The sequence below is a fragment of the Acomys russatus genome, chromosome 7 (genome assembly GCF_903995435.1).
Source record: "Acomys russatus chromosome 7, mAcoRus1.1, whole genome shotgun sequence".
Lineage (NCBI taxonomy): Eukaryota > Metazoa > Chordata > Mammalia > Rodentia > Muridae > Acomys > Acomys russatus.
In genome coordinates, this window is record NC_067143.1 from 10,440,676 (window position 1) to 10,559,391 (window position 118,716).

At 41.6% G+C, this 118,716-nt stretch overlaps 2 protein-coding genes across 2 annotated transcripts; both read left to right on the forward strand.

Moving 5' to 3' along the window:
- The first annotated feature begins 36,534 nt into the window (after positions 1-36,534).
- LOC127192431 (uncharacterized) lies at positions 36,535-43,486 on the forward strand. Its single transcript, XM_051149703.1, has 2 exons — positions 36,535-37,588; positions 43,404-43,486. The coding sequence occupies exons 1-2, from the start codon at positions 36,535-36,537 to the stop codon at positions 43,484-43,486; spliced, it is 1,137 nt and encodes a 378-aa protein (XP_051005660.1).
- Positions 43,487-46,335: 2,849 nt separating this feature from the next.
- Positions 46,336-98,184, forward strand: Ano5 (anoctamin 5). The gene is made up of 20 exons (XM_051148618.1): positions 46,336-46,387; positions 50,186-50,227; positions 52,964-53,077; positions 59,067-59,135; positions 60,834-61,118; positions 67,619-67,732; positions 69,952-70,064; positions 72,232-72,366; positions 73,046-73,151; positions 73,246-73,306; positions 76,091-76,242; positions 78,668-78,742; positions 80,554-80,776; positions 83,497-83,666; positions 84,603-84,700; positions 86,894-87,024; positions 88,454-88,659; positions 90,909-91,087; positions 92,865-92,970; positions 97,666-98,184. Exons 1-20 carry the CDS (start codon positions 46,337-46,339, stop codon positions 97,885-97,887), a joined length of 2,652 nt encoding a protein of 883 aa, XP_051004575.1. The 5' UTR covers position 46,336; the 3' UTR covers positions 97,888-98,184.
- The last annotated feature ends 20,532 nt before the right edge of the window (positions 98,185-118,716 follow it).

Genomic DNA, 118,716 nt, shown 5'->3' on the forward strand with positions numbered 1-118,716 from the left:
TTTTGATGTGTTTTCTCCGTATCAAGTATTGGAAATAAAAAGGTATGGTATACATGATAAATATATATATATATGTATATATATATATATATATTCATAAAGCATACATCCTAATTCATATCAAATACATAGTAAATTTATTTATTGCACATTTATTTACATGTTATTTTAAATTATTTATATTGAATATAAATATAATATAATATTTGGATAGTACATTTGTTTCTTTCCTACCTATTTTAGATACAAAGCATGACTTTAAATCTTCATATGCTTTTATCTTACTCTGGCCTCTAAATATTTTACATATGTATTTCCAATTTTAAAATATTTGTATTTTTGTAATATTTTGTCTTCATGTATGTATTGCCAACACATGGGTTCAGTACTCATTGAGGCTAGAAGAGGACAATGGGGCTCCTGGAACTGGAGTTATAGATGGTGGTACATCACCATATAGATGCTGAGAAATGAATCCTGGTCCTCTGGAAGGCAGCCAGTGCTTTTAACCCCTGAGCCATTTGTCCAGCATCATCTCCGAATTTTGACATTACAAGGTATGAAATAAATACCTTTGTAGATAAATTATGGTTTATACCACTGGTTCTGCATTCAATTTTGAATTCTTTAAATAAACTAAGATGTCAAGACACACTGATCTTGTTGTTGCTGCTGCTGCTGCTGCTACTGTTGGTTTGAGCCCTGGCTGTATTAGACTCACTTTATAGACCAGGTTACCCTCAAACTCTGCCTGTCTTTGCCTCCCAAGTGCTGGGATTAAAGGTGGACACCACCATGCCTGGCAAGGCACACTTTTTTTTTTTTTTTTTAACTCAGTAGACTCCAACTTTAGAATCCAGAGAGTAGGGCCAGTTTTATTAAGTACTATTACCAAAGATATTAAAACTCAGATCTGTTTTTCTCCAGAGCTCTAAATGGTTCGACACCAAGAGAAATAGATAAATTAAAAAAAAAAAAAAAGCATGCAGTTCGTTAAGAATAGTTTCTCCTTGAATTTGGAAAGATGGCACAGCCGTTAAGAACACTGGCTACTCTTCCAGAGGACCCAGGTTCAAGTCCTAACAACTCCCAACCACATGGAACTACAGTTCCAGGGGACCTGATGCCCTCTTCTGGCCTTTGTGGGCACCCCATGTGTATGGTGAGCACATCCATACATGCAAGCAAAACATACAAAAATATTTTAGAGGACAGAGATGCAAGTGCAGGGATGTGGCTCCGCCCCTTCTCACAGCCTGGGCTCCTACCTCATCTCAGAGACACCAAATTGATGCTGCATCTTTTCCGCCAAGTCCTTTTGCTGAGTGGCCAGTTCTTTTTGCTTCATTGGGTCCTGCAGTCTTTCCTCCAATCCGTCCTGTTGCTGTTCATTAGAAGATTGTGTACTCGGGAGGGAGGGAGGCATGGGAGGATACAAGTGATGGGATAGCAATTGAGTTATAACCTGAATAAATTAATACTTTTTTTTAAAAAAAGACAAAAAAATTTTAAGGTCATATAAGATAATGAATTTGAAAAAAAAATCCTGTAAGGTAGGTATGGTCATTTATTAAAAGGAAAACTAAAGGGTATGAAAATGTGGAGAGCTAACAAAAGCTGTTAAGCCAAGGCCACCAAGTGAATAGCAAAGATGCTTCTGATGATGCTCCCTAATCCAAAAGCCCAAGGACAGTGCCAATCCTAAATGACACAGACAGTTTCTCCCCACTTCAAAAATTCTCCTCTGCAGGTCAAGGTGTTAAATATAATTGATTAGTTCTGCTTCGCTGTATATAATCAGAACGCATACACGTCTACAGGGCACACTGCTTGAAACAAATCATTTAGAAATGCTGGGAAATAAGAAAATTGGCTCAGTGGAACCCCATGAGATCTCCCAGTCCCTGGAATATCTATCACCCCTGTAACCAGCCATGGCTTTGCCATGAAAATTCGGAATTGTGTGTTTGACAACTGTTACGGCATGGCAATAATTAGAGTAAACACACGCCAACCGCTCTCTTTCAACAATGTGTCAGGAAATGCTCTATGAAAAAGCCTTGTTATGCTTACAGACGGGAGCTTAGCATTAGTGTCCTCTGAGAGGCTCCATCCAGCAGAGGATTGAAACAGATGCTGAGACCCACAGCCAAACACTAGGTGGAGCTCAGGGAGTCTTGTAGAGTGAGGAAGGATAGAGGGGACTGGACTGGAGGGGACAAGAACCCTCACAAGAAGACCACCAGAGTCAACTAACCTAGACCCATGGAGCTCACAGAGACTGAAGCACCAGCCAAAGACCATGCGCGGACTGTCCCTAGGCCCCCTACACATATACAGCTGATGAGCAGCTTGGTCTTTCTTTGGGTCCTCTAGCAAGTAAAGTGGGGTGCTGTCTCTGTCATGGACTCTGTTGCCTGCTTATGGACCATTTTCCCCTAGTGGGGCTGCCTTCTCTGGCCTCAATGAAACAGGATACTTAGACCTAATGTGACATGATTTGCCAGGGTGGGCTTGAGGAGTTCCCCTTTTCTGAAGAGAAGGGGAGGGAGGGAAGAAGATGGGAGAGTAGGACCAGGAAGAGAGGAGGGAGGGGGCTGTAATCAGGATATAAAGTGAATAAATAAAATTTTAAAATAAAAAAGAAAGAGGAAACACCTTTACAGAGATATAAGTTTACTCAGATGTTTTATCAAAGGGTAGAATTTATAGATTAGTGTTCCATGGTGATGACTTCTATTTTTACTATTTAGGATTTCTTCCTATCCTAAACTTTACTGAGTTCAAGAGGATCAGAAGAATGTGCTCTTCTGGATTTGAGAAAGTCTGGTTTTAATAAACCCGCACCTGAAGTGAATTCCATCCCTGTGTACGAGTGTCTCACATCTATCCTATATATTACAGGTAATTAAAAATGTGAACCTTAATACTGACTTGACTTTAGAAACAAAGCTCACAGCCCTCTGAGACACACATTCTGAAGTACATGGACTGTAATATTGCATCCAAGGATGAGGACACTGGCTACTATTGGAGAAGTGCTGCTCCTAAGACCCAGTGCCTGGGAGCACAAGGCTGCTTCGGCTTCTTACATCTCCATATTGCAAAGATCACATACCCACAACAACAACAGCAAATGATGTAGCCCAAAAGTCCAGAGTGACTGAGAAACTGGGTCACAGGGCTAAAGATGCCGTAGAGTTGGTGGATTCTGTTAACATCATTAAAGACCTACTTTCTTCCCATAGTTTTCCCCCATCCTTCCCAAGACAATTGACTTTAGCTCATTGTAGTTCATTGATTGGGAACAAATTTATTTCACTGGGGGAAAAAAATGATGACCACTTAATACTGTCTGAAGAAAATAAACTGTCTGAGGACAATAAACTGTCTGAGGACTATTGACTTAAGTTTATTGCTATATGAGATTATTATTGCATTGTTGTATATGTGGATATTTCTCTACTACTCGAGGCATTGTACATGTAGCCAGAAGACAGCTCAGCCTGAGCCCCATGGCATCAACCACACCTCATATACCTATCCCATGAGGATGGAACAGAAGGAATGTGGTCAGTGTCCTTGCAGAACAAGGCATGGAGCTTTTCCAAAATCCGAGGACAGGGAGAGAAGGTGACATCTGTGATTCAGAAGTCAGCCTCACTAGATACCATATCTCCAGCATCTTGGCCTTCAATTCCTCAGCCTGCAGAACTATGGGAATCTATTTCTTGTACAAACTCTCACTTTTTGATACTTTGTAATGGTGCCCAGAATACTGGCCTCAGGTGTCTGAGAGTGGACACTGAGGCACAGCCAAGGGCAAGGGGACACGTTATTGGAAGGAAAGGATGGTCCTGGTACACTAGAAGCAGAAATCAGGGAGTTTTCCCTGCTCATCTACACACAGTCTTATGCACAAATCTTCTAGTAGACCCTGTCCTTTTGTAATTGTAATATACTGTGTCATTCTATACTCTAAAAATTCTAATGTCTTTTGTACATGTAGTTGTTATAACAGGTATTTTTTAATTTGCTTTTCTTCTTCAGCAGGTACTAAAGAGCAGAGTGCTTGTTCTTTCTGTGAGAGACAGGCTCTTAAAAGCTTTCCACTATGAGAAAATCTGGAGAGAAGATTGTTTGGAACTTTCCAAGGTCATGTAGTTCCACAGTGAAGACGAGGCATAGAAAGCTGAGATCCTCTGCACTGACATTTCCCAGACTCTGTTCTATGCTCAGAGATCTTGATGAGGCAGCAAAGATCTCCATTCCAGGCTGCACTTGCATCTCAGATGTTGAGAACGGCCAAGGTCCTTCGAGGACCAAGGTTATCACAGCTAAATTTTTTGCATGGAGCACAATACAAATTTTAGCTCCCTTTCATTTCGTTTTCTTTCCTCCCATGAAAATATTTCAAAGCATAAGAAGGAGTGCAGAGCTTGGTGCATAAAGTGTTAAACATGAGCTGGCTGCAAAGCTCAGATGTGTGACTCAAAGGCATCTATTCCCAGTGCTCCCAGAGATGAGCACTGTGATCTCAGAGAGAAAGTTAATTAATTTTTCCAAGTGTGTTAGCTTAACTGAGTATTGATAAAAAAAAAAAGAACTCTACCAAATGAATTTCTGTGACTTTTGAAGGGATTTTATTGAAGTTTAGAAGTCTAGAAACTCATAGCAAAACTGCATTAGTTACTCCCAATTCACTATGTCAATAATCCTCAGTCAGAATCTGAGGGATCTTAAGTTTCCCTCCTGTAATATTTTCCTCCCCTTTATAGAAATTCAGTATATGGAACTGATAAGCAAAAGGTGAGCAGTGGCTCAGGAGAGCCCAGTGGACTCTCTTCTAAGTAACCAGGCTCCACGCTTGTTTGGCCTTTCGGTCACTGTCCTGTACTTGGTCTGTCTTGTCAAGTACGCCCTACCTGCATCATTGCTGTGCTGAATTAGACATGATGCAAGTAATTATTGAGTTTTCACTGTGTACTAAGAAACCCTGTGAATGTTTTACAAGCGTTGCTACAGTATTTGACATATTTTAAGTGTTCAGTAAACATGTACCAAACAAACGCCTTTGTACGTTACAAATGATTTCTCAGTAATTATTATGTCAACGGACAGCACAAGCTGCTGCAATTGTGCTATGCTGTTTTTTAGCAATGAACCTGGTTTGTGTGTGTGTGTGTGTGTGTGTGTGTGTGAGGGAGAGAGAGAGAGAGAGAGAGAGAGAGAGAGAGAGAGAGAGAGAGAGAGAGAGAGAGAGAGAGTAGGAGTGTCTGTCACATGGGTGCAGGAGCCCACGAGGGCCTTTGGATCCCCTGAAGCTGGGGTTAGAGGTAGTTTTGAGGTTCCCAGTGTGCTGGGAAACAAAAGGGGGGGGTGCTCTGGACGACTGTGTAATGCTCTTAGCCATTGAGCCATCCCTACCACACTGAGCCCGGTTTCCTCTTAACTGTCTCTCAGTTTTTTATAATGGAAAGTGATGAAACATGTCATAAAATGTTCGAAAGGATGAAGCCAAACTTTTAAAAATCAAATTTGGCTTTAATTAATATGAAATCTGTTTGGCTTTCTATAGGCGTTTCCATCTGAACATATAGGTCATCCTAAACATCATAGCAAGAGACAGAATATAGCTGAAAGTGGAGAGTGTGATACGACTTTCTCACGTACTCTGGTGCCTCACATTTGACCATGTCCCCTGGAGGGGGAGACCTGGTGGCACTCAGAGGAAGGACAGCAAGTAGCCAAGAAGAGACTTGATACCCTATGAGAATATATAGGGGGACATAATCCCCCTCAGGAACAGTCATAGGGGAGGGGAATAATGGGAAAATGGGGGGAGGGGAGGAATGGGAGGATACAAGGGATGGGATAAACATTGAGATGTAACAAGAATAAATTAAAAAAAAATAAAATAAAAATAAAAAAAAAATTAAAAAAAAAAAAAGAATATAGCTGAAACCTGGGATGGGTAATCTGCTCTTATAGTCATTCACATCCTGTCATGTTCATAGTTGTTGCTGTCATCTCCGTGGCCACCAAGGCCCAGACTCATAAAACTGAGTTCACAAAGGCAAATACCAGCATGATTTAAGCAGCTAAAAGAAGAGGCATGGGACAGCTCATCCTTGGCCACATCCAACCTCTCCAACCAGCGGATCTCCAACATCCTACTCCAGGGTCTAGCTCAGTGATTCTCCCTAACTGTTCACTTCTGTGCGCCCTCCCACTTCTGCCATATATAGCCTGAACTCCACAGCCAGTGTCCAGGCCTACTTTGGCCACCCCTGCCTGTGCAGTAACCCAGCTCTAGGATTCCACCAGAAGCCAAACTACTTTTTACTATCCACAGGTCCCCCCCACACACAATGCATCCAACCTCCCCACTCAGCCCAACCTACCCCCACACTCACACACATACATGGGAGGGGAGCAAGGGAAGGCGGGGAGGGAGACAGACAGACAAACAGAGAAAGATAGAGACAGAGAAGACAGAGAATTAAAAAAAAAAAGAAATACTATGAACTCAGTGGCTTGTTAACAGAATAAATTCCCATTCTAAGGGCTGGACCAGTGTGGTCCTCAGCATCAAGGACTTTCTTTCTTTCTTTTTTTTTTTTTTTTTTTTTTTTTTTTTTTTTTTTTTCTTCATGGTGTCGATGAGCTGATTGGTGGAAACAAAGATTCGGGGCTTTCTGTCTCTCTCTTAAGAAGAGTAGTCCATTAGGAGGGCATTTTCATCTTCTAACTCCCTCACTACCCCTCTCTCTAGATACTGTCACAACAATGGTGAAGAGCTTGATGGGACTTGTGAGAAGAAACAAACAAACATTCGAGGAAGAAATTTCCTGAAGTCTTCAGTTTCACTCCATATTTTCAAAGTAAGTTTTTTTAAGAGATGAAAAAAATCGCCTAATTTTTATTTTAACAGAGCCAATGAAAAACACTGTGGAAAAAACACGAGTTACTGGATGATGGCCATGAAAAGTGGGGACACACACACACACACACACACACACACACACACACACACACACACACGCAACTGTGTTCCAGCAAATCCTGACATGACACAAGTGGGCAGTATCTTCTGAATATTGGCCCCACCATGCTCCCCAGGGCCAGATGTGACTAATCTCAGGGAGAGCTTTTAACCCCCGAGGTCCTAGTCACTATTTCATCCACACAAGAATGGGAATAAATATGAGTGTCTCAATGTGGCATCACTAAGCAAAGGTTAGAAGGACAGACTGAACAAGAGGTAGCCACAGAACATGAGAGAGCAAGGTGGCAGTGTGGATGTGTGCTTGCTTGTGTGTGCACACACACACATACTCACGTAGCTTAGTGCCTACACACTCCTTAAAGATAATGAATCTGTACTATATAAGGTCACAGGTGGCACATGTATCTGCACATAAAGACACTGCTAACTCAGAACCAATGAGGCCTTATTACAACAGGACCTCTCACCCACTCACCCACCCAAGCACAGACATTCAGTTCACCCAGTAGATTGTCTTTTCTTCCAGCATTTGAGCTTCTCTCCACCCTCAGAGGAGAGCTGGGGAGAAGAGCTTCCCCCCTTCCCGAGTGTTTCCAGCTGTGTGAGAGGTGATTAGTGGGGCCATGCTGTAATAGACAAATGGAACCAAGGGCTGGTAGGACTGTGATGATTCAAATTCCCCACCAGGCCACCAGAAGCTGGTCACTGCTGTTAAGAATTTTGTGATTTTTTTTCCCCTTAAGAATAAATCTTGAAAATCTCTCTATAGTTTTGAGTCACATAGTCTGTGGGTTCCCCCTGCTGGCTCTTTAATTGTTGGAAGCTTGGAACACTTAGTCCTCATATGCTGGATGGGAACTCTAGAGAGAAACTCTAGAGAGAAGAAGAGCAGCAGAAGGAAGCCTGACCCTGGAAACTTCTAGTCTCTAAGGGAAGAGAGATGTAAAGGTAGGAATAAGCCTATTACCGCTGGGAAGCCATAAGACATAGCCCACTGGTCCACATGTTACACTGCTTATGCTTGAAAATTGGCTACTGATATTTCACATGCCTGGTTTTATAGAAAAGGATGTGAGAGTGGGCAGCTATTGCCATGTGGTACAGCAGTGCTCATCCATCTTAGATGGAGCTCACTCACTAGAGTTAGCAGTGTCGTCAGCACAGAGCATCTCATGCTCTGACACACACTCCTCTGGTCCTGATGGGCTGCGTGCAGTGGGTTCATATGCCTGGGCATCCTGTACATGATTTTACCTCTGGATTCCACCACGTGTTCCAGTCTTGAGTTTCTGTTTCGAAACACCTACAAAACCCACTAGGCTTTATTCCCTATGCCACAATACAACTGGTTCCAAGTGTGGTGGCTTTGTTCTTTTGATGCAAAAGAGAAAAATGTGTCTGGGGTCAGACACTGTAGGAATGTTAGTCCAGGACTTAACTCTTTTTTTTTTATTTTTATTTTTTATGTTTTTTATTTTTTAATTTTTTTTATTAATTTATTCTTGTTACATCTCAATGTTTATCCCATCCCTTGTATCCTCCCATTCCTCCCCCCCCATTTTCCCATTATTCCCCTCCCCTATGACTGTTCCTGAGGGAGATTACCTCCCCCTATATATTCTCATAGGGTATCAAGTCTCTTCTTGGCTACCTGCTGTCCTTCCTCTGAGTGCCACCAGGTCTCCCCCTCCAGGGGACATGGTCAAATGTGAGGCACCATAGTACGTGAGAAAGTCATATCACACTCTCCACTCAACTGTGGAGAATATTCTGACCATTGACTAGATCTGGGAAGGGGTTTAAATTTTACCTCCTGTATTGTCCTTGGCTAGTGCCTTAGTTTGAGCGGGACCCCTGGGCCCAAATCTGCCTATCATATTGTTCTACTTATAGGTTTCTAGGACCCTCTGTATCCTTTTATTTTGCTATTCTCCCATGCGTCTCTCATTTAGAGTCCCAATAGGATGCCTTCCCCTCTGTCCCAGTTTCCTGGTAAGTGAAGGCTTTCGTGGGACATGCCCCTTGGGCTAGTATGCAGATATATGGTATATACTCACTTATATCTGCAGGACTTAACTCTTAACAATGTCAGAGTGGTGTTGTGCTGCTTAAAATTCAAATGTGATAATACATACAGAACTTTTTCATAATGACAAAACTAATCAAAGAAAGCACTTTGTAGTGGCGGCTTCGCGTTTAAATTCATTCCTATGGCTGCAACAGGAGAGAACAGAGATTAGTATCTCATAGACTGTATCAGGCCAAGAGCAGAAGAGAACTGTGCTCTCTGGGAAGGGGATGAGAGGAATAGCTGAGGTCTTTTAAGGACCTCCTGTCACACTGAGTTTTGGTAGAAAGCAACCCTTCAGTCAGTCTGTTATTATGTGTTACTGAGAAACCCGAAGCTGCCATCTGTCCCCTTAGTAACAGAGAGCACAGGCACCAGGGAGCTCATGAAGCCATAGTCACATTTAGGATGCCTGAATGTTTGGCATGAAACAGAGCTTATTTGGAGGGGTGGAGATGGGCTAAAAATAGTTAAATAATCCTTTCTGAGAACTTTTTGTATAACTTTCCTTTCCAAGTTTGGGTTCTTTCTTTTACCTACCCCTAACTCCAGAAACCCACTTTCCTATAACTTACCGGGCTGGCCTTTTTTCTGTGACAAGATTACAGACAGGCTCAGGGTAAAGGCTTCTGCCTGGTAAGGGTTCCTGGGTCTAAACCATGACTCTCACTGGGAGGCAAAGAGAGAAGGTTCAAGAATTCAAAACTGCATAAAGAACTCCAGGCCAGCCCTCTTTGGAAAACAACAATAACAACAAAAACAAACAAACAAACAAACAAACAAACAAAAAACAAGAAAAAAAGCAAACTGTGAGTCAGTCGCTGAGCAACTCTTACACTAACTCTTAATGCTGGCAAAACAAAATTTTGAAAAGCATGACAATACATTATTTTTGGTGAAAATTATATTATTATATCACAATATATCTACTTATGTTCATGGAAACATAGGTGTTTTCTAGCTATGATATTTTAAGTGACAATAAACATAAGCCACAGGAACCACAGCTGGTATATGAGTGTTAACCACTCAAATATGAGCAAAGCATATGCTCAAGGGATTTCCTTTGGGTGAGGATCTTGCATAAGGAACTCCTGGCCTGTGGTGAAATGAGCTAAAACCTCAAAGTCCAAACCATGCCATGAATAACTAACAACACAAATAACTGATTGGTCTGAGCCTGTTACACAGACACTGGGCAGCTGGTGTCAAGAAGGAAACAGCTGTTAGGTCAAAATTGCTTGAAATATCATACAATTCCCCAAGGTACAATGCTCCATGTGTGTGTCCCACAGGATGAGCGAGCCCCAGGTGGGAAGGGACCCTGAGTGTGTCTCTACATTTAAATATTCATGTCCTGGTCCTTTTGAACAAAGAAGAATCTATCTAAGAATATTTTATAGGATGTCACTTGGCGCTTTACACAGAAACAAAGGAGATAGGGAAGGGTTCCTATAGTTGTTAGGGATGTGTTGAATGAAACAAATTATGGTTAAAGGGATTCTTCAAAGGCTTTTAGTTTAGAAGTCCAATGCACTATTTGTTCAAAAATCTAAAAAAAAAAAAAAAAAAAAAGCAAAACTAAAAAACTAAAGGCTTTTAGTTTCTCCATGTGCGATGTACTCTCAATTTACAGAAGGCGACAGCTCCATTTGTTCTCACTGAGGTCTGGGGCCATCTACTAAAGTCACTCAGAAATGTGTTAGGACAATATTAGTTATTGTCCTAGCTGAGAATCTTCTTTTTTTTTTTAAAGGCCAGGCACTATAGATAATAAACTGCCTTCTAGTAGCTGAAACTACCGCACATAGCAGGAATGTCTGTCACTCCTAGTAGCCTCTCCTTGGCATTGGGGCAGACTGATATTTCCCAGATTGATATGACTGGTGTCCCTTTGATTTAGAAAGCAAGCTGGGGACTGGAGAAATGGCTCAAATGACAAGTGGATGCTTGGCCTCTCAGCATCCCCATTATATAGAAAAATAAATAAATAAATCATAAAAAGGAAACCAAATGTACTCTGCATACCTAAAATTGCAGGTGGTAGCACTACCCAACACCTGTCCATGTATACATTCTCTTTAACTGGAGTTTAGTGACAACTAAATTACTTCAATATCTGTAATCAAGGTGGGAAAGTGGGCAAAAATACACAAAAATAAACAATAACCCTGCCTCAGACTGAGTCAGAAGGCTGGCTTTAACTTTTTATAGCTTAGAGCCCAGTCCTCAAATACTAGGATAAATCTGTAATCATTGTCTTTCTATCTTAAAGGGCAAAGTGCGTTAGTGGCTTCTGCCTGCCCACTGGGGTGGGAGTCAAGACTCTGAGCCAGGAAGGAAGATATAATTAAATACAGACTGAAAATGCTAAATCTTATACTGGGCCAGGCAAGCTAGGTGTGCTGACCCATATCTGTCATGCCAGCTTTTGGTAGGTAGATGCAGAAGAATCAATGATTGACTGTCCTCTTTGGCTACATAATGTTTTGAATGTCAGCCTGGGATACAAAGGACCATTCCTCAAATTGTTTTCAATTTTAAAAATTTAAATCAAAATATTAAAACTCAAATACCCAAGTAACTGGCTTTACTGTTATCTCTACCTCTAAACTGTGGAGTTCACTCTCCTCATTTTCATCAGTCTTCCTCAAACTGTTGTTTCTGGCTTTTCTCCATCTTCACTGCCTTGAATCCAAGTCATGATCTGACTTCATCATTAAATACAGGAAGTATTTAGGAGAGTAAAAGAGAGGAAGATAAGGCATATAAAGGCCCTATTCTTCTGATCTCTTTCCCCAGTAAGAACTGTGGAGTCCTTTACAAAGCTAGCCTGCTGAGTCACCTTGGGAGAACCACTAGTGCTGTGGAGTCTCAGGTTCCTCTCTGAAATAGATTTGCTAAAAATATCTGCCTCTCTGATTACAGGCAACACGAGATCCTCTACTGCCTGTCCTGGCTCAGCAATGATGGAAGCTTCCGTGCCCATTATCAATAGTCACAAGGCAGGGGATTCTGAATATTAAACCAAGATTCTAGCTGGGACACTCCATTAAAGTAGCTGCACACTTGTTAGAATGCAGGCACTCTGTCAGGGAGCAAATGGCTCTATATCAAAAACAAGCCAATAAAATAAAGCAGATTAAAAAATCAAGAAACCAGATTTAGAACTAATTACTATTCTCTGAAACGACAGCCTATAAGAAAACTTGCCCAAGACATCCCAATGTTGCCTTTACCTTGAGGAAGATGGTGTGGGAGTGGGGGAGGGTGTAATATCAGATTCTTTATGGGCATTTTCTCTTTTTCATTTTTATTTTTAAGATGTATTTATTATGTATACAGTGTTTTTGCCTGCGAGTACTCCTGCAGGCCAGTAGAGGCCACCAGATCTCATTACAGATGGTTGTGAGCCACCGTGTGGATGCTGGGAATTGAACTCAGGACCTTTGGAAGCGCAGTCCGTGCTCTTAGCCTCTGAGCCATCTCTCCAGCCCCCGGGGAATCTTCTCTAAGCCATGCTTCTCACACCACCTGAATCCATCCGCTTAAACATGCAAACATTGTTCCCTGCTTACCTTAACACGGAGACACCTGGGAAGGTCATTTTATAGCCTTTACCCACTTAGAGAGAGGGAAAGAAAGAATTCACCATCTTCCCTGACTACACACAGTGCCCAGCCCTTCCCTTGGGTTTGGATGCTCCTCAGGGCATTCTCAGAAGACAGGGCTTAGTCCCGGGAGCCACACACCTTTTGCCTTCATGCTGAGGGAAGCCTGCATCTGCCTCCTACTACCCACGCCTACTCCACCTCTCTCCAGGCCATCTGCAGCCACCTGTCTTGTTTTCCTATTACCCGGAGCCCAAGTTACTCTCCTCTCTGTCTCCTTGAGAGGTAAAAGATTTCACCTTCAGATCTTCCCAGAAAGTGAAGGGAAGCATTGAGTGCCTGATGGGACATCAGAGAACAGGAAACCAAGCGGTGCATCAACCTGTGTCACCAAATCCTCAGATGTCCTTGCTATGCCACAGCTACAGAAGTGAAGAGGGTAGTCTGGGAGGTGTCAAGGCCAGACAGAACTCTTCATTGATCAGCCCATTTGTGAATCTCAGGAGATCTCGAATCACCTGGGTGTCTGTGGAGGGTAATATTAATTAGACTGACTGAGTTAAGAAGTCCCACACCCTGTGGAGAGATGGTACCCTGGGTAGGATCCTAGACTATATAAGTAAAGAAAGTGCATTGAACACCAGTCTTCAACCTTCCATGCTTCTAGATCGTGGGTGCTACGTAAGCAACTGCTTCAGGCTCCTGCGACCTTGACTTCCTGCCAGGGTAGATTGTACTCTTGAACTATGAGCCAAAAACAAGATCTTTCTCCTTTATGATTCTTTTGTTGTGGTGTTTTGCCAGGGCAATGGGAATCATGACTAAGACACTCATCTTGCTACAATTCTAAGACTCCCTGCTTTTAGCCTCTGAACTCTTTTGATAGGGTCTCTAGCTGGTAAAGGTCTTCGATCATCTCTTCCATCTTGTTCTTTATGAATCCTTTTAAAGGCTTATGCACCCTAGATCTACGTATGAGGAAAATGAATGATGACATAGACAAAGTCCCCCAGCAAAGCCCAGGATGAAAACAATCGCATAGCGCAATAGAACAGGAACAGAGACAGGATTCAGCCTCTAATGTCATTATGAATCTCAAATGGCAAGTTTGATATTTATTTTAACATGGCACCTAAGGGTCCATAATAGTTTGCTCTCATCATATGGCAAAAATCATTTCTTGACAATAACCATATAGTTTTCTCCCCGAGTAAAGAATTTAACCTCTGCCAAATGCAAATGAACTAATTTTTATATATGATTTCCTGCTTGTTTCATAATTGTTCTTACTATATGTAGTTTACTTTAAATAAATAAAAACTTTTGGTTCAATTTGGCAAAAAAAAAAAAACCCAGAACAGAATTTAACCTCCACAAAACATCCTTCTCTCCATGATATTATACACTGGAAATTACTAGCAGAAAAATATGTTAATCTGTCCACTTTGGTTCCAGTTACTATGAATTTAAAAATAAAGCAGAAGACCTCCCTCCATTAACTTTTAAAAAGCATGAAAATCTTTTTCATGTAAGATTTGTTTTATTTTATTATTTTGCATGTGTATTTGTATGTGGGTAGTATGTGCACATGAGTGCACAACCTGAAGAGTTGAGAGGGGCACATTGGATTGCCTCAAACTGTAATTATAATCAGTTGTTGCCACCCGGCATGGGTTCTTAGATTTTATTTATTTATTTATTTATTTATTTATTATGTATCAGTGCTCTGCCTCCATGATGGAAGAGGACATTAGATCTCATTATATATGGTTGTGAGCCACCATGTAGGTGCTGGGAATTGAACTCAGGACCTCTGGAAGGACAGACAGTGCTCTTAACCTCTGAGCCATCTCTCCAGCCCCTCAGCATGGGTTTTGGGAACAAACTTGGGTCTTCTGACCTCTGAACCATCTCCCTCTGGCTCCAAGAAGGGCTGGTAAAACAAGCATTGCAATTTATTCTTTGCCTTGTTTTACTTGTGTAGAAAACGGAAAAAAAAAAAAAAAAAGATTCGAAGGGGAAGTGTCTTTCCTGAGCTTTGCTTTCTGGGTATAATTTAGCTTCTAGTCTTCTACCTAACTCTGGAAATAGTCACCAAACCAAGATTTATATAGTCCCTGAAATGACCCTGTTTGAATGGAAGTACATTGCGCTGTGCATTAAGGTGGTTCTAAGAAATACAGTTTTAGTAAAAATCAGACTCAGAAGACTTTAATCTCCAAACCAGTAAATTATATATAAGTGGCTGTGGGTGACTGTTTGAGTGTCTTTAAATGTGTGTATAACCCACAGAACTGTATATGTGTAATTGCTATAAAGCACTAAGTGAAACACTGCATAAAATTTAACTATATTATTAAATGGTTATTGCCAATACAATAATAACAAAACATACTTCCAAACACTCAGCTATAACTATAAAGCCATGGCAAGAAACTCCAAAATAACCATAAATTCAAGACGAAGTTCCAAGAAATAAAATTCTGACTCCATAAACATTATGAGCAAAAAATAAAGGGGGCATCAGAAGGGCTCAGTTGGGGCCTCTCAGAGAATTCAAGTGAAGTCTAATTTTGAAAACAAGTAGAGAAAAGTATTGTAGTGAGGTGAGGTGTAGATCCCGCAGCTGACTGATGACCCTGCAGACTTTCTCTGAGGGCAACCTTCCAGGCTGGAACTGATGGTGGCTCCCAAAACGAAAGAGAAGTTTTTAAAGGTTATTTTAGTCAAGACAAGCAGGCGGAAGGACTGCATTTTCCCATTTTGAGACAGGGTCTCATTCTATCATCGAGTTCCAAACTCACCATGTAGCCAGCTGGCCTTGACACCCTGAATGCTTGCACTATAGGTATAAGCTACCATAAACGACTTAGAAGTTGATTGTCTTCCACAACTGGTCTCAGCAATAAAGCAGAAAGTGATAACTAAGTCTTTACACTAATTTTTGGCTCTACTAAGGCAACTATTAAATTTAGTTTAAGGAGTGGGGTGGTGGCGTCGAAGGCCTTCATGACTAATGCATCTTATTCAAAATAATTCTTATTATTGCATCTTATGATGAGGGCTGGTTTTATAGAGTGGGGGAAAACAGCTACTGGGGTGAAATAACTGCCCTCCCACAAACAGTGGAAGATGAAATGCTATCTTACTTGATAATTATCTGGTAAAGACATAACTTTCCCTGTCCTCAGAGGAGGCACTGTTTGAGTCATAAAGCTAGCAGGCAGCTCTTTAGGAGATTTACTCTCCAAAGGGACAGAGAAGGATTTAGGATTACAAGTTTTCTAAAATAAATAATACTAGGAAAGGGAAGTAGGAATCTAGCCTCAATCAGGCTGAGAAGACATGAACACCACTGTGGTCACAAGACATTGGGCCATTTTAATCAGGGGCCATCCTTTGGGGCACATACACACGTGCAAACCCTTGTGGTAATAATGTCAGAAAGGGCAGATCCAAGAGAAAACAATCAATGACCATGACAGAAAGGCAGAAAATACACTAGGAAAACTTCAGACAAGTCCTCAGAGGCATTGACTGCCATCAGCATTTAGATTTGAGAAGTAAACACACACTTTCAAGAATGACATTTTTGACCTAATATCACCTTAAGATTAAGTGCTGGAGATTTAATTGACTCAGAGTTACCTTTTGTCTGGACATCTTAGTTTTATTTTTATTTTTTTGTGCTACTTGTATTTTATTGCATGGATGCAAAGACTTTCTCTGAGTGTCTGCGCATGGTTATAACATACAATGCGCTTTCATCTAAATGTATGTTTGGAATAGTAAATCAGTTTTAAGTATAGGAATGCATAATGTTAAATAATTATAAGTCTAAAAAAAAAACCCAGAATATTGGAAATGAGGACAGAGGTAGAAGTTAAGACGGAGTACCCTTGAGGTCTTTCCTTCAAATACATTCTGACCGACTGAGTTTTCCAGGCTGTGTCTCCTCTCACTCTTCTACCATAAACAGAATCTGGGTTAAGCCAAGGGTAACTGAACTGAAGGAGCCACTCCCAAAACACTTCCTTTGGGATTATCTCCTCTGCCCGCAGACAAGGACCCACAAGGGGTTTATTTGGGCTCACAGGTTTGAGGTACATTTGAGCATAGCCAGAAGGCATCCAGGTGAAATGTGGCAAAGCTGCTAATACTGTGTCTGCAGTATAGAAGAGACATGCTGTGCTTCACTTCCTCTCTCTGTTTTATATCTTATTTATTCATATCAGTATCATATGATCTCGTCCACCCTGTATTCCTCACCTTCAGCTCTCCCAACTCACTTCCATGTTCCAACTCCTTCAAAACTGCATTTCTCTCTCTCTCTCTCTCTCTCTCTCTCTCTCTCTCTCTCTCTCTCTCTCTCTCTCTCTCTCTCTTTTTAAATCACCCGTTAAATCCAACTAGTGCTGCCCATATGTAACACGGGTGTAGGGATATCCATGGGAGCATGAGCAACCTACCATTGACCATGCCTCCAGAGACAAATTACTCTCCCTTCCCTTACTCAGCAGCTATCATTATGAATCAAAAGCTCCTCGGATAGAAGAGGGGCTTGTGAACCCCTTCTCCGTCCATGTTGTTGGCTGCCTTGATTTTGTGCAAGTGACCATGGGTTCTGTGACATCGTGAGCACACAGCCATGTCATGCCCAGAATACTGCACCCCACAGCCCTCCTCCTCATTCTCCACGCCTTACACTCTTTCTGCTCACTCCTCCAGGATGTTTCCTGAGCCTTGGGTTGGGAGGGAAATGATACACTTATCCCGTTCAGACTGAGCTCTGACAGTTACTTGCTCTCTTGCCTTCTCCTTTCTATATAGTCAGGGATGCCCAGGTGAAATATGGGTCTTCCCTTAGTCAAACCTCTCTGGAAACACCTGTAGGACCATGCTTAGAAGTGCATCTCCTAAGCGACTCCAAACCCAGTCAAGCTGACAATGAAGGTTAACCATCACAATGTTACGTCAAAAACTAAGGCACCTGGACCTCTCCCCTCTCCCCATGTGTTCAATAGAAAAGGATCTACATCTTCAGGTGGCCTTGGTTTTACTGTAGTATCACTTGCATTGTGGGTTTGATCCCATCCTTTTGTGGCCTTTTCTGGAAGATCATAGAAGAAATATCCTGAAAGGGAGATCTGGCCCACTATGATTAGGAAGACAAATAATGTCAATTTACCCCATAAATATTCCATGAACCATATAAAAAATTCACAACGTGAATCCCACTGGGCTGATACCCTGCCCTTTTGAACTTCTCACTCCATTCTCTCTTTAGAGTGATTTGCTTTGGTAGACAGATTTCTCTTTAAACCGTGTCTCTCAGCTGAAGAGAAGAGAAGAAGTGAAAGAGATAACTCATGTAGCCACAGTATGTGCTAAAGGACTGATAATGGCAAACTTCAATACTCTACTCTCTCCAATGGACAGGTCATTCAGACAAAAACTAAATAGAAATAATGGAGGTAATAGGTATTATGGATCAAATGGGCCTAGCAGATATATCTACAGAACATTTAACCGAAACACAAAAGAACATACCTTCTTCTCAGCACCACACAGAACATTCTCAAAACTTTACCACGTACTCGGTCACAAAGGAAGTCTCAACAGATACAAGAAAATTGAAATAAAACTCTGTCCCAGTTGCATGATCATGTGGTAGCAAGTCATACACTGGGTTTTACATTGGAGCTTCTGAGACCTAGCCTTGCTGTCCTCTCCTTCCCGTGGACCTTTAGGCAAGTTCTTTAATTCTCAGCTCGGAGAAGAAAAAAAAAAACACTACTTGTGTTTCATCTCTGCCTACTTGCCAATTATTTTTTTTCTTGTAGGTCCAAATGTCTAATTTATTATCTGTCCTATGAAAATGGATGAGGGCCCTTTAAGCATTTTCCCACTGGAATCTGTCATGATAAGGTTCATCAGTAGTGGGCACCAGAGGTGCACTGCAGGGCATGAGGAGGTGCAGCTGGCTTAGGAAGTCACATTTCTGGGATTGGCTCCTGCAACAAGCAAGGCTTCCCCCAGATGTCACTTCCTGTGGTGGTTAGTGCCACCTGCTCCCATGTGCAGAACCACCAGCTTCTCTTCACGCGGGCGGATTTGCTGAAAAGTCTTACATAGGGCAAATTCCCATGAAAACATCCCCACCCCCTGGAGAGATTTTGCAAGTGGTGTAGGATAAATTGTCACTAATTTCTAACTAGTGGGGCATCAGCATAAACTGTGCACCCACTAATCCCGACCTCAGTCTCCTCTGAGGAGTATCTCAGCCGGGGGAGGGGGAGGGGGAGGCAGGGCCGATTGTGCCTGAGTACTCTGGCTCATCTCTAGTGTTTTACAGGGCTCTTTCCTGTCACTCCATCCTCTTTACCAGTCCTTCACCTAACTCTCCTTATTCCTGTGCCCTTGTCATTCAACAATCTAAAGATCATTTTGTAGTTGGAATTAGCATGCATCCATTTGGTGTCTTCTGGTTGGGTCTTAACTGATGCACAGCTTCACGATTTCTAAGAGCCATCAGTTCTGTGCTAATGGTGATACTGGTAGGAAAGGGGCTTTCCACTTTCGCTGCTAAGTCTCCCTGAGACTCTCCTGAGCTCAGATGTCAACAGAACAAAGGGACATGTCTGCCAGGCCTTTGGGAGGGGGAGGCTGTGTTTTGAGGACAGAAAAGCCTTTCCTCTGTTGTTGGCGTAATATTTCTGTGCACTGTGTGAGGGTTGCACAGAACCACCGATTGCTAAGCCAGCAAAGAGCTGAGGACTGTCCTGGACTTTGGTATTGTTATTCTTATGGCTCGTCACCTGTAAACACTCTTCTTTTCTCACCTTCTGATTGGCTTACTAAAGAGCTTATGGCCAACATCTAGGCAGAAGGGAAAGGCAGGATCTCCAGGCTGAGAGAGGGTCTGAGGAGAAAAATCGGGTGGGTGAAAGTGGGATGGAGGGAGGAATGGGAGGATACAAGAGATTGGATAACAATTGAGATGTAATATGAATTAATTAATAAATAATAAAAAAAGAATGCCCCACTATACTCTGGGTCCAATTGATCCCCCTCCCCCAAATGAAGAGTTTTAACTTTATTCAGAAGTTCCTTTACTGATCCCCAAACAGCACCTTGCAATATTTCCAGCACAGTTCCTTGGATTGTCACATCTGTCCAAGTTTTTTATAGTAATCCTATTGTTGGGAGCGTCTAAGGAGAACTACTGTAACAGGGTAAAGTTTTAGTTTCTACCCTCTGCCCTGAAAAGTTCCATGGGAAAGCATCCAAGATTGTTCTAGAAACCCGAGGTTGAAATACTCCAGCTGTCTTTATAGTCTTGGCTCTTGTTAAACTGCTTTCTTGCTCCCAACCTTCATCTCCTCAACACCACACCCCCATCCTCCAACACCCCGCCTTCCCCTCAACATACCCCCCATACCACACTTGGCCCAAATTGCTTAATACTGATGCTGCAAATATGTTGGAGAGCTAAAATAGAGAAAAGTCTAGTAGTTTTTGTATTAAAGAGCTATTTACTACATAAGGCCAATGTCATTACTAGAATAATAGGTTGCATATATAAGGCAGAAGCATCAAGGAATACAGAAGATTATCTGACCACTTTTGACATTTTCCTTTCTACTTCTGGGACCCAAGGTCTCACAGAGTAATGTAAAAACGGGTTCAGAGCTGAGTCTGTCCTTAGAGTGTCCTTTCTTCCTGTTATATAGGGACATTTCTATTTGTGTGAGCTCAAATCTCAGAGATTAGCCTTTGGAAGCACTGAGGGCTTCTGCCTCCTTTGGCCATTAGAGGTGTCACTGCCTCCTTGGGTTTTGTGGTTTCATAGTATCTTGTGTACTCTTTCTTTTTCCTCTAAAGGTTTCAAATGTTCACTAATTAGATCACTGGCTACATTTGTAGCTGTGTGTTCAATTATGTTATGGGCAGATGCAGGGAATTTCAAAGTGTAATTATTTCCAGTGAGTGCCCAGGAGGACAGTGTGCTGACTGTTGGGAATAAATGTGAAATCTTATTTCCATAGCCACTTCCTTATTGGATTTGCCTCGGCTACATTGCGTATGATTTTTAAAAAAGCAAAATAGAATTAGAGTGAGTGAATTAAGGCAAACAGACTGGGCACCTGAATACTCTCTTGGAATTGCTGGCTCATCCTTTGATATCTGTTTAGTCAACTTATATTTCTATTCACTTGGTCCTTCTGTTCCAAACTTAAACCTTTTTCCTTCCTCTTCCACTTAAAGTCAGGCAGATTAAAAAAAGCAAAACAAAACAAAACAAACAAACAAACAAAAAAAAAAAAACCCAAAAACCCACTGACTTTGCCAAGAAAATATCTACAAGTGCTCCGGCATACAGACATCCATCTTTGTCTTTACACAATCCACATCCTCACAGCTGGTCTGGACGTGCTGCTCCTGTCCCATCTAAAGTCATCCCCTACCTGCCTGCATTCAGCTCTACCGTACTCTTCTGGGAGGCCATCCGAGTAACTAACCCTTTCCTTTTTCCTTTCCATCCATACGCACTGCTACATGCCTTTGGAGGATTCCACTGGTGTTTAAACATACCAACATTAATCTCCATTTACGTATAAAACTTCATCCCGAGAAGGCTTCATCTCTGTGTGCTTCCACATAATTCCTTATATCTCAGGAAACACTTAGTTAACCCTAAATGGACATCTCTCACCTCAAAGACAACAAGACCCTATTACTCAACCAATTCTGAGTGGCCATGGCCTGGAGTACGGTTTCAGGCTGCCTAGGATAACATGATACACCCTGAAGATATTAAAGAACTAAAGTCCAAATCAAGGCATTTACCAAACACGTTAGTGGGAACCACAGGTAGGTGGGTTGCTGAAATACATAAACTTCCACTCTGGATCTCAGATGCTATGTGACAACATACGTAGACCTGGATGCAGGTGCGTAGATAGGAGCAGCAAGATTGGACCTATTGTGAGGCAGTAGATAGCTTTTGGGTCAACTGAAGGTAACAAGAGTACATTTCAAAGGTTTTGATAGTCCCAAGGATTTTAGCCAGACATGGTGGTTGGCAATGATTGGCCAATAAGTGGCCAATAGACAGCACAAGATCGTGTCGCTTTGGATCATGACATTCTCACTAGCCACAATAACTAAGTTTAAAAAAAAACAAAAACAAAAACAAAAACAAAAAAAAGCAAAAGTATTTTCAGGGGGAGGATGGATGACTTGGTCAAGTCACAGGCTAAATGTGGGGGTCTGAGGACCATTTGCAGTACTCAGTTCTCTCCTCTCATTGTGTGGGACCCAGGGAAGGCACTTAAGTCATCAGACCCAGAGATACAGACTCACTCATAGAGACTAGACTCACTATATTTGAAGGCAGTGCTTGTTAAAGAACTTACAGGAAGGAGCATTTTCTGAATTTCAATTTTGCTACTGTTGCTAACAGAACAGTGTGAATTAAAAGACCTCAGGTGGTCCAGAGATAAGCCAGGATTTGACAGAAAGTGACAAATGACAGGAAGCCAAGCCACCACACGCTCTCTGCTTCACATTAGCCTGTGCTGCTGGTTAGAATTCCAGGGGCTGCTCTGTTGTTTTACAGGTGTCAGCAGCTCCTCTAGACTTGTATTTCCTGGGTAGCTGAGCTCAGCAAACAGATGGGAAAACTGAGGCCTGGGTTAAAACAAGTAAAGAGACTCTGTGACAGCAAATGCAGAGCTTTGGCATGAGACGGAAGAATGAAAAGCTGACCTCTTGCTCCATCTGCCCTCCGTGAATTATCTTTGCTTGCAGTCCCACAAAGGTCTGTTACATCATCCAGAGATGAGATTTGCACATGAAGGGGGGAGGGTTCATTTTTGACCTCTAAATGAAAGTCTCCTTATAACTGTTCTAGCTCTTTTCAGTCCTCATTCGAAAGTGAGAAGTTCAGGTGATTTTTAAACTCCTCCCCCTGAAGTCAATGTTCTGCCAGTCCTGCATTTGTTGTGATAAACTTGCAAGTATTTGAACCCTAGCTCAATCTTTATGGATAAAATTCACCTGCACTTAGGAATTTTCAGCTGAAAGCAGCCCACAAGAGGCATTGCTGCTGCCTCTTTGTTAACACCAGAGGGCACTAAATCCTGAAGAACAAGGCAGAACCTTGGCAGAGTGTACACAAGCAGACCTCACCAGAAGAATTAAAGAAAAAAATCAGGATACGAAAGTATACAGGCCTCAGAAGAACCCATCTATGTATTAGATGCTATTAGATATTTGGAATTAGAAGGAAGAATGAAAAACCTGCAGGAGTAGTGACGCCCTCACAGAAATCATTAGTTACCTTACCTTGTATTCCCACAAAGGTCTGCATCAGCAACAGACGGTGCACTTGGGTTGCAATCTAGAGAAACACACTTCTGCCAGAATGAGATGAAACTTAAACTGATAACTAAGATCCTTCTTTTAAAAGGACAGAGAAATCTACATCTGGATTGTAAGTAATCATCTCGTCCCTCCTCCATTTCCACTGTGTTCCTGACATTGAGCCTTTATTTCTGTCTCTGGCTGTAGTGGCCCTACCCCCACCCCACACCATCACAACAGAGAAGTGAGAAAAGCATCAATACAGAAGCATAGACTCTCCTAAACTATTAATACCCAGAATATGTATTGAAAGTTGTTGTTATCACTAGAAGCCATGAAATGCAGTACCGGACAAATACACATTGAATGTTTGTAGCATTGGATCAGGGCCATAAGAAAAATGGAAATTTAAAAAGAAACAGAATGAAGGTGTTGGTGGGAAATTTTTTTCTTTTCTTTAGAAAGCAGATTAGTCTCTGAGGCTATTTGTTTTGTTTGTTTGTTTGTTTGTTTTTGTTTTTGTTTTGTTTTTTTAAGGAAGGGGAAGAAGTAAAGTTAGGAGGGGTGGTGGTGAACCTGGGAGGATTTAGGAAGAAAATTCAGAATTTAATATAAATAAAGCATATTATATGAATGTCTTAGAGAGTAAAACATTACATTAAAGTATAAAGATATCTCCTTATAATCATCTCTACATAAAATGCACATATAATATGATTATGAAGGTTTTCTTGAAACTTAATAAAACTGAAAAGCAAGAAGCTCTGTTTTAATTCTATTGTATCTACTGACAGCTTGCTTATGTAAAATAATCGTAAAGATCATTTGGTCTTGTGAAAAAAAAAGGAGGCCATCTGTTCTGCTTACTCCCTTCTTGCTCACCATATAGTGTATCTATAGTCACCTTGTAGTGGATTGTAATGGATGTATTGATTGAAGTCCACCAATGTCACTTCTTTTTAAAAATTAATTGATCAATTTATTTATTTATTCACTTTACATCCAAATTGTAGCCCTCTCTGTCCTCTCCTTCTGGTTCCACCCTCCCTCTCTGTTGCCCTACCCCGCCTCACCTAAGGGGAGCCCCCACCCTCCCACCCACCCAAGCTCATCAAGTTGCTTTAGGATTGATTTAGGATGTCTTCTTTCCTTGTGGCCTCATGAGGCAGCCCCACCAGGTGGGGAGTGATCAAAACGCAGGCAACAGAATCCATCTCAGAGACAGCCCTTGCTCCCCTTTCTAGAGGACCCACAGAGAACCTGAGCTGCCCATCTGCTACATCTGTGTAGAGGAGCTAGGTCCAATCTATTCATGGTCCTTGGTGGGTACTTCAGTCTCTACAAGCCCCTCTGGGCCCTGGTTAGCTGGCTCTGTTGGCATTCTTGTGGAGCTCCTGTCTCCTCCAGGTCATTCTGTCTATTCCCCACTCTTCCGCAAAACTCCCTATACTTTGTCCAATGTTTGGCTATGAGTCACTGAGTCTGTTTTGGTCCTCTGCTGAGTGTAGCCTCTTAAAGGACAGATATGCTAGACTCCTGTCTGCAGTCCTAACAGAGAATCATTAATAGTGTCAGGAGTTAGCTTTCTACCATGGGATGGGTCTCAGTTTGGGCCAGACTTTGGTTGGACATTCCCTCAATCTCTGCTCTATCTTTATCCCTGCACATCTTGTAGGAAGGGTAAAGTTGTTTTGGGGTGGGTTGGTTCCCCCTTCTTGCACTAGAATTCCTGTCTGGCTAGAAGATGGCCTTTGTAGTTTCCATGACCCTGATACTAGGAATCTCAGCTAGATTCACCACCCCCCATATCCTCCCAGAAGCCTACCCAGTCCTATGTCTCTAACTTGTCACAGAGATGCCTCTGCCTGCAGCTTCTCTTCCCTGCAGGCCCTCTGTCCTCCCCACCTCAGGTCTGATCGCCCTCCTCGGTTCTCTCTGCACTCCCTCTCTTAACCTTGTTGCCTCATGTCTTAGTTTTGATCTCTATCCTCCACTTTGAGTCACTTAGGGACATTCCCGCTGTACTTTTGACATTCTCTGCTTGTTTTTAATTTTTTTGTTGTTGTTGTTGTTGGGTGCTTTCTTACATTGTAGCACCTAGAAATGTTCCATGCTCATTTTGTACTTTTCCTTCTTAGAAACTGTGGAAATTTCCAAGTCAACACTGCTGAGTTCCCCCTAGCTTCCCATTTCCTGTGTGTCCAGCTCTGGGCTGAGAGTGGAAGCTCTGCCTCCTACATCATAAGCACCCTTCAGAATCCCAGGAACACATGCTTAGCACACCTAGAATTTAGGATTCTTTCACAGTCCTTTCTGTTCTTAGGACATGAGTATTAAGGACTAATGCCCAATTTTCCTATGTTAAAAATCATTTGAAAGAGAAATTCAGTTAATACTTGTATTTCCTTCCAAGTAGTTTATTAGTGAGAGGTTTATGGTTTTTTTTTAAACAACATAGTCATATTTTGGTTAAAGTTGGCTTAATAAGAAAGCTACATTGAAGATCTTTATTTGTTTATTAGTGAATTTTAATGTGACTCCAAATTAGAAGTATCTGCATTGCCTGCCTTTGTGTTTTACAATGCTTAAAAAAATTTAAGAGCTTTTGTAATAGCATTAATTTATGCCAGGGAGGTGTACATGCCACCGTGTGTGCATTCTTTCCTTTTACTATGTGGGTCTGAGAGACTGCACGCAGGCCATTGGCTTTGGCCAGGAGCACTTTACCAGCTGAGCCATCTCACTAGCCTTAATTGTTGGAAAATATAATTGTCTATAATCCAATGTGTAAAATAAATATCCTTGATTCACTGATACAAATATATCATGGAATGAATGATGATTCAGAAGCAAGAGATAATTTTCCTATGAAGAAGAATTCTAAATAACTTATGTAGTTACTTAGTCTTGAGGAGGTAGAACATGGCTTCTGAGCCTAAGTTCAGCTGTGTATTGTAACTTTCTTCCAAAGAGTATGCAAAAGGTAGAATTAGATCAGCTGTGACCCTCACATGACTGAGCTACTAACATTCTCTTGTGAAAATGGAGAAGGGGTTACCATACCCACAGGTATTTCAGCAAAGAGAGGAGAGGGGGCACAAGGCATACATTTGTAGACGATTGCCTTTGTTTTATTCTAAACCACTAAGCCAGAAAGATTCGAATATTTTCAAAGTGTCAGAGATAAACACCCCTCACAATCATTCCAAATAAAGGTGTGATATGCAGAGGTGAATGATAGGCACCTGGCTGGCACTCATACACTAAGAAAAATGTATCAACCAAGGCAAGCTTAAATACCAAGAGCAAATGCTACCTCCCTTCCTCACTCTCTGCCCCTTTCTACCATCATCTTTTCTCTTTTCTCCTATGATCTGATGGTTTGAGCATCTTTATGCAAATCAATTTTATCCCTACCTATACTAGACTATGGGTTTTTTGTTTGTTTGGTTGGTTGGTTGGTTGGTTTTGGTTTTTCAAGATAGGGTTTCTCTGTGTAGCCTTGGCTGTCCTAGACTCACTTTGTAGACCAGGCTGGCCTCGAACTCACAGTGATCTGCCTGCCTCTGCCTCCTGAGTGCTGGAATTAAAGGTGTGTGCCACCACGCCCAGCTTAGACTATGGTTTTTATAAGTGTACCTCTGAGCCACTTTTAAGTGTTGGATCTATAAAATGAAACAATACTAGCAATTATGCCTTTCGCATATCTCTTAACATTATGGAAGGGTTGAGTGATATAGCAAAAAGCTGTTTTTATAGTGTTACCATCTAGGGTTCTTGTTCCATTTTGTTTCCTCTGCCTGCTAAAGAACTGAAAGGCAGGAAAAAGTCTTAAGCCCAAGAGGTAGCTGGAGAAATCATGAACTTAGCAAACAGGAGCAGACAGAATCAGCAACTGAAAAGTCTTTTATTGGGCATGAGGAGAGACATAAAGTAGACTCACAGAGAAAAGGGCCCTGCACGAAGCAGAGTGGGGCGATGTAAGAGGAAGTCTAGCTTTTCCCTGAGGTCTGGGCTTCTTAAGTCTTTGAAGGGTCTTCCTCTCCTAAGTTAGCATTGGTCAGCTTGGAAAGAGACAGATTGGCTGATTGGCCCACACCTATTGAATATGCATCTTCAGATCAGGTCTTCTACTTGTTGAGCTCGGTCAGTGGGGATGCAGGTAGGATGCTAGTGACTGGAGAAAAAGTCCTCCAGGACTTTCAGCTACTAGTCTCCTGTCTCAGGGCCCACCACCTTTATTATGTAGCAAATGGCCTCACTTCCCATCTGTCTGCTTACCAGGAGCTCCTAACTCCCCACTCTTAACTCGGGTGGGGGTTGCTGTTATTATGTCTGAAGAATACTGAGGGCTTGAGAGTTTTCACTTCACCCTCTTTAAGGCTCCTTAGAGAGAAAGTGTCATGCCAGTTTCAGAGCTGAGAAAACTGAAGCTTGGGGAGCTCTCCGTCTCAGTGAGGATTTTTAAAAGCTATTCAGGGCCAAAGCCTTGAGTTAAAGTCTAACCAAAAGAAAGGAAAAAGAAAAAAGAAAAAGTCTTCTTTCTCTTGTTTCCTCAGGCTTCCATTGTCTAGTAGTTAAATAAAATCGAATAAAACTGGTATGGAATAGGACAAAACAAGGCAAATTTGGTAATTATATGTATAGTTCAATGTGCCGTTAAAAAAATGATGTTTGCAGAGGTTATCAAAGCTCTATTTGTTTTAGTTCAATTTTGTTTGAATTTACAAAGAAAACACCAGTGGCACTGCAATTTGCAAATCCTGGCAGCTTCCGGGAGGAGGTGTGAAACCAAAGTAGGAGTCACATTGTTCTTAAGGAGCCACTTCGTCATACGTTGTTATTAAGTCTCCATACCTTACAAGAATAAGTTTCTGTTTCCTGGGCTGCAGAGATAGCTCAGAGGTTAAGAGCACTGACTGTTCCTCCAGAGGTCCTGAGTTCAAATCCCAGCAACCACATGGTGGCTCATAGCCATCTATAATGAGATCTGGTGCCCTCTTCTGGCATGCAGGTGTACATGCAGGCAGAGCATTGTATACATAATAATAAATAAATAAATCTTTAAAAAAAAGTTTCTGTTTCCTAAACTTGATGTACCCCACAAAGCCATGCTTTTTAACCTATTCTGAATTTGTAACCCCAAGATGTTTACACACACCTTTGCCTTGCTAAACTCCCTTCCACGTGATATATTTTTGCACTCAAAGCAGCCTTGAGCCCTGAGTCTCAGACTCTTCTGTCCAGGTGCTAACTGCCTATTATCTCAACAGCTGTTTTCTATCAGCCTTAACCCTTCCCCATGAAAGGGACCTCAGAAGCCAGTGAGGAGCTGCTGTCTGAAACCCTGACTAAGGAAGGGGGAGGCGGTCATCTGCCCAGTCCTTTTGTACTTCCAAATACAGCTTGCTTTAATCAGACAGTCGTGGAAATGGTTTCTCTCTGGTCTCACCGAGGAAGATGAAAAGGAGGAAGAGAGAAATCCGTGCCTTTTATAAACAGCCACGTAGTGGAAAGAGGATTTCGGGTTGGAAATAATGTCATAGAAAGAGTGAGGAAGCCTAGGGTGTCTAAGAATGCATGCCTAGGCTTTGGCAAGTATTCAAAGGAAGGAAAAGATAAAGATAGCTAAAAGAAAAGTTTAAGCTTTTTTTTCATAAGTCAGAAAAGCCAGCAGGTTTAACCATTAGCCTGACTGCAGCTCCAAAAACAGGAAGGCACGTGGAGGCTTCCTGGAAAGGATGGATGCTGCATCGCTTCACTATGGGGTTCGTTACTGCTCCTGTCTCTTAAGCTTGGCTTACAGTGAATCAGCCTTCCTGAGAGGTGGATTCTTAGACAGCTGATTGGCAGGCCCAGCTAGATGAACCTATGTTTTCTGTAGCTTGGAATGTCCAGTTTCCATTCAGACTAGAGAAGAGGCTTCTCTGGAGTGGGCTTGACCAAGGCTACCCTCCACAGAGGTAATACTAAGACCACTCAAAAGGAGGGCTGAAACTGGGGAATAGACATAACCCATTTCACACCAAAAAAAATCTAGCGATGGGTCAAGTTGCAGTTTGCCTGAGAGATTTGGATCTGGACTGGAGTGTCAGTCTCACCTTCCTGTACAGCCTCTACATAGGGCCTTCATTTAGGAGGATATGAGGACCCCGAATTTCCCAGAACTTTCTGTCCCCCATCTTTGTTTACTGCCCTTTTCTATACTTTCCCAAATTCACAACATTCTGTTGGTGAACATAATCCCAATACCAACAGTCAGGATTTTCTGGATTTTCTCTGCTCTATGGTTAGGACTATCTATCTGGTTAGGGAATTATCAGGACCCCTTGAGAAAGTCAGAGGAAATAAAACAATGGAGAGATTCCACCGACTGATGGCTGACTCTTCAACATGGTGCCCTATGCTTGTTGTGCTGGGAAATAGCAAATGCCTGGCTGTACGGATTGCTTAGAGGGCAATTGCTAGATGCTCTACCCATGCAAGTCTAGGTATGCAGGCCCAACCCTGAGGTTGATCTGCCAGCGGCTTCTAACTTCAGTGAAGGAGATGGTGATGGTTTCACAGTAGAAGCAGATTGCATTCAGTTGTAAGACTCTCTCTTCACTGTCTTTCAAGATGACTTTCTTATGACAGAGCTGAATTAGAGTCCTGCCCCCCCCCACATCAAATTGATATATAATTAAGTAGGGTGGGCGCCTGTTCTTTGTGAGAGGCCATTCTTACACAGAAGAATCTGCTTAAAGAGATAGATAAAGAATTTAATTAGCAACTGTCTCCTTAAAACATGAAATCATAAGCCAGAGCAGGCTCAATTCCAAGCATGTCCAGCATTTGAAGAAATCAAATACACTCTTGTTACTACAGATGTCACCCTGCTGCCACTGGGTGGAGCACACACATGAAGATTTTTTTTTTTTTTTTTTTTTTTTTTTTTTTTATTAATTTATTCTTGTTACATCTCAATGTTTATCCCATCCCTTGTATCCTCCCATTCCTCCCCCCCCCCCATTTTCCCATTATTCCCCTCCCCTATGACTGTTCCTGAGGGGGATTACCTCCCCCTGTATATTCTCATAGGGTATCAAGTCTCTTCTTGGCTACTTGCTGTCCTTCCTCTGAGTGCCACCAGGTCTCCCCCTCCAGGGGACATGGTCAAATGTGAGGCACCAGAGTATGTGAGAAAGTCGTATCACACTCTCCACTCAACTGTGGAGAATATTCTGACCATTGGCTAGATCTGGGAAGGGGTTTAAAGTTTACCTCCTGTATTGTCCTTGGCTGGTGCCTTAGTTTGAGCGGGACCCCTGGGCCCAAATCTGCCTATCATATTGTTCTACTTGTAGATTTCTAGGACCCTCTGGATCCTTTTATTTTGCTGTTCTCCCATGCGTCTCTCATTTAGAGTCCCAATAGGATGCCTTCCCCTCTGTCCCAGTTTCCTGGTAAGTGAAGGCTTTCGTGGGACATGCCCCTTGGGCTAGTATGCAGATATAAGTGAGTATATACCATTTGATTCTTTCTGCTTCTGGGTTAACTCACTCATTATGATCATTTCTAGCTCAATCCATTTATCCACAAATTTCGGGAATTCCTTGTTTTTAATAGCTGAGTAGTATTCCATAGTGTATATGTACCACAGTTTCTTTATCCACTCTTCTACTGAGGGACACTTAGGCTGTTTCCATGTTCTGGCTATTATGAATAAGGCTGCTATGAACATGGTTGAGCAAATGTTCTTGTTGTGTGCTGGAGCATCTTCTGGGTATATTCCAAGGAGTGGAATAGCTGGGTCTTGAGGAAGCCCTATTCCCATTTTTCTGAGATAGCACCAGATAGATTTCCAAAGTGGCTGTACTAGTTTGCATTCCCACCAGCAATGAAGGAGTGTTCCTCTCTCCCCACATCCTCGCCAGCATGTGGTGTCGCTTGAATTTTTGATCTTAGCCATTCTGATGGGTGTAAGATGGAATCTCAGAGTTGTTTTGATTTGCATTTCCCTGATGACTAAGGAGGTTGAGCATTTCTTTAAGTGTTTCTCAGCCATTTGATACTCCTCTGTTGAGAATTCTCTGTTTAGTTCCAAGCCCCATTTCTCAATTGGGTTATTCGGTTTGGTGGTGTTTAATTTCTTGAGTTCTTTATATATTTTGGATATTAGACCTTTGTCAGATGTAGGGTTGGTGAAGATTTTTTCCCAGTCTGTAGGCTGTCGCTTTGTTCTCTTGACAGTGTCTCCTGCCTTACAGAAGCTTCTCAGCCTCATGAGGTCCCATTTATTAATGGTTGACATTAAGGCCTGGGCCGTTGGTGTTCTGTTCAGGAAGTTGTCTCCTGTGCCAATATGTTCCAGGCTCTTTCCCACTTTTTCTTCTAAGTGAGTTAGTGTCTCTGGTTTTATGTTGAGGTCTTTAATCCACTTGGATTTGAGTTTTGTGCAAGGTGACAAATATGGGTCCAGTTGCATTTTTTTACACATAGACCTCCAGTTAGACCAGCACCATTTGTTGAAGATGCTATCCTTTTTCCATTGAATGGATTTGGCTTCTTTGTCAAAAATCAAGTGACCATACACACATGAAGATTTATTTAGGGCAGATAAATCCCAGACTTAACCTCTGGGTAACTGAAACTTTTTAATTTCATTCACTTGGTACCATTAACTGAAACTGCATATAAATTATAAACCTTGAAAATAAAATGTCTTTATCTAAACATGTTTGATATATTCTGATCAATTGCACTATACATAAAATATACTTTTTCTTTTTTTTCTTTTTCTTTTTCTTTTTATTTTTTAAATATACTTTTTCAATAACTTAAACCTCCTACATTTTTTTTTCAAATTTGGGTTTTTTTAATGCAAGTTTTAAGGACACTTCTGGGATTTTAGTAGTAAGCAGATTTGGGGGAGCATGAATTGGCTCACAGTTTATTTTAATCCAAGCATAAGGTCATCCTTTGATGGGGCACCCACTGTTTCTCCAAGGCTTTAGTTACATTGCCACAACACTAACACCCATTTGAATACTGGGTTAATGAATACTTTAATCAATATGAGAATACACTGGGTAATAAGAACTGGTTCTAATATTCTAAGCAAACCTTGTGTTGATATTTTTGTGTGTCATATACTTAACAGTAAGTTTGGAGAGCTTTGGGTTTGTACAATGGATTATGGAAGTATGACATACTGATAAAAATCAATCTTCTTGAAAAAGTTAAGCTTTTAGCAATAAATGGTTACAGTATCTCCTCAATAGTAACAAATACAACAGAACAAAGACATCCTATGTTTTATTTATTTTTTAAAAGGTGTATGTATACATGCATGTGTATGCACAAATGTGTGCAGCTACCTAAAATGATCTGAGCATGGCTTTAGACACCTTGGAACTGGAGTTACAGGTGACATGAATGCTGGGAACTGAACTCAGGTCCTCTGCATGAGCAGCAGAAGTTTTTAACCACCAAACTATTCACCCAGCTCAGATAAGAGAAGACGTAAATCCATTGGAAGACCTTGTGGGGGTGAATTGTTTTCTTCAAGGAGATAAAGGGAGCTGCCACTCAGAAAGGTTAAGAGACCCAAAGACATACAGCTAAAAACTTGAATAAGCTAGTGTTGTAACTGGCTTCACTGAGCCATTAAGTGATTAAACCTCCATTATTATTTTCGTTAGATGGCACAGCTTGGAAGACAATGAACTAGCAGGGATGGAGCAGCAGCAGGGATGTGGAAGCAAGGTTCAACTGGGGTGGTTTCCAAATTCCCCTTTTTGTGGCTACAAACTAGATGGAATCTTTTTCAATAAATGATGAGTGAGACATTTTAAGTGAATTGACAATGATAATTAGTCTAGATATAAATTAAAATATTTGATAAACTCAAAAGTGTCTCTTTTTTGTTAAGTTTCAAACCTGGACAAATGGCTATGGTGCTTATTTAACACATCAAAGTAGAGCTGGCCTCCAGGTTCTCCCAGCATCCCCCAATACCTGTCTTACACCCCTCTACCTTGAGTTGTTCAGCCCAGAGGCTGGGCTGCTCTCCCTGTATAATCCAGGCATGTTGGTAACTTGCCCTTTTTGTACATTTGCCCTCCTGGTTGCTGTGCCTCATTCTCCTCTCTCCCCTCTCTTTTCCCCTCCTCCTTTCCCCACATGACCCCCCAGGGTAGTCTGGTCATGTCCACTCTGAACTCTCCCTGGTATCTGCACCTCTGGTTAGTCTTTACCGATGCTATCCCTTTTATCTATAATAAACATTTTTCTTCACCTAGGAGCAGTCACATCCTTTCCTTTCCTTTTTTCCATTCTGTTTTCACTTTTAAAAAGCAATGTTAATGGTGGAGCATCTTTCAGGGGTATGCCCAGGAATGGTATAGCTAGGTCTTGCGGTAGCACTATTTCCAGTTTTCTGAGAAAGCGCCAGATTGATTCCCACAGTGGTTGTAGAAGTTTGCATTCCCACCAGCCATTGAAGAGTATTCCCCTTCTTGCCAGAAAGTGCTGTCACTTAAGTTTTTGATCTTAGCCATTCTCATAGGTGTAAGATGGAATCTCAGAGTTATTTTGATTTGCATTTCCCTGATAACTAAGGATGTTGCACATTTCTTTAAGTGGTCATCAGCCACTCGAAGTTCCTCTGTTGAGAATTCTCTGTTTAGTTCTGTACCTCATTTTTCGGTTGGATTATTTGGTTTGGTGGTGTTTAATTTCTTGAGTTCTTTATATATTTTGGATATTAGCCCTTTGTTGGCTGTACGGTTGGTGAAGGTCTTTTCCCATGTAGTTTTGCTCTGTTGACAGTGTCCTTTGCCTTACAGACACTTCAGTTGCACACAGTCCCATTTATTAATTATTGACCTTAGAGCCTGATCCATTGGTGTTTTGTTCAGGAAGATGTCTCCTATGTCAATGAGTTTAAGGCTCTTCCCCACTTTTTCTTCTAATGGATTTAGTGTGCCTGGTATTATGTTGAGGTCTTTAATCCACTTGAATTTGAGACTCCAGCCAGCAGGAGATCAGGGCAGATGCAAGGACTTGCAGCCAGACTCTGGGCAGAGTGCTGAGACTTGTATGGCAGAGCACGCAGATGGAAGGACCTGGACGGGTAAGGAGTCCCACAGGGTGACAATTAAGGCCAGAGCATCTGGACCCAGAGGGGCCTGTGGAACCAAGGGCAATGCATGCAGAGAACCTAGACCTCTGTTCAGATATAGCTCATGGACATCTCATTCTCCATGGTTACGGTGGGGAGTGGGGGGGGGTGCAGGGTGACTGCCTCTGGTGCCTGAGATTTGATCGCTTCCCCTTGGCAGAGAGGCTCTGTGGGCAAGGAAGGGAATACAGGCTACGCTGAGGAGACCTGAGGTTGTGGTCAGATAGTGGGGGAGGAGGGCACCCCTGTCAGAGGTCAAGGGTAGAGGAATAGGGCGGAAGAGGGAGGGAGGGTGAGAAAGATATGAGCAAGGGGATAACAACTGGGATGTGATGTGAATAAAACACAATACATTTTTAAAAATTAAAAAATGTAAAAAGTGATGTTAAGATGAGCTGTGACATTAGGCTATCCTGGATTTTGTCCCCCCCCCCCCTTTTTTTTTTCCATACTGTTTTAAATCTTTAGTCTTTTTTTCAGGCTCAGATTCCTAAGTGACTTTTAAGGATGCACTGGTAACTTTAGCCTGGAGACACTCTGCAAGAAGACTGCTGAAAGAAATGAGAGCTAGGAAGGGTCAGGCAGGAGCAGAGGGAAAGATGGAAGAGCATGCTGTCTCAGGCTGTTCTCACTCTCAGGTAGTTGCAGTGCTGTTGATTGTAGCAATCTCCTTTTGTTCCTACACTCAAGGCTCAGCCTATCACAACTACCTAGGTGTGGCGGAAGTTGTTCTTGGTAACCATACATTTAGCTCCTTGTCTGTGAGACGGTCTGATCTCTTTCCCGAAATAAGCGGAGCTTTCTTAGAAGCTGTCTTTACTCTGTTTCCACTGTGATATGACAGGCTGCTTCAAGTTCCTGCTTTGTGTTTTTTGCTACAATGGACTAAAGTTGTAGGCTCCAAGTTGCTTTTTTTGTCAGGGTACTTTATCTTAGGAAAGAAAGGAAATGTGTTTTCTCAGGAAAAGACAACAACAACACAGTGAAAGGGTCCATCTTGATTGACAACTTGACTGCTTTTAGAATCGCCTAGGAGACACATCTCTCGGTGTTTCTGTGAGGATGTTGCTAGAAAGATTTAAATGAAGTGTGTAAGGACGTCGGTGAGGAAGAACTAAACAGTTCTGTCTTAATTATGATGGCAGGCAGGCACATCTACTGCTCACCTATGCACATCCATTCTTCAACTGTAACTGCAGCCTACATTGAGGAGAGAATCGTTCCACAGTCTTGAACCACTTGCTCATGCAGTGTTCCTAGAAGTTCAGCGGGAGACTTCCGGACGCCAGAGGGACGCAGGGAGTACAGCTGTACAGCAAATTCACAGCAGTCCTGGAGTCTCTAAAAGGTTGATTTATCCATTTCAGAACGTCCATCCACAGAACAAGGAAACACACAGCAGCCACGCCGCCAAGTTTTCTTTGGTTAACTGTTCCTTGATTCTCAATTCACGCCAATCTAGCCCTAGACAATGCCGTGGCCCCTGCAATGGCAGGGTGTCCTGCTCAGGTGCCCGAGTACCTCACCTTCAGTCCATCCCCACCCCCACCCCCACCCCCGATTATCCGGACAGTAATTCCTATCTTCTCATTACTGTGGGGCTCCCAGGCCCAATTCAGAGCACTCTGTTCCCTGGGGGATTCCTCAGCTTCATTTTTGAGTTAAGAAGCAGAGTGAGGCTTAAGGCAGTGTGGGCTAATTTCTAGCATTCTTCCCAGCATGCTCGATGAAGTGCTCCCAGCATACCCTAGAAGTCACTATTCTCATCTAGACTGTAAAATATATTCCATTACCATTCACAATTATAGGATATTCCTGTTGCCCCCGTCACATGTAGTGTGCGTGCACACATACCCAGCCCGTACCTATTCAATTGTTAAGGAGCAGAGACTAACTCAAATTCTGATCTTCTCCCCACTGTAGGAATGCCCCTGGTTCAGCATCCAGGAAGTGACTGTTAAAGAACCAACGCCCAAATTGTCGCAGATATCTACCAAGAGTCTTCTGGAACTTTGAAGAAGACCCATGTCACTCTCGGGCCTTAAAGGAGGAGAGGTGCTTTAAGGGAAGTGTATCTTTTTGTCACCCGACAGAAAATAACCCCCAACTGGGAAAAAAAAATTTTTTTTTTGTCCTAGCTGGCTTCACTTTGAGCGGAGGAGGGCCAGGCAATCCAGGGGATCCAGGCCTATTAGTAGGCTGAGGCTGCCCACCAGAGGGGATGTGAGGAGAAGGGTTGGAGATGGGGAACTGTGGGTACCTGCCTTAAGTGGGTGGATCAGTTGAAACAGGAAGCTCTAACTCTGTACGGAGGATGGAGCAGGATGGACAAGAGGGAAGGGAGCGGAAAGACTCTCAGGAACCCACCAGTGCTGGGGTCCCTAGGGATGCTGGTATGGTGGAGGGGCCTGGAGTTCCAGAAGATGTAGATGTGGTGAGGGCCTCTGAGGAGGCAAGACAGGAGGATCCTAGAGCCTCCTGGGAGACGGACATGTTGAGGATCCCCAACGGGGAAAGTAGGGTCGAGAGGTCTGGAGTCTCCAGAGATGTTGACATGTTGATGGTCCCCGATGGGGCAAGAAGCGTGGAGAGTCTTGGCACCTCCAGGAATGAGGGCACGGTGAGGGTCTCTGAGGAGGACCAGGCGGAAACCCTGAAGGAGAGAAGAAAAAGAGCCGGGATGCTGCTGCAAGTCCAGGAGGCAAGAAGTGGGGAGGAATCTGAGATTCCTGATGAGACCAGCGAGCTGGTGGTCGCTAAGGGGAAGGCTCCAGGAAGGCCAAAACAGGAGTGGAGAAATCACCAGCAGGAGCCAGAGGAGCAAGAGGCCAGGCAGCAGGATGAAGAAAGGGGTTCAGAGGAGGAGCAGTACTTAAAGCCCTACACGGAGGAGACAGGGAGGCGCTATAGCTCAAGATCAGTGAAGCACAGGAGCTTAGCTGCCGGTCTACTTGGCCACAGCAAGAGTCAGGGCAAGTACCGCCTGGAAAGGAAGCCCAGCCTGCGGAGCCGCCCTGAATCTTCGGCTCCCTGCAGCTTGGCCCTGGCGCCTCGCTTGGCACAGGCAATTCTCTCGACCCTACCTCCTCCGGTGTCGTCCCTGCTTCCCCAAGTATCCCTGGAGCCTCGGGTGTCTTCTCCGGAGGCCCGGGTGTCCCTAGGTCCGGACCAGAACCGTCTGAGCACCTTGAGGTTACCCGAGCCGGAACTGGAACAACGGCGGCCTACCATCCGCTTCAGCCTCTGTCCCAAGTCATCTCGCCGCCTGTCACAGAGGTCTGCTGCCCCCTGCGTCTCCTTCGTCAGTGCCTTCAACGAGCTGGCAAAACTGGGAGACCCGGACCTGCTGGAGATGGTGAAGGAGGAAGGTAAGACCTAGGACCGCACGCCAGCAGGCGCGCGAACTTTCTCCGCGGGGATTTCTGGGGGGAAGTTGACAGCTGTGGGTTTCTGTCCCGGGGACGGTCCCAGCTTAGCGAAGCCCGTGCCTGCCAAGCGGTGGATGACATTCTGCGATGCACCTGCGTACCTGGGACCTGCAACTCGTGAGTCCCTAGGATATCCCAGCATCTGTCTCAGACCCGCTGACCCAAGTAATTGGTATGGTGTGGCTCCCTGAGTCCGGAGGTTCTGTCCCTGAAAGGTGGATTTTCCAAGGATAGCCTGAACAGATGGCAGCGACTCTCAAGCAAGGAACTGGCCCTGAGGTCTTCCTGTCAGCTGTTTGCACAGCTTTAGATATGACCTATACTCTGTTGACTTATTGGTTAACACGTTTTTTCCTAAACATCAGTTTTCCTGCTGTAATCTCCAAGCCTCGGTTCTCATAGTGATTCTGGAGTTTGTCTTTTTAAAAGCCCTGTTATTTAGATATAAAGGGTATTTCAGTATTGGACGAGGGAGCTAGATAAGCTCTCTCACTCTGTAGCCCAGCCAGGCTTTGGACTCATAGCAAAACTCCTGTCTCAGACTTTGTGCTTACTGTTTAAACACTGGTTTTCATTTTTTTCTCTCACAGGAGGTCTATAGAACACGTAGTCACTCTGTGTTGAATATTTTCAGAAGTGGCAACACTGTGTTTTTAAGTGTCTGCATAGTTTTTAATCCCACCAGTGGCTTTTACTTTTTCTTTGAAGGGAAAAATATAAAACAAAAAAATGTGTATGATGTGATATTTTTCTGGGTAATAAAGAACAATATGTCGTTGCATCCACATGGAAATGAGTGATTTCAGGCTTTCAGGCATTTGCATCTCAGTGCAAAGTAGTCTCAAGGTGAGCCTGCTTACTAGAAGCAGTGAGGTTACAAACTCCTTGTCAATGATGGCTTATGAACTTCTGCCTCCCCTGGGAAGTTTCCAAACACCCCTGATGCTCACCTCTTTTCATGGCAAATCACTCATCTTGTGATTACTCATGTCATCACAGCTAGTCCTTGGGTTCGGATGGAGGTGGGAGAAATTTATATTGCTGGGAAGTCTAGTGTCTGCATCCTGTCCGTATCTCCAGGCCTGGCAGCATGACATTCTGGAGAGCAGGGACTTACCAGCAGAGCTCCTTGGACAACCAACTCCTGTTTTTCTAGGTGTAAAATCAGAATTGTCTCCTGCTTTGCTGTATTGGTCTGGCTGCCCATTTGTTGTAGTTGCTTTTCGATTGCTGTGAAGAGACACTACAACCAAGGCACTCTATAAAAGAAAACCTTGGAGGTGGGAGTGCTTACAGTTCCGAAGGTTACAGCCCATGACCATCATGGCAGGAAGAACAGAGAGAGAGAGAGAGAGAGAGAGAGAGAGAGAGAGAGAGAGAGAGAGAGAGAGAGAGAGAGAGAGAGAGAGAACTAAATGGTGTCTTTTAAAACCTCAGAGTTCAAGCTAGTCGTGGTAGCACACGCCTTTAATCCCAGCACTCAGGAGGCAGAGGCAGGTGGATCACAGTGAGTTTGAGGCCAACCTGGTTTACAAAGGAAGTCCAGGACTACCAAAGCTACACAGAGAAATCCTGTCTCAAAACACACACACACACTCACACACACACCCTCAGAGTTCAGCCCCTTCCCCCAGTGACATCTTTCAACAAGGCACACTTCTTAATCCTTCCCAAACAGTTCCGCCAAATTGTGCACCAAGTATTCAAGTATACGAGCCCACAGGTGCCATTCTTAGTCAAACTACCCCAGTGTGATTTGTGCTTCTGTGATTGCTGTTGACAAGCTGGCACTGGAAAAAAAAAAAACAGATTTAAAAGTTAACATTGACGAAAGAAGTTTAAAGCTGGATATGAAGTCGTATATTTACGGATATTTTAAACAGAGTGTCTAATCAAGGCACACGCCCTTGCATCATGAGGATGCTTGAGTTCTCACACCATGGTTAGCTGTTCCCAACAAGAATCCACTCTAAGAGATCTGCTGTTACGTGATTTCAAAAGCCTGGGTGGCGGAGCTTCCTCTTGTGTGCCAGGACACAGTACAAGCTTGGGAGCCTTAACACATCTGTGGTCTGATATTGACTAAAACAGTGTGTATGGTGGCACATGGCTGCGCTTTAACTTTGCGATGCTGGTGAGACTGTAATATGAGATGATCTCTCGGCAAACACCAGGGCTATTTTGGGGCAGTAGTTTTGCAAGAGAGCATATTCTTGGTAGGATGATTTCTGTGAGAACTGTTAGCTCAGTGTGTACTGGCTTTCATTTCTAGCATGTTCTCTTTGGCGGTTAGTACCACCCTTCGTATCTCTGGTTTCTCACATACAGTAAGGTTCCAATGACAGATGAATCCTAAAGTGCTCATTTGGAGCTGGCACCAGCTTTGACCTATTCAGGTCCCTGAGTTTTTTGTTTGTTTGTTTTATTAGTTTTTTGTTTAAGATTTATTTTTATTTATTTTAAATGGTTTTTAGATGTCTTTATTTTATGTGTATGAGTGTTTTGCCTCCCTGTATGTGTACCACATGAACACATGATGCCTGCAGAAACCAGAGGAGGGCGTTTTAATCCCCCTGGACTGGCATTACAGATAGTTGTAAACTGCCATGTGAGTGCTGGGAACGGAACCTTATCTTCTACAAGAGGAATACATGCCCTCAACTGACGGAGTCATCTCTCCGGCCCCTTATGTTCATCTTTATTCATGTGTCTGTGTGTCTGCCGTGTGTGTGCAGGCACCTGTAGAGGCCAGAAGATGGCCTTGGAATCCTTGGAGCTGGAAAAACAGGCAAGTGCTGGGAATGGAACAGAACCTCGGTCTCCTGGAAGAGCAGTGTGTACTCGGAAACTCTGAGCCCTCATTTCAGCCTGTGAATGCATCTGAGATGTGAACATCTGTCTATGAACCAAATGATGAGCCATGTGTGTATTCTCTCTCTCTCCCCTCTCTCTCTCTCTCTCTCTCTCTCTCTCTCTCTCTCTGTGTGTGTGTGTGTGTGTGTGTGTGTGTGTGTGTGTGTGTGTTATATGAAAGAGAGAGAGAGGGAAAAAGAAAACCACTCCTTCTCAATATTTCTGCTCAGAAACGTATTCATGCGGTGGTCTGAGGAAGGGCTAGAGAGGAGACTATCTGAACCGCTACAATGCACAGCATCGGCTAGGCTGAGGCAGAGGAGACAGTTTACTCCAGGGAAGGAACGCCTCTGAGGTTAAAGGTTAAAGTGTGAGAGGATGACAGGGCTCAGAGGAAGTTGGAAGGCTTCCAGTACCTTTTGTTAGATTTTTCAAACCTATGGGGCCAAGTTCTGATGGGAGCTTGGATGTGTTTATTCTGCCTACTTCTGTGTTAGGCAAAGCGAAGCAAACAGGTGGAGGAGGGTCCACTATTCAGAGTTCTCACCTTCTCTTCTTAAAAATGGAGCTTTAAAGTGCTCTGTGCACCTTGTGTAAGAATATGCTTTTGGAGGAGTCTGTCACAAGAGTCCATTTGTTTGCTGTGTTGTTCTTTGTTGTAATTATGACCATGTTTTTTTGTCTTCAAGAAAAGAAAAATCTTCCTGAGTTGGTATCCCATGGTAACTTGAGAGACAAATGCGTATCTCTGAGGGCCTTGGATCTGACCTCTTTCTCATCAGGTCTAGTAATTCATTTTGTGTTGCTTTAGTGGCATGTCTGCTAGTGGTATATAAGAGGAACAGAATGGTATTTAGCTCATGCGTTTGGAGCTAAAGACTGACACATGTGCAGCTTAGGGCCTTTCTTGCTATGTCACATGTGGTGGTGACTGATGCTATTGCAGGAATACATGTGAGAGATCATCCTATGGCAAGACACAATGCCAGAAAGACTTGGGGACATGATATGCCATTTCTATGACAGCGTGTTCTCCTAAGGAATGACTGAGGCCCCTCTAGAATTAAATTAGTTTCTTCCCAACATGATGCCTGGAATGGCTCAGTTACATGTGAATAGGCTCTTACCTTCCCCTCTCAACAGTGCCACGATGTGATTCAGGCTTCTAGCACATGAAACTGTGGAAGACACACTCAAGACATATTTAAACCATAGCACAAAAGCGTGTTAGAATAATCAGTCTACATTTCACTCCCAAGTCAATTGAGAATTGTTTCGGGGTGTGGCTGGATCTTGAGCTATATATTGAGGCTGGAGGAGCCCTCACAGTGTGGTTTTGTGTATTACATGCCTTTCAAATGATGTTCTCTTTCCGTTTTCCTCTCTTGAGTGAAAAAGCCAATACTCAGGGAATCTAAGTGATGCTGTCATCCATGCTTAATTTTCATGATATGTTCACACGTGTGAAAGTTAAGTGTTCTTAAAAGCACCTCCTGCAATGCAAAGATATGAATATTAAAAACAACTATCAGAACTTCACTCTGACACTCTGAAATTTAACCCAAATAATTTATAGAACTTTGGAAAAAATGAATTAGAAATATAACATTTCCTACTAATAGCAAAAACATCAGCAAGAATCTCCTCACTGATGCCAAGTGCACAATCATCTCATTTAATGCTCACATACCTTAGGAGATGGAGATGGCAGTGCACCGTTCATGTGTCAGCTGAAGGCTTTGTGTTCATGCCATAGTCTTGCAAGGGAGACTATGGGTGTTGTACTTGTTTGCCACAGTGCATTGCCTCCCAATGTACACTAACTGCCATTTGTTTGTAAAGAACACAATCTGAGGACCAAGTAGGAGTCTGAAAATTCAGCTAATATGAAATCGTGCTGTCTTTTGATCATGTCTATGATTAAGTTTAATTTCCAAACTAGTCATCATAAGAGATGAACAACTATAGCTAACAGCAAAGAATGACTATCACCACATATTGTACTAAAGTTATATGAATGTGGCCTGTCTCTTTCCCTCATGATAGTGCTGCTGTGCTCAGCCTTCTGAGAAAATGAACGGCAGGGACTTGCACAATCTATGAAGAGGCATTGAGCTTCCTAAGTCACTGTCAACTGTGGGGCTTTTATGGGATGTATTGTTTCTTGGATTGTGTAAGCCCCTCATAAGTGGTAGTCTTATACTTTCTACATTTTCAGAATATATGCTAACCCTTCCTGGAGTTATATTTGTCAGAGATGGTCTGTAAGTGACAACAACATTTCAGATCATTTCTACTGATATATTTCTCCAAAACTGTTTTGTTGTATAAGAAGTTATTGACTTGAGAGATATTTCTCTGTGTATTCCCAAATTGGCGTCCTTAGAGATTAAAAATCAATTTTGTATGTAACAATTGGCACTGGCTGGAACTTGCTGAGAATGTGTGTCCAAATGACTAAATACTTGGCCATCATGAAGGTTTCTGGGTGCTTAGAGAGTGACCTTGTCTGCTTGAAAAGTGATATCATGACTGTAAACCCAGAAAATGACAGGAAAAAAAAATATTATCTCTCACACAGTGGGAGCAAATAGGTAAATGGCCACTGCTCCGACCGGATGGTCTTCAGAGGGATTAGACTTTCTCGTGACGAGTGTGTCAGTAAGAGTTACGCTTGTGTCCTATTGATGGGGGTTGTGTCTTTAGAGTCATGAGTTCTTAGAGAGAGCCATCCTTTGGATGTTGGCTTGGACAGCTTAGTTCCTAGAATATCTTGTACATGTCATTTCAGTAATTTTGTTCTTTGAATTTTGTTGGCTTGTTGAATTCCTGTTTCTACCTCGTGTAGACTTTTGAACAGGAGCAGGCACCATGATAGATTTTTTTTTCTCATTTCTTCTAGGCTTAAGAGCCAAAGGACTAGAAAATGTTCTGCAAAGAAGTGAGGTAAGTCAAATGTCCAGGCATCAGCTCCACTGTATATAAAGTACAAAACTTAAGTCAAGGTTAGCACCTCGGATGCGCAGCTGCCTTGGACCCTGCATATCCACTCCTATAATAAACTGTTCTCTCTGTTCACTGACGTGCTCGCCTTGTAATGTGTGGCAGACACCATGCCTCATTTGCTATTTACACTTAACATAGATCTGGCATTCTCACTCAAGGAAACCTTTCTGAATAGGTTGTCCAATTGCTTGATTTAAGAAACCCAGAAGTTCTAAAAAAAAAAAAAAAAACCCTTTAAAAACTAGATTTTTAAACAGAGAGGAACATGATATGGTCTTATTGGAGATCAAACATAACCTTTGAGCTTATGTTGAGGTTTTCTGTACCATATGTTCAAGGCAGTAACTTTCATCTGAGCACAGTGGGGAAGTATAGTGCTGGCTTATGTGTGATATCTGTGAAATGGTTCTTAGTATGGGATATGTTTTTATCAAGGTCTATGACTAGTTAAAGTGGCTCAAGAACTAGAAACCTCCTTAAACTAAAACAGTAAAATCAAATACAGTTGGTCTCTATATCTGCAAGTCCCAAATTTGTGTGGTTAATCAACTGAGGTTTGGGGGGAGGAAGCATGATACCATCTTGTAACAGTGTATTGTGTACCACAAGGGCATGTGATGGAGTCACACAAAACCAGAAGGCTACTGTTACTCTTCTGCTTGGGGCATTCAGCCTCTGTGATGACTTGGGGCTCTTCTGAATGCATAAGGCCACATTGTGTTACTTGTAGAAGTTTGTGAGGTCCACCCACATATCACTGTTGTTCCATTTTGTGCCACTTTACTTAACTGCTTAGGGGCTGGGGTCTGGGAAGGAGGCCAGGACACATGAAAGGCATGCCACTGCTGGGCAACCATAGGCTTGACCATAGTCAAGATTCTTATGTACAACAGGTCAATGACAAGGGAGACAATGAAATGCCTTGCAAAAAGCTTTAAATAAAGAAAGAATGAAACTATATCAGTTTATGTTTCAAGGTGAAGACATAATGGTAGGTTTGGGGGCCAAATCGGAATAAACTTTTCTTTTTCCTAAGGTGGGAGATGGTCAAGTTAGCTCCCTGCTCACTTTCTTTAGGAATATAACTGTGCAACCTTCAGTTGTTTCATACTTAAAACAACAGTGCTCTCTATGTGGTGGTGGAGTGCAGGTATCTCAAGGCGAAGACAAAAATTAGATTCCTTTATTGTTTTCATGGTGGATATGTAGCTTTACCATTTATTTTATTTATTTATTTAACAATTTTTAAAAGATTACTTTCGTTGGCACGTGCATGGGGTGTGTGTGTGTGTGTGTGTGTGTGTGATGCACATGTATGTTCAGGTGCCCACGGAGGCCAGAAGAAAGTGTAGGAGTTACAGATAGTTATAGGAACAAATCTCAGGTCCTCCAAAAAGAAAGTACCAATCATGCTTAACCTCTGAGACCTCTCTCTCTCTCTCTCTCTCTCTCTCTCTCTCTCTCTTTTTCCTTCCCTCTCTCTTTCTCTCCCTCTCTCCCCTCATTTCTCCCCCTCTCTCTCTCCTCTCTCTCCCTCCCTCCCTCTCTCTTCCTCCCTCCTTCTCTCTCCCTCTCTCTCCCTCCCTCCATTCCTCCTCCTTCTTCTTCCTCTCTCTCTCTCTCTCTCTCTCTCTCTCTCTCTCTCTCTCTCTCTCTCTCTCCTCCCTCTCTCTCTCTCTCTCATTTGTTGGTAGAAGCTGCCATTTCCATTTCAGAATTGTCTGACGGGTTAGTTTTATCTGAAATTTTCTTATATTTTAATGAGAAAATGGGATTCATAAGTGTAACTTAGGTTGGCTGAAGTAGATTGAATATACCTTTGCTTTGTCATTAGTAAGGAGGCAGAGTAACAACTGACTGTAGTTGATTCCTGCCAAAATCCATATGCACATATTCCGCAGAGCTCCTGGAGTAGCCTTAATCCACAATTACTATTTCTCAAGACTGATGTGCCCAGATCCAACCAGTTATAGTGAGATATTGGACATGATGCTGCCAAAAGGAGATGACTGAGCGTCCTATGTGTATAGACCTCAGTTAATTTTTGTTAGCTGGGACCATTCCAGATCCCATACCCGGATATTCAGAAAGTGGGTAGGGGAGACCTCAAGAGCCAGTTTTGTGAAGCGTGGATCACTGAGTAACAGATGGATTCAAAACCCATGTCCAAGAAAGAAGAAGTGCTTTAGTTGCAAGTGGCTTGTGTGTATCATGTATACCTAGAGATTTTTCTTCCTGTACGTGTTTTATTTTTTAAAGAATGATATGTCATCTCCAAAGGATTAAGTTCTAATAATTTCAAGCCAACACCCAGAAGCATGAAATGTCTATCAGTGAGTGATGTGTATTTATACTGGTCCTGCCCAGAATCCTTAAAATAGCAGATCTCTTGTTTACTTTACTGTGGTGTAGAAGTTTTTAACCACTTCAACTGTTGCAGATTGTCTCATGACTTTGTAGAGCTTTCTCTACAACTCCCTCTCTCTCCCTTTCTCCCTTCCCACACACAGACACATACAGAGATTCGTACACAAGTGCATTCATACATAAGTACATAATGCATACATGCATGCATACATATGTACATAAATACATGCATACATATGTACATAAATACCTGCATACATAATACATGCAACTTCCCATACCATTTCAGATGGGAAATTGGCGTTCAGGTTTTGTGGTGTCACGCAGTATTGTTTCTACAGAGAGAACCTCGCTGTTCTCGCTTTGTTCTTGCTTTTAAGTGATATGATTGTTCTACCTGAGCCATTCTTAACAGCACTGTATCTCCCTTTCCCTCACCCTCCCTCTTGCTATTGACAGAGCATGGGCAGCAAAGAGACCAGCTTCCTCATCCCTTCAGAGCCACAGCCAACGGTAAGCAGCGACCTGTGCTTCCTTTTTTGGGTGGACAGACACAGATGTCCTTCCGTAGCCTGAACTGGGGATACTGGCACTTAAATGTCAGGCTCTTGAGTGTGATATCTGGGAATGTATTACTTTTGAAAAAAAATTATTTCTTTAATAAAAAAAGAATCCCATCAGACAGGATCATGAGAATGGCATACAGAGGGTGTCAGTTTGCACTTTAATAATTCCCAGCTCTGAAGAGGTGTCATCAAAATCTCCCTACGCTTATGGGAAGAATCTTGGACTTGAACCCTCAGCCTTCTGAATCCATTATAGCATGCTTAGCTATAAGTTAATGCCTACGATAATCATAATTTAAACCTTAAAAATTCAACTTGGATACAATTTAGAAGTTACTAAACTTAAACTTTTATTAAGTTTAGGTCTTTTATTTTATTTTATTTATTTATTTATTTATTTATTTATTGCTGAGTAAATAAGGGTGCTGTTTGGGAAGACAGAAAATGGAATTCAGGTGTCCTCAGTTCCCCTGGCATTGTTTTTGAGGGTCCTTAGTTGTCCTTGGCAGCCATGTCTCCTCTGCACCTCCTGGTTGAGACAGCTCTGAGTACTGGGTAGCTTTCTTGTGGCTGGTGACTTCCGGGGTTGATGCTGGCTTTTCACTGTGTAGAATGAACCTCAGCTGTAGTAGTCCTAATGAGTTCCTCTCACTCAAATTGGAGACGTATCCCTAGCTTTGCATCACATCCAGGGTAAATTATAAAGCTTGACCCTTGATGATTTGGCTTGATGTAAGTTTTCTCAGGTTTCTCCATTACAAAGGTTCTGTGTAGCTTTTCCCCCTATAGATGATAGTTATAGGTTTTGTTGTTGTTGTTGTTGTTGTTGTTTTGTTTTTGTTTTTTTTACTGTTATTAATAGTGCCAGAGATTGAATCCAGGGACATCTAGACGAATGTTCTACCATTAAGCTACATTGCCTTTCTCTAGAGTTCCTCTGTGGGGGACCTTTCCCTCCCCCTCCACCACCACATTAACTCATGGACGTTTATTTTTATCTCTCGTGTTTTAAACTCAGCAATTCTTTAACTCCTTGAATTAGAGAGCTTTTCAGTGAGGTCCGTATAACTTGGGCACACCCCTGTTGTCCTGTTCTGTTTTGTTTTTAGTGTTTTCCTTATCTCTGATCCTACAAGATACTGCAAGCTCACCTTGTGCATTTCCTACCGGAACCCTAGAATGAAGTTCTCTAGAGAACTTTTGTTTCCATTGCGACCAATTATCAGGAAGTTAAGATCTGTATCACTCAAGATCTGTTTAGACACATTCAAAATAGAAATAGTTGAGGAGCACTTGTACAGACTGCCATAAGTGCGGGAGAAACCCAGCACACACATGTGTCCCGGCCTTGAATCCAGTGCTGCCCAGGGGACTAAGTGATGGAGAGGAAGGAGTTGTTTCTGGAACCAGAAGGAGAAAATAAAGTACATGATGTACATGTACACCCACCACATTTAAACACAGGAAAGTGAGGAAGGTTGGAAAAAAGCATCCTGGTTCTCAATTAGAGTATGATTGAGCCTATTTTCTCTTTCTAAAATAAACGTAAAAATGTTTTTGAAGTTCAGTCCTCCCCCCATACACACTCTTTTTTTCTTTAATGACCCATGCCTTTGCATTCTCTTTAATAAAAATATTTTTTCCATCAGTGTAAGGGACAATTTCTCTGATTTTTTCCTCTGCAAAATAGCATTTAGTTGTGTTTAGTCTATGACCCCTTTGGGGTTAACTTTCATCACCTCAAAGACCCTGAGGCTCACCATCCCAGCCCTTAAGTGTACTCATGTCTCTTAGTGAATCTGTAGTCAATTCAAAGAAAATATCAGTGGATAACAGTAATACTCAGATCTCACCAAAGATACCAGGAAGATCAAAATACAAAGGAAAAAACTTCAGATCCACAGAAGAATGTAGTTTATACCATGACTGACCTCCACCATGAGGGGACAGTAGTGACAGCCCTATTTGTACACACAAACACTCAATAGATCCCAGAATAGTGATTTCACACTGTCTTAACTAGGGTTTTTATTTCTGCAGTGAAACACTGTGGCCCAAAAACAAGTCGAGGAGGAAAGGGTTCATTTGGCCTACACCTCCACAGCACTGTTCATCATCAAAGGATATAAGGACAGGAACTCATGCAAGGCAGGGACCTGAAGGCAGGCTCTGATGCAGAGGCCATGAAGGGTGGAGCTTACTGGCTTGTTCATTATGCCTTACTCAGCCTGCTTCCTTATGGAAAGTAAGACCAGCCCTGGGTTTGCACCACTAATGATTGGTTGAGCCTGCCCCCACCAGTCATTAATTAAGAAAATACTTTACAGACTTGCCTACAGCCTGGCCTTATGGAGGTGTTTTCTCAGTTGAGGTTTCCTACCTTCAGATAACTCTAGCATGTTTCAAGCTGACATAATAAAACTAGCCTACAAACACACATACACACACACACACACACACACACACACACACACACACACACACACACACACTCACCCTCACTAGCTGCTTAGGTCTCCCCAGCATTGAAATAAACCTTCCTGTTAATTATGGAGCAATGTGGGATTTTGGGTGCTAGGGATTTGACTTTTTTCAAGTATCCTTTTCATAATCCAGAAGATTGAATACAGGGTTTTCTGCCGTTAAGTACTTAAGCACTTCACTAGGGAAGTAATTATTCTTCTTGATAATGTCAGTTCATTTCCTTAGTGTCTTAAATGATGCCATGGCAATAAAAATGGAAGGCTATTCATTATTACAGTAATTGAATGGTATTTCCTTTTCAGTATTTGGGGAAGTCATGGAATATTCAAAATGAAATCCCATGTGACCTTTTCTCTTTCTTGGTCTCTTGGAGACAAAGTCTTGCTATGTGTCCCAGGATGGTTTGGGATACTCAGTCCCCCCCCCCCCCCCCCGGGATTACAGGTGTGTGTCACCACACTGTGCTGCTATGCAAATTTCCCCCTCAGAGTAATGTTGGGGTTTTCTATGTGTCTTGATCGGAGCATGTTTAACAGGCCAGTTTGCTTTGCGTTTCTGTTATTACTGCATTTGGTTCACCACTTCCTTTCTCCCTCATCTAAGTTCCAAACATATTTTAAAAGTTTTTTTTTTTTTTAAATAAAAGATTTGTACGTTGAGCACTTTTTTCTTTTCATTCTTTTTCTTTCCATTTTGTCCTCCCTTCATGTTCGATTCCTCAGCTATTGCACTTTAAACGTTGTGTTTAAACATAGCATTGACAGTCCTGTGGTGTGTATGATGCTTGAGGGGTGACAGGATTCCACTGCGACAAACATAAGCAGAAGTGGAAAGCTTATCAGATTCCCGTAACACAGCAGGTGTGGGCATGACACGAGGGAAACTCGCCAGACTCAGACTCTCCCGGGCCGGCGTCGACGCAGCCCTTCGGGCTGTTTTAGCGTGGTGGCGATCTGGAAGAATTAATGCTGGCACTTAACGCTGTTAGCAACAGCCTAGTTCCAGTCTTGCTCCTTTCAGCACCACCACCTGCTTTAACCTGATTTCTTTGAAGCCAGGGTGCTATGATGAGCTCCTGCCGGTAGGTGGCAGCCTTACTTTAAGGAAGCAAACCCCGCCTCTGAGGGAATAGCAACCTTGCTTGGAGGCTGAAATGTCTCAGCATAGCCATCCACCACTGACCATGTCTTATTCGTCTGTGTATGTGTTGGAATCTTGACCCTGAGCCGGATTTGCTGACTCTCGATTGGTTGCTTCACAGCCTGAGAGGCGATTCAATTTGTTCCTGAGGAGGCGTCTTATGGTAAAACAGTGCTGGCTGCTGATGCTTATGCCTGAGTGTCTGTAATAACAGCCTGAGTGCTTTCTGTGCCCTAAATGCATCCACACGGAAGGACTTATCGCTGACTCTCGGTTCCCAAGCTGCTGGCATTTAACCATGATGATTGTCAGTTGACAATCATTTCCATTTCCTAAAAGCATGGTGTGTAAACCCATTTTCACACACAGACAATGTAAACACCTTCAGAAGCTCATGAACCACCAGGAATGCAAATCATTTTAAGGTAGAAGGCAACCAGGTATCGCTTTGTAGTAACTGGGCTTCTCTAAGGACAAATATACACACAAACATACATATAAACATATTACATATATATGTATACATGTGTATTCTTTATATCATGACTTCAGTAAAATAAAAACATGATGTATTTTAATAGCATCCAGTTGTCTACAACAAAATTGAATGCATTTTCTGGTTCTGGTCCATTTGGCGCTAATCAAGTTTTGGAGAGATGCTCAGTGTTTAAGAGAGCTGGCTACTCTTCCAAAGGACCTGGCGTTATCCTCAGCAACACACGGTGGCTCACAACCATTTGTAACACCAGTTCAAGGGAATTTTAGGGTTAGCTTTTCTGAACAACATGAGCTTTCCTAAAAATATTAATGATTTTTTAAAAGTTCTACTGTGCAAAGCATGATGGTCACAGAACTGCGAAGCGGGAGTGTTTGGTTTTCTCACTTGTCCTTTGGCTATATGTAGATGAATTATGTCTCTCTAGATAATTGTCTTCAGTACATTTTGGTAGAGTTTATCAAATATGTTAATTTTATTAATTAATTTATTCAGATTACATCTCAATTTTTATCCCATCCCTTGTATCCTCCTGTTCCTCCCTCCCTCCTGCTTTCACCCTATTCCCCTCCCCTAGGTCTATGACCGAGGGGGACCTCCTCCTGCATTAAATGGTCATAGGCTATCAAGTCTCATCCTGGTAGCTTGCTTATTCTTTCTTTGAGTGCCACCAGGCCTCCCCACCACGAGGAAGCAGTCAAATACGAGGCGCCAGAGTTCATGTCTGAGTCAGTCCCCACTCTCCACTCAGCTGTGAAGAATGTCCTGTCCATTGGCTAGATCAGAGTAGGGGTTCGATGTTTATTGCGTGTATTGTCCTTGGTTGGTGCAGTAGTTTGAGCAGACCCCCCTGGATCCAGATCTGCCCATCATAATGTTCTTCTAGGTTTCTAGGACCCTCTGGATTCTATTTCCCCATTCTCCCATACTTCTCACACCTAGAGTCCCAGTAGGATGTCCTCCGCTCTGTCCCGATCTCCTAGTAAGTGAAGACTTTCATGTGACATGCCTCTTGGGGTAGTGTCCAATTATAAGTGAGTATATATCATGTGAGTCTTTCTGCTTCTGGCTTAACTCACTCAGTATGATCATTTCAAATATATTAATTTTATAATGATGTACAACCGCATCAGTGAACATTTATTTTCCCTTTAAAAACTGATTTATGGTGAAAGTATAGCAGCTTAACTTTTCTCAGGCTTTTTACATTCTTTTATGAAAGGGGAGAAAGCCAAGGGCCTTTTGAGTTACATATTCAGATACTTCCTCTGTTCGTTTTACAATTTTATCTTTGTTTCTTTGTTCATTTCTCCTCTCTCTTCCTCACATGCTTAAGAGCCTCTTCCTCCTCCACCACAGTTACCAGGAACCCATAGGTAAACAGAATCACTGTGCTCACAGATCACAAATAAAGCACAAGATGCCCCCCTGTTTGTGGCTGAGCATCGCCTGTCCCTTTTACAGGGACTCCGGTCTGACAAGTGCAAAGCAGCACAGGGACCATAGAAGATTCTTACATAGGATGTGCCTGCTGAGAAAAGTTAAGGGCTCCAACTCCCATCCACCAGGAAGCAGCTGGGAGAGATGCCGCTGCTGTCATTCAACTTTTGCAGGATGCTAAGCCTCACACAGAGCTGTTACAAATACAGAATATTACCCCATTCATATGAAGAGTGAGGAATACAAAATCAAATCTGAAGTCTCTTTCCCTTCACTATGCTTAGTATTTTTTGTTTGTTTTGTTTTGCTATCGCAAAAGGGAAGGACTTCTTGAACTTCATGTAAAAGGTAAACTTTTAATTTTGATTATTATATTGAGAAAATCCACACCACTATCAAGAAAATATGGATTCTATCTCACTTGAGACACTGATAACAGACTTAGACATGGTGAGGTCATCTGGCCAGCTACCTGATTCTTACTTGTGGCTTGATTTTTGTCCATTTTGTAACCACTAACAGTTTATGTTAATACAATGAGACTCCATTAGTTGGCCTGTATTTTTTCCCTGGGAAAAGTGTATAATAATGTAGTATACTATTTGGTAGGGTGTTTTATTAAAACCACACATTTCCGTCTGAATGTGCATTTTTAGTTTCAATGTGTAACTATATTCATCTTACATTTTGGCCTAATTGTAGCATTTTTGTGAGAGCAAATTGTTAATATATTTAAGCATGCAGCTGCTTTGTTTCATTCCTTCTTGAGTATATATCATTAATCCTCTGTGGGAATCTTGCTTCATAAAAGGGGCCTGATTTCTGTTATGGTTTGTTGTATAACTTACTGTGATAAGTGTGGAAAAAAATGAAGTGGTGGCCAAAATTACAGCCAGCTTCCTTCATGTCTTTGCCTTTTGGGAATAAACAATGTAAAATCATGCCATGTGTTGTCTTCTACAGTTTCAAAGAGATGAACAAAGCAAAGATTCAGTCTTCTTCAGAGACGGAATTAGGCAGATCGACTTTGTCCTTTCCTATGTGGATGATGTGAAGAAAGACTCAGAGCTAAAGGCAGTGAGTGCTTACCTTGGAGAAGTGGGTAAATAACAAGACGAAGCTTCTATAGACAGAACTGACCAGGAACTTACTGCGTTTACAGCCAAACAGCTAACATTTATTTTCTGACTGTTTTGGAGATGGTGACAGTAACAACGTCTTTCTCCTCCCCTGCCTGCTTCCCTTCTTTTCCTCCTTTTCCCTCCTTGTCCCAGCTCTATTTCCATGTGACTGATAATCATTTCATACAGCTTGCTTTTGATAGTATGTGTGACCCCACAAATATAATATTTATCTCCGAATCTAGTGCAGTGATTCTCAACCTTCCTCATGGTGCGACCCTTTATTACAGGTCCTCATGTGGTGACCAACACCCCCCCCCAACCACAAAATTATCCTGTTGCCACTTCATAACTGAAACGTTGCTTCTGTTATGAATCGTGATGTAAACATTTGATATCCAAGGTATCTGATATGGGACCCCCCCCCCCAAGAGGTCGCAATGCACAGGTTGAGGAGAATCACTTATCAAGCACATGCAGTTTTCATCTTCAAAGTGTATGGCTGATCAATCTAATACAAAACAGCCTTTGTGCCAAGCTCTAATCCTGACTCCACCACTAATTACTTACTATGTTTATGTATTATACACTTTGCTTTACTTCCTCTAAGACCACAGGGGATGTTCACAAGGCCGAGTGTGCTGCCTTGTTTGTCGCCCCAACCCCAGGGGCTCAGAATTCTGGTAAAGTACGATGAGTCCTCAGTAACTAGACAGTATTTGAAACAATGAACAGGTGAGTTAATCTACACATGTAATGGTCTATATGCATGGACATATGTGCGCAGGTATCTACTTATATGGTCACATGTTACACAGATAATGACTTGAAAACTGTGAATGTATTCTCCAGTACCTGAGCTTCCTTAGCTTTGCATCCTTCTACTTTTTTCCAGTAACCATCCACCTTTGCCTATGAAATACATAGACGATGGCCATCTTTGTATCTTTTTATGCCTCCCATGGATGCTCCCTTCACACCTGAACCTTCCTTGGTACTGTTGCTTCTCATGACCGTCTTTCCCCTTAGGCGGGACTGCGCAGGTTGAGTACCCTGTTGTCTTTACTCTTTCTCACTTGCTATTAAAATTCCTGAGTTTTGCACATCATCAAATTGGCCTCATTTTCATTTGTTCAGCCCCAGGTCTTCCTTTTATTTCTCCTACTGTTGACACTGGCACTCTGTCCCCCACCACTCCTTTCTGAAAATCCAGGAACACAGCACATGCATAAGTGTTTATCTTTGTGTTTGTCACTTCTGTTCTTACCTGTCCTTTACCAATGTTCTTAGCTTCTACTTTAAGTACCCATTTCTAAAAAAAAAAAAAAAGTTGTATCATCAGTAGTGAATGCGACTCTGTAAGTTCATTCAATTTGCCTGTTTAATTAATTTACCTCTCAAATCTTTCTTGTCCATAACCTTTTTAAAATCATATACAATCAGAAAAAGTATTATTATATTGCCATGATTTTTTCCTTTTTTGTTTTCCTCCTTCCATTCCTTCTTCCCTCTCCCCATCTCAGCCTTACTTCACTCCCTCCTTTCTGTAAACTTTTTCATTAGCAGCAGTTGTTTGTGGAAAGTGTGACATTATTATAGATGTGCATAACACGTTTTGATCATGTCCACCCTCTCTGTTTCTTTACCTATTTCTCTTCCCCATCTTTAATGTTTCTCTCTTTACTTTCACATTCCTCCCCAACTCCACAGGCAACACTTGTTCTGTTAGGCCAGCTTTTTTCCCTTAACAGGCTGATCTCCAGTTATTTTCATGGAAAGGACATAAATTTTATTCTTCCCCATCATGCATATGCCACCTTTTCCTTGCCCACTCATCTGTTGTCTTAGTTAGGGTTTCTATTGCTGAGAAGACATCATATCTACAGCAACTCTTATAAAACAAAGCATTTAATTGGGGCTGGCTTATAGTTTCAAAGGCTTAGCCCATTATCATCACGGCAGGGAGCGTAGTGGCTTATAGACAGACATGGTGATGGAGAAGTTGCAAAGAGAAAGTCACTGAGCCACAGATGGTATGGATTCTTGACATTTCAAAGCCCATACTCATTTTCTTCAACAAAGCCACACCCACCCCTAATCCTTAGCACTTGTTGGTTATGCTATAGGAGTCTGTAGCACAGCCTGTAGTGCAGGAATACTATGCAGATTATGTGCAGTAACCTACAAGGGCACACCTCCCAGTCCTTCTAAGTAACACCACCCTCTGATGACTAAGCATTCAAATATATGAGCGTATGGGAGGCATTTTTGTTTAAGACAATAATCTACTGACGAGCATCCTGCTGATTCCATAATTTGGCCAATGTGACTAGAGCTGCAGTAAGTAAGGTTCTGTAGGCAGCTTCATAGTAACTGCTCCTTACTCCTCTTATCTTCATGCAGCTTAAGTGTGACAGTTAACAACTGCAATCACTCAGCTACATATGTCTTCATCACCCTTCTCCATATTATATTTAACTGCCAGAAACCACTTTAAATAAAACCATGTACTACATGGAAACGTCACACATCCCAACATCAGGGTTAATCTCCACCTATAAAGCAACAGCCATTTCTCTGTTCTTGTCTCATTTGACTAATGTATTATTCAGGGTTCTCTAAAGCAGCAGAACTTAAAGAATGAATCTCTTTTTCTATATATAGAGGAAGGGGATTTATTAAACTCACTTATAGGCTATGGTCCAACTAATCTAACAATGCAGGCTGTGAACATGAAGTCCAAGGATTCAGAAGTTGTTCAGTCCCTCAGACTGGATGTCTCCGCTAGTTTTCAGTAGACACTGCAATTCTGAAGAAGCAGACTCTGGTGCCAGTGAAGGACTGGACTTGCTAGCAAGGTGAGAGCAAGAAGGCCAGGAGCAAAAGCTTCCTTCTTCCATGTCCTTGTATAGGCTGCCAACAGAAGGCGTGGCCCATGTTAAAGGGGAGTTTTCCTGCCTCGGGATCCTGACCAAAGGTGTGTGTGTCTTCCTACCTCAAAGGCCAAATTAGAAGTGTATTCACCCACCTCAAACCAAGCAAAAAAAATCTCCCACGGGAGTGCCCTCCATTTCTGGATTGTAGTTCATTCCAGATGTAGTCAGATAGACAACCAAGAACAGCTTTCATAGCTAGTTGACATTCCAGAGAGTTAATTCCGTTCCCTGCTGTGTGTCTTCTTTGTTTAGGGGTGGGAGGGAGGCTCTACATCCTCTGGAACATTCTACCCTTTCACTAGTTCCTCCTGGTCAATCTGTCCTTCTCCTTTGTCTCCTGCAATGATATTGAGATGGAGCACAGTTCTCAATGTTCAATTTTTTTAAAGCTTAGGTTGATGTCTTTGACAGCAGCGCTTTGTCTTACAGCTTTAAATACAAAACTTCCTTTTCTAGTCCGTAATTATCTGCAATGTCACATAACTCAGTGAGCATTCACATATTTGTGCACACTTCATCAATATCTAAATCACGAGTTACACCCCTAAACTGACCCCCAAAGCCTGACCCATCTTCAAATGTACTCCATGTATAATTATTCATCAATTTTAACAATTACAAAAGAGGATAGAGTTGGATCAAGTAGTTAAAATCCTGTGCTACCCTTGCAGAGGACCTGAGTTCACTTCTCAGCACACATCTGGGTCAACTCACAACAGCCTGTCACTCCCGTTCCAGAGCATCAGCGCCCTCTTCAGGCCTCCACAAGCACTGCACTCATATGTGCACACACAAACATTTAACTTGATTTATTACAAGATGTTATAAATCATCTCTCAGCATATACCTATAGAAAATAATTTACATGGAAATTGGGATACACAATATCATTCTTTTTTAAAAGATCTATATGAAGAAACCCTCTCATAGCTAAAAGTTTTCCTCACCTAGAATTTCCTTTTACACATTTTCTTTCTCATGCAAATGGCTACCCTCACACATCTCTTATTACTCATTAAATCATGACTTTTCAAAAAGAAACCTAAGTCAACTGATTGAAATAGTATAATCTTTAACCATTTTTCTTTTGGTATTGAGTTAATTTTATAATTATGTAAATTCATGATTACAGGAGCGTATAATTGATCCAAAAACATCGCCATATTACAAAATATGACAAGAGAAATTTTAACATAAGTATCATGCATATCATAAATATAGGTTGATGAGGCACAGGGCTTGATATTGTTTTCTTTACTTATAAATAAGATCACTCCTAGAATCAAAGGGTTCAGTTATGTTCCTTTGTTCTTATACATCTTAGTGCAATGTATGGTGATTTTGATCAGCATGTTGGCAATACCAAGTCATAGATTTCTTGAAACCCTTAAGTTTCATGCAAAAATTACAAAAAGGTGGATGGCAAGGTGGCTTAGTGGTTAAGAGCACTGGGTGCTCTTGCAGAGACCCTCAGTTTGGTTCCCGTCACCCACACGGTGACTCACAGCTGTCCATAATTCCACTTCCAGAATATTAAATGTTCTACTTTGTCCTCTGTGGGAACTGCACACATATGGTGCACAGACACACATGCAGACAAGACATTCATACACATAAAGTAAAAATATAAACTATTTTAACAAATATAAGAGTTTCATTAATCACAAAGCCATTAATGTTTTAGGTAATGTTTAATGATGTGACACCCACTCTTAGCTCTGCCATCAGTTCTCTTGAACTCTGGAGGGTGTCAATGATGCTTTAACTCACATAACGTCTTGTTTTTGCAACTAAAGCGCCACTCACTCTGTTGGCACTGGGTGCAGCATTTGAAATTATTCTCCATTCCTACTGCTTTTTGATGTGGTTTTTTAGAAATTTGCAGGATGCCTTCCTTATATTGTAGAAGTGTAGTTTAGTGAAGATGGCTGAGGGAGGAGGGTGTTCACGGTCATAGGCCCCTTGATATTAGCTCTGGAAACGGAACGACACAGTAAAGGGATTCCTTATGGAACTTGTCAGAACCCCAAGGTAAAAGTACCTATTCGTCATAAATGACTGCGAACAGCCTAGTGAGGCCTTCCTGAAAATGTTCACACTTTACTCACAATGAAGGCCAGAAGAAGCTTTGCTGGATCCTACAGTAATTATTATTTGCAAACCAATGACCTGTAATGAATCTTAACCTTTCTTCTTTCTCTAACTGAAAGTCCTCTTGCTATTCAAGGACCAAAGATGAGATAAGACGCTGGCCTGTGGAGGCATTAAAATTGTAATTTATTTGAGGGTCGCTGGTCTTTGTGATGTTGAGTCTTTCCAGCTAGGAGTTTGTGTGTGTGTGTGTGTGTGTTATCCCAGAGGGTTTTTCTTTTCCTTTGTTTTTTTAAGATTTATTTATTTATTTATTTATTATGCATACAATGCTCTGCCTCCATGTACACCTGCATGCAGGTCAGAAGAGGGCATCAGATCACATTACAGGTGGTTGTGAGCCACCATGTGGTTGCTGGGAATTGAACTCAGGACTTCTGGAAGAGCAGGCAGTACTCTTAACCTCTGAGCCATCTCCCCAGCCCAGATTTTTCATACTTTTAAATCATGCATTAACACTTCACATATCTTCGAATAAAGCCTGTGTCTTAGAGACTGTTCATATTTTGTAGTTCCATAGTTTTGTCAATTATGGTATAGGTCAAAAGCCGTTCATGGTCTGAAGGTAGGGATGGTTTGTGGGGTACTTTTACATATAACCACAGAAATCCTGTAACCCTCTGGAAGCACAGCCTTATATCCTGGCTCTGATTAGCCCTCAACAAGCCATCTCCATGGTAAACTAGGCATGCCAGTTAATACAGATTGGTGAACTAACAATGAACTAACAGGTTACCCTGGCACCACCAGCAAACACAAAGGTCTAGCATGGCACTGCCAGCTAACAAAGAGGGTCGTGCTGGCACTGACCACCACCACGGAGTACCTGCACCACCCTCTCATTTGTTTTTGCCACAGGAACGAAGACGAGAGTTTGAACAAAATCTCAGAAAAACGGGTCTTGAGTTGGAGGTTGAAGACAAAATGGTAACTACGGTTGATAAATTGCACAAGGATCTTATTTTAAGTGGGACTTTGGCCTATTCATATGTTTGGCTGGATAGGTGTTGGGTTTGGAACAATATGTAAATATTTTGGCTACAGAAATGTGCATGGAGACAACTGACCTGCATTTTCACAGGCCAGTAGTCAGAGAGGTGCAGTATCAGTGAAACATCTTTGAAACGAGCAGGAGAATGGGGAGTGGGAAGGTGGCCAGTCTGTAAAGCACTTGCCGTACAAACATGAAGACCCAAGTTTTACCTCCAAACCATATAAAAGCCAGATGCACTAATATACACCTATAACAATGGGGAAGAAGTGGGTCCCTGGGACATGCTGTCCATCAAGTCCACCCTAATTGATGGGCCTCAAGTCCCAGTGAAAGACCGTGTCTCAAAGACGGCCAGCCCTCCCCACACAGGACATATATAACTTCACACACACACACACACACACACACACACACACACACACACACTCAGGGTACATAAAGGTGAAGCACTTTATTTGCATAGCTGTCTTACCTTGAAGCTGCCTATCAGCCCATCACATTCTGCACTGAAAGGCTACCTGGCTGTTCTGCAGGACAGACGACTATTTCATCCACACTACTCTGTTCAGGAATAGTTTACATTCTATAATCCTTTAACCTGACTCCAGTTCATTTACTATTATTACTATTATTCTGCAATTACCTTTAAAATTGTGTTTAAATCCCAACTTATGACCTCATTTTATCTGTGGCTCTTACGATAACTTCTAACTTTTATTTTCTAATTCTTATTTCCCGTCTGTTTTTACTGAATCAATAAATATGTGCAATACAACATAATCTGTAACTTACTTTTCTATGTAGTAGACCTTCCTGTGAGCTCTATGGATTGAGTAAAAAGAGTGGGAAGCACCTAGCAATAAGCATAAAATATATAATATATGAATAAACTCATATTATTATCTAAAATAAATCCTGAGGTCAAGCTCACTTCAAATTAGTATAATGTCGAGAATTTTGTATATAGCTGTGATTCAACCTAGGGCTGAGTGCACATTCCCTCTGAAGTATGTTTTAGATGACACTGATTATATTATGATTGCATAGCCACAGATCTGAAGTATATTTTAAACACAATTCTCTCTCAGTCTGCATGTGTCACTGTGATGCTTTCTCCCTGTGGCATGCATATATACACATGTGTATAATGTATTACACACACATATATAGTCTATTTCTATGTTACTACATGCCTTCCCTTCTCTTCTCTCACTGTGATAAGACCTCATGGCCAAGGCAACTCATAAAAGAAAGTTTCTCTGGGGCCTATGATTTCAGAGGGTTAGAATATATGGTGGAGGGACAAGGTGTGAAGGCAGGAACAGCTGAGAGATCACATCTCGAGTCACAAGTAGAAGGCAGAAAGTGAGACACTAGTCCTGGAGTGGGCTTCCCCCCAAGTGACACACCTCCTCCAAGGCCACACCTCCTAATCCTTCCTAAATAGCTCCACAGACTAGGGACCAAGCATTCAAGCATATGATCTGTGGAAGCCATTCTCCTTCAAACTCCCATAATACACATGCATAAACATCTGAGAGCAATCTCAATTCCCTTAAAACTTGCTTAAAATTGAATAAATTGAAGTCTTATTTTCATTAGCTTTCTTTCATGCCTCTTTTCTTATGCAGAACTCTGAAGATGGGCGAACGTATTTTGTGAAGATCCATGCTCCATGGGAGGTCCTAGTCACTTACGCTGAAGTGCTGGGAATCAAGATGCCTATTAAGCTGAGTGACATCCCACGGCCAAAGTACACACCCCTGAGTTACATGCTTGGGCCGGTGAAGCTCCCTGCTGCTGTGAAGTATCCTCACCCTGAGTATTTCACTGCCCAGTTCAGCAGGCACCGGCAGGAACTCTTCCTCATTGAAGACGAGGCCACTTTTTTTCCATCATCAGCGAGAAACAGAATTGTAAGTTGTGAAGGCCTTGTGCTCCCTGCTCTACGCATGTTGGGCATGACTGAGCTTTTGTGCTTATGTATGCTCAGTGCTAAGCCCCCAGGTTTTCCTAGGCATAATATAATCATCTGATAGTCCTATGCAGGCTAAAAGCCTATTAAGTCCTCCTTATACTTGTAATTTGCCCCCTATCTCTCAAATATTGCTTGTTTAAGAACAAGTAATTGATTGTAGATACAGTAGTGAAAGAGACATTAAATTGTCTTAGTTAGAGTTCTATTGCCGTGGAGAGAAACCATGACCATGGCAACTCTTATTCAAGGATAACATTTTATTGGGGCCGGCTTACAGTTTCAGAGGTTTATTCCATTATCAGTGTGGCATGAGACATGGCAGCAGCCAAGGACACATGATCCTAGAGAAGGAGCTGAGAGGTCTACATCTTGATCTTCAGGCAGCAGAAGGGGACTGTGTGCCACACTGGGAGTATCTTGAGCAAAAGAGACTTTAAAGCCAGCCTCCACAGAGACACACTTTTTCAAACAAGGTCACACCGACTCCAACAAGGCCACATCTCCCAATAGTGCCACTCTATATGAAGCAAGCATTCAAACACATGAGTCTATGGGGGTCATACCTATTCAAACCACCGCATACATGTTCTCAAAGCAGCCTCTTACCAACAGCCCAAGGGTTTGGATTTTATATCATCATTGTAAATTGATTTCCTGATCTTAAAAGTGAATTCTAAAAGTTTAAAGTCAGAGAATATTGATAACTCTAATTCAGTTTGAATATTTTATGCAAAGACAGACTTTGAGGAGCCTTGGACATTTTCTTCCCTATTAAAATAGTCTTCAGTTTTGTTAGTATACTTCTTCCTCACCTGTAGTTCCTAGGATCTGTAAGTTGCTGACTGAAACCCCTACATGCTAGCATCCTTGTGTTAGGTTGGAAGAAAACATACATTTTTGTGTTACCTTGAGAATTAAGTGAACTGATCTGTAGAAAGCTTTGGACAGCCCTTACCACACAGCAAATGTTCAGTGAGAATTAGCTGTCATGTTATCAGTCATCTGACTTCAGAAGAAAAGAGTCTTGCCCCGTGTTGGTCTTGTCTCTGTTTGTTTTTTTAAAATTTCATCATCTGGTCTCCAACCAGGTCTACAGACATGTTCTTTCTTGAGACCACACATTCTCCCTTTGTAAGTAGGATAGATGGTTCTTCCCACTTCCTCCCTAGTTTGTAAACAAATATTTTATTTATATTCACAGAGATATTAAACAAAATGTAGTTCCTAGAATTTTGCTACAAAAATAAGAATTGAAAGAAAAAAAAACCTTCTTGTCTTTCCCACCAGGATTAAACAATAAAGACCAACATATCAGACCAGAACCTTTCAGGGAATAAAAAAGCCCCACTCTTATATCAGAAGGCCTGTCTTCAAGCTGTGATGTTGCTGTTTCCCCAGTAATACACTTCTCCTGTGCTGTAATGAACATCTAGATAGCAACTTGCTCCCTAAATATTTGCAGATAAGAGCTGAGGATTCTGCTCATCAGCAGAGTGCCAGCCTATCCCGTACGAAGCCCTGGATTTGGGCTTCATCTCACCTTCCAAAAAGCAATGGCCCCTAAGATGGACCACGGGGTTGGTCAGCATAGGGAGTTGGCTGCTGTCCCTTCACCTCGTCCTTTGCTTCTCTTAGTCACATGTAAACCTTGCCAGTGTGTTTTCTATGTAAGATGGATGCCCCCTCCATCCTTTCATATCGAAGACTGATGTAGAAAGAGCATCTTCCTTCCTCTCCCACGCAGAGAATTTCAGTCTATGTATGGACACAATGTCTAAAACACAGAGCATCTCACACTTCAAAACATCTTCCCAAACACCATGACCTCCAAACCTCACACTATGAATTTATATATGCATACATGTGATACATATATAAAATATTCAATCGAGAGATTTCCATATGACATATATATGCACACACACCATTGTAGTTGAAAGGGGACTAGATTTAGCCACTTGTATGGGTGGGAAAATTAATGCATCTGAATCAAGGAACAGATAAAAAAAATTCCATGTTACTTTGGTCATAAGGCTTGCTATAATGACAGAGCTGGCTCTCCAAGAACACTAAAGGAAGGGCACCATCTTCATGTCTATCCACGGTGGACAGAGTTCATTGCTGTGGTACAAGTGTGTGCCATTTGGCTTTAGTTCATAGACACCATGTTTCCTGAATATTGGTAGACCCCTCCCCTAAGAAGCTCTAGAGATAGCATTTTTCCCATCTGTAGATAACTCCTTTGCATCCCTATGCATCTTTAATGTGACTGTTAGAATCTTTTGTGAGCGTCACACGTAGATCATGTAAGATAGTGAACCTGCGGGGCCTAGCAGTTCATACCTGGGATTTTGTCCCTTCAAAGGCTGAGGCAGGAAGAAAGATTGTCATGAGTTTGAGACCAACCTGGGCTACACAGTGAGCTCCAGGAAAGCCTGAACAACAGAGTTAAGGCCCTATCTAAAAAAAAAAAAAAAAAAAAAAAAAAAAAAAAAAAAAAAAAAAAAAAAGATAAATAATAAATAAATAAGCCCACAAAAATCATACACAAAAAAGATGGAGAAGTAGAGAATGCTGGATATATTTTGACTGTTCCCTTAACTAGCATTTCCCCCATCTCTCTGGCACTCCCTTAGGATGCCTCTTCCCTGAGACAAAACACCACGGAAATTGGTCCAGGCATATAATGTCACAGTGGCCTCTGTGTGATCAAGTCAAACTCCCTCAATTTGAATCAAAAGCCAGAAGTGAGAAAGCTTAATAAGAAAGGTATGTGAAATGCTGAGGATGGCCAGAAGCTAGGCCACTTGTGCCAGTCAGTCAAATTCTGGGTGCCAAGGAACAATTCTCGAAGGAAACTGGAATTATATTGCAGTTTACAAGATATACAATAAGATGGACTTTGAGCCTTGTTGCTGAACATTTTGTGATCTGGATAGACCAACCCTTTAAGCCAACAGTCCCTTGCATCAAAACCCAATACAGAGTTAGATCCTGCCTGCACTCTCAGCATCCAGAGCAGTGCGAGGAAGATGCTGCAGAAGAAGTTAAAGCTTATGAAAATGGTTTCTTGAGGTGTAAGGGGAGAAGCTGTCTCCTGTACAACCATACAGGAGAGGCATCGGATGCTGACGTAGGAGCCACAGTTTGATGCCTGGAGGGTCTGGGTAAGGGAACAAGTGAAAGCGGCTGTGCTATTAGCAGATTCTCAGTGTGGAGGCAACAGCTTAATGTCAGAAGAAGATGTCCTCCAGGACTTTGCTGTAGGAGCCGAGAGGCTGGCTCCAGAGCACCACAGGACTGGAGGACTGTTTTGGTAGGGGCTCAGGCAGCTGATGGCTTTACCTGCGTTTTCATGCCAGTCTGAAATTCCAATGCACTTCATAACTGTGGTAGAGCATCTCTCTACACGCTCTATGAACAGAGTAACAGAGCTGGGTACAGCACATCTGCCTTCAACTGCATGTGTTAAGGCACAGATGAAATGCACTTCTCAGGAAAACAATTCCTATTGTTACCACTCAGTAACAATACAGCCAGTTGCCCTGGAGCTCAGAGGGAGAAGCAGGAAGTGATTTATTCTCATGCTGCTAGCCCGATCTCCATTCTTCAGCCTGCAGATCATGACTCTCGGGTCCTTTTATGCAGCAAATGTATCTTATAAGGGTATGGCTGAGAGAGACAGTGATCGCTCTGGTGAATTGAAAATCTTCTGGGGATTATTCCTGATGTTAGATGTCATTAAAACAAATAATCACAACTCACTGGAGATCAAAGACTAAAATTACAAAGAGCATGCCATGCATTGATTCCGATTTGGATGGATGCTTTGGAGGATGCTTTCGAGGATGCAAGGTTTCTGCGGGGCGAGTATCTTCAGCCGTAGCGTGAACAGCAGGTGGGCCAGAATTAGAAGTGAAGGCTAAACATCAGTCTGAATTGCTGTGGAGATCAAACATGGTCACCAGGAGTCTTAGGGTGAAATCCAAGCATAAGTTCAGGAGTCCCAGTTGACTGAGATTGGCCAACAGTCCCAGTATGTTAAATAGGAGGTAAACAGTGGTGAGTGACAGACACTTGTGTTGTTTTTCTTTTTCTGCAGAGGATTGCTCTCCACCTGGAGTAAAAGAAAGACATCTATTCCTTCTCAAATGTGTGGTCTATCAATTTGCAGGAATTTTGGAACAGATAACTTTCTGCTTCGCAGTGAAGCTTTGCTCATAACTCCAGTATATTTGTCAACCTTAACAATTAAGACTTCCCCAAAGCACGTGTGTGTACGTATGCACATAACACATACGTCATACACATCTACACTAGCAGAGCATTACATCTGTAGTGCATGCATCATGGTAAACTACGAGCACACTCAGAGATTGAAATAGAGATGAGAGTGAAAATCAAGATAATTCCACACTTGAAACAATAATGACTACTCACCACAATTATTAAAGAACTTGGCATCAGTCTGAGGCAGCTGTCACTGTGGAAGTACTGTCTGTATAAGGAGGTGGTGGCCTGTCAGACAGCCAAAACTTGATTGCTTATGGGCTTTTGCTGTTCTGACGGGGTTGTCTAGTTTTGTATCAACGCTCAGAGTTGAGCTTCATGAGTTCTGTAATTTGCAAGCCCCCCCCAACCCCCACAATGTACTTCTCCTGGGATATGCTTGCTGTAGTTGCCTTTCTTCCTCAGCTGACCTAGGAGATCCCTGGCCTTGACCTCCCCACCACCATGACTCGCTAGCACCATCTCATGTGACCACCGGAGTACTCCCCAGTCCCTGAGATGCTCGGCTCAGTTTGTCCACTGCCAGATTCCTATACTGAGAAGAGATGGGGATAAAAATATAGAACTCTGCAGCCTCCACCCATGACCAGAGGCTTACTTAGGTTTTGGTATAGACTTCTGTTCCTCTCAAAGGAGAAGAAATTTATGAACACAGAGTTTCTTGAAGAATGTCCTCAAAAAAGAAAAGGTGTGTGAATTAATTCCCCTTTGGCATCAGAGAAAGCTCATTTCTCTTGGACCTGAGCTCATGCTCTCATTTCTCACATTGTGTGACTTTACAGTACCAGGCCAGCATTCTCATTCCCCATTTCCTGGTCTGTCTCACCAATGGTTAGCAGAGTTACTCAAGGGCTAACTCTACCCACCTGATTGTGCTTCTCAGGCTAACCTGACCACAGGCCACCCTGACCCCAGTGGACAGGAGCACAGGCGACAGCCTCTCATTAGCACAGACCCTCCCTGGACATTCCTTTCCTCTCTCTACCAGAGAACAGCCCTCTCTGCCTTTCCCAGTGGGTGCAGATCTGATGAGGTGGCCTTCGCATTGCAATGGCTGCCTGTCCCCCACAATAATCTTTCTGAATAAAGTCACTCTTAGCCAAATCCAGATTTTTTTTACAATATTATGGATAACTTGGTACTACCACATTGTATATCTCATTATATATCAGAATAAAAATTTCCACTTTGTTAATGTTCCAGACAGAGTTCTTACTTCCTTACTATTTCCTAAGGTAATAATTCAGAGCATGGAAAACAACTTTTATCACCAATTCATAGCCATCAAGGTACGTTAGCAAGACTGAATATTAAGCGTCCTCAAGACAAATGATCAGATTAGAGGAGGACAATCCAGTGTCACCCACTGACAACAGACACGACACCCCGCAGGCATTCACCATGAGTCTTTGAGAGATGACCTACGAGAGAAGAGAGCTGGGCAGTGTGCCTCTAACAAGCTGAAAAACTAGACAAGCTGCTGGAGGGCAAAGCAGAATTAGGAGGGTGGATACAAAATAATGCAACCACAGGAAACACAAAAGAGTGAGCTGAAAGAGGTGACTGGAAAGTGGTCAAAGACATATGATCAACTTAAGTTAGTAAACACAAGAGAATGTCACACAAGGGGCCCACACACACCATCAGAGCGATTGGCTGAAGAAACACAAAAAACCGCCTGGCTGCGAACTGATTTGGTCTCCTGTCTCCTATTTCTCCAAGTGAACTGTTAATAATGATACTCGAACTGCTGGTTCTGGTTCAAGAGTTATGGCACATGAGATTCTCAGAGAAATTTGAAAAAAAAAAAAAAAGAAGAAAAATAAATGATGATTTGTTAATCCCTGGCCCCCAGTTAGGCAATGGAGTGTTGTCAGAACTAGGAATAAAACACCTGCCAATTCTATAGAGCTTCTCAGTCTGGGTCTTCTCCCAATGCATGAACACAAGCGTTCTCTGGTTGTCAGAGTCCACGTCCATTCAGAGCAGACACTGTTCACTTCTGATTTTCAAAGTGTGAAAAAGCAAGTAGTTCTGCAAGGTGCTGAGGTCTCTTCATTCTTAGCTTGTAGGGTTAGTGTGCCGAGGTCTGGGCATTCTTAGCTCACAGGTTTAACGTACTGAGGTCCCTGAGTCTTTATCTTGCAGGTTTACTATATTCTGTCACGATGCCCTTTCGGAGTAGAAGAGGGAAAGAAAAAGATTGGCATCGAAAGGCTGCTAAACTCACACACTTACTTATCTGCCTACCCGCTCCATGACGTAAGTATCAGAGACCTCCATAGCTCGGAGCCCATTTCCTCCCTCACGATCAGAGACCGCCACCCTGGGGGATGGAAGCATTGCCTAGTTTCTTCCCATTTTCTTATGAACTGCTTAGTTCTCCACGACGGGAAATTCTCCAGCTTCCGTGCGCCCAGCTTGAGAATTGCACCAGCAAGGCTAAAGTGCTCTCAAGGACTCTTCGTCTGACATTTCAAATGGCGTCTTTTTAACAGCCAGCCATTGATATTTACATACAAGATTTTCTTTAGGGAAACAGTAGTTATAATTTTTAAATGGCATGGCATATTACTCCGAGATTTTTTTTATCATGTCTTTCCTTATAGATTTTGAATTTTCTAAAGAGTGAAAGGACTCATTTATCCATCAAATGGAAGACTGGTTTCAGTCACGCGGAAAGCATGTTGCTGGGTATTATTTTCACACAGCCACGAATCCAACTTTAGAGATCAGGAATTATCTAGAAGTGAGGCAGGCGTTTAGCTGCACCAGGTGCTGAGGACCTCATTCAAAGTCGTTTGACTAAAATCCAAAATCCTAAATCTTGCTTTTTCCACATAAAAATATTTTCTTTGCATAAAAATATGGAGCCTGCACATGTTTTCACAGAGAAGTGACTGTTTGGGGGTCGAGTCTAGTTAGACAAACCTGAATTTAGTTTGGCAACACGGGGCTTCCCTGCGGGGGAGGGAGTGTCTGCAATTGAAAGGCTTAAATCCATTCCCTTTACCCTGTGGTTTCCTGGTAAACATCTTGTGATTGGAGTTGTCTAGTCACTACTTTGAGACCAACCCTTGGATCTCATTTCTCTGGTTTCAATAGCACTCTGCTTCAGCTGTAAAAGACTTTTATATGATGTGTTTTCCGAAGGAAATGGAGAAGAAACAGATACTCCCATTGGAACAAATGGGAGACATTTTAGTCTGTTTTGAGTGTTGACTGTATGACAAGTGCGCTACTGAAATGATGGTTTCTCTATATTTCTCTTACTGAAAGTAGATTATCCTCACACAATATGTTCTGATTATGGTTTCCACTCCCCCGAAGCCCTCTCCTCCCACCTGAGTCCATACCCTTTGTATCTCTCACTAGATGTGGTTTTTGAAAGCCTGTAGCCAGTCTTTACCACATTGCTTAAACTGTAACCAATCAGTCAACATAGTGACATATGACTTTAAGATGGCGCTGCCAGGACGAGCTTGGCCTTTTCCTGTAGGCTCCAGTAACAATTTTGTATAAGAATTTTCCCCTTTCAACTAGCATGTGACCCTTTAAGGAAAGGGTGGAGAAGCTGTCCACCCTCCCCTAAGCTTCCACCACAGGGTGTCCAGCCTTCATCCTGTGGATGAAGAACTGAATGGGGATTACAGATTCAAGACACCTCGGATAACCCTGAAGTCTCTGGCTAGACTGTTACACATGCTGCCAGGCATCCTTTGCCAATCTTTCTTTACGAAGGTGATTTTCAGTTTAACACTTTACAAAAGTGATATTTTGAAGACCCTGAGGATTTGCTGTTGTTTGTTGTTGTTCATTTATTTACTTGCAGGGCATTGATTCTCTTAACCCAGTGCCCTGTTATAAATCCAACACCTGCCCTGGTCCCAAGGTACTTTAATCTGCACACCAAACCTTTCAGCACAGGCCTCGGTCACTGGAAGTGGCACCAAGTCCTCCTAAGAAGGCAGCTGGACTTCACCGTCTTTGACATCTGTTTAGAATAGACATTTTAAGGTGGTGGATTTTCTCTTCTGTGCTTTTTAGAGTGGTGTTCTGTAGCCAGGCCTGGTGGTGCATGCCTGTAATCCCAGCACTCTGGAGGCAGAGGCAGCCAGATCTTTGTGAGTTCCATGCCAGCCTGGAACCATCTCCCAGTACTACCTTACTGACACTATTTTTAAGCTTTATTTCACAAACGTCAGTTGTGTTGCTTACATAATAAGAAAAAAGCTTAAATTAGTATAATATAAAATTAAGTGTCTCACTTTATCAAAATTTTCACTTGTGTTAAACTTGAAGCCGAATATTCACTCCATGCTGCCTGAGCAGCTCTCACACCCACATGAGTGGAATATGAATTAGAAATCTATCAGTAGAAGATGGTGCAAGCTTTGTCCACTGGCCACCTGTCCAAAGAGTCCCCCTTAATGACCTGTATCTCTTGCTTCTTCCTCTTACCCTTTCCTTGATATGAGCAGGGCCAATATTGGAAGCCATCAAGAACTACTCATGTCAATGAAAGGTACAACCTTTGCCAGAACTGGGCTCGCTTCTCCTACTTTTACAAGGAGCAACCTTTTAATTTGATTCGGTAAGTTCATACAGTATCATGACTGTTAAAAGCCAATGAATGATATGTTCCTTGTTTACAGTGCTACTGTAGGCTACTGTGTTCACTGCCCTTCTTATAATGCTTCACAGCCGGTCTTTACTGTTAATTGTCCTTTGGGAAGCAGATAATTGTTGCCACAACCTATGAGAGGAAGGATGCAGCATAGCCTTTAAGGGTCAGGACCTAGCACTTAGCTAGGCTGGAGTCAGCCTAATTCCTGCCTTGTATAAGCAGCATACACTTGGTCATGGTACAGAAATGCCATGTGGGTCATCTTTACTGTGGAAATGACGCTTTATTTTCCTTTAAAAATTCCATGTGATTTCTTTACATTTTAGTTTAAGTACATATACTCATTTTGTTTTACTTTCAGAGTAGAATTTAGAATACAGGAGAAACTGACCTGTGAATGTTGATGTGTAGATCTCAGAGATCTGTAAAGTTTTTGGTTCTATAATCTAGTTTTCAAAAAAAATGCATGCAATCAATGCACAATAAATAATAGACTCAAAGGGTATATGTGAATGTTTTGAATTACTCTTATAACTTTTGTATCTGAAATTGTTTCCAAATGAGAATTATAATTTAAAAAAGATAGAGCTCAGAAATAGACTCATGAGTAACAATGACTTGACTTTTCAGACAAGAACCCATGTAGAGAAAGACATTTGTATGTGTGAGTAAATGAAGCTAGCACAGGTGCGTGGGCATGCGCAAGGCATGTATCTGGACCCTTTTCAATGCATATATATATAGATATAGATATAGATATAGATATAGATATAGATATAGATATAGATATAGATATATAGATATATATATATATCAAGGAATAACTGTCAGAGTGGATTTCTCAAGCCAGACACATCATACCAGATAATGAGTATATTTGATTAAAGACATAGTATACCACCACAAGAAAAAAAGTGCAATAAACACATCAATAAAGGACACCCACCTAGACTATAGGAGGGACTCACGTGACAATGGAGAACTTGACAAACAGGTCTAACAGGTACTTGGCCAGAGAATTTGGCTCATGGATGACAGCAGCACTTGAGGAAACCTATGCATAGTCACCCATAGGGAAATAGAAACAACACAATGTCATCAAGTGACACCACACTCCTACGGCAAATGAAAAATCAAAGGCCCCACAAGAAGCCATCTTAGGGCTAGGCAGGCAGCCATGTGAAATCCCAAACACCGCTGGTGGGAGTGCACGGGCAAACCCCTTGTTCATGTCTTACGGCGTTAAATGTATTCTCTTTTAGTGATCCAGCAGTTCTGCCCACTAATGCTTAACCAGGAAAAATGAAGCAACTTAGCTGGTGATAAAAAGCAAAACTGAAAAAATGTTTATCAACATTGAGAAGAAAACATGGTACACACCGAAGACACCTTTTTAGTTAGAAAAGTTTCAAAAGCTGAAGAATTAGTGTGGAGCATGAGAAATTTATTTAAAATAGTTTCTGTGGGAGATGACATTTATGCCTCTTTTGCTTTACTCACTGTTGTCTCCTCCCTGAGCAAAGGTGGAAACTGCAGGTTTATCTGTGACTTAATACTCAAAGCATTAAATAGTAAACTTTGAGACCCTTGGCAGGGGGTTCAAGTCTGTCCCATGTCAGAAGCTGTGTGAAGGTCACAGCACTGGTGATGAATTCTCTGAGGTAGGGAGAGCTGTTCGCAGGTCCCTGAGGGCAGACTCAGTAAAACATGGCTACGAGTACAAGCAGGCTAAGAGGAGCCACCCCGTAGACTTCTCCACTCAGTGAAGCAAGGATTGTAGCCACGGCTGAGTGCCATAGCAGCAGCCACGCCAACAGTAAAAAAGAATCAATAAAAGACAAATACTCCTGCAGATTATGTCTGTCACTTAACCTGCCAATTGCTACAGATTACCTTTCTTTGTATAGTAAGTTGTTATTTGTAATATTTAATAACTTACTTAAGATGCACGAAAGCTTTAAAATTCATGAGTTCCCAATGTGATATTATCTAGAATTGACATTCTATCTTAGTGGCTTTCCTTTCACATGGGCTATTTCTTTTAACTACTACTGTGAATTTGCCTGCCAGAGTGGAGCCAGTGCATGTGGCCCTCAGTTTCCTTCCAGCCTCTAACTTTGACTCTCTATCACAGGGATTATTATGGAGAAAAAATCGGTATCTATTTTGTGTTTCTCGGATATTACACAGAAATGCTGTTGGTGGCGGCGCTGGTTGGCTTAGCTTGCTTCATCTACGGCTTGTTATCAATGGAGAGTAACGAAACGAGGTGAGACTGTGTCTCGGCTTCTACACCCTTCTCGCTCTCCCACAGTTACCTCAAAAGTGCTTCCTTGTGGCAACAGGTAATATTCTCCTTGCCAGGGCCTTTATGGAAACAGCCTTCTTTTTTTATTGTTTTGGCTATAACTGCACTTATCCTTTTTACTGTTGAGAATTTCATACATGTGTAGAATGTGTTTTGATTAAGTCCATCCCCACGTCCTCAATTCCTTCTCTATGTTCTGCCATTTTCTGTCCCAACTTCTGGTGTTCGTTTTAAAACCCATGAGTTCAGTTGGTTGTGACCTCATTTGCATGCACACAGGACCAAGTACTATATAGCATGTGGCCTCTCAGGGGCCACAATCCCTGAAGAAAACTGACTCCATCCCCCAGCATCAATCGTCAATAGCTCTTCAGCTAGGGTTGGGACATCATGGTCCCTCATCCTCCACCCATCCTGGCCAGTTCTCTGGCTTGGTCCCGCTTAAATCCTCTACATGAAAATGTTTTTAAGAAATGTAGTCTAAGGACTCTGTTCCCTAGAGTACAGCTTAAGCCACTATGGACGCATTTACCTCATCTCTGCTTTGGTTGTGAATGGAAGCTTGTTAAGCAGCCTGGCAAGAGCTGCTTAGCGTTTTCACTCCAGACTGCATCCCTTTTTATCTGACTTCTCTGTGTAGCACTGAAATCTGTGACCCTAACATCGGAGGTCAGATGATCATGTGCCCACTCTGTGATGAAGTGTGTGATTACTGGAGACTGAACACCACGTGTTTGCACTCGAAGGTAAGTCTGACGTGGTGGGGTGAAGACTGGAGCGTCCTTTCTGTGAGGACATATTTCATATTAAGTGTTTTTGATGGTGGTGTTGCTTTTACAGTTCTCCCATCTGTTTGATAATGAGTCAACTGTGTTCTTCGCCATCTTCATGGGCATCTGGGGTGAGTAGAAAGTCTCCACCAAAAGTTTTCTTTGTAGTATGACCTTTCATGAATTTATCACATTTTGTCTAATCTGTTGTGTAATTTGTCTAATCTGTTGTGTAAAAGGACAGTTTGCCCTTTGTTTGTTTTCTCTTCATCACTAGAAATAGCTCTGGAATAAACCTTTCTTTTCTAAAACAAGAGCTCATAAAGTGCAGGCTGGCCATGAAATCTCCATGTAGCCAAGGGCAGCCTTGAACTTCTGATCCTCCTGCCTCTGCCTCCTAAATTCTGGGCTTACTGGTGTGTAGCGCCACACCAAGTTTATGTGCTTCTAGGGATAGACCAGAGACTTGTGCGTGCTAAGCCAACATTCTACACACTTCGCTACATACCCAGTTCCTAAAGCAAATAACTTTTAATACTAATACAGTAGCCTTCTAAGAATAATTCTCAGCACGTGAACTTGCAGAGAAAATTCGTATTTACAACTTAAACGATTTGCTATCTATATGACTTAACACAAAACTGTACTTTTCCTACCCACTCTGGTTTTATTTTTCAACATCAAGACGCCAGAGAACTGGCAGTCCCTTCTGTCACATGCGGTTTGATGGAAAGGATGTCATCTGACTCTGCTTTTGATCTGCGGTGTTTTGATCACAGATTTTTTTTTTAATATTCACCAATCATTAGACTTCTTTTGCCACTGAGAGTGTTTTTAGTGCTCTAATGCTTTGCTAGTGTTTATGTAACAAGAAAGGAATCATTTGCACCATATATTGCAGATACTTTTTTTTTATTTACTTAACCACTATGCAGCCTTATCCTAGCCTCCTCCCTCCTCTCTTCCCAGCCCCACCCTCAGGCTTCCTCCCCCTCATTCCTCTCTCTCTCCTTCTTCTCAGATAATGAGAGGCCCCCAAGGGGGTACCAAACCCCCTGGCATCTCAAGGCACAGCAAGACTAAAGGCATCCTCTCCCAATGAGGCCAGACAAGGCAGCCCAGCTAGGGCAATGGGATCCACAGGCAGGCAGCAGAGTCAGAGACAGCCCCTACTCCCATTGTAAGAGGACCCATGTGTGACTGAGCTGCACATCTGCTACGTATGTGTAGGGGATTTAGGTCCAACCCATGCATGCTTTTTGGTTGGTGGTTCAGTCTCAGTGTGTCCCCATGGGCCCAGGTTAGTTTCCTCTGTAGGTCTTCTTATGGCGTCCTTGACTTCTCTGGCTCCCTCTGTCATTCCTCCCACTCTTCCACAAAGCTCCCTCAGCTTGACCTATGGTTTGGTGCTGAGTCTCTATCCGTTTACAGCAGCTGCTAATGAAGCCTTTGAGGAGACAGTTATGCTAAGCTCCTGTTTGCAAACATAACAAAGGATCATTAACAGTGACAGCAGTTAGCTCACTCCCATGGGATGATGGGTCATCAAATCAGTGATTTGCAAAAATTTCTAAACTCATCATTTGCATCCATTCTCCTGGTCAGGAAGACCTTTATTATGTAACCAAATCATAAGCATTTTAAAAGTAACTTTTCTCAAGCTGTATGTTTCTGTAGCTCACCTAAGCTAGGCAGCCACACACAGTTTATGCCAGAAATGCAGTGGTTTCGTGTCACTGGTTTACCTGTAACTTTAGAACAAGCATCTTCTTGACTTTAGTTTCCAAAGTTTCAGAGCTGCACACGTTTATGCTCAAATATGTGTTGGATGCTGTCCTTTCTCCTCCACTCCTCTTCTCTTCCTCTGTCACTGGTCTATAACTACACTTCATCCAGGGACCTCTTTTTGGTTTTTTAATAATGAGTCAGGAAGTTTCCCGGGCTGGTCTTGAACTCAGTCTACCAAAGCAGGCCTTGGACTGGCCAGCTGTCTCCTGATCAGCTGAGATGACATGCCGGCACCATCCACCATGGTGTCCTCTGTGTTGTATTTAAATCCTGTTTAAGCTCTATCCAAAATGCGGGCAAGGGTCTCCATCATTCTCAGAATCATTTTCCAATGATGTTCAAATATCGGGATTCTTGTGGATTTATGTAATGTCAAGAAACCCATGGAAATAATGACAGTAGTTTGTAGCTTATAATCTATCTTTTTATTTTTATGCGATACACTTTTGCTAACTATTTTTCTATCCTGTGACAGCCTTTGTCCCTACCTGTGCTATCTATTTTTTTTTAAGTGTTTTCTTCAGAATGACAAACTTTGACATGAGAAGGGTGTAACTGTTCAGTGACCCTAAGAGTCTCAAGTATGTGGTTTGTTGTCACACCACTGTCACCAAACACTCTAAGATTTATAACAGTTGTTAGTGTTTAGTTAATGTCAAGATGAAACATTATGACAGATTATCTGAATGAGGAGACAGCATAGACAATCTAGAAATTTACACTTTAGCTACTAAGAAATTAAAATAGATTTCCATAATGAGTAATTTCTGTGTCATTACTTAATGTCAAAACAGTAGTCACTGATAAACACACCCATCAAAAATGGACACCATTTTCAACTGACAGCATGTGAACTGCTTTGCAAACAAAAAAGATTAAAAGCAGAAGTGAAAGTTTTTTTTTAAAGATTTTTATTATTTTCGATTTTGTGTGCACACCTGTGTATGTGCGCATATGTACACATGGCTATATGTGTACATTGGGTTCCCAACGAGGCAAAAAGAGGGCATGATCTCCTGGAGCTGGAGTTAAGGGTGGTTGTGAACCTCTGGCCCCTAGTATTGTTTCCTGCTGTTTTGTTTGTCCATCCACTGATGGCTCCACCTGGATGCTTTCCTCCCCTCAAGTCACACTGTTTCTGGAGTTTTGGAAACAACGCCAAGCCAGGCTTGAGTACGAGTGGGATCTGGTGGACTTTGAAGAAGAGCAGCAGCAGCTCCAGCTGCGGCCCGAGTTCGAAGCTATGTGTAAACACAGGAAGATGAATCCCGTGACAAAGGTACAATAGACATGAAGCCGGAGATCCCCTCAGGGGACCCTCTGCTGTCAGTCTCCCTGGGATAGTGTTCCATCAACATATGAGTTAATTAATAAAATTATGACTCTCTTCTGCCATATTCACATATATGGAACATTGCCAACACACTTATGAATAAAAAGCTATAAACCATGGGTAGATTTGCTACCCAACATGGCATTTGTACCCCACAGACACCCATTTCTCACATGTACCCACACACCTTCTTGTCGCTAGATTATTTTTAAAACAAATCCAATGTATCAGAACATGATATATGTCATTTTACTACTAGATGACAAAAAGGGAAACGGAAGCAGTGTGTACATGTTAAACTGTGTCACAGCAGTGGATTTAAGAGTAAAAATTTGACTTTGTCAGACTTCTCTTTACATGGCATTTTTATGTTGATTGTCATGGCAAAGTCACTTTACTGGACGAGATAAAGGTCTAAGTTTTCAAATCTGTAACCATCGAACTGGCTGTGTGTTCTTAAGTAAGGCATTACACGTCCAGTAACCTCACTGTTAGCTGCCTTCAGAGGCCAGAATGTTAGTTGCATAGGCTAGGAGCCCCAAGAGCCATGAGAGAGAGTGCATTGCACTTCAGATACCATGTCTTCTGTAGAAGACCCCCTTTCTTGAAAGCACAGGGCTGGAGAGATGGCTCAGAGGTTAAGAGCACTGACTGCTGTTCTAATGGTCCTGAGTTCAATTTCCAGCAACCACATGGTGGCTCATAACCATCTATAATGAGATCCAGTGCCCTCTTCTGGCCTGCGGGTATATGTGTAGGCAGAACATTGTACACATAATACATGAATAAATCTTAGGAAAAAAGAAAGAAAGAAAGAAAGCACAATTGCACTGTAACTTCCAAGTCTCTTTTCACACTTTAGGAATTAGCCACATGTCTTTTAAATTTAACTTAAATACCATAAAAATGTCCAGCATGTATAACACCTACCTGGGTGTTGCGTGAGTTACTTTTTCTTTTTGTTGCTGTACTAAAATACCATTGCCAAGAGCAAATTAGAAAAGGGTGAGTATAGTTTTTGCTTAGGTTACAAAGGGAAAATCCATAAGGTCAGGAAATGCTCAGCAGCTGAAGCAGTAAACGTAGAGATCGCATTCATCATCCACACACAGGAAGCAGGGGGCCAGGGAGGGGGGCAGAGGGAGAGAGGGTAAGGAAGTGGGGCTAGCCTGTAGATGTGCAAAGCCCTCTCACAGTGATGTACTTCCTCCAGCAAGGCTACACCCACTGAAGGTTCCATAACTCCTCCAAACAGTGCCACCAGCTGGACACTTACATGTTCGAATGCATGAGCCTATGGGGGACATTTCTTACTTAAACCAGAACAGGAGTTAAGAAAAGACATTGGATAGAATAATGACACAATGTCTGTTTGCCTGTTTGTTCCTATTTCATAGTATAAAAATAAAAAGGCAACAGAGGCAGGCCATTTGGTTTCACAAAAATTAACAGAATAAAAGATGGAGTGGGCATTTACATTTGTACTTCATGGACAAAAAGTATGTATAGGTTCTCCTTGATTCAGTCTCTTCATTTAGCCCTAACAGAATCAAAATAAAGAGGCAGAAAATGTTCATTTCTGGCAGTAGATTTTAGGGTTCAAGTACAAGCAGAACTTTCCCATGTGGGTCTGTATGGATGGTACATGTGTGCAAACACACACACACACACACACACATACACAATGGGCACAAGCCTACAATAGCACACATGCATTGGATGCACACAGGGACATAGTGTACACATGCATGCATAGCCTGAGTCTCCAGGGAGCTCTTAGAATGTTTCTCAGCCCAGATAATGTTCTGTAGCTCTTGGTCCAACCTGAAAAATCCATAGATCTAGAATCTTATACTTTATAGAATTCTGTGGTTTGCATATCTCCTGGCAGCTCTTCTTTACTGAATAACAAACTTCATAAATAAAAATAGATGTTTTACTAGGGTTCAGAATGTTGGTTGGACCAATTACTATCTTGTGTATTAAAGCCTGTGGCAATGGAGGTAGAAAGAGGCTGACCTGCTGTAAAGCAAGCAGGGAACACATCCCAAGGAATTAAATTGTACCTCATCATATTTCAGGGATGAGATTTGGACTTTATCTCCCCTCTCTCAGGCCCTGGAGGCCACTGCAACCCAACACTTAGGAACCAGGTTGCCTCAATCAAGTCTCTAACCTCAGGTGGGGTGTCACTTCAGGGTCTGATGGCCTTCTTTGTCTTCAAGGGTAGGCGCCACTTTTCTTGGGCTGTATTCAGAGAGAGTCCTTTATGAGGGCTCTACCTTCACTGTAATCCTTGATTTTTCTACTGTCATTTGGAGTCTCAACTGTGAGGAGAAAGTGCTACTTTGTTATTTCTTTAATATTACAGGAGATGGAGCCACACATGCCTCTGTGTCATCGCATCCCATGGTACTTTGTGTCAGGGACCACAGTGACCTTTGGGGTAAGCACTACTTTGTAATTGTTTTTTACCATTTCTATAGAGCATGGTCACCATAGTCGTCTCCACAGCTCTGTCTATATCTGCTCTTGGAACATTTCTGCCATGCACCATTCTTCCTACATTGGCTATACCTCTTACACAAAGCATGCTGTAATTTACATAGATATTCCCAATACTGAAATTTGTAGAAAGATATAGGGAGAGAGTTCTTTTTCTGTCTGTCTCATCGACTGATACCTTTACAACTAACCACATTCATATTCATTGCTGTCTCTGGTTAGTGTTATCAGTGTCATTCATTTGCTTTATCTCCCTTCAAGAATCTACAAAGGTAATCAAGCAATTAAATTATTACATTTTTTTCTTGTTGAAATAAGCAGAACACCATCTGAGAAAGACAACCTATGGTGAGAGAGTTGGTTTCTCTACACATCTGTAGCTAATACAGTTATCTATTACCATGAGCTTTTGGGGTTTTGTTTTCATTTCCTTTTCAAATTTGTATACTCTCCACAGTTAACCTTTAATTTGTAGAAGACGGGTGAAGGTGTTAGCCTCTGAGTGAGTGCCATATTAAGGTATAAAGAAATTAACTATTGTATACTGTAGTTTGACTTCTCCAATGTATATATCCTGTAAATTGTAACCATTATTATTAAAATATTTTGAAATCTTGAAGTTTCTTGGCATATGTTTTCTTAGCTTACATAACTTTTAGAAGAAAAAAATAAATGGAAAGGGAACAAATAGCCACCTCAGGATCAATTCTGAGAAATTGACTAGGAAGCATGGTCCCTGAATGGTTGCTCTGTTTTAGTTTTCTACTTATCCCTCAATATGATTTGCTTTCTCAACTTTAAAATAGAGTTTCTCAGTCATGAATTGATATAAAGCCACACTGCTCTGCAATATACAAAGTCTACAAAATTGATGTGGGAACCACATAACTAAAGCCTAGATCGTGTTTTCAAATTTTCCCTGAAAGGGGGATTAATTTGTGGCCACCTAGTCCCTGGTTCAGGATTATTTTTAATTTTCTTTAAGGGTCTAAAGATAGTCTATATTAATTAAGATAATCTAGATGTGGATAGATAGATAGATAGATAGATAGATAGATAGACAGACAGATAGATAAATGATAGATAGATGAAGGGAAGATAGCTGGCTGGCAGACAGGCAGATAGACAGAGGTTACATGGTAGGTGATAGATTGATTTCAAGAGCCACATTAAAACATATTAAGCTAAAAGTAGGATTCTGAAATATGGCTGTCACTTGTAACCACTGTGAGAAAATGAACTTTAAAAAGTCAATGTAGCATTTGCCTCTCTTGTTGCTATGATGAAACAAGCAGCAAGAACCAACTGAAAGGAGAAGAAAGGCATACCCTATCATGGCAGAGCATCCGTGGCAATGGGAGCTTGAGGCAGCTGCTCACATTGCACACATAGTCGCAAAGCGCAGAGAGATGGGTGCTCATTCTCCATTCACTTTCCCCTTTTTAGTCTGTCCAGATCCCAGGCCCAGGGATTGATGTCAGGCACAATTAAGATGGGTCTTTCCATATCAGTTAATTTAATCTAGATTACCTACTCACAGACTTTCCCAGAGGCTTGTCTCCTCACAGCGGGTAATTGTTTTTTTCCTATTCTAGGTTTAATCTGTAGCCACCCAAAGATTTCTCTTTAAGCCTTCCCCTGGCTTATCTGTTGCCTCTATGGTAAGAGGAGTTGGTTTGCCGAAGAACCTGCTGGGCAGTATAATAAAATGGGGAAAAGAGCATATCTAGTGAGTCTCGGTTTTCTCCTCAGATGGCTCTCCTCCTCAGCAGCATGGTGTCCATCATCATTTATCGCCTGTCAGTCTTTGCCACATTTGCCAGCTTCATGGAAAGCGAAGCCACCCTGCAGAGCGTGAAGAGCTTCTTCACCCCCCAGGTAGCCACCACTCTGTCTGGATCATGCCTAAACTTCATCTTCATCTTGATCCTGAATTTTTTTTATGAGAAGATATCTGCCTGGATTACAAAAATGGGTAAGCTGGCAAGAATTATGGGAGTGATTTACACACAGGTTGGAGTCAAGATGATTGATGATTGATAGATAGATAGATAGATAGATAGATAGATAGATAGATAGATAGATAGATGATATATAGATATAGATAGGTAGGTAGGTAGATAGATAGATAGGTAGATAGATAGATAGGTAGATAGATATCCATCTGTACATCAATCTGTGAACCCTCTCCCAGGGAGTTGGCATCTGAAGAGATCAGTTTTCAGGATAGTTTTTCCTCTAAATAGACCCACACCTGATTTTTAGGAATTTTATAAGGTCCACATTGATAGTTCAGGATTCCATGGTCATTGTGAGGTCACTTATCTTAACATTCCCTAGGTGAAGACAGCTGAACCCTGATCAGAATCCACACTGTACTAAAAACATGGGTTGATCTGTTTTTACACATTTTGTTCTTGGAAGGTATTTGCTTCTGGAAATCATTCTGAAATAGGGGGTAAGATAACAAAACCAAAACAGTGCATTCACTCCCCCTACCTGGATCTAGAACATGGTGCCTCCCTTCTTAAGGGGCACCATTGCCACTTGGATTGCTTGTTAAAGTTTGACAATTTCTCCTGTGGCTATTGTGAAGGGTGTTGTTTCCCTAATTTCTTTCTCAACCCGTTTGTCATTTGTACACAGGAAAGCTACTGATTTTTTTTTCTTTTTTGAGTTGATTTTGTATCCAGCCACTTTCCTAAGGTGTTTATCAGCTGTAGGAGTTCTCCAGTGGAATTTTGGGGAGCACTTATGCACACTATCATATCATCTGAAAATAGGGATACTTTGACTTTCTACTTTTCAATGTGGATTCCCTTGATCTCCTTTTGTTGTCTTATTGCTCTAGCTAGAACTTCAAGTACTATATTGAAGAGAGAAGGGGAGAGTGGGCAGCCTTGTCTAGTCCCTGATTTTAGAGGAATTTCCTTGAGTATCTCCCCATTTAATTTGATTTTTGGCTGTTGGCTTTCTGTATATAGCCTTTACTATGTTTAGGTATGTGCCTTGTATTCCTGATCTCTCCAAGACTTTAAACATGAGTGGGTGTTGGATTTTGTCAAATACTTTTTCAGCATCTAAGGAGATGACCATGTGGTTTTTTTCTTTCACTTTGTTTATATGGTGGATTACATTGATGGATTTCCATATATTGAACCACCCCTGCATGCCTGGGATAAAGCCTACTTGGTCATGGTGAATGATATCTTCGATGTGTTTTTGGATTCAGTTTGCGAGTATTTTTAGTATTTTTGCATCAATGTTCATAAGAGAAATTGGTCTGAAGTTCTCTTTCTTTGTTGGGTCTTTGTGAGGTTTAGGTATCAAGATGACTGTTTGGTATTTGGTAATGTTCCTTCCATATTCATTTTGTGGAGTAGTTTGAAGAGTATTGGTGTTAGGTCTTCGGTGAAGGGCTGGTAGATGTCCAATCTGAAAACATCTGGTCCTGGCCATTTTTTATGTCTGTTTCTGTTTCTGTAGGAAATATAATTTAATTTGTTTACATGATCTCGATTCAACTTTGGTAAGTGGAATCTATCAAGAAAATTGTCCATTTCCTTTAGATTATAAAGAAATAAGTAAAACTTGAAAAAAATAAACAAAATTTCTCCTGAAGTGGAAAGATGATGGAGTCACAGGTAAAGCAAAGTTTTGAGCAAGGAATGCTGCTGCTATTCCCCTCTTGGACAAGGTAGAGATAGACAGGGTGAACCACTAAGCAGCCAAAGGCATCTCTTCTTATAACACTCCTGGATGCCCCTCCCAGCCCACTCACTCACATACCTGCTCAATACAGATGCACCAAGAGCACTGGGCAAGTTCTACTCAGAAACAGTCCTTGCATTGCCTTCAAATTTCAAGTTCTCGGTCAAGTTTACATTCTCTGGGCAAAAGCAAGTGAACCAATCACAGCATATAAACTGCTTCTAACATGCCAAGAAGCTATGGCTTTTTCTAGTGAAAATCATCCCTGAGCTCCTACCTGAGACATCTTAAATGAATGCAACTGAGCTTCATCAAAATGGAAGCTATCTGTGTCCTTAGACTATGTGTCCTACTCCTCAAAGTGTCATGGTCTGGGCCAGCTGTTCTACTGGGAAATTATCAACTCATGAGAAAAAGTGTATTCCCTTACTCTTTGGGCTCCTCACAATGCTCTGACAGGTACAGGGGAGAATTTAATATTGTCTTATCCTAAGAATTGATTAAATTACAAACCAAGACTGCATTTTAATTAAGCATTTTCAGTCCCAGTTTAGTTCAGGAGAAGAAAGTACAAAATAGTTAGAAGCCATCTTAGCCCCTGACCTAACCTTACCTGGTTTCAACTTGCTTGACCACAGGCAAAGGAAAAAGAAACATGATGGGATTTTCTGTAGTGTCTAGCAGTGATGAGTACAGGGACTTCTAGTGCCGTAGGTATTTACATCCCACATTTAGACTGTCTTATACCTAGAGAAACTCCCACTCATGAAATGTAGTGACTGTTTCTTAAACAATCTCAGACATGGGAGCAACACAACATGACCAACAGAAAGCCAGAACAAACACACCACTCTTTATTATTGGTCAACTGAGGTCAGGGTAAGAAGCGTTTTCACACATCTTTAAATGGATGTGACTAGACAGCCATGTTCAAGTATAGCATTCCAGGAAAATGCATTTATCCTTGATGGTTATTATTGGCAGAAATTCCTCGAACTTACCAGGAGTATGAGAGCAGCCTCACTCTGAAGATGTTTCTCTTCCAGTTCGTGAATTATTACTCAGCTTGCTTCTACGTGGCCTTCTTTAAAGGGAAGTTCGTGGGATATCCTGGGAAGTACACATATATGTTTAACATGTGGAGAAGCGAAGAGGTAAGAATTCTCTTCCAGGTCAGATCTGTGGCCTCGGATAATTAAGACCTCCCTTTCTCCCTAGCACTATTTCAGATCTTGTCAAGCTGTAGAAGTCCAGACATTGGCTCCACCCATTCATCAGTTTTATCATCTGCTAGATTTTTTTGAGTTTCCTTTGAGCAAGCATGTATATTCGGCGTGTCTTGGTTTGTTTTCCTATTGCTATGATAAAAATATTCTACCAAAGGCAACTAAAGGGAGAATGGGCTTATTTCCTGTCATTACTCAAAAATCCAGTCCATCACGGCAGAAAAGTCAAGGCAGCAGGAACTTGAAGCATCTGGTCATGTGGCATCCAAAGTTAGAAATCGGAGAGCAGAAAATGCCTGTTGCTGCTCAGCCCCCATTCTCCACTTACACAGTCCAGAATGCCATCTAGGGAATGGTGCCACCCACAGTGCATAGGTCTTTTCATTTCAATTACAAACATAGAAATGATCCTCCATGTACATGTCCAGGGGCTCATTGCTCAGGTGATTCTACTACATTCTAACAGGTTGGCAATTGATACCATCAAACAGCGGTAAAATATAGAGTAAGTAGAATAGAGCTATTATTCAAGAAAGCATCCAGCAAAGGGTCAAGAGTCAAGAAAAGTCTCTTCTATAGCCTGTAGACATGACCCATAGTTATCTGGCCTTATGTCCAGGCCTAAGGATTGATACTTTTCTAAGAATACGTTTCAGAAGTCTGTAACTCCAGCACAGTTCCCAGATGGGTGTGATGCAGCTACCCAGGTCCATGGGAATGAATGGTGCCTGAATCCCATCATTGCCTCTCCCAACCATATTATAACTCCTTGTTATACCTTCTTGACTTTTAGATATTCCAGATGTTGTGAAATTCTGTTTCTCTTCCTCTATCTCTGTTTTCTCCTCTCATGTTTCTGAACAGTGTGATCCTGCAGGCTGTCTGGTAGAGCTGACAACCCAGCTAACAATCATAATGATTGGAAAACAGCTTTTTGGAAACATCCATGAAATCTTTCAACCGTACGTATGATTCACACATTGCATATTTGATTTAAATAGCTATTCAAGAAGATGTGTATATTTGCTACTGTCATGGTGTCTTTGTCAGAAAATGTCTAAGCAAACAGGAACAATTCATGTTTAGTGAACAGTGCAGGTTCCTACCTTTCTCTTTTCATTGGTGGAAATGTTCCTCTGATGTATGAGATCAGCAGGATACATACATACATACATACATACATACATACATACATAAATATATACAGATAGATATATATACACATATACATACATATACATGGAAACACACACACACACATACAGAGAGAGAGAGAGAGAGAGAGAGAGAGAGAGAGAGAGAGAGAGAGAGAGAGAGAGAGAGAGAGAGAGAAATCAGTAAGCTTCCTTTTTAGGAAATGTTGAAGAAAATCAGACATTCATACACAAAATATCAAATTTGACTTGGGACAAAATTAGCTGCTAATAGATCATAGGTATTAAAAATAATTTCAGTGGAGCAGAAGTAATTAGTATAGAATTTAAAGTAGTTGTCTGTGCTGTGTGAATCCAGCAGCCCCCGTAGGGAGGGGCTCAGTGAAGATCTACTGGAATTCCTAAGCGCCCTCACCCCCACCAGGCTCTGTGTGCCCTTCCATCTTTTTTTTAGGTCTCTTTGTGTCTTCGTTTGGATCTGAGATATCTATAAATAATTATTCTTTTCATGTCACAATTGCTGCAGCAGTCCATGTAATAATGTTATTTATCCATTGATCATTTGTGTCTTTGGAGTCTTATTTTTCATTTGCCTGAAATTTAAGATGAGAGGATGGCTCTCTGGCTCTGTGTTTCCTTTGTAGCAGTGCACTTGTTCGTGATGTTTAATGCCTGTCCTACCTGGATGCTTACATCCGTTGTTGTTGCCATTGTTTTGTGTTTTGCTTTGCTTTTGCAGCAATGCTTTAAAAGCTTTAGCTACCGACTCTTCTTTGTTCTCTTCTTCTTTGAGCATAGATGTGGAAAATATTTTGTTTTATCATAAATTTTATCCTTTCGATTGTTAGTAATCGTATGAAGTTGCCTAGCCTTGAGTAAGCTGAGGCATCATCTTGTTTCCATCTGCACTCCAGGATAAATAGATGCATTCTTAGAGTCATCAATAGGGGGCTCTTGGCCACCTCTTCCCCACTGTGGCAAAGGGACAATGCTTGTGGATATTGCAAAGATTCCCTGGCAAAACCACTCTGGTTGGGGGCCACTGCTTTAAATACGGACATTGACATTCAGGTTGATTATCCTTTATTATTTGGTATCATATCTTTGGAAGATTCTGGGGTTTTTTGTTTTGTTTTGTTTTCTTGTTTTTATTTATTTATTTATTTGGGAAGTCTGTGAATGCAGTTTTTTCTTCCACTCTAAGAATTTAGTACCTGAAGCATCTCCTATCCAGTGGCAACACATTCTGTTTTACAACCACAGCTCCGTGCTTGCTTTATTTCATTTATTTATTTCCATTCACACCACTCACTTGAATATGACCATGCACATTCTCACTCTGGTTTTTAACTTCAAATGCTCTTCGCACTGATGAAGCCATTTCCCTCTAAGTTGTTGGTTGCTTTTAATTGTATTGAGCTAATTTGGTTCTAGGATGATCTGTTGGAAGCAGACTTCAGAAGGTATTTGATAGCAAGTGCTTTTGCGTTTAACGTTATCTCTACCATCATGTCTATTGTACTGATTAATTTTCTAGTTTAAAAAAAAAACCAAACTTATTCCTCAGTGCACTCCAACACTGCCACAACCTACTTTATGTGGTATAAAATGTGGTTGGCAAGTGTCTTGTAATCTATTGCATTTACCTAGATAGGCCTCTGCTTTTCTTTTCATGTACATTTTCTGTTACACTTGGTTGCTCATTTCTGCAAATGTTTTCTGAGCATCCCAGAGGCATGGGATTGGCAAATGCCCCTGCCTCTGACCACCTCCTTCACCCTATCAACCTGACTTTGTCTGAATGAGCACACTGCTTTACAGCAGGCAGAGTGGGAACTGCTTGCCTTCTCCCCACTTCCATATGTGGCAGAGACAATACCAGGTTTTCATCTGGACCTTATCTCCTGTTGTGCTAGTTTGTGGTATTTAGGCTCTCCAGACTTAACACACTGGCTCTCTGACTTTTTTTCTCCACGTGTCAACTTTTATCCTCTCTGACAGCTTGATTTTTAATTGGTGGAGACGCAGAAGAATTCGAACTCACTCCGAGAAACTGTACAGTCGTTGGGAACAAGACCATGACCTACAGGTTTTTGGAAGCCTTGGACTGTTCTATGAGTACTTAGAAACAGGTAATTTCCAGTCGAGGTGCGGAGGCAGCATCAGCGCTAATCAAATGAATAGTTTTCATCTTTTGTGATTTCTTTATGTCTTCTTATGGTAGATGTTTGGTATTATTGAATGAAAAAGGTGGATGACATGGATAGAGAGCCGATTGATGGATAATGGTAGATATATGAATACTAAAAGATTGATTTATGGATGGGTATGTGATTTTTGTGTATGTGTAGATGGATATTGACTAGATTGATGGATAGGTGGATGGTGGGTAGGTGGATGAAAGAACAGGTAGATGGATAGGTAGATACATGAATGGCTGGCAGACACACACACACACGGTGGATGAAATAAAGAGGGATAAATGAATAGGTGGATGGATTGATGGTGGAGAGATGTATGGATAGCAAGCACACACACACACACAGGTGGTGGTATATGTATATATTGATGGCAGATTGATGGAAGATACATGGATGGCTGGAAGATAGATGGCAGTTGGATAGATGGGTGAATGGATAGGTGGATAAAATGGTTCAATTTTTCTTTGTTCCATTGATTGAACAGATAATACACACTGAGATGAGATCTTAGAGAACTAGTGTTTGGGCTGATTGTGTGGTCTGCCAAGAGCATTTTTCTCACCAACATCCATTGATTTTTTTCTGCAGCTATAGAGGGTGCTTTGTGTATTTATTATCAAAATCATGGTGCAATAAAAAAGACCATCTGAAAACCATCAAGTGATTAGTATTTACTAGATACATTATATATTTATCTCAAAATCTGTCAGTATAATAGAGAACATATTTATCCTTCCAGATAACCGTTTCCATATGTAGTTTATATTGCATGGCATTAGTCAGGTAATAGTGTGTACATCGTGGAACAAAGAGATGGGAAATCTTGTTTTAGTAGCTCAGTATACAATAAGTAGCTCTTGTTTTAAAGGGTGATAAAATGGTATTTTTCCTCACTATGTAAGTTCTGAATGATTTACATACACAGGCAGAAAAGATTACTACTGACATAAAGATGTAAAATAATATCATTTATAACAAAATTAGCAAAGACAGACCAAAACAAAAAAACAAAATTAGCTTCTGTGTGTTGAAAGCCAATCAGGACTTAGTTTATACTGAGAATTTTTATGCATTCTTCTAGTCATGACTAGCATTTAATTCATTGGCTGACTGTATTTATTCTCAGTGTTGAAGATAATGAAATTAAGTAGACTAGATTTCTAGGGGAAGAGCTGAAGCTGACACCTTGAAAACCCACACTACATCTCCTTCAGATTAGCCATTGGTCCCTGAAAGAGACCATCAGTGTTACTAATCACTTCATAGCCATGCAGGTAAAAAAAGATGGGGTAGAGGTGGCAGGAACTAGGCAGAGTGGCCCTTCTCTCTCCACAGTAATAAGTAATCCCTGTCTTTTCAGTTCTCCAGTTTGGCTTTGTCACGCTGTTCGTGGCCTCTTTCCCCCTGGCACCCCTGTTTGCTCTTATAAACAACATTATGGAGATCCGAGTGGATGCCTGGAAGCTCACGACTCAGTACAGGAGACCTGTCGCTGCAAAAGCTCACTCCATAGGTGTCTGGCAAGACATTCTCTATGGAATGGCCATCCTTTCTGTTGCAACTAATGTAAGCCCATCTCTTTCCTTGGGAGGCTTTGCATTTCTCTCTGTATCTGCGGGGGTGGAGAAGTGTGAATGGCACCTGACTCAACTCTCATCAGCACCAATTTCATCACAGTGATGATTTATAAGGACCAGCCATCCTAAACATTATTTTTCGAGCAAGAACAATAGCGAGAAAATAGTAGATTCTCATTAGCATTTTAAAGCTGTTGTTCTACAGATTGTGCCATGCTAGGCAGAAAATCAGTGACAATGTAACATGTATGAACAGTGCAGTCAAAGAATGATTATATGGAAATATGTATAACATAACACAAATTTACTACTTTTCACTTATTGTAAAATTATTTTTAAAACTAAATTTCACAAATACTAATTTTATAGCCTTCACATTCATCTAAAATTCAAGCCCTTACTGAGACAATCAAAAGGAGATTTGTCAACCGAATTGTGATTTATTTTAGAAAGCTTACATAAAGGAAATGTGGTCAAAATTGTAGAGCATAAATATGGTGGGAACATGACAAAAGAGCTGAAGGAAAGTTGCAGAAAAGTCCTCTGCTGGAAATGCTTTTTTAAAAACCAAGTCAGGGGCCTGCACAAACTGTTGCATCAACCAAGAACAAACTGTGTATGCAGTAAGCCTAGACTCCCTGTTCAGATCTAGCCAAGAGACAGTTCATCCTCCACGGTTATGGGGAGAGCCGGGACTGCCTCTGACATGAACTCTGGTGCCCCCGATTTGATCACTTCCCCTTGGTGGGGAGCCCCAGAGGGTCCACAGAGGAAGGGGAAGCAGGCTGTCCTCATGGGATCTGATAGTCTGTGGTTATATGGTGGGGGAGGAGGTCCCCTTCTGTTAGAGGTCTAGGGGAAGGGAAGAGGGCAGAAGAGGGAGAGAGAGTGGGACAGGGAAGATAAAAGTGATGGGATAGCAATCAGGATTTAATGTGAATAAATTATGATAAATTTTTTAAATGTCAGGAAAACCTGCCCTAAGCATGTGCCTTCAGCTATAAAAAGGACATTCAAAGACATAACACATGAATAGAAGCAGTAAAAATAAAAATAAAAATTGAAGTCAGGCATAGTGATGCACACCTTTAATCTCAGCACTTGGGAGGCAGAGGCAGGTGGATTGCTGTGAGTTCGACGCCAGCCTGGACTACAAAGCGACTCAGGACAGCCAAGGATACACATAGAAACCTTGCCTCAAAAAAAAAACCCAAAAAAAAAAATAATAATTGATGATAAGTAGTCAACTTATAAAATAAAAGAACAATTAATATAAATACTGAGTAAAGCAAGAGCTAGTTTGTTGAAAAAAACATAAACAAAAACATACAAACAAAACCACAAACCCATGAAAACAACAACAGCCTGCTCTGTACTAGGTTTAAAACCTGTTTGAAATGATCAATTGTGAGAAAATAAAAATGTCAGATGCATTCAACAAGCAACAACAATACCAAATATACTCATAGCAGTGGAAGTAACAGAAAAGGATGTTTAAAACTATACCACCAAATGCACAGGTACCAGAGTCAGACAGAAGGTTTTAAGTGCACTCATGCGGTCTACAACATAGAAATTATTCCTGTGATCATTTTGCTTAGAAAAATATAGCACTCCCATGGAATGAAGTTCTGACATTACTTGTAATAAGCTACAATTAAGTGCCCACCCACACTCTTTCATTCAGCAGCCTGTTATAGACACACTTAAAACACAGACACACAGACACAATCATGAATACACACAGGTTATTCCATATATCAATATATACAGGCATATACACATATAAGGACATATGCAGGTTTTTAAAATATCTACACACACACAAATACAAATACAAACAGAAACAGAGAGAGAGAGAGAGAGAGAGAGAGAGAGAGAGAGAGAGAGAGAGAGATACAGAAAAATGACTTCTGTTATCCCCCACCTATTTCTCTCCTAGCCCCAGACAAGGGAATTCTTTTTAACAGCAGTGGGATGTGTCAATCAGAACATGAGTCATGGCAAGGCCAAGGATGCTTTGGGGCAGCAAATACCCATAGGTCAATTCTTGACTTAGCTATCTTGAGTTGTGAAATTTTGGAAGATTAATTCCAGGCTACCCATGAGCCTTTGCATGTTGTAGAGTGGTGTTTGACTCGCCTCACGTTCATGTGGCTCCCAAAAGTGAGCTTGCACACAAGTCAGACATTGAGCACTGGGCTAGGCTCATCATTTTTCTCTCCCTTTGTCCATCAGGCCTTCATTGTCGCGTTCACATCTGACATCATTCCCCGGTTAGTTTACTTCTACGCCTACTCAAAGAATTCAACAGAACCCTTGGCCGGATATGTCAATAACAGCCTGTCAGTGTTCCTGATAGCTGACTTTCCAAACAACACAGTGCCCATGGAGAAAAGAGACTTCATCACTTGCAGGTCTCCTTCTGTCTAGGTTTTAGTATTGTACTTATAATGTCTTTCTTAATGTTTGTCTTATGGTGTAAAAGGTTTACTTGAGAACTCATTTCCTGGGCTAATGTCCTGCATCATTTCTGGAATTCACACATTATGTGACCTGACAGATTGTACAAGGGGAAGTGGCATCATGGGTAGAGGTCGTATTGTTTTTAAATAATTCTTACGTTTGAATTATTCTTGAAAATGTTGACCACTACCTAGAACGCTCTCTGGACTTCATCTATAACATCTGCCCATCAGTTAGTATCATTAACTACTTGAATTTTACCACTTACTTTCAGAAATTCTACTAAGAACTAGAGAGATAGCAATATAATTATGAGCCAGTTCACCAACCATCTTTCCACTCAAAGGTTTTCTTCAGTATAGAATGCGTGAGGCGGGATATGTGAGCTGTCATTACCACACCCAGTTTATCATGTTCTGTGGGGATCTTGACACCATAGAATATGAAAACAATTGTCAGTAAGTAAACAGCTGGATAATAGAGATGATAGATGGCTGATGGAGATAGGCAAGTGGATAGATAGATAGATAGATAGACAGATAGATAAATGTGGATAAATGATAGATACATAAATACAAAGACATATAGATGATAGATGTAGATGGTATAGGTAGTTGGATAATAAAGATAGATTGATAGCATAGAGATGATAGATGATAGGTGTACATAATAAAATAGAAAACAGATTATGTATTATAGAGACATATGATACAGATTGATTGATAGATGATAGAGACATGTGATAAAGATAGATATATTCATAGCTTGATGGATAGGTAAATATACTGGCAGATAGTGACAATATATGATATGTAGATGGCAGAGATAGATACTAGATACATCATAAATAGATAATAGATAGCCATCTGACCAATAGACATATGCACACATATGTACATACAAAGGCCTTTAATCTTAATTTCAACCTCACATTAACTACTCCCTTGTCGATTATAACAAAGAGCAAGAAAACCACTTCAGGACATCCAGAAAAAAGCACTGATCTGTGGTGCATATGGGTGCATGTGGATCATGGCACAGTGCTCATGACTGAGGTCTCTTTTATCTGATTTCCTGGTTTCATCGCTTTCTAAAAGCTGGACTGAGTTTTGAAGAACATCAGTCTGGTGGCTTCATAGCAGAGAATAATCTGAAAGTCTGAGCACCAAGAAGATTTCAGAAAGAGAACACTACCTCATCAGCCCACCTAAAAGGAAACAGAAATGGTCCACATAGTAGGTCAGATGGGTCAGACAGTAGGAACATTCTGATAGAATGCCATGGTGTCTTTGTCTGTCCTGGGAGAGGCTTGCATTAGACCAAGGAACTAAGGAACTTTCTCTGGTTTGCCTTCTATTAGGGACGTACTTCGGGAAAGTAATACAAGCCTGGAGCTGTGTGAAAGGAAAAGGTTTAACATTATGTGTTATTTTCCTGGGTTTGTAGCCAATCTCCTAAGAGAAATAACAAAAGTTTCTGCCAGGTCACGTTAGTAAACTTACCTCAAATATCATCTATCTACATGACATTAGTTTATCTGCCTATCGTCTGTCAACTGTTTATCATCTGTACCTATCCTAGATTATCTATCCAGCATCTACCTATCTACCTGTCATCTATCATATCTATTTATCACAGGTAGATATCTATGACACCATAGAGCATCTCTCTATGCAAATCTATGCATCTACCTATCTATGGTTCATTTCTGTTTTGCTTTGATTTTAGGTACAGAGATTACCGAAACCCCCCTGATCATGAGAACAAATATGCCCATAACATGCAGTTCTGGCATGTCCTCGCTGCCAAGATGACCTTCATCATAGTAATGGAAGTAAGATGCCCTGGACTCTTCCCATCTCCTTCACCTCTCCCATACATTTTGCCCTTCCCCAAAGTGTCTGTGTCTAAACCCACCTGTCATGGAGAAGTTATCTTCTTTGCCTTTCTTTCGAAGAGGGCATTTGTTATCATAAGTTCCCACTTCTCTATGGGAGCCTGTTATTCACCTGTAATTGGTAAAAGCACCTTGGTAACAGAAAAAGAGAGGATATGCGTGGCAAGGTCAGGAAAAGGCTGGTTTTTAGAACACACATTCCAAAGCCTCTGTTCCACAACACTCTCACCAACTAGCCTTGTGTTTCTACCTTTGACAGATGAACCTTTAGGCAAGAGAAGCATGGGAGAATGGGGAAATAGAAGGATCCAAAGGGTCCTAGAAATCTACAAGAAGAACATTAGGACAGGCGGATCTGGGCCCAGGGGTCCTGCTCAAACTATGGCACCAGCCAAGAACTATATGTGCAGTAAACACCAAACCCTGACCCAGATCTAGCCAAGGGACAGGACATTCTCTACAGTTGAGTGGAGAGTGGGGTCTGACTTTCACACGAATTCTGGTGCCCCATATTTGACCACTTCCCCTGGATGGGGAGGCCTGGTGGCACTCAGAGCAAGGATAGCAGGCTACCAAGAAGAGATTTGATACCCTATGAGCATAAACAGGCAGAGGAGGGTCTCCTCAGTCACAGTCATAGGGGAGGGGAGTAAGGGGGAAATGGGAAGGAGGGAGGAATGGGAGGATACAAGGGATGAGATAACTATTGAGATGTAATATGAATGAATTAATAAAAAATTTTAATAAAGAAAATCAAAATAAAAAAATTAGTTAGCTAGTATTAATGCTGGGATTTGGTGCCATCAGTATGTTAGTTCAAAGCATCAGTCCTGCCCAATGCAGGGCACTTCTTAGCTGTGGGATATTTGGAGAGAATGCTCACAAGAAAAGATAGCTACCATAGAGGGAGGATGGATAAAACTCATTAAACAGGACCAGAGAGAGGGAGGGAGGGAGGGAGGGAGAGAGAGAGAGACAGAGAGACAGAGAGAGAGACAGAAAGACAGACAGACAGACAGACAGACAGACAGACACGTGGTCCCCCAGTGGGAGTACCCAAGTACAACACAGGGGCAACCTGAGCGCATGCTGTTCAGCCAGAGTCTCTTGGACTTACTATTACTATCTAGGGGATCCACGTGTGTTTAAAATCAAATGTAGTTAGTACTGAGAGTACCCTTACACATTTCTCATGAGCTAAAATTCTGATCTCTAGAACCAAACGCTTTCAACTTTGAAGCTCATATTTTAGTGTTTAGGATGTAATTGTTGACATCCTACAGTGACATGTCACACACAAGAGCACACTTGATACTTCATATATACACCATCATCTTCCTCCTGCTCCTCAAGATAATTATATACATGCATAATAATTACCTATTATTTATAAAGTTCCATAATTCCTCTTCTGAAGTATAAAATCTCAAAAAGCAATCTTTTGGTGAATTATTAGCCATGCATCCTTGATCTGATACCATTTCAGTTTGTCAATAGCCTTTATTCATTTTCTTTAAAGTGACTGCTGGTCAATATTGCTATGGAAACACCAAAGGGACACGTCAGAACCTGCTAGTACTTGGTTTATACACTAAATAATTCTGATTTTGATGTTTAATCACTCTCAACTCTGAAATAGTGTATTCATTAGAGTTTCACCTAAGAGTTTAATCAAGTTTATACAGTATACCTTTATAAATACTAGTAATGTTTGTTTCATGCAATATGCTCTGAAAAACATTTCCCTGATGAAGTCTATGTTTCTTCTTCTTCTTCTTCTTCTTCTTCTTCTTCTTCTTCTTCTTCTTCTTCTTCTTCTTCTTCTTCTTCTTCTTCCTCCTGCTCCTCCTCCTCCTCTTGTTCCTCCTTCTCCTCCTCCTTCTTTTTCTTCTTCTCTCTCTCTCTCTCTCTCTCTCTCTCTCTCTCTCATCAATCTTCTAGCCAGTAAACTGCTTCCAACATTCCCCCTGTGTTTGCCACCTAACTTTGTTGGATTCATCTTTCAGGAACTCAGAAGAAAAATTATAGGTGGTTTTATTGAGACCTTGAATATTGAAAATTTCCCTACATATATTTCTTGTTCTGAAATTAAAAGTCTAAAGTTGTCTCCATTAATTTTTTTAACCTTATGTTTGATGATCTTGAAAATCATTTAGGACATCACTCCATTTTTGTCCAGCTTCTAATGCTGTTATAAAGTACAGCGCCATCCAACCCCCTTCATTATTAATGACCTTAAAATGGACAGACTTTGTGAGTCCTCCCACCTGACAGTCTGAAACTTCACAAGCAAATTATTCACTATGGGACTATAGTTCTGGGTGCTGCCTGAATCCCCTAGATCCAAAAAGCACTCTTCAAGTTCACGGCTAAAAAAAAAAAAAAAAAAAAAAAAAAAAAAAAAAATTCCCGTTTTTGTGATTTCCTTCCTCTGCTGTCTCTCTGCAACAATATCTATCTTGCCCAAATTTCAGTGATCACAGAGAAAAAAAGAGATGGAGCCATGCTTGGGCTCTTTCATTAGTTATTTTCCTTTTTGCTCCTCTCTGCTTTTTTTTTTTTCTTTCTTATTATACATTTCATTGCATAGTGGACAGTGTTGCACATTCAAGAACCAGAGGACTAAAAGGGTGTGGAGGTAATGAGCCCACCTTTCATTAGAAATCCACAAAAATTCAGTCTGCAGTTCTGCTATCCCAGACGGGGTGACACAGAAAAAGAAAAGTTTCAGGCCAAGGCAACTAAAGCAGTGCTGGACTTGTTTTCTGTTTGTTTAATAGACAGAAGGGGGCTGACAAGATGTCATAGAGGGAAAAGGTGTTTGCGTCCAATCCTAACAGTTCAAGTTGGATTTCCAGAACCCACATGATAGAACAAACTAGCATCTGCAAGTTGTTCTATGACCCACCTATACATCACCCACATGTCCATACATACACACAATCAATAATTAAATCTAACACCGTAAGGGACAGAAGTCAGTAAATCTATCCAAGCACACCCAAGAGCCTGGTATTGGAGTCTCCAAAGGCTGCTGCAGTTTATTGAGATATCCTCCTTGTACTTATTTCGTTCTATTTTATGTGTACGTGTGTTATGCCTGCATGTGTGTTTATGTATCACATGTATGCAGTACTCACATACACCAGAAGATGGTGTCAGATTCCCTGAAGCCAGAGTTAAATTTGTTAGCTGCTGTGTGAGAGAGAGCTGGGGGTTGAGCCCAGGTCCTTTGGAAGTGCAGTCAGTGCTCTTAACCACAGATTCATCACCCAGCCCCATATTAAGACATTTTCAACATATATCTTAAGCATATATGAGTAAAGAGGAAAAAAAAACACTCAGAGAAAAAAGAAGATCCTACCCACGTGGGTATCGGCTCCACACGGGAGTCACAATCGAGAGTCTGAGTCCAGGCCAAGATGGTAATCCTTGTAGCTCTCAAGTCAAATCTCAAGAGCTTACTAAGAAACTTTTTTTTTCTTTTTAATATATGAGATTATAGAATGACTCTGGAAGAGGTGCCTTAAGATGATATTATAATGTGATAAGGTAAAACCAAGAGGCATTAGCGTTGTACAGGGGTTTCCTGGTGAGAGCCCTAAAGTGCAGACTCACTTTGGAGACAAAGCCTTAATGTTGATGGTCTCACTAGGACTCTGTTCTTAGCTGGCCAGAGGGTTCAGCCAGACTCCCAGGTGAAGACTTCTTTCCCATCCTGTGACCCCACGGCTTTTGCTCTTTCTTTTCCACTTACATGCAATATTCTGAATTTCACTTTTTAGAAACTTTGCTTGGCATATGGGTCGTCCTACCTTGACCATGTCCCACAGCTTGTGACCCCATGCTCATGTCTTTTTTGGTGTAAAAGTTAAAATTCTTTACATACTTCCAGAACATTCTACTGTTCCTCATAGAAATGTCAAACTGACTATCTTGTTCAGCTCTGGCCTATACTAATGTCCTCAGGAGGCCTGCCCCAACTTCCTTCCTGAAAACCTTCTAAGAGTTGAAAGCAAAATGGCTAGTACGGTTTAGGATTCTACCTCACACTCAGTCATTAATTACATGGTTGAGTGTGAGCTTTCCTTTCTAAAGGAAGTTAGGATCATTTTAGAGATATTTTATTAGGTTCTTAGGAAGAGGCATAGACAAAGGGGAGGTTTCTTAATAGCCATGTTCCATTTCTCTAATTGCTTACTCAAACATACATTTATTTAATTCCATCATGTGTGTGAAAATTACAGAATAAGCATATGTAAGCACATGTGTGTGTCCCCTTCATGGGGAGGCCCGGTGGTACTCAGAGGAAGGATAGCAGGCTACCAAGAAGAGACTCGATACCCTAGGATCATATACAGGGGGAGGAGGTCCCCCTCAGTCACAGTCATGGGGAGGAGAATAGGGTGAAAGTGGGAGGGAGGGAGGAATGGGAGGATACAAGGGATGAGGTAGCAATTGAGATGTAACATGAATATTATCAATAAAAAATAAGTGTGTGTGTATGTGTGTTCAACTTTGTACTCCCTGTGTCCAACAGTTTATCAGATGCTTAGGGGACCTGTAAAGACTCGTTGCTGAATTCTTGATGTTCTAAACAGTATCTCTGATCTTCTTTTCTCTCTCTTTTAGCACGTTGTTTTTGTGTTTAAATTTCTACTGGCCTGGATGATACCAGATGTTCCAAAAGATGTGGTGGAGAAAATCAAGCGAGAAAAGCTAATGACTGTCAAGATCATTCATGACTTTGAGCTCAACAAGCTGAAAGAAAACTTGGATTTTGAATATAACAAAGTCATTCGGCATAGCACAGTAGATGAAAGCAGATCCCTGAGGAGCAAAATCCCAGTCTAATCCACGCATGAGAGGAGAAGTTGACGCCCTTCTTGGTTCACTGTTGCCTCTGGGTTTGAGGCTGGATGCTGGAAGCCATGTATCCATTTGTTTTTCTTTCCTTCTTTTATTTTTAACTCACAGTATTTATGCACTTTACTCAAAGCTGGCAGTGTGCTATGAGAAGGGAACACAGGCTGGCATCATCCACTGGGCTCTCCAGGGTGTGGCTCTCTGGGGTCCTATAAACAGTTGCAGGTGGTACCGGTGGATTCTGGGAAATCATGGAGTGTTGTTACTTGGAGTGAAACCCTGGCCTGGGGGGTGTGCTCTGTCACTTCCCAGGTCAGCTACACATCTCTACCATCTTCTGTTGAGTGTCTTCCATCTCCCTCTCAGAAAAGTGTTGCTTAAAAAAAAAAAAAGTCATCAAAGAGACCCACCAAGTCATAAAACATCTGCTGTTGTAAAATGCACAACTGAAAGCCAACCTCAGATGCCTCAGGGAACTCTCACCTATAAACAAACACTGGGTAGACATCATAGCAGCAGTGTGCCCTTGACAATGTCAGGTGACAGTTAGCTTCTGTCAGAATCCCAGAGAGCCTCTCCTGGTAAACGTAGAATTAATTTTTCCAAGAGACTAAATGAATTTTCATCAAAGACTCTTCGGGGGAGGGGGGCAGTGCTTTTCAAGGTGGTGTTTCCACTTTGTTGACTTGTGTCACCACCATGGTGACTGCAGGTTTCCAAGTGAAGGTATTGTGTGCAGCCAGTATGACTTCTCAGGAGTTAGAGAATGAATGGCAGTGCATGAAAATTAACTCACTCAATTATACAGCGAACCTTTGAAATTTTCTCTGAAATGCTGATGTCTGCATCACGAAGCCTTTTTTATCTCTACCCATTTGTCTAAGTTGGGCACAAACTGTTTACAAAATGTGATCTCTTTGCTCAAAAGAAACCCCAAAGCGTGTAATAAGTTTACAGTCCTTCCATGAGCTACAGTGCACCTTGGTGCCCAGCGCCTCCTTTCTATGCCTTTGGCACATGAGAACTTGTCCAGCTAACTGTTGATTTGACAGGATACAACATTTCAGATGTCAGCTTGTCTTCTTTTGGAGGAACTGTCAGGGTTGTGAGCACAGAGTTTATCACTAACAGATAATCAACCAAGAGAGAAGGTGATAGGGTGGAAAGAAGTACATTTGCTAAATTATCCTTTCCACATTTAAGGCTATGGTGGATATACAGCCATTCTTGTCATTGGTTCAGTTAATACAATATCACATATGTGTCTGTATGTAACTTACCACTAGAGTGGAAGATATAGTCCAGCTATGGTGTACTCAAATCTTTAGATTTAAAGTAGAATTCAGCTACAAAGGAGTATTTTTAAAATCTTACACACACAAAGAAACTCAATGACACCGTTTTTGGAAGTAGTGTTCTCTTAACAATAGCACAATTTACGGCATAGCTGGTATTACAATATTAACTAACTACTGATAGCTATCAAGTATCTAAAACTAGGGATTATGGATTTTATAAAAACTGATAAAAGAGTTATCACATCACATTATTGGCATTATTGATTTGTTATGTACCAGGTGGGTTTTGTGAATATATTTGGGCCCCTTGAAATGATTTTCATAATTGGAAGATAATTTCATACGTGGAGATGGTCAACTTAAGAAAACCAGTCCCTGAGCATGGTTCAAGTCACAACCGTGGTTCCCGCAGCCTATCAAATCACACTGTCCCTGCTTTTCACATACAGCTCAAATTGCCTGCTTCATGGTGCTAATTTTTTAAAGGAAGATGATAGTATTTTGGAAATAAACTTTAATTTTGTGGCTTGAAACTATTTTAGAACTAGGTTCCAAGATAAGGACAATGTGCTGACTTGCAAGCTGCCCACACACTGCAGGTTCAAATCCAGCTCAAGCACCAACTGTCTAAAGTAGTTGTCAAAATTAACAACACTGCAATTTATTCTACGGCAAGCATTTCTCAAGATTTATCAGTGTTTTCGATTTCAAGTACATTGGCGGATGCTTCAGATTAGCCTTGTAATTTTCCACTGAGTACGTTCTTCTTCTTTCATATTTTACCCTGAAACACTGGAGTCATTTTCTGGAAAGTCTGGTGCTAGGCAAAATCAGGTGTGGTTTGTCCAGGCAGATTTGCCTCATTTCACCCAACACATTGGTTGGTGATGGAATTCTAAGCTAGATGCAAATGACCACCAGACGTAGGTTTGTATTTAGGGATTCAGCTGTGATTTTTTTTAATCCTTCTGTCAAATAAGAGTTTTCTTTTTTTCAGTAAGATTCCAGGGAACTTTGAAAATAACATCTTCAAGTGCCAAAGCCCCAAGCCACACAACTCTCTTCAAAGATCCTTGTAATCATCATCTTTATTGTTTCTTTTCACACAAGGAGCAAAATCCTTCATGTCACTTACTTTAGGCATCATGAAGAGGGGACTGTCCTTAAATAAAACAAGTCTCTTCTTGATGCCAAGTAGTAAGGAAAAGAGAATATCTGGAGAAATTCCAGGTTGACAATTCTTGTGTGCCAAAAGGAAGCCTTTGCTTGCAAAGTGTGTTTGTTGGGTCAGGTACCGTGAACAGTCATTGACCCTGCTCTCCAGTGACAGTGGTCCATGATCATTCACAAAGATAACCTATTGCTTTGGGTGAAGCTCTCATAGTTATTATGTAATTGAATGATGCCATGAAGAAAGATGTTGCGTTGCCAGACTTTGGACTCTGCCATAAGGAATCAATACACTTATTGTGTTGTTGTTCTTGCTCTTTCAATCTACTTTTCTGTGTAGTAATTAAAGTATGTCAGTTATTCCTGCATTATGTGAAAGTTAATAACAATGTTTACAACGTGATGTATAGCATGGCATAAACTGTGTGAGATATGAGTGCCCATTACTCTAAATATGTCATTGGATGCAGGATGCAGCTCTTCTGATGTGAGATGCTGCTGTGAGGTTAACTCAAGAGTGCACAAGCTTGCTCTTCCTCCCTCCCATTCTCCCTGCATTCCTCCTCCTTTGCCTCCCTCCCTTTCTCCCTCTTTCCTCCCTTCCCTTTCCTCACTACTGTCTCATCTCTCTTAAAGGAAGTACACAGGTATTCATGAAAAGTTGTCTCTAGTTATGGACCCAAAACTCAAAACCCAAATCACTCAGTGATTAAAATAGTGAATAATTTCAAATAGTTTGACACAAACAACCTTTCTTTTCTCTCCATCTCATTATTTGAAAACTTCATACGTGTATATAATCTATTTTTTAATTCTTCTTTAAGATTCCCTGTGTCTTTCTTTTTTTTCTAAATTTTATTAATTTATTCAGATTACAACTCAATTGCCGTCCCATCACTTGTATCCTCTCATTCCTCCCTCCCTCCCTCCTGCTTTCCCCCATATAATCTATTTTAATTAACTCCATCCCCTTACTCCCTATAATACAGTTTCTCCTCATCTCACCATCCAGCTTTCCTTCCCAACTTCACGAGCTTTGTTCTTTAAAGCATCTCAGTTCATTCAATGCTGGCTTGGTTTTAGAGATGAGATAATTTCTCTCTCTCTCTCTCTCTCTCTCTCTCTCTCTCTCTCTCTCTCTCTCTCTCTCTCTCTCTCTCTCGGTTTTTTGAGACAGGGTTTCTCTGTGTTAGCCCTGGCTGTCCTGGACTAGCTTTTGTGGATCAGGCTGGCCTCGAACTCACAGCGATCTGCCTGCCTCTGCCTCCCAAGTGCTGGGATTAAAGGCGTGCGCCACCACACCGAGCTTGAGATCATTTCCTAAATCGGGAATTTTGGAGAAGGATTTTCATCAAACGCGTTGTTTTGCGGAGTCTTCTGAACACACCCACCCAAAAAGTTAGCTCAGAATGTCACTGTATCATGAGCAAGGTACAAACCCCATCAAGAGCGGCTGCTGGGTCTGAAGAGATGGCAGAAGGTGATAGTACTTCCTGTATCGCCCGCCTTTTTATCCTGATATGGAAGATGTTGCACGGGAGGTGGTAAAAGGGTTGAGAACATGATAAGTGGTGAGCCTGCTGCTAAAGCACTTTGACAGAGACTCCTGAACAGGCAGCCTGGCCCACTGTAAGTTGGGCAATGTCACGTAGCATCAAAGCAGTGGAGTCTCCATACCTGTTGCATCTCTGCCCTTTCCAGGAATATCTGGAGACTTGCAATTGAAAAGCTTTACACGTCTAGTTTCTGCTTATTGAAGATAATATATTCACTTCCCTCAAGCAATATATTCCTTAAGGGCAGACTGATCAGGTACGTGATTACATCACAGTCTAAGTACCTTATTGATCAAACATCCAGGATTTACACAGAAAAGCAAAAGTCTCACCATTATGGGGAAAGACATTGCTTTTGGAATTATAGTCTAGGGTGAAATTCAGTGGTCCTAAAGCCTTGCTGTGGACAAACTGGAGGCTGCAGGGACATCAGGTACAGGCACTAGGCAGTAGAGTGCCTAAACTTCTGCAGCCAAGTTCCACGCATGGGAGCCCAGGGCTCATCAGGAGGGGACACAGAGGAGAAAAGAGAGCAAACAGGCTAGATGGATCGTGTGTGCATTGTGCCGTGTTGACCTTCAAAATCAGCCACAAAAGAAGCCTCAGCAGCTTTACTCCTGTCTGTCCTTCTGGCCAGTACAATCTGGCTACTTTTTTCACTTCTTTGACAAAATGCACGACCATTGCAAACTAAGGGAGGTGGGATTTATGTGGTCTCACCGCTTGGGGATCCTGTTCACTGTGGCGGGGAAATCATGGTGGCAGAGCATGAGGCAGCTGGTCACTTCGCATCAACAATCAGGAGGGATAACGATTGGTTGTCAGTTCAGTCCTTTTGATTCAGTTGGGACTCCTCGCCTATAGGAGCATGCCACCCATATTCAAGGAAGGTGTCTTCCCTCTGAGGTAAACTTGTCTAGAAACACCTCACAGGATATCCCAGAATGTGTTTCTAGTGCTGGTTCGAAGACCAGTCAAGTTGAAAGTATTGGCCACCTGAGACCTTATAAGGAAAGAGTTTCTGGACAAACAGGCATAGGCCTCTCTACAGAATGAAGACTGCCCAAAGCTTAGTAAGACCACACATGTTTAGCAAACTAGATGTAATTTGTTTCCATAAAATGTTCTCAGTAAATGAAAAATAGTAATTTTTTCCACTCACATACTACACACTTTAAATATCTGATCATGTACAATCTCAAAAACAAACACAACTAATAAACTTCTATGCACTAGAGTCTAATCATTTATCTTTGTGTACAAGAACAACAGAAAACAATAAAACATAACCAGGAACTACGCAACAATTCCTGGAATACCCCTTGAGTCAGAAAATAACGGAAGTAATGTTTATATAGTAGTTTAAGTTACACATTCTCAAAAGCACTTCACAGCTTCATGTTTGTGTGAAAATTAATTTCATCTGCTGAGTCCTTTTTACGTTAAATTAGCAGCTGCTTGTAAAAACACAGAAAAAAGGCCCATGATGGTATCCTAAGAACTGGGAATAAAACACAAAGAAAAAGAAGTGGAAAGCAAGGAAACACAGGAGGAAAGGACACAAAAGTCACTCTTCATCCTGGCAGCTAATTGGAGTTGTGTCTTACATCAGTGACAGATTTCACGTTCAGCACGAACAGAACATATTTATCCAGACTTTGTAACCACGAGACAAGGTGGTAGGAAGTGGGTAAAGTAGTTAAAGACAGACTTAAGTATTCCCTGTGCTGTGTAACATATGGGCAGCTGCAAGCAGGTACGTAGTACATATTAAACACATTCTTGCCCCCCCAAACCTTGGGAACAATATGTTCTGTTTGTTTATATTTCGTGAAGTAATGAAATACACAGTTTGCGAAGAAAAAAAAATAATCAGCCTTAAGCATTTGATCAAAAACACTGGGAAATGATGAGGCAAACAAACAGCCCGCATGCACCTGGGAGAAGACGGACGCGCGGAGGGGAAGTCCACCGTGCAGTGGGCTTGCCACATGACAGAGATGGTTTTCCCAAGAGGGAAAGCAGGGAGCGAAGGGAAGCAAAGTTAAGCTGAGCTTCCAGTTGATTTACGGTGTGCTTGGAAGGAAAATTTAAGTATAAGGTCCAGCAAAGATCGCAAGTCTGAACGAAAGCCCTGAGCTGTCTGTGAGGATGCAGGGAGGCCTCCATCAGCTCTCCTCATTAAACATCTGACTGCGTTCTTAGGATCAGGTGCTTCACATTACTAGAATCAAAGCTTGCATCAAAGCTGCATTTGGGTATAGTATTTTCAACCCTGTGTATTTGAACATTGTCAAGTAAAACTTTGTTAAGAAGAAAGCTCTTAAGTATTCCCCCTAATCAACATGTTTATTATAGACAGGAGCAAAAGGAAGAAACTTTATCAGCTCCATAAACAAAAAAGAGAATCCTTATTTGAATCTAAACCTGCAAATTCACAGAAATCATGAGTGTAGGCGGACCATGTGAAACAGGATGAAATCATGAATATGCAGACTGAAAAGATCTTCATTGGGCTAACTTGTTTTCCTATACAAATGCATTGTAAGCAAAAAGAGAGGAAGGCAAGCCCTCCTGTTAAAAGCAGTTTAGGAAACATCACTCTTTTGTGCCTTCTAAGTGGAATCTTACTTGAATCACAGATAGATAAATAAATAAGTAAATAAGTAGCCAACCAACTAGAAAGGGCTGAGATCCAGTGATGCAATGAACTGAATCATGGATTACTTTTAACTTTCAAGTGTGACATTACTTGGATTTTGAGAGTACACTTATTTCAGACACATTCAGAAATGGCACAGTGGCTGGACTCTTCTTCACGTAATTCTAGCCGGGAGAGGGTGGGTTACATCAGAAGGGAGGTCAGGGAAACTCCTTGGTGGGAAACCCTCCATAGGGGAGCCCTGTGGGTTTTGAAAGCTGTTGCTTCAAACTCTAGAGGATGAATATTCCCAACAAACAGACACACATGCACACACACACACACACACACACACACACACACACACTGCACACCACCTAGTAAGCAATTTCACACCATAAAATTGACCACAATAAGGCTCACTAAATTCAGACACACAAACCTGTGAGCTACGGGTAGAAAGTTGGTATTAGACAAATACATGAAATGCCAATTGTAATTCATTTTAAGTTTTTTAAAGTCTCTCAAAATTAATATGGTGGTGCTTCTGCTTTTTTTTGTTGTTGTTGTTGTTGTTATTCTTGAGAAAGCCAATGCAGTAGTCACAGTGTGTAGTGTAACACACAAAGTCTACAACTGAGATTCCCAACTTCTACTACAGAGATAAGCCATAGTATGTCCTTACAGTTTTTTCTTGCTATCTTGGTTGCCCCCTGCTGGCTATGAAGGAGAAATAAAAGTTGGCTTCCAATTAAACTAGCTCCCAGAAACTTGGAAACTAAGCAATTCCTTCACCTGGATAAAAAGTGTTTTAGTCTTTGGGAAACCCTCCTTACTCATGCCTCTATTGAAAACATGGTGCCCAGGTCTTCCTATAGAGAAATGTGGCTTGGGTAAAGAAGATGTATGCATCACAGTTCAAGGGGGGCGCCGGGTCAAGAGCTGCAATCCAATCCACCTTCTTTTAGCAAATTACCCTTGTGGTTCTAATATCCTATGGTAATATGAAGCTGCTGCAGCATTTTTTTTTCTTTTTTTGAGACTGAACATAACTATATAGCCCTAGATATCCTGGAAGTTACGATGTAGACCAAGCTGGCCTTGAACTCGCGGAGATCCTCCTGCTTCCGCCTCCGGAGTGCTGGTATTAAAGGCATACACCAGAACTCCTGTAGCATATTCTTTAAGCTGTACATAATTCCTGTGGAGTGACAACTGCATTGCACGGGCCAGCTGCACGCCCCTGCGGAGTGTGTTGGCTGCGATCCCTAGGCTTACCTCATGTTTCCCACGCGTAGCCTGATCCTCCTGCCACCACCCCTCATTCTTTCACAGTTCACGCCTCGGAGCACCGCGCCACACATTATAAACTCTGTTATACACAGGGACTAAGGGTGAGTCGTCAGTACCTCATCTGAGCATCGTGACCCACTGCTCCTTAGTGTGCCAGGCTGGGCAGAGTCCTGTGTAGGATCTTCCAATTCTGTACTCGATTCCCCAGCTGGGAAGTCAGGGAGGGGCTACCCTGCTTCTTACGGACATGTGTAAGGCTGTGGGTGAAGGGCTGCCGTGCTGCCACCACTGGTAATCAGTTCACACACTGAGAAGGCTCCTGAGACTGTTAAAAGGCAAACTCAGAGTTACTGCGCTGAGAGGCAAGCACGATCCTGCTGTGGTCCACTCCATCCTTCCCTGGCTGAAGATTTCATCAAGGAATGGAAGTCTCGCTTCTCAACCAAGCCACGGTGAGTGAGGCAGAGGGTGGGTATCAGGATACACGTCTTGTTGAGGCGTCGATGTAGATACAGGCAGCATGACTTGCTTCCGTCATTTTATCTCTGTCCTCCACAGCATAGCGTTCTCACTTTGCATGCTTTGCCTTTCCTAATATGTTTATCTGTTTGTTTGTTTTGTTTTTAGAGACAGAGTTTCTCTGTGTAGCCTCAGCTGTCTTGGACTCACTTTGTAGATCAGGCTGCCCTTGAACTCACAGAGATCTGCTTGCCTCTGCCTCCTGAGTGCTGCGATTACAGATGTGAGCTACAACACCTGGCTTGCTTTCTCCCATCTTAAATTAAGCCTCGCTTAAGCTTTCAGTGAATCAAGATCCTCCCTCCCCGCATCGTTCACTGGAAACACTCCCTGGTAGCTCTGCTCTACTCATTTCTTCATTTGTGAGATTAAGACCTGAATGTGTTTGCAAATGGAACAGCCTTACTGAGATATAAATATGTACCACAGAACTCACCCACTTAAAGCCTCTTGGCTATTAGAAAGGCATCTGATTTAAAGATACCTGGGGAAGTTATTGTGTGCACAATACTTAGTTTATTTCTTTGGAGTATATACCTGGAGGTGCAGTTGCTTGTTTTTTGAGATATATAACTCAGGGTGGCCTCAGATTTGTGACCCTCCTGCCTCAGACTTCTGAGTGTTACTTTATCACATATAAATAAACTGAGTGTCAGATGTAAGGAACAATTTCTCCAATCTTAGTCCTGGAGGAGATGTACACAACACCGATGTCTACTTGTAAGCTCGCAACATCAGGCCAAAGGGTCACTCTACCAACGTTCATGCTACAGAATCTGTGAGGTTTAAGTATGGAACATGGATGACCCTAATGCAGCCATACTGGAAAGTCTTCTACCAGTATGCCTCTCCCATTCCATCATCGACAGAGCACATTTCCATTACCCTTCTCCAATCCATATACACTAGCGCCTCCCTGAGACCTCCTAGGCTATCTGCATTCAGTACCAAGTTCAGTTCAACCGTCTAGGATGAGTAGCTAGCGCCCTCTCAGGTGAGGGACCACTGGCCCTCCCAACACTTCTGGGAGGGAATGCCGACAGTCCACAGGCAGGATGTGGCTGACCCTTGCAAACCAGCACAGTTGAGCGGATGAAGATGGTGAAAGGGGATGATTGTTTTGTTGGAGGAGAATGCTAGACAACTATGGACCAATGATATTTTCCATTGCACACATGAGCTCAAAGCAGCGGTGACCAGCACAAAGTTGAGCCACCCAAAACCTTCATGTGGATGGGGAAGGCAATCATGGGTCCCGCTCCAGCTGAGGAGCTCTTAAAAATTGAAAGCTACTAGGGGAGAGAGAGTAAGGTTTCTTGAAGGATTGCCCTGAGGGGCTACCCATGTCCCAGCTGATGGTCCTACATGCATGCAAATAAAGACATCACTAAAATGGTCTTAGTGGCTTAATGAGAAAGAGGGAGAGAGAGACAGAGACAGAGAAGAAAGAGAGGCAGAGAGAGATACAGAGAGACAGAAACAGAGAGGAGAGACAGAGACAGAGAGACAGACAGGAACAGAGAGACAGAGACAGAGACAGAGAGAGACAGAGAGACAGAGCACATGAGGTTTGGAGTGGAAAGCAGTGCAATGGATAAAGGAGGAACTGCAATATTTTCACAATGCTTTCTTCTTATGCCTTTACAGCCTGAGTGCTTGCTTCATCCTTCATCAATTTTGTCCTATCTGAGGCTTTCAATAGGGCTTCAGATACACACTTCAAATAATGCTGCTTTGGATAATGGTATACTAATATATGACAAAAATATTATTTTAAAAATTACTCAAAAATAGACTAACCAGCTATTCTCTAGAAGTGACTTCCATGGCTGACATTTTTGTCACTGAGATAATCATGTGTGAATGCTGCTCAAGCAGATGTGTGGTGTGGTTTGCCATTCTGAGTTCTGACAAACATTACACAGTGAAGAAGAGATGGGATGCAGCAAGGCAGCTGGGAGGGAAGTAGACATAGCAGCAAGGGACTGTGAGTGGAGATGGTGGCTTCAATCCCAGGAATAAGTGGTAAACTTCACCTCCTCCCCAACAGACCCTTATTGCAAATCTATGCTAGACAGTGGTGCCAGGACAGCAGAAGCTAGCAGGTAGAAAGTGATATCTACTTTAGTTTACGATTGCTGCAGATGGATTTCAGGCTGAAGGAAAAAAAAAAAAAACTTGGCCAGAAGCACTGTGCCCAAAGAACAGCTTCTTCCCTAGTAAAATGTTCTTTCTTCAAACACTGAGGTCACCTTGCATTTTACAGAGTCACCAAAGTGAAGGGAGTAAACAATAAAGTTAATGGAAAGACTTTAAAAAAAAAAGATGACAAGTAAGGTCAGAGCTTATCACAAGTCACAGGCTGCCCTGTGATGCCCTGCTTTTTTTTCTGAGGACTCTATTTCATCTCTGTTTTTGTTTACCCTTCACTATTTTTGTTAATTCTTCCACTCTTTTCTTCATCCATTTCTTCACGTCCCTTGTCTTTCTCCTTGTTCGGAAGAGGTTTTTAGCGAGATATCCTGACTGTCCGTTCTGGAACCAGTTCTGCAGAGTCATCACATAGGCAAGAAAGAAATGAAGTTATTCCCAAGTTCTGCTAACTATGAGCTTCCATGCAAAGAAGCAAGGCTCCCCAGTGGTGTTACCTGGTAAACTTTGCCATCATTTTATGTCCAATAATTACTTTTAACTGTATCTCATATTTTTATCCAGTAACTTCTATAATAAGGGAGAGGATTAGAAAACGCTTCAAAAACACACCAGCATTAGAATCAGCATGCAAGGAAATGTGGATGGAACTAGAAAAGATCATCCTGAATGAGGTAACCCAGACCCAGAAAGACATGCATCGTACATACTCATTTATAAGTAGATATTAGGCCAACATAGATGTCCTCTGATAGACTCCACCCATCAGGGAATCAGAACAGGTGCTGGGACTCCCAGTGGGACTCTGAGCAGAAAGCTGAGACCATGGTGGCCCAATGTTTCTGAACCCAGAGGAGTCTGCACAAACTGATGCACCAACCAAAGACAATACAAGAGAACCTAGACCCCCTGTTCAGATTTAGCCGAGGGGCAGTTAATTCTCCACGTGGTGGTGGAGGGGGAAGTGTCTCTGACCCTGTGATATGAACTCTGGTGACCACGATTAGTTCACTGCTCCTTGGCAGGGCAGCCTTTCTGGCACACAGAAGAAGGGGATGCAGGCTATAGTGATGAGATCTGATAGTCTGTGGCCAGACTATAGGGGAGAAAGCACCCCCTCAGAAGTCGAGGGGGGGAGAATAGAGCAGAAGAGGGAGGGAGAAAGGGTGGGAAAGAGAGGAGATAACAATTGGGAGGTAATGTGAATACACTATAATAAATTAAAAATTAAAAAGAAAGGAATCGCTTAGCCCTTCCACAACCTATAAAACCAGAAAGGTAGACACTGCAGTCATGGCAGGCAATGGACATGCATCTCTTTGCACGGATCTACAGATGAATATGAGCTTCATAGCTAGCAGGCACACGGGGAAGAGGAGCCCTTGAGGAAACAAAGGACTGAAAATCAAAATCTGAGTTTATAGCAAGAACTGGTCCCCAGCCCCTTTCCTGTTTGGCCTCCAGGAAACTGTTTGCCTGAGGTCTGCTTCTCTCCATGAAAAGGACTGGAGGATTTTATACAAAGGGAAGCTGCTCATCAATTAATGGCCAAAGGCATGGCCCACTGCTACCCACTGGGGCACACCTGCTGACCAGTCATATCGGCCCACCTTGCCTTTACCAAAATGGACAAAACGAACAGTTAAAAACTTCTAGATGTTTAATAAAAGACCCCAAAATAATCTAAAACAATTCAAGTAGGGCAGAGGGTCTAAAGTTGAGTCTAAATTGTAATAACCTTGAAATTTTTTCATGAGGAGAAGAGAACGTAGTATGTCCTTCAAACAAGAATAATCTATGCTATTTAAAAGAGGGAGGTTCAAACAATAAAGAGATCTTGAACCTTAAAAATATAAATGCATAAGCCTTGAAAATCAATGGCCCTGAAAAGAAAAATGGAAACTTAAAAAAAAAAAAAAATCAGCGTAAACACATCAAAGAGAAAATGATTGTTTAAACTGAAGATCAATTCAACATGGCTGATGCCCATCTCGCAGTTTATGAAAGAATAAAAGAGTCAAAGGAAAGGAAATTATGAAAGAGACTAAAGAGAGCATCTGAGATTTGAAAGACAGAAAGAAATTTCCCTCTGACTAATATGCACAGACTCAAAAAGAGGTTCCTTTTAATAGTTTAAACTTTTATGAAACTGTAGCATGTTATAAAATCTCAGGAATCAGAGTACTGTGCGGTTACTACCAACAACACTGGGCCGAAAGCAATGGAGCCAAGCCACAAATTACCAGAAAAATCCTGAGCTTAGAATTCACAGACACAAGAAATCAAGTGTGAAGGCAGAAAGAGAATCAATTTTCAGACACACAAATTCCCAGTAATTTACCCCCGTGTTTCCTGTTCCACAAACTAGGAAAATATGTCATTAAGGAAAGGTGTAGGAAACAGACTATGAGAAATTGATTCAGAAAAAAAGTGGGTGACCTCCCACACGTAGCACTGATGAGGGACCTCAGGGAGGCACATGTGTAGCCTGACTAACAAGTGCGTGGTTGTGTTAAAGCAGAAGAGCAGAGAGCACTCGGGGAGAAGTATCTAGTGGCTCACATGGAGCAGAAAGCACTGAGAGTCTGCTCACACTCGTGGAGTGTTGGGAGCGAGGGGACACAGAAACAATATAAAATGCCATCAAGCCCAGGGAAAAGAAAAGACTGTATGACAGGAAGGGACAACTGGGACCTTGTGAGTAGGTGGTGAGCTGTGAAGGGCTTGTTGGGTTTAGGATTTAATTCTGCCACAGAATCATGTGACCTTAAGAGTAGTTCAGCACTAATTAGTACAGTCGTTTGTGTACAGATCATCCTCAAGTTAAAATAAAATAGAATATTGAGCAAAGAAAATATGTGTATATGGAGGGAGAAAAAGACATAGAGACAGAGAGAGAGAGGAGAGGGGCAGCGAGAGATTTAATTGCATCTTTCAGGAGAGTGAATCTAAGAGTCATCATAAATTAAAAATCAGGCAAGTAAAGCTATCATCTAACTAGCTCATGTGGTACTTAACTCTATTACACACTGATTTATACTGTACCACACTCATACACAAATAAACATATACACATATGCAGGCACATATAATACATGCATATATAGATGAAGACACACTTATATACCTACCTACATAAATACACACAAACATGAGCATACACACACATAAACATACAAAAGTACACACATAGGCACATACATACAGAGACACAGACACAGAGACATGCACAAACATATACACACATGTACACATATGCAAACACAAGCATATGCACATGCATACACACGCGCACACACACACACACTGTCTTCTACACAAGGTACCTCTATTTTAGTTTTCATAATGAAAACTCATCAGTAAAATAATCTATCAGGGTGTTCTACAAGTAAACGAAATCTAATTCAAATAAGAAAAAATACTAACTAAAAGGAACTCATTAGCTCTGTCCAGTTAAAGACCACATTTCCTCATGCCTTCATCAGCCTTCTGCCTCTGCTTCTTCATCTGAAGAGACTTATTGAAATTGTTCTAGTGCATTACCAGTTCTGCAGTGTTCAAAGCAGGCATCTTTGTCCCATGGACAGACAGTATGCAAGTGGTGGCACATCCTATTCATCGTGACTTATCAGTGCGCTTATTCGTTTTTGTAGGACAAAATCCACATAAAATGTTAGCATCCCTGAAAACCTGCTCAACTGTCGTCACTTTCGATCAGATGAATCATTTTATGGTCACTAGAGGGCAGCAGCTAGAGAAGCAGCGCCAGGGCTTATGGCCTATCTCTCTGGAGACCTTGTTTAATCACCTCCAGTTATGCTTAGAGAATGCGCACAGCTTGCTTTAACATTGCTTGTTCTGTAATAAAACCATGTGTTTGCATTTTTGACTTGGGAAGCATCACTGTAATTATTATAAAACTGGGGGAAAACCTCCACTCCACTTTTGATAGTATATTTGACTATTTGTTGACTTGATTTTATTTTTCAGAATTTCGTAGTACTCTATTTACATTACACTTCCTTCCCTCTCTTCCTTTGAACTCTTCCTATGTCCTTTTCTTTTTTAAAAATATTATATATATATATATATATATATATATATATATATATATATATATATATATATATATATATATATAAATGCTCTGTTTTTTCATGCACACAAGAAGGGGGAATTGGGTTCTGCTATGGATGGTTGTGAGCCACCATGTGGTTGCTGGGAGTTGAACTCAGGACCTCTGGAACAGCAGTCAGTGCTCTCAGCTGGCTGAGCCATCTCTCCAGCGCCCCCTCTATGTCCTTTTCTACTCCTTCTAAAGATGACCTTTTCTTTAATTATTGGGGTGTGTGTGTGTGTGTGTGTGTGGTGTGTTTAGAAACTGCTGAGTCCATTTAGTGTTGCTCATATATATGCGCATATATTTAGAGCTGGCTGCTTGAGATTGTATAACCTATGAAGTCTCAGTATGAGAGGGCTGTTTCTCTCTCCTTTAGCAGCCATTGATTGCCTATAGTTCTCTATCTCCGGGCGAGGCCTTCTGTGATTTACTCACCTACACTTGCATGTCAACTAGCATCCTTATGTTTCAGGTCTTGGTTAGGTAAGCCATATTGGATGCAGCTTCTCTGACCTATATACATCAGATCCTGACGCACAAAGGACGTCTTGGTCCTCTGACTCTTACCACCTCTCTGGCCCCCTCTCCACCATGTTCCCTAAGACTTGACTGTAGGGGTTGAGTTGTAGATGCGTCAGTTGGGGCTGGCCACTTTGTGGTTAGTTGTTGTAGAAGAGATAACATAGATGGCAGAATGAAATGATAAACTCTCTAGGTGTAGGCTGACATGTGGGGGCTTTCAGTAGTGTTCGATAACTTCCTTCAGGGAAGATACCGATGTAAATACACAGTAGATAAGAAAAAGACAGGACAGGAAAGGAACAAGATCATAACAGAATTCAGAGGAAGAGAAAAGACATGCATAAACACCAGCAATCTTCTTTGTAAGTCACTCTTTTTTATTCATCTGTAAAACACCATAATCAGCAAGCACAGTGGTACACACCTTTAATCCCAGCACCCAGGAAACAGAAGCAGTTGGATTTCTGTGAGTTCAAATCCAGCCTGGTCTACATACGTGAATTTCTGGCCAGGCAAGGCTACATAGTGTGACCCTGTCTTAAAAAAAAAAAAAAAAAAAGAAAAAGAAAATAAATTTTTAAAGGAAGAAGAGAAAAAGAATGAAGAAAGAAATAAAAGACAAGAAGGACAAGAGAAAAACTCATAAGCCATGGTGACCTCTGCCTTGGCTCCTTCAGAAGTGGGAGTGTGTTTATATTTGTAAAGTTTGTGCCTCTTTTTAATTTTATTTTAATTTAATTTTATTTTATTTTATTTTTATTTCGTAAATTTTTCTTTAAGGAGATATATTTTAGGGTTTCAAAAAGACTGGTGATTTCAAACTTCGCTTGGAGTTTTGTCACCTGATTCTGTAGAGAATGCCCGAGGAATTCAAACCTGGGAACTGTTTCCTGGCAAGAAACATGACTACTGCCCTTTTTGTGTTTTTCTGTGGTTTCGGTTTCCTTTAAAACACGGACTAATCTGTACAAAGTTAATTTTCTCTCGAGTACAGAAAGGAAATGCAGAAATAAGATTTCTAATTTTTCTGAATCATAAATACTGAATGGGTTGTTGTAAAAACAACAAATATGTATTATTAATCCATAATAATTTATTATGACAGTTAATTATTAACCTGATATCAATCAACAAAACAGACTCCTGTTAGATTTTTAATATGCCTATATACTGGACTGGGCAGAAACTAACCCCTTAAGCTACCTTGCTACTTCTGAGCCCCACATCCAATATGAGTTGCTTTAATTATTCCTATCTGCACTTCTTTCCATCCATAACTCCATAAATACTTGTACATTGTTTTCATCTGGGCTGTTTCACTCCACCACTGATCCTCAGAGCAGAGTCCTAGTGGCCATGTGGTTCTGCTCTACACTATACCATAGTGGCTCTTTTTCTCCTCTTTTCCTGCTCTCTGTCTTTCCCTTCCCATAATCCTTTCTGCCTTCCAAGTCTAACAACTTTGGTCCTGCCTACCTCATTTCTGCCCTGCCCAGGTGAGTAGACCTTTTAAAAAACCAAATAGAGATAATTTTGGAGGCAAGGCTACACAACACTACTTGGGCTATGCAATAGTCTGCTCATAAAAAAGAGTAAGCAGACCTCAGGGAGCTAAACAATTAACAATTAATACAAAGCACCAGACCATGTATGTACATTGTATGTATATTGAGTACATACAAAAAGGTGTTTTGCATTTGGACATATGCATACATTTTACACGTTTAAAAGGTATAGTTAAGGCAAGAATGTGTAACTTTTAAAAGATTTATTTTTTATTTATGTGTATATGTTTGTGCCTGTGCCTGTGTGTGTGTGTGTGTGTGTGTGTGTGTGTGTGTGTGTGTATTCATATAATGCAGATTGCTGTAGAGATCAGAAAGTGGTGTCAGATTTTTGGGTGGATGGTTGTGGAAGGCTGGGAACTGAACTCTGGTCCTTTGAAAGAACAACAGGAATGCCACTGAGCCATCCTCTCCAGGCCCGGAAATATATACTTATTTAACATTCCCTGCTTACATATTTTTACTTAGGCTGATGACAGAGAAATCAAAGGAGATTTTTATGTTTGGCCACTAAACACAACAGCACAGTTACGGTCTTTGCTTGAGACCCAAAAGGAATTATTTCTTTTATTTCTGTCACTCAAGAAATTGTATAATGATAATTTATTTCAAATGTCCCTGAGGGTAACACTGCAAAGTAAAATCAAATAAAGCTGAGCTAAAAACTGTCCACTTAAAAATTCTTGATAAAGAAAAGGGTTGAGGTGAATCCTGGAGCTTATTTGGCCTAAACCCGAAAGGCGTGTGGGGTTATTATTGTGAACATTTACTTAAGCATTCAGAGGCAAATAAAGCTGTGCTATCACAAAGCACTGAAATACGTTTCTCTCTTTGAGAATATGTACTTTATGATTTTCTCACTGAACTCACTAGTTCAACATGACCCAGCAAAGGATGAAGGCAAAGTAGGGCCCAAAGTATACCACCACAACAAAAATGTTCTATTCCACATGCTTAGAGAATTGATAACTTTGACTGGTGGTAACAACATCCCTGAGGAAAACGTATGTATGACTTTCAGTATGATGCCTATAATACATGCACACATATGCACACTCACATTTGCACGCGCATACACACACACACACACACACACAGAGAGAGAGAGAGAGAGAGAGAGAGAGAGAGAGAGAGAGAGAGAGAGGTGTATACAGTGATATGGAAGGAAACAGCTTACAAGAACATCATAATTTAATCTATTGTGCAGGAAAATTTTAAACCATCTCTCTGTATGATTAGTTGGCATTTCTTTTTTTGAAATTTTATTAATTTATTCAGATTATAACTCAGTTGTTATCCCATCACTTGTATCCTCCCATTCCTCCCTCCCTCCTGCTTTCACCCTATTCCCCTCCCCTAGGTCTATGACCGAGGGGGACCTCCTCCCCCACTATATGATCATAGGCTATCAAGTCTCATCTTTGTAGCCTGCTTATTCTTTCTTTGAGTGCCACTAGGCCTGCCCACCAAGGGAGGTGGTCAAATATGGAGCTCCAGAGTTCATGTCAAAGTCAGACCCCACTCTCCACATAACTGTGAAGAATGTCCTGTCCATTGGGTAGATCAGAGTAGGGGTTTGATGTTTACTATTGTATTGTCCTTTAGTTAGCATTTCTAAAACTCAACACAGTGAAATTTCTTTTGTGTTCAATGAGAGAGTCTCAAGCAGTGAGGAGTCTATAACAGAAATTTAGTAATCAGTTTGACAATTGGAAACACATTACCATCAAGAGAAACTCTATGCCTTTAAGCTTAGATTTTATTTTAACAGATACTAACAGAGAAAAGGGTAAAAAAGAAAGAAAGAAAGAAAACAAACAAACAAAAAGCAGTTGTTTAAATTACATAATTGTTAAGATCTTTTTAAAAGGTGTTAACATATCCTTCCACCAGAGGGCAGCATTTTCAAGACATTTAAACAATCCTTCCAAGTATTTCCTCACATAAACAAATGCAAACTGGCCCACAGCTGTGGGTAATCCCTTATGCAAATATCAAGGTATCTATGCACATATGAAACTCCTATCTAGTCACAGACAAGCAGTAAGTCTATATGAGAAATAGAATTTTCAAAAAGAAACCTGATTTTACAATTTTTTTTTGCTACCTCCTATTTTATTATTAACATTAAGCTTAAATATGACAACACCTTAGTACTGGAGGAAATAAAAGGAAACAATTCCCATTAGTGAAAAATAGAAGCTGTATGATTTGCAAATGGATGACATTATAACCTCTCTTTCTACCAACGGGGAAATGGAAATTTACTCACGTAAAGTCATTGAGCCTGTTATGACAGCAATACAATCTGAGCTAACCCCAAACCAGCTGATCTCAGCTGCATCCTCCAGGCTGCTGCGGGTATTCCAAGTATGAATAGGGAGCAAGGTGTCCTGAAAACTTGGTAAGCTTGCCTCATCTGCGGCCCCACCTGGACCTCTTGAATTATTTCTTTAACAGGACCTCTGACTATGGGGAAGTACTTCAACCCGTTCTGCCTCCTCATCCTTATTACCATGTTCACAGTTAACTGCGATTTGTAGACTTCATTCTTCTCAAGAAAACGGAAATGAAGCCATCCCAGTTCAGAGAATCTCCAGGGATGAATGAGGTCACCTGAGTGTGAATCATTCATAAGTGGTAATCTGTTATGTGCATGAGTTACATGAATGAACACCTGTTAGGAGAAAGGACCACACTTTCAGAGGGAAAGCTATCCAATGGTGGAATAGAGGAAACGGTTAAAATGGATAGACTGCTTATTTATAGGGAGAAGGAGATTGTCCGTGGAAATCAAGGCTTTCACAACTATATCTAAGTGATATTCAAAATTATTACCATGTATTTGCCTAAAGATAAATCCAATGAATTCACAAGGGCCCAAGAAGTTCATAGTCAGTGTTTGGGATTTTGGACCACATAAAGAGTGGGCTGAAGAAAATCTGGTGCATTGGCAAATAGGTGTGCTATGGTGGGATTCATGTGAGCAGAGCCTGAGGACAGTATTCAGTCTCCAGGGGCTGAGTACCAGTTCTCATAATTTTCAGTGTTCAGAACTTCCTCTTATTCAGGACGATGTTTTATCTGACCACTGATGGGAATTCTCTCCAGGTATCACCAGCTTTCTTTGTACAACCCCTCTGGCCACTGGGATGCTCATCATTTTCTAGTTTTTTTCTTTTTAATACTTTAATATTAAGATACAAAAGGGTGCCTTGCTTTCTGAAATGTTTCCTGTACACTGTTACACAGAGACTATGTTTTTTATCATGTCTAATTTTATCCATAATTATTTCTAATGATATTTATGTGTACCTGCCATGTGACTTCTGAGACCTTTCAATGGATGTTTCCAGACCTATTACATTTCTCAGCTCTCCAAAAATATTTTTAGAATGAGTAAATCAATATTAGCTCCTATTTCCATTCAGACACTTGGACTGTTACTGGGAAAAGGAGGAAAAACTGTATAGTATTTCTCAGTGCAGATGAATGCAATTACTTATTCTAGAAACCATACCTTCATGCCAGAGTACTATTGCTTGGAATATATATGAATGATGCAGCCATCTTGGGTTTTGGTGGTTTTGACTTCAGGTCAATTGGGACGGAACTTAAGAAGAGATGCTTAGGAGAATCATTTTTGCATCACCATCTCATCCTCAGAGGTATTTAAAGTAACTTCCATCTTTTAACATAAACTTCCACAATGGAAAACCATTGATATTCCTAAATGAATTAATTCCAGTGACTTTTCAGTGACTTGTGAAGCTAAATATTTGCGAAACATCTCTCTCTCTCTCTCTCTCTCTCTCTCTCTCTCTCTCTCTCTCTCTCTCTCTCTCTCTCTCTCTCTGTGTGTGTGTGTGTGTGTGTGTGTGTGTGTGTGTGTGTGTGTGTGTGTTTATTTTGGTTTTTAGAGACAATGTTTCTCTGTGTACCCTTGGCTGTCTTGGACTTTCTTTATAGACCAGGCTGGCCT

Excerpts from the sequence above, each read along its gene's own strand:
- LOC127192431 (XM_051149703.1), top strand. The coding sequence starts at position 36,535 with ATGGAGCAGGATGGACAAGAGGGAAGGGAGCGGAAAGACTCTCAGGAA. Across the intron at positions 37,589-43,403 it reads GGAGATGGTGAAGGAGGAAG|GCTTAAGAGCCAAAGGACTA; the intron begins GTAAGACCTAGG and ends CATTTCTTCTAG.
- Ano5 (XM_051148618.1), top strand. The coding sequence starts at position 46,337 with ATGGGCAGCAAAGAGACCAGCTTCCTCATCCCTTCAGAGCCACAGCCA. Across the intron at positions 76,243-78,667 it reads AGATGAATCCCGTGACAAAG|GAGATGGAGCCACACATGCC; the intron begins GTACAATAGACA and ends TTAATATTACAG. Across the intron at positions 78,743-80,553 it reads GGACCACAGTGACCTTTGGG|ATGGCTCTCCTCCTCAGCAG; the intron begins GTAAGCACTACT and ends TTTTCTCCTCAG.